This window comes from Carcharodon carcharias, chromosome 6 (genome assembly GCF_017639515.1).
Source record: "Carcharodon carcharias isolate sCarCar2 chromosome 6, sCarCar2.pri, whole genome shotgun sequence".
Classification (NCBI taxonomy): Eukaryota; Metazoa; Chordata; class Chondrichthyes; order Lamniformes; family Lamnidae; genus Carcharodon; species Carcharodon carcharias.
Window position 1 is genome coordinate 176,905,414 of NC_054472.1, and position 144,179 is coordinate 177,049,592.

General features: G+C 43.5%; 2 protein-coding genes across 3 annotated transcripts; both read left to right on the top strand.

Moving 5' to 3' along the window:
- Window positions 1-831: 831 nt before the first annotated feature.
- On the top strand, window positions 832-71,910 carry LOC121278857 (leucine-rich glioma-inactivated protein 1-like). Its single transcript, XM_041189314.1, has 11 exons — window positions 832-851; window positions 2,939-2,975; window positions 4,360-4,376; window positions 6,288-6,569; window positions 6,882-6,953; window positions 45,119-45,190; window positions 45,273-45,344; window positions 53,727-53,798; window positions 67,967-68,136; window positions 68,230-68,394; window positions 71,090-71,910. The coding sequence occupies exons 1-11, from the start codon at window positions 832-834 to the stop codon at window positions 71,908-71,910; spliced, it is 1,800 nt and encodes a 599-aa protein (XP_041045248.1).
- A 5,782-nt stretch (window positions 71,911-77,692) lies between these two features.
- rnmt (RNA (guanine-7-) methyltransferase) lies at window positions 77,693-110,512 on the top strand. 2 transcript variants are annotated; one of them, XR_005943338.1, is made up of 11 exons: window positions 77,693-77,920; window positions 81,282-81,417; window positions 81,801-81,926; window positions 83,277-83,392; window positions 85,653-85,834; window positions 88,145-88,309; window positions 90,575-90,692; window positions 98,643-98,744; window positions 100,206-100,239; window positions 103,259-103,423; window positions 110,033-110,158. XR_005943338.1 is itself a non-coding variant. In XM_041190174.1 (10 exons), exons 1-10 carry the CDS (start codon window positions 77,783-77,785, stop codon window positions 110,068-110,070), a joined length of 1,155 nt encoding a protein of 384 aa, XP_041046108.1. In that variant the 5' UTR covers window positions 77,693-77,782; the 3' UTR covers window positions 110,071-110,512. The 2 variants fall into 2 exon arrangements, 1 of the variants encoding a protein (XP_041046108.1); XM_041190174.1 differs by lacking the exon at window positions 103,259-103,423 and having other exon boundaries at window positions 110,033-110,512.
- The last annotated feature ends 33,667 nt before the right edge of the window (window positions 110,513-144,179 follow it).

The following is a 144,179-nucleotide window of genomic DNA, read 5'->3' on the forward strand; positions in this document are numbered from 1 at the left end:
CAGGTTACTATCAGATCAGCCATGATCTTACTAAATGATGGAGCAGGTTTGAAGGGCTGAATGGCCTACTCCTGCTCCTTGTTTGTATGTTCATATGGCGTGAAACCAATTTTTGGCCTTCCTGCCATATTGTCCACTCACGTCTGCCATGACGCCCGACACCAGTGGGCACAGAAAATTCCACCCTATAGACAGGATTTTGAGATGGTCAGGCAGGTGTGGTGGTTGGGCCCAGGAGCAGCCTGGAAACAGTCCACCAGCGGCGATCGGCTCCTGACCGCAATTTCATGTGTGAAACATGGCTTGTCACTGGTCTGGAAATGCTGAGTGGGGGAAGGTGCCCGTTGGCCGCCGGGTCCAAGGGAGGCCCGGAGGCTGGTTTAAAAATGGCCCAGGCAGCCCCTGGACGGCTGCCATGGAAGGACGTCTTTTCATTGTCTTCAACTTTCAAGATATGGAGTCGAGTGCGGCTGGAGACGACAGGCGGGAGGGCAGGTCGGGTGGGTAATTGGACCCCCCCTGCTTTTCAAATGAGTGCCTCGCTGCCCTGCTGGAGGAGGTGGCTGTCAGGAGGGACACCCTTGTCCCCAGAGATGGGAGGAGGAGGCCCCTGCACCTCGCCAAAAGGGCACGGGGGAGGTGACTGCGCTGGTGAGCAGCCACGATATGGTGCGGTGCAAATGGGTGCAGTGCTGGATGCGATTCAATGACCTGCTGAACTCAGGAAGGGCGTGTACCATATTGGCATGGATGAGTGTGGTGAAGTGTTAAGGTCTGGCCAACCCCCTGTGGACCTCAGGGGCGTTAGAGTCTGAGTGCCAACTGTCAATGATGCCAGAGCTGGCCAAGGGGTCAAGCCCTGGCTGCTTGGGCTGAGTGCCTTGCGGCTCGAGGAGCATGACTTGGATGTGCCCTGCGAGGTGTTCCTCAGCTGGGGTTGGGGTCAGGCTGCAATGTTGCTGTAGGTAGAGAGGGGACTAATCAATGCTCCTCTGTCCTTTCAGGAGAAGATGAGCCATAACCAGTCAGAGAGGCCGTGTACAGGCGGAGCCCCTGCCCAACCTGCTGCTGCTGACCAGGTTTGAGCAGGATGGCCTCGCGCTCAAGAGCCGGCACGTTCCCTGTAGCGTGGACAGGTGGGGGTGCCAGACGAATGTAAGAATGCCATGCACACAGAAGTGAGAGTTTTGGACTGTGCATCCTTTCTAGTGTAGTCCCTTCATTGATGGGAGCCTCAAACCTGGAGACCCCATTGATCATTGAGAGACAATGGCACCATGATGCAGATCTCCATTACCTCACCAGGGTCCCTAACATGCACAGTGACAGTGTAGTGAATTGAACTAATGACACATGTCCTCCTTCTCCCTTTTAGGTTCCTCTCTGTGGACCCCGAGAGGCCATCCCTGACTCCGGAGGAACACTGGGCTTCACTTGCACCTGTGTCACATCTTCTGTCTGAAGCAGGCACCGGCGCAGAAACCAGCACCTCGGTGGGCATTAGATCGGCTGCTAGAATGTTGGTGCACATTGGTGAGGACACTTCACACTCTTTTCTGGTGTACACAGAGGCAGAGAGTGCCCAGGGTGCCAGAAGTTGGAGGACTGCTGGGGACCAGGACAATGCTCGGTTGAAGGCAGATGATGAGCCTCTGGGGTTGTCCATTAGGTGGCAGATGCTGGATGTCCAGCAAGATGTGCGGGAGGATCTGGCGGAGATTCACGAGGGTCTGCATGCCATGGAGACCCTGTTGTGGAGGAGTCCATACGGAGCATGAGCAGTGCGCTGATCCTCATGGCCGTGCGCACTGCCTCCTACCATTGAGAGAGTGGCAACTATCATGGAGATGCAGCTCCATGGACAGAATCAGGGGTTCCTGGGGTTATGCTTGTACCTGCAAGCCCTCACACAGGGCACTGACCGCAGGTGGTCGGTGCCAGTGTGGGAGATAGATGGGCCACCAAGTATCCCAGCTAGGTGCCCATCCATCACTGGTGAGCAGAGAGACCCAGGGCAACCTCATATTGACGCACGAGCTGCTTGTCATCTCTGTGGGCTCCTCTCAGGGCACTCTGGATGATGGCAGCAGTTCCCCCGCTCCTCCACCAGTGGCCGTGACATCTGATGAGGCTGCGGCGACTGGGGAGATACCAGCCGTGGCACTGGCCACTTCCTCCCAGGCAGGGCCAGCACAGACTCCACTGACCAGAGGACAGCTGCTAAGGTCATCAAGACCAATAGGACAGCAGAGTCAGCAGCCTGTCTCCAATGCAAATGCCAGCAACTGGGGGAGCACCAAAACGTAGCATTCGTAAACATAAGTTAAAGGCACCATGAGCACAAGAGGGACAGTTCAGGGGTGATTTTTTGTTAATTTATGTTTGGTCTGGGAACAAAAACCAGAAAAGGTTATGTAAATTTTTTTGGTTTGTCAAAATGCGATAAAGATTGTCGTATTGGCCCGAGAATGCTTCACCTTTTTATATTTTTGGTGCAGGGTAGGCCAGTATGTGATGCTGGACATGAGTGGCTCTACTTTTTATTGCATAGGCACTGCGTGGACTTTAGGTTCAAATGAAAGGGTCATTTCAGACATCCAGGATGGAGGAGGCAGCCCTGGTATGCAGTCGAAGCTGATCTTTAGTGGCCTAGCTGAAGGAGCGTTGGATCAAGGCATCCCTGACTCCCTGGAGGTTACCAAAGCCGCCTCCATGCCCACAGCATTCTCCTCACCGTGCTCCTCTTCTGACTCACTACTGGACTCATCATCTGTGGCCTCTGCAGCTGGGCCAAGATACTCTTCCTCCAATGAGTTCCCCCTTACTGGTGCCAGATTGTGGAGAGCGCAGCATGCAACCACTATAAGTGACACCTGCTCTGGGGTGGGTACTGTAGTGCACCCCCTGAACGGTCCAGGCATCGGAAGTGCATCTTGAGAAGACTTATGGTCCTTTCTATCACTGCCCTTGTGGAGGTCTGACTCGTATTGTAATATTGCTCTGCCTCTGTTCTTGGGTGGCGGAGAGGTGTCATGAGCCACCTCTTTAACGGATAGCCCTTGTCTCTCAGCAACCGTCCATCCAGTTGGGCTGGAGCACTGAAGAGCCTCGGCACCTGGGAGTGTCTCAGGATATAAGCGTCATGGGAACTGCCAAGGTACCTTGCACAGACTTGCAGAATCTGCATCCTGTGATCACACACCATCTGCACGTTCATTGAGTGGAAGCCCTTCCTGTTGATGAAGGCACCGGGCTCACCTGCTGGTGCCTTGATGGCCACACGTATGAAGTCTATTGCACCCTGGACGCGAGGGAAGCCAACAATTGCTGCAAAGTCTCTGGCTTGTTCATTCTGGCAGGCCTCGTCTGTATGATAAGGAATAAATGTCATTACCCGCCTGAACAGAGCTTCTGTCACCAGCTTGACACAACTGTGGACAGCTGATTGGGAGACTCCACACAGATCCCCCACTGAGGCCTGGAAAGAGCTGGAGACATAGAAGTTGAGGGCCACTGTGACCTTCAGAGCCACTGGCATGGGGTGTCCACCCACATAGTCGGAGCTGATCTCAGGCCCAATCAGCTGACCAATGGAGGTCACTGTCTCCCTTGAGAGGTGGAGACTCCTGCGGCATTGCACCTCCGACCTATTGAGGTAGCCGCCTGTAAACCCTGGCAGCAGGATAATGCATCTTCTGAGGCCCCTTCCACCTTGGACTTCCTGCTGGCCTTGCGCCCCTTGTGCCTGCACCTCTCCTCCCGCCGATCGCTCCCATGGAATCTGCATTGGGACACCTGGCCTCCTTTCCCTTCTGCCCCTCCTCAGAGGAGGTGCCACCAGCGGAGACCACAATCCACTTACCAGGGTAACGGAAGGCTGCCAGATACCTGGAAGGATCCACACAGTCTAATCCCCCGGGGGCCTTGGAGACACCAAGCAGTCCTGAAATGAAGCCTGGAAATGCTAAGAATGAAGCCCCGAATAGAGATGAAGCTGCCAAGTACCAATAAGTCCCCAGTAGGAAATTATGTACCAAACGGACACTGGCAATGCTGCTCACCCTTTTTATCCTGCCCATGAACGAGGTCTTTGAAAATGTCGGCTGGCCACCTGCCCACTTTGCCAGTGCGACAAGCACGAAATCGCATGGGCAATGAAAAACTGGCATCAATTGGCTTTTTAATGGCCTTAAATGGCCTCTTAATTAACGGGCACGGCTCCAGCACCCACTCTCACCCACCGACCGAAATATCGCGTGACTGCGCAATGACGTCGGGACGCTCTCCTAACGTCATGGCGTGTTACTTTATGCCCGCCCTTGGGTCGTAAAATTCTGTGCTATCGCTCTACGACAACAGCGACTACCCTTCAAAGAGTACTTCATTGGCTGTAAAGTGGTTTAGGATGTCCTGAGGTTGTGAAAGTCAACATAGAAATGCAAAACAAAAATAAAAATACCTGGAAAAACTCAGCAGGTCTGACAGCATCTACAGACAGGAACACAGTTAACGTTTCGAGTCCATATGACTCTTCAACAGAACTAAGGAAAAATAGAAGAGAGGTGAAATAAAAGCTGGTTTAAGGGGAGGTGGGACAAGTAGAGCTGGATAGAGGGCCAGTGATAGGTAGAGATTGCCAAAAGATGTCATAGACAAAAAGACAAAGAGGTGTTGACGGTGGTGATATTATCTAAGAAATGTGCTAATAGGTGACATTAAGGGTAGAAAGCAGGACGAGCAAGGTAAGATAGCCCTAGTGGGGGTGGGGTGGAGGGAAGGGATCGAAATAGGCTGAAAGGTAGAGATAAAACAATGGATGGAAATGCATTTAAAAATAATGGAAATAGGTGGGAAAAGAAAAAATTATATAAATTATTGGAAAAAGGGGATCGGAAAGGGGGTGGGGATGGAAGAGAGAGTTCATGATTTAAAATTGTTGAACTCAATATTCAGTCTGGAAGGCTGTAAAGTGCCTAGTCGGAAGATGAGGTGCTGTTCCTCCAGTTTGCGTTGAGTTTCACTGGAACATTGCAGCAGGCCAAGGGCGGACATGTGGGCATGAGAGCAGGGTGGAGTGTTGAAATGGCAAGTGACAGGGAGGTCTGGGTCATGCTTGAGGACAGACCAAAGGTGTTCCGCAAAGCGGTCACACAGTCTGCATTTGCAACTCCTTCTTTGTATTGTTAAGTAGGTTTTTATGTCTTATTATATCAAAATGTCTCAAAAAACTTCACTCAATGAATTATTTTTGGAATGTATTGACTTAGTGTATAGCCTGCTGTCACATATCAGCTAATGCTGATCTTGAACTGTTCCATAAGAAATAGGTGAGACTCTTCTGCTCTCAGATACCTCTGAGCTTCGCTCGCCTCTTGCTTGTTCCTTCTGCTCAGTGACTCAAGTGGGAAATCAACAACATGAACCCTCGCTTGTTCTGCTTGTCAGCACAGCATCTTCTGTATCACACTGTTAACACTGTAGCTAAAAATAGAAATTACTTTGCATATGTGTCATGTACATGCAACTCACAATATGATGCATTACATTTAGCTTTGCAAGCAGCAACACATTAAAATAGTCTGAGCTTTCTCTATTCAAAGCAAAATATAGCTTTGCAGGTGTAAAGAGCTGAAGTACAGAATTGGATTTTTACAGGTATTGCAGCTGTAATCTTTAAGTTTAGATTTTAAATCAATTGTCATTACTTGGGAATGACAATATATATTTAGCATAATATTAAATATTGCGCATGAATTTATTTGTAGGCTTCATAATGACACAATTTCTCAGGGTGCTCTGTAAACCTCATCAGTTTTTATTGAAAAGGCTTCCGCACTAACAGTATTAATGGTGCAGGATGCTTTCTATGGTTACCGTTGTATTACAGTATGCTCTATTTAATTTTTCTCACTGCACCTCTACACATACAGTAGATGAACAGTGTATTGGGATTGAAGATCCATCCATAACATTTCCTTTAATAAATTCCCAGAGGATTTCAGAATATACCATTTTATTCCAAAGGGTCCACATGACATTTTGCAAAAATGTAAAATGCAGATAAATAACTCGGGGGTAAAAACTGATTCAATAAAGGTAATGCAGGGTTACAGAGATTTAAAAAATATATACATTAACATAAATAAAAGGGGCTAGAGGTTTTGTATTGCCATCGATAAGAAATCATTTCTTGGGTTCACCCTCATGTTGGTGGAATGGAAACAGACCACTGAATGAGGAGCTCTGCTGCACTAGTGAAATATAAATCAGTTGAAATGTTGTTGTAGGCATTTGAGAAACAGAGTTTGGCTTTTCAGACGCAGGATTAAAGCATCGGCCAGTTCTGGGGTATTCTTTGCATTGATCGCACAAGAAGTGTATGGAAGAATGGAAAATGCCATAAAAAGATTCTGCTTGCTCTTGTGGATTATGTATCTGTTGCTTTTAATCGAAGCAAAGACATCTAAGCAGATGAGATGTCCTGCAGGATGCACTTGCTCCAAGGATAACGCTTTATGTGAAAATAGGAAATCCATCCCTCACAATTTTCCTCCCGGTGTAGTTTCCTTGTAAGTACTATATCTGTGGCATATAATTTTACTGTCATTTGACATTAATGGAAGCAGAGAAGCTAGGCTGTGTTTATTATATAATGTTGCATGACTGTTGAAAGCATCTCACCTATGTTACACCCTTGTGTCACAGCATCTAAAAATAGACTACTGCGAATGCAGATTGCCGAATTGTTAATGGTGTTGTGGAATATTTCGATGTTGCTGTCAAATGATGATGGACGTGTAGACAGTCGACAAATGTACGTGATTCGATTGATTGAAAGGGTGCAGAATTCTGACATTTTAATTGGTGTGTTTTGTTTACAGGTCGTTTGTGAAGTCTGGTTTCAGTGCAATCCCACAAGGCAGCTTTTTACACATGCCCTCGCTGCAGCTCCTGTAAGATCACAGCTCCTTTTCTGTGTTTATTCAGTAGATTAATGAAGACTCTTTTCATATAATTTTGTGGCGTTGAGGCAGCGACTGTATTAGTTAGAGGGTATGTTAGGAGGGGTTTAATATTGCAGCAGTTGCTGTCCCTGGGATAATTTAACAAAGTCAAGTACAAGGAGTGGTTAATACTAAAATTTTCATTGGAAATGGTAAAATAATCAACAAGACTGTTTTAAATCGTAGTGTAATTTAAAAAAAATAAAGAGGGATATATTCAATATTACAGATATCTGCATTTGGAAACTCAAAAGCAATAGGTGTAAATTATCAGTGTTGTTACATTGTATAAGAAGAACTTATGATTTGTATTTTTTTTACATATTAATCTCCAAGTAGTGTATTAAAAACACATTAGTTTTGACTCAGATGTTGGTGATGAGATCCACAAAATGCAATGCAAATCCTTCCCAATAACTTTGTAATATTTGGAGAGAAAGAGATATTTAAGTATCTGGGGTATTGCATCCAAACTCAATAAAGGAATCATAAACCTTTAGTTTCTCAATCCCACAAGAACTGCAGGAATATTACTGCAGCAAAATTTGTAACAGTGCAGGATTACTTTTTATTTAGAAGAATTAGCTCAATACTGCTGTGAAGGAGGGTTGATTGAGTAGGACATTGTAAAAACTGAAATTTCTTCAAAAAAAAGTATTTCAGGTCCAAGGCAGTACTGTAGGAGTAACATTGAAAATAGACTTGTATGAAGATTCACTTTGATAGATAATTTGAACATTAATCTGCATAATTATGACTATAAAAAACCTCTTAGTGCATCTTGTACTGGACTAGGAGCCTTACATGTGACATACCACTTGTCGGTCATCAGAGATTGCTTATGGTGGCTAGATTGACCACCTGCAGGTAGCCCATTCTTACCACGATAGAGAGGAAACTAGCTTGTAGAGCTGGAGTAGCTCAGTGGGTAGCTGTCCGCTTCTGAGCTGGAAGATCCCAGGTTCAAATCCCAACTTGTTGGCTATGAAAGAATCCAGCCACCAGTGCAGGTGAGCCAATGTATATCAGGGCTAGTGGCCCCCAGCCTGAAACAAAAATGTGGAAGGTTAGTAGCAGGAAAGGCATTTGGCTGTGAAATCCTGCTTTTTTTAGAAAAAAATTATGATTGATATGGAGGTGATCAACCAGCATTGTGGTGACCCCAAGTAACATGGGAAAAGTAGGAAGAGGGGAAGGAGTTAGCATTCTACAGCCAATGAAATACTATTGCAATATAGTCACTGTTGTTATGTAGGATACACAGCAATCTCCCCCAAACACCAATGAAATAACAATCAAATAATCTACTATTTTAGTGACATTGGCCAAGGGATTAATATTGGCCAGAACTCCCCTCTTCTTCAAAATAGTGCCAGGGATCTTTTATGGTGTCTGCTTAGATTATGTGCATAAGTTTCGGGAGTAGGACTCAAATCTACAACTTTTTGGGTTGTGTGCTACCCACTGAGCCAAGGCTGACCTCTGTACCCAGATTTCTAACTTGCCTCAATCTTCAAGAATTGTAGGCTTGGTGGGGTCAAGAAGGTAAGGGGAAGATCAAAAAATATTACCAGCCTGTCACCTGACCTTTAAGTTTTCTGGTAATATGATGGGTCATAAAGCTTGTGGAAGAAGTTGCCGGCTGGTGTGGTGCATATTGATACTCTGTGTACCTTCAAGAAGGGGCTGGATTGGTCCTTGACTGGAATTGCACCAGTAGAAGGTAACTGAATTTATCAATAACCTTTAATTCATGTGATCTCTTGAATTAGTCTTTATCATCTGAAGGGATGGGAGGGGAATTTTCCAGAGTAATTTTTTTCTTCATAAGAACATAAGAAATAGGAGCCAGAATAGACCACTTGGTTCTTCAAGCCTGCTCCACCATTCAACAAGATTATGGCTGATCTACCTCAACTCCACCTTCACATACTATCCCCAAAACCCTTAGTTCCCTCTGAACCCAAAAATTGACTTCTGTTTTGAATATGCTTAATGGCTGAGCAACCAGAGCTCCCTGGGGTAGAGAATTGCAAAGATTCACAACCTTTTGAGTGAAGAAATTTCCCCTCATCTGAGTGCTAAATGGCCAGCTCCTTGCTTTGAGACTGTGACCTCATGTTCTAGATTCCTCAGCAAAGGAAGCATTTTCTCAGCATGTACCCTGTCAAGCCTTTTAAGAATTTTATATGTTTTAATTAGATCAACTCTCATTCTTCCTAACTCCAGGTAATATAGACCTAATCTGCTTAATCTCTTCTCATAGGACAATCCCCTCATCTCAGGAACCAGTCTAGCTAACTTTGTTGTGCTTCCTCTCATGCAAACACATCCTTCCTGAGGTAAGGAGACCAAAACTACACACACTGCTCCAGCCTCATCAAAGCCCTATATAATTGTAGTAAGACTTCTTTACTTTTATACTCCAATCCCTTTTTAACAAAAGCTAACACGCCATTTGCCTTTCTAATTGCTTGCTGTATCTTCATGCTAACTTTTTGTGAGTCGTGTACAAGGACATCCTCTGAATGCAAATGCTTCTCAATCTCTCACCATTCAAAAAGTATCTTTTTTTATTTTCCTTACCAAAGCACTAGTTTCTACTTCATCACGTAGTATACCATCTGCCACCTTCTTTTCCACTCACCCAACCTATCTGTATCCCTGTGCAGCCTCTTTGTGTCTTCTCCACTGTTTACTTGCCACCAAACTTTGCATCGTCAGCAAACTTGAATACTTTATACTCATCTAAGTCATCAACGTAGATTGTAAATAGCTGCAGTTCAAGTACTGGTCCTTGCAGATTCCCCCGCCTAACAACCTAAAAATGTTCTGTTAATTCCTGCTTTCTGTATTCTGTCCATTGTGTTGTTCATCCTTCAAGTGAAGATGACCATGTTCATCAGGTGGAGTGTTTGGTAGGGTTCGATGGGGACGTAGATGATTGCTAAGGTTGATCTTTGCCTCGAAGGTTCTGATGCAAATAAGACAGGAGATGATTGGGTTTTAGATGAGTTGTTGGCTCGAGATTTACTCCCTTTGCATTTTCTCTTTGCTTCTGATAAGCACTTGCATTCGAAGGTAGCCGCACTGCTTTTTATTTGGTTGCACCAGGTGCAACAATCCTGGGTGAGCTTCTCCCAGAATTTTGAGTTGATATCAAAACTCCTAACTGAAGCCTTTAGAGTATCCTTGTAATGCTACCTTTGACCACCATGAGAGCACACCCAAACTCAAGCTCTCCATAGAAGATTCACTTTGGTAAGCGAGTATCAGGCACTCTGGCTACATGACCAGTCGAATTGCATTGTGATTGTCTCACTATGGTGTGGATGCCAGCTTGGGAGAGCATCTTAGTATCTAGTATTTTCTCCTGCCATTTTTGATCTTCAGGAACTTCTGAAGGCAGCTCAAGTGAAAGTGGTTGAGTTTCTTGGCATGACACTGTTACACAGTCCATGTCTCGCATTCATAGAGTAGAGTAGGCTGGAATATCGATCTATAGACTTTCAGTTTGGCAGGCATACTGTCCATTAAGCAATCCTTAATCTATGCTAATGCACCACCACCAATCCCATGGGTCCTAATCTTTGATCCCTATGACATCTTCCAGCCCTACAACCATCTGAGATTTCTATACTCCTCCAATTTTGACCTCTTGTGCAACCCAGATATTTTTTGCTTCAACATTGGCGGCCATGCCTTCAGCTCCCTTGGCCCTAAGCTCTAGAATTCCCTTCCCAAATCTCTCCCCCTCTCTCTCATCCTTTAAAATGTTACTTAAAACCTAACTCTTTGACCAACCTTTTGGTCACCTATCTGAATATCTCCTATGTGGCTTGGTGTCAAACTTTGTTTGATAATGCTCCTTTGAAACACCATGGAATGGTTTACTACGTTGAAGGCTTAATCTAAATTCAAGTTGTTGTTATTATTATTGTAGCTAGTTTGTTTTTCCTTCTTTTTCTACCTTTCCCAGGAGATTATGTGGCTGCATGGGTTGGGAAGTATCCTGGCAGGAGACCCCTGCCATCATGAACTGTGGATAGGCTTAACCAGCTGGTCCTTCCCTGCCTGTCAATTTTACATGTTTACAGGTTTGCAAGCTGTTGTTAGGTTTTCTGTTACTATTAAGATGTTCTTCCGAACTCTCACTGGGTCACGATTAAATCCAGATTTCTTTCTTCAATATGACATGAATGCAACCATGCGTGGCATCAAATTAACTACTCACAAACTCAAAGAACCATTTGCCAGATGTTCTGCAGCTGCTAGCTAAAAACAATCGGAGTGCAGTGTATGTGGTGAATGTTAGAATGCTCAATGTCAGTGAAACCCTACGGGATGCAGGAAAAATAAGTATTTTTACTGAACCAGTACATGTACCCCAGGGAAAGGTACTTCCTTCACCTAATTAAGGTTTTCTCTATTTGTCAAAACTCAATTAGTTCTCTGTCTCCTCCTGTTTCCATGAAACAGCATGCTGGATGGGTGATTCTGAACTTAACCAATTAGCTATCCTAATGATCTAATTATCCAACGAGATAAAGGCAAAATACTGCAGAAGCTGGAAATCTGAAATATAAACGGGAAATCCTGGAAAAACTCAGCTGGTCTGGCAGCGTCTGTGGAGAGAGAAGCATGCGGGGCAGGATATTGAGGTTGGCGAGTGACGGGGGCAGGACTCGCTCGCCGACGCGTAAATTGGCGAAGGATGACATCGGGCGGAACTCCCACTTCACCCCGCGTCATTTCCATTTTCAGGTCGGCGGGGGTGCAGCCGAATCAGCTGTGCGCCCGCCGACCTGTCAACGGCCAATTGAGGCCATTTAAAAAGTCATTTAACTCGTTAAATGACCTGCCCGTCCGACCTTAAGGTTGGCGGGAGAGGCCGGGAGCCCTGGCGGGCTTCTGAAAAAGCATCAAACCTTATCCACGGGCAGGATGAGGTTTCATGTAGGTTTTAAAAAAATTTAATAAAAGTTTAATTAAAAGTGATGGACACGTGCCAACTCTGACATGTCAGGGAAATTTTATGTTTCCATATTTAATATTTTTGAATTTGGCGCCGATCTCCCTGAGGCAGCATTTAGCATTCCCTTGGCTTAGGGAATCCCTTCCCGTCTGCACAGGGAGCACATAGAGCTTCCTGGAGGACGTCACACTGGAGGGACCTTAACTGGCGGTGCGCCCCTGATCGGAGGCACGCCTGCATGCGCCCGCTCCTGAACTTTCCCCCTGACGTGGGGAAAATTCTGCCCATGGACTCGAAATGTTAACTCTGTTTCTCTCTCCACAGATGCTGCCAGACCTGCTGAGTTTTTCCAGCATTTCCTGTTTTCATTAACATTAATTATTCAATGACTATTGCGGACGAAAGAGACATGCTGTCAAAGCTTTTCGTCTTGTACTCATCGGGACAGATTTTCAAAGGGAACAACAATTTGTACTGCATGGAAACAGGATGCTAATACTAAAGCAAAATATGGCAGATGCTGGAAATTAGAAGTAAACATAGAAAATGCTGGAAATACTCAGCAACCTGATACAGTGGTTGTTAGAAAAACAGAAAATGCTGGAAAAAGGTTCTACCTCCTCCCCAAAACCTACAAACAGGACTGTCCTGGTAGACAGATCGTGTCAGCCTGTTCCTGCCCCACGGAACTCATTTGACTCCGTTCTCTCTCCCCTTGTCCAGTCTCTTCCCACCTACATCCACAATTCCTCTGATGCCCTACATCATATAAACAATTTCCAATTCCCTGGTCCCAACTGCCTCCTCTTCACCATGGACGTCCAATCCCTCTATACCTCCATCCCCCGCCGGGATGGTCTGAGGGCTCTCAGCTTCTTCCTTGAACAGGGACCCAAACAATCCCCATCCACCACCACTCTCTGTCTGGCTGAACTTGTTCTCTTACTGAACAATTTCTCCTTAAAATTGTCTCACTTCCTCCAAATAAAAGGTGTGGCTATAGGTACCTGCATGGGCCCCAGTTATGCCTGTCTCTTTATGGGGTATGTGGAACATTCCTTGTTTCAGTCCTACTCAGGCCTCCTCCCACAACTCTTTTTCGGTACATCGATGACTGTTTCGATGCCGCTTCATGCTCTTGTCTGGACCTGGAAAAATTTATCAATTTTGCTTCCCATCTCCACCCTTCCATTACCTTCACATGGTCCATCTCTTTTCCCTTCCTTGACCTCTGTCTCAATTTCTGGTGATAAGACTGTTCATCAATATTCATTACCAGCCCACCAACTCCCGCAGCTACCTCGACTACAGCTCCTCACACCCTCCTTCGTGTAAGGACTCCAGCCCATTCTCTCAGTTCCTTCGCCCCCGTCGCATCTGTTCTGATGATGCCACTTTCCAAAACGGCGCTTCGGACATAGAACCATAGAACCATAGAAAAGTTACAGCACAGAAGGAGGCCATTTGGCCCATCTTGTCCATGCCAGCCTGAGGACACCCAGGTGCCCTTTCTAATCCCACCTTCCTGCACCCGGCCCATAGCCCTGTGGCTTACAGCACTTAAGGTGCAGATCCAGGTACTTTTTAAAAGAGTTTAGAGTTTCTGCCTCTACCACCAACTTGGGCGGCGAATTCCAGACACCCACTACCCTCTGTGTAAAAAGGTTCTTCCTCATGTCCCCCCTACACCTTCTGCCACTTATCTTGAACCAATATCCCCTGGTTCTAGAATTCTCCATCAAGGGAAACAATTTTATCCTGCCCACTCTATCTATTCCCCTCATAATTTTGTACACCTCAATCAAGTCACCTCTCAGCCTTCTTTGTTCTAAGGAGAATAACCCCAACCTATCCAATCTCTCCTTGTAGTTACACTTTTCTAACCCTGGCAACATTCTTGTAAACCTCCTCTGTACTCTCTCCAGAGTTTTAACGTCCTTCCTGTAATGTGGTGACCAGAACGGCACACAATACTCCAGTTGTGGCCTCTCCAGTATGTTATACAATTCCAACATTATATCCTTACTTTTATATTCTATACCTCTGCCAGTGAAGGAGAGCATTCCATATGCCTTCTTTACAACCTTGTCTACTTGAACTGCTGCCTTGAGGGACCTGTGTACTTGTACGCCAAGATCTCTCACTTCATCTACCCCTCTTAGTATATTCCCATTCATTGTGTAATCCCTGTAACCGTTTGACCTCCTTAAATGTATGACCTCACACTTCTCTATGTTAGAATCCATCTGTCACTTTACCGCCCACTCCACCAACCCATCTATATCGTTTTGGAGATTATGGCTGTCCTCCACACCATCCACTACTTGGCCTATCTTCCTTCTTCCTTAACCGAGGTTTCCCACCCATGGACATGCTCAACCATGTCCGACCCATCTCCCACGCCTCTCCCTCGCAGAACCATGATAGGGTCCCCCTTGTCCTCACTTTTCACCCCACCAGCCTCTGCATTCAAAGGATCATCCTCCGCCACTTCCACAAACTCCAGCATGATGCCACCATCAACCACAGCTTCCCTTCACCCACCCCCCCCCACCCCCGTCGGCATTTCATAGGGACCATTCCCTCCGGGACACCCTGGTCCACTTCTCCATCACCCCCCAACACCTCATCCTCCTCCCATGGCACCTTCCGATGCAATAGCAGAAGGTGCAACACCTGCCCCTTTACCTCCTCCCTCCTCACCATCCAAGGTGACAATCTCTCCTTTGTCTCCATCTATCACTGGCCTTCTATCCAGCTTCACCTGGCCCACTCTCCTTAAACAGTATAAGTTTCATCACATTTATTTCTCTTTGGGCGGGATCTTTAGGTCGGCAAGCGGGGGGGGAGGGGCCTGCTCGCCGCGCATAAAATGATGCGGGATGACATTGGGCGGAGCTCCCGGCATTTCAATTTTCAGGTTGGCAGGGGTGCAGCCGAATCAGCTGTGCACCCACCGACCTGTCATCGGCCTATTGAGGCCATTGACAAAGTCATTAACCTCATTAATGGACCTGCCCGTCCAACCTTATGGTTGGCAGGCAGGCTGGGAGCCCTGGCAGGCATCAGAAAAAGTGTGAAACCTCATCCACGGACGGGATGAGATTTTATGAGAGTTTTTAAAAATTTTATAAATGTTTGATTTAAATTGATGGACACATCCCAACTCATGTGACAGTGTCACAAAAGGGGACATGTCAGGGAAATTTTGCTTACCATTTTTAAATTTGGTGCTGATCTCCCTGAGGCAGCACTTAGCCTCAGGGAGATGAGTCCGCTCTTTCATGCGCATGCACGAAAGAGCTCACGCTCGGCTGAGGGAATCCCCTCCGCCCGCACAGGGAGCGTCCACTGTGTGGGCCTTAATTGGCCTGCCCATGTAAAGTGGTGGCGCGCCCCCGATTGCGGGCGCCGATCTGAGACACAACAGCCCCCGCGCGCTCTTGCACTTCCCCCCCAATGGGGGGAAAATTCTTCTCTTTAGCTGTAAAGAAGAGTCATATTGACTCGATACGTTAACTCTGCTTTATTTCTCTCCACAGATGCTATTAGATCTGCTGAGTTTTTCCAGCATTTTCTATTTTTGTTTCAGATTCCTAGCATCTGCAGTATTTTGCTTTTATTTATAGTGGTTATTAACTGTTTTAACTGCTGTAACAACCCAGATTTAACCATAAATATGTATATTGGATTTGAATCATGTTTAAAACACTGGAGGCAGCAAACTTGGTGCATTGACTGCTGCCTGACCTTCCTGCTAGAGTAAGGTGGGCAGTCCACTATCTCCTTTATGGTGCCTATGCACTGATTCACATTCCTACTCTTCTTGGTATCAGCTGTGGTAATTGAGGAGAGCCAGGGAAAGACGGGGCTATCCCTGCAGGTTGAGAACAAGTTACATAGTGAGTAGAAAAGTTTCTGCTTGCTCAATTTTTTTTACAAAGCTTTCTTTGTCTCTCTGATCTTTTTTCCTTCATGGTCATTTAGCAACTTTCCAGGCAGGCATTCATCATGTCTGTATGAGAAACCTGCTGTGCTACTTTCAATGAGAATTCTCCCATCTGTGTGTGACCATGTCCTCATCATGCACTTATTCATGCGCATGGTCAACATGAATTACTGTAGAACAATCAGCAGCAGGAATCCTCACTAATTTTTCCATCCCTTACTCAAGGACACTCATGATAAGCGCTCCTTTTTTTTGTGAACTAAGCTAACATGGTACAGACCACCACGCAAACCTGGGGATTTCCTGATCTGACTGGGTGACTGCCAGGACACGCAGCGTAGCTGCCTATTAAGATATAGGGAAAAACATGACAAATTAACCTTAATTGATGGACAAATGCTGTGATGATGATGAAAATTAAAATCAGCACATTTAAAATCTTCAAAAAAAATCTCCAGGCTGGGCCGGGTCTAATGGATGCAGGTTTAACATCCTGACATTCTAGAGTTTTGCAATGAAAAGGGCTGGGAAGAAAGAAACACATAAATCTAACTCACCTGACTCCATATTAATAAGTCTAGCAACCCATCTGTGAGTTGTGAGTTCAAGTCCAATTTACTGATTGCCATCACACAAATGTTGACATGAAAAAATCAAATGTATTCACTAACACCATCATGGAAAAGGACCTGCCAGCCCTAATGGGTCTGGCTTACATGTGACTCCAGTTCCACACTGTGAGATTGACTCATAATGTTCTCAGGTTAACTGGAGATAAGCAATAAACATGGCTGTGCAAATGTTGTTCCACATCCCCAGAACAAATTTTTAAAAAATGAAGTACACATTGTGGAGAATTACAATGAAAGTAGTGAATATATTAGATCCAATTTTCCTGACCCTCACTCCCAGGGAACAGCCATTTCCCCACACACAATGGACAAAGAAAGGAAACAGAGACGTGGCGTATACAGCTCTAGAGCTTTTCCAGGAGTAGGAACGTGGATGAAGAAGGGGGTGGGATTGGTGGGAGGGTCGGGGCGTCCAGGGGATGGTGGTGGATTGTGTTCATGGCCTGTAGCAGGCACAGATTGGGCAGGGTTAGGTGGATGGGGAGGGAGGGGCTGAATCCCCCTTCATCTCCAAGTGCGGCCTACCTGCCGACCCCTTGCCGACTAGGTGGTACACGACAGCTCAGGGGAACAGGAAGAGAATATTCGCCCGTTTCTTTTTTGGTTGAAAGGGTCCCCCTCCCTCCCACACCCACCCTTATAGCCCTCTTTTCTGCTGCTCTCCATCAGGGCCAACTATTGACACGGGCCCAGATTTTCACCATGACGGAGAGGCTCTCTGTCATGGCGAAAATAGTGGAAATTGCCGAAAATCTTAAGTCTTCTATTTTCGCGGGGACGGGACTGGAGTTGGGGCTTGGTTTCGTGCCAGCACATTTTCACGGAGGTAGCTGGCCTTTCAGATCATTAATTGCCTTCACTGAAGTAAGATTTTGGTAGGCCAGGAGTGTGAAACCTGGTCTGTGCAGATTAGACCAGGTAAGAGCAGGTCTGAACTTGGTGGATTCATTTGGATAGCCTTTGTAAAGGTAAGGTACCCTTTTGGATGTGGTCCTGAGACACCTTTGAGAGAATTAAGGCACCCTTTGGATTGTTAGATGTGGACGTGTGTAAAAAGTGCCTAAGCTCATTGGAACTGCTGAAGCTGTCAAAGAAGTGTCATGCTGTCAAGGAACAGTCAAATCTGTCAACGAACTGTCAAGCTGTCAAAGAACTGTCAAAACTTATTGGAACTGTCAAAAGCCATTGGAACTGTCAAAAGCTGTCAATAGATTTAATTTTCCTGGGACTTAAATTTCAAAAAAGTCTAGTGTTCAAGAAAAATCAGTGTTTGATATTTTATTCTGTCAGTTGACATAATCCTATCATGATAGGATTTGTGCTGCAATGTCTGACTTTACAAACAAGCATTATCAGAGTGGGTTGCCTGTTATGAGAGCGGTTTGGTTGAGAGCTCCTAGTGGTTATAGCATAGAAATGTTTATGTTCATAAGGGATTAGTTGAAGGAATTTCTATGTATTGAATTATTTTAAAAATCAATGAGAGTGTTTTTTGTAGAAAATAGTGACTTCATCAATGGACACATAACTTTATTTTGTGTCAACATGGCTCCTGAAGTTTGCCCATGGTGGATACTAGGTGAGTTAGCATGGAGGGCTACGGGCAAAGGGTGGTGGGTGGGGAACATGGGTTGGCAGTAAGTTGCCATAGGACTATAAAGTGCCACGGGCATGTGGGGAACATAAGGGGCAAGAGTGACCATGGGGGGGGGTGGGTGGGTAGAGGAGCATGGGAGTTGGCACAGGGGATATGAGGGGATGGGGATTAGTGGGAGAGATATGTTGGCATAGGCTGGCATGGATGGAGCATGGGAAATGTGTGAGGGTGAGGGTTGTGAGGGCTGTTTTTTGTTTTAATCATTGTTTTAATTGAATTCAACAAAGTGCTGGAGTACAGAGGCAGGCCTACCAGCCAGCCCACCTCCGCACCCGGCAGTTTGTGCACTTGTTCTGGGAGGGCGGGCCCAAGTTCTAATCCAGCAGCCCCCCCAAACGAACATTGGAACTGCAGGCTGCCACTTGTCAAGGTTGAGTTCTCATACTCCCTGCCCACCTGACCTGGAGGCGAAAATCTGGGCCATAGAGTCCAAATTCCAACATATCTTTGTAGCCTAAGCTATGCCTTCATTTCTTGACCTTTCCATAATTGCTAAGTGCTGCACAATGTCATTTTGTCTATTTCTCTAGTTTTCCAATAATTTGTTGCACTCTGAGTAAAGTTATATTTCCTAATGAACGTTTTAAATTTACTGTGTATTAATCTATCCTTTGTTTCTTCCAGCCTAATTTACCTTGAGCTCATATTCTAGGCATTGAGAATTAGATGATGTATTTATAGACACAAAGGACAGAACCATAGAGTATTCGATTACATGCATCTCATGCCTTTCACTACTTTTTTAGGTGTTAATTGATGTGCTTTTTAATTGGCATAGTATTAGTTTTTTGGGGAGTTTAATCCAATTATTTACTTTTCTGTAGAAATGTCATTTTTAAATCTTAAATCTTTGTGCTTTTCTAGTTTAGTTTTCATGCCCATATTCCCTCAGTACTGGACTGAAATATCAGCCTAGACATATGTGCTCAAATTTCTGGACTGGAACTTAAGCCACCTCTCACTTGGAGGCGAGGGTGTTCCATTGAGCCAAGGTTGGCACCACTGTACTACCCTCCCTGAACAACAGCAACAACAATGACTTGTATTCATATAGTACTTTTAACATAAGGTCACAAGGTCCTTTGCAGAGGTCCTATAAAACAAAATACGACACCGAGCCATATAGGGAGATATTAGGGCAGATGGCCAAAAGCCTCATCAAAGAAGTAGCTTTTAAGGAGTGTCTTAGAGAGAGAAAGAGAGGTAGAGAGGTTTAGGGATGGAATTTCAGAGCTTATGGCCTAGGCCACCAACAGTGGAGCAATTAAAATTGTGATGCACAAGAGGCCAGAATTAGATGAATGCAGATGAATGGAGGAGATTACAGAGATAGGGAGAGACCAGGCTATGGAGGGACTTGAAAACAAGGAAGCAAATTTTAAAATTGAGGCCTTGTTTACCTGGGAACCAGTGTAGATCAGCAAGCACAGCATTAATAGGTGAACAGCAATTAATCCTACTTTTTGCCAACAGATGTCTTTTTTTTCCCTTCAAGTATTCATCCAATCTCCTTTTGAAAGTTACTTTTGAATTTGCTTCCACCACCCTTTCAGGCGGTGCATTCATGCTGCCTCTGGTTATTTTGCCACTTGCCTTGAATCTGTGTCCTCTGGATATTGGCACCTCTGCTACTGGGAATAGTTTCTCTTTATTCAGGCTATAAAAACTGTTCGTGATTTTAAACACCTCCAACAAATTTCTTAACTTCTCTGCTGCAAGGAGAATAGCCCCAGATTTTCTAGTCTCTCCACATAACTGAAGTCGCTCATCCCTGGTACCACTCTAGTAAACCACTTCTGTCCCATCTCTGAGGCCTTGACATTCTTCCTAAAGTGTGGTGCCCAGAACTGAACACAATACTCCAGCTGAGAACTAAACAATGGTTTAGTAATCAGTAAAGGGTTTAGCATAACCTCCTTGCTTTTGTACTCTATTCCTCAATGAATAAAGTGAAGGATCCTATATTGCCTTTTTTTAGCAGCATTAGTAAATAGAAAAATCAAATATCATGTAATTGAGGGCAAGTAGGGAAGTGGAGGGAATTATCCTGCACACAATTACAGACAGTTTCATCACTTGAAAGTTCATATGCAAGTTGCCATCATTTCTGAAGCAAGTTTATGCATTAGGCAGGTGAAATATATGAGCTACCTGGTGATACTCCTGCACAATTTCTCCAAGTCTTTATGTGTTCCCAGTATTGTCAAATCTCAAAAGAGTGGGCTCAATAGAGTAGCCTCTGGGAAGAAGTATAGGTTGGAAATAGAGCTTCAGCACTGTAGTGCTGATTTGCTGACCTGCATTTCCTTCAGATACTGTTCCCTGCAGGCAGCATTGAATCACTATATTTACCCTAATGATATTAAGTTGCATTACTGCCTGCAGTTTGAGGTTCAGTGCTGCTTATCACTTGACTTTGTCTGCTGTGATAGATGAGTTGGTCAGTTCTTGGCAATACCAATACTATCTGTTGGAAGAAGGAGAGAGGCGAAACTGGAACTTGGCATTATTTTTGCGCTTAATTGGCAGCTCAATCAGAAAAATCTTACTGACGCAGAAAATGGCAACATCAAATTGATGTAGTAAGAGTGCCCGGCTAATGTTACATTTAAAGTAACTTGAAGTGGGGTATCAAGAGATCTTTAGGTGAATCTATCTGTTGTGTATTGCACTGTGAAAAGATTAGCATGTAGATTCGCAGCACACAGCCATTATTGAACAACTTTATTTACACCTCCCAACAGAGAGGCAGCAGAAAGGGCAAAATAACAAAACTGTTGCCTAATACAACATTACATTTTACATTCCCTCTTCACTTAAAAAAAACAACTTTTGCATTCAAAGGTAAAATGGTACATGTACATAATTTCCTAAAATATAATATGACTAAACCAATATCAGCAACACCTGAAATTTAACAGGTTGGGTTGCAATAGTAATTATAGTTTTGATAAATGTAGGACGGTAGCTTTAAGAATAATCCTGCCTTGTAAGATCACATGATCTGTGTAAATCAATGGGCTAGCAGCACACGGAACCTCTAGAAGAGAGTTCTTCTTTAGTTATAGGGCAGAATTTTCCTCCCATCGGGGGGGAAGTTCAGGGGTGGACCCGCCTCCAATTGGCGCCCCCAATTGGGGGGGGGGGGGGCCGCTGCCATTTTACATTGGCGGGCCAATTAAGGCCCGCCCAGCGCGCCAAAGAGCACATTCATCTCCCTGAGGCTAAGTGCTGCCTCAGGGAGATCGGCTCCACATTAAAAACTGTTAAAAACAGAAAAGAAATTTCTCTGAGTTGGGACATGGCCATCACTTTTAGTTACACTTTTATTAAATTTTTAAAAACCTACATGAAACCTCATCCCGCCTGTGGATGAGGTTTCGTGCTTTTTCCAAAGCCCGCCAGGGCTCCCGGCCTGCCTGCCAACCTTAAGGTTGGACGGTCAGGTCCACTAATTACTTTAATTACATTGTCAATGGCCTGAATAGGTGGGTGATGTCAGGAGTTCTGCCCGACGTCATCCCACGTTATTTTATGCGTTGGCGAGTGGGCCCTGCCCCCCCGCTCACTGACCGGGAAATCGTGGCCATAGAGTTTGATGCACACAGGTAGTTGCTGCTGCTGTCTTGTACATAAAATTCAATGTTTCCACCAAGAAAAGTTGACTGGAAAATCAACTCTATAACAAACTGGTGATGAGGATAAATCAGATCCGGTACAATCCCTCACCCAGTGGTTGTACGTATCTAAGTTTGTTAAAAAGAAAGAAAGATATACTCATCCATGATGCCACAGTTTGGCAGAATTGATCCCTTTGAGCCAGCCACAGATGACTGATCTCATATATAGAACATCTTGAGTTCTACTTCAAGCCTACAAAAGTGTGGGGGAGGAAAAGAGGAGAGCAATTCTCCTGAGTTTTTGTGGGAGCAAGATCTACAGTCTAATTTGAAGCATGATGGCCCCCTGTGCCCCTGATTTGAAGACCTTCAGTGAATTAGTAGACCACGATAAGCAACATTTCCAACCCAAGCCCTCAGTCACAATCAGAGGTTCAGTTTCAATTCATGGAATAGAGCCCTGGGGGAGACCATTGCTACCTATGTGAAGAAATTAAAACAACTAATGGAATATTGTGATTTCGATGAAACCCTGAATGATATGCTCATGGATCATTTGGTCTCTGGTGTGCAAGAGGATACTATTCAGTGAAGATCTCTGGCTGAAGTGGATCTTGATTTAAGAAAGTGTTAGGAAAGGCACTTGCGATGGAAAGCGCTATAAGGGATTCACAAGTGATTCAAGGTGTGCAAAACGGCACCATTTTCCCAGTCGGCCGGGAATAGTCAACTGAAAGTGGCGCGAAAAGCCTGGATTCTGCCGCGAAGCAGGAAATGGCCCCAGCTAACGAAAATTTAGAGGAAACAGCTTAGCAGCAAATTCAAAAACTAATTTTTATCAATATGCAAACAATAATACTCCTAATGATTGGCAATTTAAAAAGGTGGAGTGTTATTTTTGTCACAAAAGTGGACAAAGTTGAAACATTGCAAAGTGAGATTGTTGCCAGGCAACAGACAAAGTCCAATGAAGTATATAGTGTGGAAGAACCAAAAACCACCAATTCTGACATTTGTTTCTCATTCAACATGAAAGCTGGAAAGACAGAGGCAATCACTGTCACATTGCAAGTGAATTGTAAACTCTTAAAATGGAAATAGCGACGGGTGCTTCTACCACTATAGTAGGAGAACTCATTTTAGGATATTTTAATAAAAGTGCTGAACAATTACACTTGGAACAAACTTCTGCCAAGTTGTAAACATGCACAGGTGAAGAAATCCAGGTAAAAGATATCACCAGATTAACTGTTCATTATAGACACCAAACAGCACAACTACCAGTGATGGTGGTAGAAGGTGAAGGAACAAGCCTTCTAGGTCGTCAATGGTCGAAAGAGGTTAAATTAAGCTCATCCAAAATCTTCCAGTTCTGGTGAACCACTTCTGGTTCACTAATGTCCTTTAGGGAAGGAAATCTGTCATCTTTACCTGGTCTGGCCAACATGTGACTACAGACCCACAGCAATGTGGTTGACTCTTAAACACCCTCTGAAATGGTTTAGCAAGCCACTCAGTTATAACAAACCATTATAAAGTCACAATAAAGGAATGAAACCAGACAGACCATCTGCCATCGACCTAGGCACCAGAAACGACAAGTGCAAACTCAGCCTTGTCGACTCTGCAAAGTCCTCCTTACTAACATCTGAGGGCTAGTGTCAAAATTGGGAGAGCTGTCTCACAGACTAGTCAAGCAACAGCCTGACATAGTCATCCTTACAGAATCATACTTTACAGATAATGTCCCAGACACCAGCATCACCATCCCTGGATATGTTCTGTCCCACTGACAGGACAGGCCCAGCACAGGTGGTGGGCACAGTGGTATACAGTCGGGAGGGAGTTGCCCTGGGAGTCCTCAACATTAACTCTGGACCCCATGAAGTCTCATGACATCAGGTCAAACATGGGCAAGGAAACCTCCTTCTGATTGCCATGCACTGCCCTCCCTCAGCTGATGAATCAGTGCTCCTCCATGTTTAAAACCACTTGGAGATGGAAAGGGCACAGAATGTACTCTGGGTGGGGGACTTCAATTTCCATCACCAAGAGTGGCTCGGTAGCACCACTACTGACCGAGCTGGCCGAGTCCTAAATGACATAGCTGCTGGCCTGAGTCTGCGGCAGATGGTGAGGGAACCAACAAGAGGGAAAAACATACTTGATCCTCATCCTCACCAACCTGCCTGCTGCAGATGCATCTGTCCATGACAAAATCGGTAGGAGTGACCACCACACGGTTGTTGTGGAGATGAAGTCCTGCCTTCACATTGAGGATTCCCTCTATCATGTTGTGTGGCACTACCATCATGCTAAATGGGATAGATTTCGAACAGATCTAGCAACTCAAGACTGGACATCCATGAGGCGCTGTGGGCCATCAGCAGCAGCAGAATTGTACTCATACACAATCTGTAACCTCATGGCCTGGCATATCCCCCACTCTACCATTACCATCAAGCCAGGAGATCAATCCTGGTTCAATGAAGAGTGCAGGAGAGCATGCCAGGAGCAATACCAGGTATACCTAAAAATGAGGTGTCAACCTGGTGAAGCTATATCACAGGACTGCTTGTGTTCCAAACAGCGAAAGACAGGGCTAAGTGATCCCACAACTAACGGATCAGATCTGAGCTCTGCAGTCCTGTCACATCCTGTCGTGAATGGTGGTGGACAATTAAACAACTCACTGGAGGAGGAGGCTCCACAAATATCCCCGTCTACAATGATGGAGGAGTTCAGATCATTAGTGCAAAGCATAAGGCTGAAGCTATCACAACAATCTTCAGCCAGAAGTGCCGAGTGAATGATCCATCATGGCCTCCTCCGGAGGTCCCCAGCATCACAGATGCCAGCCTTCAGCCAATTGGATTCACTCCATGTGATATCTAGAAACAGCTGAAGGCACTGGATACTGCAAAGGCTGTCGGACCTGACAATATTTCGGCGATAGTACTGAAGACTTGCGCTCCTGAATTTGCCGCACCCGTAGTCAAGCTGTTCCAGTACAGCTACAACACTGGCATCTACCCGGCTATGTGGAAAATTGCCCAGATATGTCCTGTACACAAAAAACAGGACAAATCCAGCCTGGCCAATTACCGCCCCATCAGTCTACTCTCGATCTTCAGTAAAGTGATGAAAGGGGTCATCAACAAATGAAAGGGGTCATCAACAATGCTATCAAGTGACATCAGCTTTAGCAATAGCCTGCTCACTGACATCCAAGGCCACATAGATCCTGACCTCATTACAGCCTTAGTTCGAACATGGACCAAAGAGCTGAACTCCCGAGGTGAGGTGAGAGTGACTGCCCTTGACATCAAGGCAGCATTTCACTGAGTGTGGCATCAAGGAGCTCTAGCAAAACTGGAGTCAATGGTAATCATGGGGAAAACTCTCTGCTAGTTGGAATCTTCCCTAGCACAAAGGAAAATGGTTGTCGTTGTTGGAGGTTAATCCTCTCAGTTCCAGGAGATCACTGCAGGAGTTCCTCAGGGTAGTGTCCTTGGCCCAACCACCTTCAGCTGCTTCATCAATGACCTTCCATCATAAGGTCAGAAGTGGGGATGTTCGCTAATGATTGGACAATGTTCAGCACCATTCGCAACTCCTCAGATACAGAAGAAGTCCATGTCCAAATGCAGCAAGTCCTGGACAATATCCAGACTTGGGTTGCCAATTGGCAAGTAGCATTCACACCACGCAAGCGCCAGGCAATGACAATCTCCAACAAGAGAGAATCCAACCATCGTCCCTTGATGTTTAATGGCATTATCATCACTGAATCCCCCACAATCAACATCCTGGGGGTTACCATTGACCATAAGCTGAATTGGATTAGCCATATAAATACTATGGCCACAATAGCAGGTCAGAGGCTAGGAATCGTGCGACGAGTAACTTGCCTCCTGACTCCCCGAAGCCTGTCCATCATCTACAAGGCACAAGTCGGGAGTGTGATGGAATACTCTCCACTTGCCTGGATGAGCGCAACTCCCACAATACTCAAGAAGCTGGACACCATCCAGGACAAAGCAGCACACTTGATTGGCACCACATCCACAAACATTCACTCCCTCTATCACCGATGCACAGTAGCAGCAGTGTGTACTTTCTGCAAGATGCACTGCAGAAATTCTCCAAAGGTCCTTAGATAGCACCTTCCAAACCCACAACCACTACCACCTAGGAGGACAAGGGCAGCAGATAGATGGAACACCACCACCTGGAAGGTCCCTTCCAAGTCACTCACCATCCTGACTTGGAAATATATCGCCATTCCTTCACTGTCACTGGGTCAAAATCCTGGAACTTCCTTCCGAATGGCACGGTGGGTGTACCTACACCACATGGACTGCAGTGGTTGAAGAAGGCAGCTCACCATCACCTTCTCAAGGGCAACTAGGGCAATAAATGCTGGCCCAGCCAGTGAAGTCCACGTCCCGAGAATGAATAAAAAAAAATTGCATGGGCAACATTTCACGATAGTATCTGACCACAAAGCTCTTTTAGGTCTGTTTGGCGGGAAAAAGCCTATCCCTCCATAGTTTCTGCACAAATTCAAAGATGAGCCCTAATTTTGACAGCCTTTGTGCATAGACCAGGGATTCACATAGCCAATGCTGATGCCCTAAGTCACCTCCCTTTGCAAGAGAACAATGACCATGTCCCAATTCCCCAAGAGCTTGTATGAGTGATGAATTTCCTGGATTCCTCACCAGTCTGTGCCAGATAAGAAACTGGAAGAATCATGATCCCGTCCTGTCTCGAGTGAAAGACCAAGTGTTACAGGGTTGGTCCCAGGAACCAGTCTCTGATGATTCAAAGCCATTTTTCAACTGAAGACACGAGATCAGCAGTCAAGATTGGATTCTATTATGGGGTGCATGAGTAGTGGTTTCTTCACAAGAAAGGGAACCACTCTTAGTAGAGCTACACAGTGCCCATCCAGGAATCTCACAAATGAAGATTATAGCACAAAGTTATCTTTGGTGGTGGGAATGGACAGCGATATTGAGAAGGTGGTAAAACACTGTGAGCAATGTCAACAGCTACAAAAGTTGCCGGTGGCCGCCCCATTGCACCCATGGGAGTGGCCTGGTAGACCCTAGGTGAGATTGCACATAGATTACGTCAGTCCTTTTCTTGGAACCATGTTTGTACTGTTTATAGATGCTCATTCCAAGTGGTTAGACGTTTATGAGGATAAGTCGCTAACATCAGGTGCTACTATATGAAAACTACACCAAAGCTTTGCTCTCCATGGATTGCCAGAAGTAATCATCTCAGATAATGGCACTTACTAGCTCTGAATTTCAAATGTTCGTCAGCCTGAATGGTATCAACCATGTGAAGACTACACCATACCATCCGTCATCTAATGGACTGGTGGAAAGAGCAGTTTTAAGGTGGGAATGTAAAAGTTAACAGGTGAATCATTGGAAACTAAACTTGCTTGTTTCCTATTTCACAACAGAATGACCTCCCCACACTATGACAGGTGCAACACCTGCAGAATGATTGGTGAGTATTTCTAGTCTTTAAAGTAAAAGTAAGGTCTTTAGTTTGTGTTTAGGGCTAGAGCAAAAAACAAAGAACAAAGAAAAGTACAGCACAGGAACAGGCCCTTTGGCCCTTCATGCCTGCGCCGATCATATTGCCCGTCAACTAAAAAGTTTTGCACTTCCAGGGTCCATATCCCTCTATTCCCATCCTATTCATGTATTTGTCAAGCTGCCTCTTAAACACGACTATCGTACCTGCTTCCACCACCTCCTCTGGCAGCGAATTCCAGACACTCACTACCCTCTGTGTAAAAAACTTGGCCCACACATCTCCTCTAAAGTTTTCTCCTCTCACCTTAAATCTATGTCCCCTAGTAATTGACTCTTCTACCCTGGGAAAAAGCTTCTGACTATCAACTCTGTCCATGCCACTCATAATTTTGTAAACTTCTATCAAGTCGCCCCTCAATCTCCGTCATTCTAGTGAGAACAATCCGAGTTTCTCCAACCTCTCTTCATAGTTAATAACCTCCAGACCAGGCAGCATCCTGGTAAACCTCCTCTCCAACACCTCCATATCCTTCTGGTAATGTGATGACCAGAATTGCATGCAATATTCCAAGTGTGGCCTAACCAAGGTTCTATACAGCTGCAGTATGACTTCCCAGCTTTTATACTCAATACCCCTGCCAATGAAGGCAAGCATGCCATATGCCTTCCTGACTACCTTATCTACCTGCTTTGCCACTTTCAGTGACCTGTGGACCTATACACCCAGATCCCTCTGCCCGTCAATGCACTTAAGGGTTCTGCCATTTACTGTATAATTCCTGCCTGTATTAGACCTTCCAAAATGCATTACCTCGCATTTGTCCGGATTAAACTCCATCTGCCATTTCTCCGCCGAAGTCTCCAACCGATCTATATCCCGTTGTATCCTTTGACAATCCTCTTCACTATCTGCAACTCCTCCAACCTTAGTGTCATCTGCAAACTTACTAATTAGCCCAGTTACATTTTCCTCCAAATCATTTATGTATACTACAAACAGCAAAGGTCCCAGCATTGATCCCTGCGGAACTCCACTAGTCACAGCTCTCCATTCAGAAAAGCACCCTTCCACTGCTACCCTCTGTCTTCCATGACCAAGCCAATTCTGTATTCATCTTGCCAGCTCACCTCTGATCCCGTGCGACTTTACCTTCTGTACCAGTCTGCCATGAGGGACCTTGTCAAAGGCCTTACTGAAATCCATGTATATAAATACACTGCCCTTCCATCGTCGATTATCTTTGTCACTTCCTCGAAAAACTCGATCAAGTTAGTGAGACACGACCTCCCTTTCACAAAACTATGCTGCCTCTCACTAATACGCCCGTTTGCTTCCAAATGGTAGTAAATCCTGTCACGAAGAATCTTCTACAATAATTTCCCTACCACTGATGTAAGGCTTACCGGCCTGTAATTTCCTGGATTATCCCTGCTACCCTTCTTAAACAATGGAACAACACTGGCCATTCTCCAGTCCTCTGGGACCTCACCCGTAGCCAGTGAGGATACAAAGATTTCTGTCAAGGCCCCAGCAATCTCCTCCCTTGCCTCCCTCAGTACTCTGGGGTAGATCCCATCTGGCCCAGGGGACTTATCCACCTTAATATTCCTCAAGATGCCTAACACCTCTTTTTTGATCTCAACATGATCCAGGCTATCTACACACTCTTCCCTAGACAAATCGACCGCTAAGTCCTTCTCTTTGGTGAATACTGATGAGAAGCATTCATTTAGAGTATCTCCCATTTCTTCTGGCTCCACACACAGATTCCCACCTCTGTCCCTGAGTGGGCCTACCCTTTCCCTGGCTACCCTCTTGCTTTTCACATATGTATAAAAGGCCTTGGGATTTTCCTTAATCCTGGTTGCCAATGACTTTCCATGACCCTTTTAGCCCTCCTGATTCCTTGCTTAAGTTTCTTCCTACTTTCTTTATATTCTCCAAGGGCTTTATCTGTTCCCAGCCTTCTAGCCCTTATGAATGCTTCCCTTTTCTCTTTGACTAATCTCGCAATATCCTTTGTTATCCAAGGTTCCTGAAACTTGCCATGTTTATCCTTCATCCTAGCAGGAACATGCCGGTCCTGAATTCTTATTACCTGACCTTTGAAAGCCCCCCACACGTCAGTTGTTGATTTGCCCTCAAACATCCGCCTTCAGTCTAGATTCCTCAGTTCCTGCCTAATATTGTTATAATCAGCCTTCCTCCAATTAAGCACTTTAACCCGAGGACTCCTGTTATCCTTATCCACCAGTACCTTGAAACTTACTGAATTATGGTCACTTTTCCCGAAATGCTCCCCTACTGAAACTTCGACCACCTGGCCGGGTTCATTCCCTAATACCAGGTCCAGTATTGCCGCTTGCTTAGTTGTCTCAGGAAGCCCTCCTGAATGCACCTACAAATTCTGCACCATCCAAATCCCCAGCACTAAGTGATTCCCAGTCAATTTAGGGAAAGTTAAAATCACCCAGCACAACAACCCTATTGCTTTTACATCTTTCCAAAACCTGGCTACATAACTGTTCCTCAATTTCCCGCCGGCTATTGGGAGGCCTATAGTAAACCCCCAACATTGTAACTGCACCCTTCCTATTCCGGAGTTCTACCCATATTGCCTCGCTGCATGAGCCCAACGAGGTGTCCTCCTGTCATACAGCTGTGATATTCCCCTTAACCAGCAGTGCAACTCCCCCACCTCTTCTACATCCCTCTCTATCCTGCCTGAAACATCTAAATTCTGGAATGTTTATCTGCCAATCCTGTCCATCCTTCAACCAAGTCTCTGTAATAGCAATAACATCATAGTCCCAAGTACTATCCAAGCTCTAAGCTCATCTGTCTTGCCTGTTATACTTTTTGCCTTGAAACAAATACATTTTAGACCCCCAGTACCACTGTGTTCAGTAATTTCTCCCTGCCTGCCCTTCCTCTTAGTCCTACTGGCCATATTTCCTGGTTCCCAGTCATTTATTTCACCTGCTGACCTATTGCTCTGGTTCCCACCCCCTTGCCATACTAGTTTAAACCCTCCCGAGTGACACTAGCAAACCTCACGGCCAGGATATTGGTGCCCCTCCAGTTTAGATGCAACCTGTCCTTCTTGTACAGGTCCCACTTGCCCCAGAAGAAATCCCACTGATCCAGATATCGGAAACCCTCCCTCCTACAGCATCTGTTCAGCCACGTGTTCAACTGCAAGATCTTCCTATTTCTAGCCTCACTGGCACGTGGCACAGGGAGTAATCCTGAGATTACAACCCTAGAGGTCCTGTTTTTTAACTTTCTGCCTAACTCCCTGAACTCACGCTGCAGGACCTCGTCACTCTTCCTGCCTATGTCATTAGTACCAATGTGTACCACGACCTCTGGCTGTTCTCCTTCCCCCTTCAGAATGTCCCGTACTCGATCAGAGACTTCCTGGACCCTGGCACTAGGGAGGCAACATACCATCCTGGTGTCTCTTTCACGACCACAGAAGCGCCTATCTGAGCTCTTGACTATAGAGTCCCCTATCACCTTTGCTCTTCTGTGCTTTGCCGTGCCCCCCCCCCCCCCCCGGTGAACAACAGAGACAGTCATGGTGCCACTGCTCTGACTACTGCTGTTGTTTTCCCCTGATAGGCCATCCCCCCCAACAGTATTCAAAACAGTATACCTGTTAGAGAGGGGGACAGCCACAGGGGATTTCTGCACTGACTGCCTGTCCCTTCTAGCGGTCACCCATGTCGGTAAGACTCCTGTCAATGACGTTTACCACCACCTGAATGCTCCTAAGTGCATCCAACTGCTGCTCCAACTGATCCATGAGGTATGTGAGGAGCTGCAATTGGGTACACTTCCTGCAGATGTAGTTGTCCGGGACACTTGAAGCGTCACAGATTTCCCACATCCCACAGGTAAAGCACTTCACCCCAACAACTGCCATTTCTAGAACTATTTAATAAATAGTCTTTTATCTCTCTTTTTCTTAAAAATTGCTTGTTGAGTATAAGGTTGATACTGGTGTAAAAAAATTACACTAAAGTGTAAAGAGCAGGGATACTAGAGTAATTAATAAATAAATTAAATTAAATACGATAGTGTTGGCAGGATGGGTGATGTGTTGCTGCTGCACAACACCTCTGTAGTAAGTGTTTGCAGCTCAGGGAACTTCGGATCCAAGTTGGGGAGCTGGAGTCCGAGCTGCAGACCTTGCGCTACATCAGTGAGGGGGAAAGTTACCTGGACACTTTGCTCCCCTTGGATTAGGTATTTCAAATTTGGTCTGTGATCAGGGACAGGAGGGTGTGACTGCAGGTGAAGCAGGTACGGGGACCCAGGGGGTAGCGTTCGAGGAGCCTCAGCCCCTGCAGCTTTCCAACAGCTACCCGGTTCTTGCAAGCTGTGTGGACGAGAGCAGGGACTGCAGGGAGGATGAGCGAACTGACCACGGACTGTAGTACAGGGAGCCATTCAAGTGGGGAGAGGAAAGAGGAATGTAGTAGACAGCATAATTAGGGGGATAGATACTGTTCTCTGCAGCCATGAGTCCTGAAGGCTGTGTTGCCTGCCTGGTGCCAGGGTTAAGGACATCTCCTCAGGGCTGAGAGGAAATTGGAGTTGGAGGGGAGGGATCCAGTTGTCATCGTCCACGTTGGTACCAATGACATTCTTAGGACTAGAAAGCAGGTTTGAACAATTAGGAACTAAATTAAAAAACAGAACCTCCAAGGTAATAATCACTGGATTACTACCTGAGCCACTGGCAAACTGGCATAGAGTAAATAAAGTCAAGGAGTTAAATGTGTGGCTCAAAGATTGCTGTGGGAGGAATAGGTTTCAGCTCATGGGGCACTGGCACCAGTACTGGGGTAGAAGGGAGCTGCTCTGGCGGGATGGGCTTCACTTGAACCATGCTGGGACCAATGACCTGGCAAATTGAATAACTAGGGCTTTAGAGAGGGGCTTTAAGCCAAATAGAGTGGGGTGTGGGCGGTTCTGGAGAGGGGATACGTAGGCATACAAAGCAAAAGGATATGGCAGCCTTACCGGGCAGCTATTTAGGTAATGTTACCCAGAATGTGACAGGAAGGGACAGAGTGTACAAACATAATAGAACAGCAGCAAATAGCGTGACCTGTGCGGGTGGGGAGAGGAGGGAGAGTCAGGGCCAGTGCTCTTTTGGGCATGCGCGCTAAAGCGCTTCAATCTCCCTGAGGCACGGAGCTGCCTCAGAGAGATTGAAGGGCTTCTGAAATTTTTAATTAAAAGGATTATAAATTTATTCAAACATGTCCACTGTGTCACATGAGATGGGACATGTTTTTATTTATATGACAAATTTTAAATTTTTGAATAAAAACTTTAGGAAACCTCATCCCGCTCGTGGTTTCCTAAAAAACGTGAAGGCCGATTGGCCTTTTCGCCTGCCCGCCAATCTTAAGGTTGGACAGGCAGCGATTACAATAACCTTGATGAGATCCTGAATGGCCTTAATGGGCCGTTTACATATCGGCGGGCGCACAGCCGACTCCAGTGCGTGCCTGCCGAATGAAACATCGCAACTCAGCACAATGACGTCGGGATGCACGCCTGGCGTCATCACGCGTCATTTTACGTGTCGGCTTGTCGGGCCTGCCCCTGCCCGCCAACTGAAAAATTCTGCCCATGGTTACAAGGAGATCAAAGTTGGGAACTAAATATTCAGGTGTATGTGACTTATTGAAAGGACAGGCAGGAAGGAAAGGGTGGTGGGGTAGCTTTAGCTTTGTTAGTACGAAATGGAATAAGTACGATAGCAAGAAATGATCTTGGATCGGAAGATGTAGATTCCATATGGATGGAGGTAAGAAATAAGAATGGGAAGAAGACACGTGGAAGCAGTTCATAGGCCCCCTAACAGTAGCTATGCTGTAGGACAGAGAATAAATCAGGAAATAATGAGAGCATGTAAAAAAGGTAGTACATTAATCATGGGTGACTTTAATCTTCATGTAGATTGGGAAAATCAAATTGGCAGAGATAGCCATGAGCAAGAATTCATAGAATGTATTTGGGACAGTTTCCTAGAAGAATATGTTGTGGATCCATCCAGGGACAAGGCTATTTTGGATCCGGTAATGTGTAATGAGGCAGGTTTAATAAATTATCTCAGGGCAAAAGATCCCGTAGGCAACAGTGACCATAACATGGTAGAATTTAGCATTCAGTTTGAGAGTGAGAAACTTGAATCGGAAACAGCCGTGCTAAACTTAAATAAACGTAATTACAATGGAATGAAGGCAGAGTTGGCTGGAGTGGACTGGGAAAGGAGTTCAGCAGAAAAGACGGTTGGTGAACAATGGCAGACATTTAAGAAAATAGTTCATGATTATCAACAAAGATTGAGAAAGACGGATTCTAGGCAGGAGCTAAACCAACCATGGTTAACCAATGAAGTCAAAGATAGTATCAAATTGAAAGAAAAAACACACAATGTTGCAAAGATTAGCGATAAACCTGAGGATTGGGAAAGTTTTAAAAACAAAAGATGACCAAAAAATAATAAAGAGGGAGAAAATAAACGTTGAGGGTAAACTAGCAAGTAACATAAAAATGGATAGTAAGAGCTTCTTTAAATATATAAAAAGGAAGAGAGAGGCCAAAGTGAACATAGGCCCCTTAGAGAATGAGGCTGGGGAAATCATAATGGGGAACCACGAAATGAGGAGTTGAATAAATACTTTGCATCAGTCTTCACAGTAGAAGACACTAATAGCATTCCAAAAATATTAAATAATCAAGGGGCAAAAGTGGTGGGGGGTGCAATAAATACAATAACTACCACTAGAGAAATGTACTAGGGAAACTAATGGGTCTAAAAGCCAACAAGTCTCCTTGGCCTAATGGGTTGCACCCTAGGATATTAAAGGAAGTAGCTACAGAGATAGTGGATGCACTGGTAGTAATCTTCCAAGAATCCTCAGATTCTGGAAAAGTCCCAGAGGATTGGAAAACTGCTAATATCACACCCTCATTCAAAAAGGTAGGGAGACAAAAAACAGGTAACTATAGGTCAGTTAGTTCAACATCTGTCATTGGGAAAATATTGGTTTATTATAAAGGATGTAATAGCAGAGCATTTAGAAATGCATAATATAATCAAGCAGAGTGAGCATGGCTTCATGAAGGGGAAATCATGCCTGACAAATTTATTAGATTTCTTGGAGGAGGCAGCAAGCAGGATAGATAAAGGGGAACCAGTAGATGTAATATATTTGGATTTCCAAAAGGCATTTGATAAGGTATCGCACATAAAGATACCTAATAAGATACGAGCCCATTGTGTTAGGGGTAGCATATTAGCATGGATAGAGGATTGGCTAACCAATAGAAGACAGAGAGTTGGGATGAAGGGAACGTTTTCAGGATCGGAACCTGTAACTGGTGGAGTGCCGCAGGGATCAGTGCTGGGGCTACAATTATTTCAAATATATATTAATAACTTGGATGAGGGAAGTGAATATATTATCGCCAAGTTTGCAGACACAAAAATAATCGGGAAGGCAAGTGGTGAGGATGACACAAAGAGTCTACAGAGGGATATAGACAGGTGAAGTGAGTGGGCAAAAAATTGGCAGGTGGAATCTAATGTGGGTAAATGTGAGGTTATGCACTTTGGCAGGAAGAATAGAGGAGCTGAATATTATTTAAATGGAGAAAGACTGCAGAAAGCTGCGGCACAGTGGTATTTGGGGGTCCTCGTGCATGAATCACTAAAAGCTAGCATACAGGTTCAGCAAATAATAGGGAAAGCAAATAGAATGTCGGCCTTTATTTCAAAGGGAATGGAGTATAAAAATAGGGATGTCTTGCTAAAACTCTACAAGGCACTGCTAGACAACACCTAGAATACTGTGAACAATTTTTGTCCCCTTATCTAAGGAAAGATATACTGGCATTGGAGGCAATCCAGAGAAGGTTCACTAGGTTGATTCTGGTTATGGAGGGATTTTCTTATGAGGAGAGGTTGAATAGGTTGGGCCTTTACTCATTGGAGTTTAGAAGAATGAGAGGTGACCTTATTGAAACATATAAGATTCTTAGGGGGCTTGACAGGGTAGATGCTGAGAGGTTGTTTCCCCTTGTGAGAGAGCCTAGGACCAGAGGGCATAATCTCAGGTTAAGGGGTCACCCATTTAAGAGAGATGAGGAGGAATTTCTTCTTTCAGATGGTAGTGAATCTGTGGAGTTCTTCACCACAGAGGGCTGTAGAGGCTGGGTCATTAAATGTATTCAAGGTTGGGATAGACAGATTTTTAATTGGTAAGGGAATCAAGGCTCATGGGGAAAAGGCAGGAAAGTGGAGTTGAGGATTATCAGATCAGCCATGATCTCATTGAATGGTGGAGCAGACTCGATGGGCCAAATGGCCTACTTCTGCACCTATGTTTTATGGAAACACTGTCTTCAAACAAGACTAAAGCTGATACTTCTTAATTTGGAAGGGAAGGTGGGGAAAAGTCAAGGGAACCAAAAAGCAACTCATGGATTTGCATAGTCGTGAGCGACAATTTACGATTGGAGAAGCAGTATATGTAAGGAATTTCGGCACCGGACGCAAGTGGTTACCTGGTGAAGTATGCTCTGTGACTGGACCATTGTTGTACCATGTGGAAGTGGAGGGCCGGATCACCCATCTGCATGTAGATCATTTAAGAAGAAGGGAAACACCCCCAAAAATGATGTTGGATCTGTGACCATTGCTGAACCTGTGGTTCCTGTTGAAGTTGCTCAACCAAGGATAAACATGCCCGATGTCTCTGTCAGAGCAGATGACACTGAGCTTCCTGTGTCTAATGAGGTACTTGATGCTAATGCAGCTCCAGAGAATGTGGTTCCTGTCAAAGAATTGGAAGCCGTGGAGCTCCGGTGTTCCACACGGATCAGGAAACCACCTGAAAGACTGAGCTTGTAATTTTATGACCTGTGTAAATATTGAAATGTCATGAAATAAATATCCTTGTAAATACAAAATGTACAGGAAAGTTAAAGGGGGAGGAATGTAGTAATTATAGTTTTGATAAACATAGGACTGTAGCTTTAAGAATAATCCTATGTTGTAAGATCACATGATCTGTGTAAACCAATGGGTTTGCAGCACGGGGAACCTTTAGAAGAGAGTTCTTTTTTAGTTACAGGGCAGAATTTTCCCTCGTCGGGTGGGTGCATGCCCGACCTGAACAGGAGAAAAATAGTGCGTGATGACATTGGGCAAGTGTCCCTACATCATTGCACAATCGCACAATATTTCGGTTGGTGGGCACGCATGAGAGGCGGCAGTGTGCCCGCCGACAATTAAGAGGGCTATTAAGGCTCTTAATCAATTAAATGAATTGAATTTTTTGGTGCCCGTCCAACCTTACAGTTGGTGGTAGTGAATAGGCCAAGTGGACTTTAAAATTTTGTGAAACCTCATCCACAGGTGGGATGAGGTTTCAACCATTGATTAAAAAACGACTTTTAAAACTCATTTTTAACATGTCCCTGCTCTCAGTGACAGAGCCACATGAGGGGACACGTTTTCCTTATTTATCTAGTCTTTATTGTTCATGTCAGAAATCTTCAACTTCCTAAGGCAGCACCGTGCCTTCAGGGAGCTTTCAGCAAGCGCAACCCCCACACATGCGCTGACTTTAAGGCTTGCCCTCCTCTGCACCCCACACCCTTACCCAGGCAGTGCTGAGCGTTTCTGTGCACGATTCACGCTGGCTGCCCGCTAATTGGCCAGCCAGTGTTAAATCGCAGGGGGGGCCCGATCGCGGGCGGTGGTCGGTTTTGTGGCTGCTCCCGGGCCTGCCCTGCAGGCCTGCCTGATGAGGCAAGAATCCTGTCCATAGAGTTCGATGCACACATGTAGTTGCTGCTGCTGTCTTGTAAATAAAAGTTCAGTGTTTCCACCAAGAAAACTTGCCTGGAAAATCAACTCTATAACAGTTGCGTACTTGTTTTTACAAAACATATATATGACCAAAATTACCAGAATAATTTACATGCTAAAAAATTTTCCTTAATACCAATATGTGTTCAACAAAAATATCATCATTTGAAAAGAAGTAATGAAAAGAACAATATTTTTCTTCTTCCTACATACTTACAATTAATCTCTCTGCTTCTTTCTCTTTCTGTTCTTCCATTTCCATCAGCCTGGCTCTGCTCTCTCGACATCTCTGACTGTGTCAACCCTGAACTTTGATTTTGACTACCAATTCCACTTAATGATGAAGAGTTCTGATGAAGAGTCATACGGACTCGAAAGGTTAACTCTGTCTTCCTTTCTACAGATGCTGTCAGACCTGCTGAGTTTGTCCAGCAATTTTTGTTTCTGTTTCAGATTTCCAGCATCCGCAGTATTTTGCTTTTATTTGCACTTAATGGTTGGGACTGTGACATTGATTGATTTCCATAATTAAAGAACCTGACTCATTTTGCTGTGCTTGTGGATTCTGTGATACTGGCAAATCTTTCAGTTTTGTTGTAACTTTCACTGTCTTTCTGATTTTCACTTAGGACTGTAGGAGGAATGTTAACTTTAGGAGTTTTCTCAGGCTCTCCCTTTGTCAGATTTCCTCTTTCGAGCAAATGATCTACTGATAGATCCAGTCTTCACTAGATATTTGATTTCACCTAGACTCTTTACAACAATTCCAATCACATACTTCTCTTTATCACTTTGGTGGTTTTTCACCATGACTTTCTGACCAACACTGAATTCTCTGGGCAGAATTTTCAGCCTGTCGGGTGGGTGAGCCTGACCCAATCACCGGCGGGCGGGGAGCTGATCCCCGCCGGAGAAGCGGACGGCACCGCCATTTTACGTGGGTGAGCCAATTAAGGCCCGACTAGCGTGATGTTCGGCAGGAATTGTGTGGGCCGGGTAGGATTTCCCAAAAGCGAGAGTGCGCTCTTTCGCGCATGCGCACCCAAGAGTGCACATCTCCCTGAGACTAAGTGCAGCCTCAGGGAGATCGCTGACACTTTGAAAAAGATTAAAAATTAGAAAAAAAAATTCCCTAACATGTCACCCTCATGTGGCAATGTCACATGAGATGGGACATTGTCACAATTTACAATATAACTTTATTAAACTTTTTAAAACCCTGCATGAAACCTCATCTTGTCATTGGATGAATTTTCATATTTTATCTATTGCCCGCCAGGGCTCCTGGTCTGCCCACCAACCTCAAGGTTAGACGGGCACGTCCTTTAATTGTTTAAATGTCCTCAATTGGCCATTGACAGGTCGGCGGGCCTGCAGCTGATTTTGCTGTGCCCCCGCCTTCCTGAAAATTTAAATGGAGCGGGATGACGTTGGAGTTTCCTCCTGACATTATTCTGTGTCGGCAAGCGGGCCCCACCCCCTGCTCGCTGATGTCAAAATTCTGCTGTCTAAGTTTCATACCTCGTGCATCATGACTCATTATTACTTTGTATTGTTTTTCTCTTACTTTGCTATTGGCACCAAGCTTAAGCGATTAAACCTTGTCCTAGGAGTGTGTTTACACATTAATTCGTAAGGTGAGCAACCTGTTGCAGACTGCGGGGCTATTTTGTAAGAGAACAGGAAATTATCTAGCCTGTGTTGAAGAGATACATGGAAATTACTGCCCAGCTTGTCACCTAGTAAATACTTCTGCAAAGACCTCTTCACAATCTGTACTACTTCTTTCTGCAGTGCCATTCAATGCTGGGTGTTCTGGTGATATTTGGGTGTGTTTGACTCCATTCTTACTCAGGAATATTTCAAACTGTTCTGACGTAAACAGTTGACTGTTATCTTACACCAACATTTCTGGCAACCAATAAATTGCAAGCTAATTTTCAGAATCTCAATACTTTTACCATTTGTGGTATTGGGCACAGATTCAACATTTACCCACTTCCATTCATTATCGAGCAACACAAAGTACTCGTTCTCTTCCACTTCAAAGAAATCTACATGTTCTCGTTCCCACGGTTTTCTTGTGTTTGACCATGGAATGAAAGGAACCTTGGTTGAACCATTTCCCATTCTGAGGCACTCTTCACAACTTCTCACCAACTCTTCAATATCTCTACCTATCTTTTGGGTACCAAAAATCACTTCTTGCTACTGCCTTCAAACAGAGTATCCCTGCGTGCTCTTGATGAAGTTCCTTTAACAATCTGTCTCTGAGCCTTGGAGGAATAATGAATCTTAAACCCCAAAGGAGACAGCCTTGATCTACACTCAGTTCATTTCTACGTGTGAACTACTCCTGCAATTTCTCATCACCACCCTCTTTAATCCAGCCATTCATGACATAATTGGGCAATTTACTGAGTGTGATGCTCAGTCAATGATGCTCAGTTGAGATATCCTTGAGAGTTTCTGCACTAATTTCTCTAGCAGACACTGGAATGTCATTTATGGATGTAAAGTAACTTACAGGTAATTCAGTGGCTAGAAATGAATCAGTCTTCATGGGAAATCCTGAAAGAATGTCTACATTTGCATGTTCTGATTTACTGAATTACGATTTTTAAATCATATGGCTGGGCCATCAAAATTAATGCTCATCTCTGAAGCTGTGCTGCCGCTGGAGATGGCACTTCCTTCCTTGATCCAAATGTGATCATAAGGGCCACCTCAAAAGCATCTGGCTCCATCACGTTTACTTTAACTTCATCTCCTAGTTTATTTACTTTTAGTCAGCGGAGAACCTTCATTTGTAATTACTCTTTGTTAGGGTCAAGAGCAATTAGGGATGGGTAATAAATGCTGGCCTGGCCAGCAACTCACATCCTGTAAATGAATCAAAAAAAGATTTCCCCCCATTGTCTCCAAATATGCCTTCAGGGCTATTTTTCTCCTTATGTACTGTTGTGACTCATTGAGCAATTTGAAAGATTGTTCCATGTTCAGATACACAAACTTCCTCAAACTCAACTCTAGGTGTTCCAAAAATATGTCACAATGGTCTTCAGCCCTTAATTCCTCAAATGAAATGTAAAAGAAATAAAAGCAAAGAACTGCGGAAGCTGGAAATCCAAAACAAAAACAAAAACAGAAAAACTCAGCAGGTCTTGCGGCATCGGTGGAGAAGAGTATACTTGATGTTTCGAGTCCTCATGACCCTTCAACAGAACTAAGTAAAATTAGGAAAGGGATAAAAGAAAATACCATCCCAGCCTCATCACCATCTTTCTGTTGTGTATTGCATTGAGAATGTGGCTTCACAGTAGATAGCCATTATTGAACTTAAGGTTGGCTGGAGCTGTCAACCTCTGAAACTGCATAGCTTCACCTGACTGGTGCTAGTTTCCTCCCCACCACTCTCTTGAAGTTGCTGCTGCTGTCTTGTAAATAAAGTTCAATGTTTCCACCAAGAAAATTTGCCTAGAAAATCAACTCTATAACAGTTGCGTACTTGTTTTTACAGAACATATATATGACCAAAATTACCAGAATAATTTACATACTAAAATATTTTCCCTAATATCAACAAAAATATCATCATTTGACGATGAAGTAATGAACAGAACAATATTTTTCTTCTTCCTACATACTTTCAATTAATCTCTCTGCTTTTTGCTCTTTCTGATCTTCCATTTCCATCAGCCTGGCTCTGCTCTCTCGACATCTCTGACTGTGTTAATCCTGAACTTTGACTACCAATTCCACTTAATGATGAAGAGTTCTGATGAAGAGTCATCCGTCTCGAAAGATTAACTCTGTCTTCCTTTCCACAGATGCTGTCAGACCTGCTGAGTTTGTCCAGCAATTTTTGTTTTTGTTTCAGATTTATCAGAATCCGCAGTATTTTGCTTTTATTTCTAATTAATGGTTGGGACTGTGACATTGATTGATTTCCATAATTAAAGAACCTGACTCTTTTTGCTGTGCTTGTGGATTCTGTGATGCTGGCAAATCTTCCAGTTTTGTTGTGATGTTCACTGTCTTTTTGATTTTCACTTAGGACTGTAAGAGGAATGTTAATTTTAAGAGTTTTCTCAGGCTCTCCCTTTGTCAGATTTCCTCTTTCGAGCAAAGGATGTATTGATAGATCCAGTCTTTACTAGATATTTGATTTCACGTAGACTCTTTACAACAATTCTAATCACATACTTCTCTTTATCACTTTGGTGGTTTTTCACCATGACTTTCTGACCAACACTGAACTCTCTGGGCAGAATTTTCAGCCTGTCGGGGGGCGGGGAGCCTATCCCCGCCAGAGAAGCGGGCCGTCCGCCATTTAAAGTGGGCGGGCCAATTAAGGCCCGACCAGCGTGATGTCCGGCGGGAAGTGCTATGCGCTTCCTGTGCGCGTGGGGGAGCGGGGAGATTCCCTAAAAGCAAGAGTGCACTCTTTCGTGCATGCGCACAAAAGAGCGTACCTCTCTCTGAGGCTAAGTACAGCCTCAGGGAGACTGCTTCCACTTTAAAAAAGAGTAAAAATTAGAAAACACATATTCCCTAACATGTCACATGAGATACGTCATGTTCTTAATTTACATTATAATTTAAATAAACTTTTTAAAACCCTGCATGAAACCTCACCCTGCCGTTGGATGAGGTTTCATGTTTTATCTATTGCCCGCTGGGGCTCCTGGCCTGCCGTCTTTTAATTGTTTAAATGATCCTGTCAATGGCCTCAATTGGCCATTGACAGGTTGGCGGGCCTGCAGCTGATTTTGCTGTGCCCCCACCTTCCTGAAAATTTAAATGGGGCGGGATGACGTTGGGGGTTCTGTCCACTGTCACCCCACGTCGGTGAGCGGGCCCCACCCCCTGGTCACCGATGGCAAAATTCTGCTGTCTAAGTTTCATGCCTCGCGCATCATGACTCATTAGTACTTTGTCTTGCTTTTCTCTTACTTTGCTATTGGCACCAAGCTTAAGCGATTAAACCTTGTCCTAGGAGTGTGTTTACACATTAATTTGTAAGGTGAGCAACCTGTTGCAGACTGTGGGGCTATTTTGTAAGAGAACAGGAAATTGTCAAGCCTGTGTCGAAGCGAAACATGGAAATTACTGCTTAGCATGTCACCTAGTAAATACTTCTGCAAAGACCTCTTCACAATCTGTACTACTTCTTTCTGCAGTGCCATTCAATGCTGGGTGTTCTGGTGATATTTGGGTGTGTTTGACTCCATTCTTACTCAGGAATATTTCAGACTGTTCTGATGTAAACAGTTGACTGTTATCTGACACCAACATCTCTGGCAACCCATAAATTGCAAGCTAATTCTCAGAATCTCAAAACTTTTACTATTTGTGGTATTGGGCACAGATTCAACATTTACCCACTTCCATTCGTTATCGAGCAAAACAAAGTACCAATGTACTCTTTCTCTTCCACTTCAAAGAATTCAACATGTTCTCGTTCCCATGGTTTTCTTGTGTTTGACCATGGAATGAAAGGAACCTTGGTTGAACCATTTCTCATTCTGAGGCACTCTTCACAACTTCTCACCAACTCTTCAATATCTCTACCTCTCTTTGGGTACTAAAAATCGCTTCTTGCTACTGCCTTCAAACAGACTATCCCTGTGTGCTCTTGATGAAGTTCCTTTAACAATCTGTCTCTGAGCCTTGGTGGAATAATAAGGAGACAGCCTTGATCTACACTCAGCTCATTTCTACTTGTGAACTACTCCTGCAATTTCTCATCACCACCCTCTTTAATCCAGCCATTCATGACATAATTGGGCAATTTACTGAGCGTGATGCTCAGTCAATGATGCTCAGTTGTGATATTCTTGAGAGTGTCTTCACTAATTTCTCTGGCAGACACTGGAATGTCATTTATGGATGTAAAGTAATTTACAGGTAATTCAGTGGCTAGAAATGAATCAGTCTTCAGGGGAAATCCCGAAAGAATGTCTACATTTGAATGTTCTGATTTACTGAATTACGATTTTTAAATCATACGGCTGGGCCATCAAAATCAATGCTCATCTCTGAAGCTGTGCTGCCGCTAGAGATGGCACTCCCTTCCTTGATCCAAATGTGATCATAAAGGGCCACTTCAAAAGCATCTGGCTCCATCACATTTACTTTACCTTCATCTCCTAGTTTATTTACTTTTAGTCAACGCTCACATCCCGTGAATGAATCAAAAAAAAGATTTCCCCCTATTGTCTCCAAATATGCCTTCAGGGCTATTTTTCTCCTTATGTACTGTTGTGACTCATTGTGTATCTGAACATGGAACAGTCTTCCAAATTGCTCAAACTTCCTCAAACTCAACTCTAGGTGTTCCAAAAATGTGTCACAATGTTCTTCAGCCCTTAATTTCTCAAATGAAATGTCAAAGAAAATTCCATCCCAGCCTCATTACCATCTTTCTGTTGCGTGTTGCACTGAGAATGTGGCTTTACAGTAGGTAGCCATTATTGAACAACTTTATTTACACCACATGGACTGCAGCAGTTCAAAAATGCAGCTTACCACCACCTTCCCAAGGGCAATTAGGCATGGGTAATAAATGCTGACCTAGTCAGCAACGTCCACGTCCCATGAATGAATTTTTAAAAAATCTCCTCCACAGAGAAGGTAATATAACAAAATGCTCAGCTATTACAATATGTTACACTTTGCCTTTTCTATTTCTGACCTGGAAGTCTTTGGTGTTGACACTTGTGCTGGATTTAATGGCTGCTGTGGTGGTGGTGGCCCTGTGCACTGGCCAGAAAGCTGGAGGCAAACCCATCATGGCCATTTTTGATAGCCCCAATATGATTGCATGGCAGTCAGGTATTTAAGGGCAGAGGCTCCGCCTGCAGGAGCTGCTGGCCATTCAGAGAGTTGGCAAGTCTTCAGTCCCAGCTGTATCACCAGGTGTGGTGGCAACTGCTGGTACTGCAGCTAACCTGGGCCAGCAGCAATGGATGATTTTCTGGAATGGAGGTAAGGTAGTGGGGCTTGCTGAGACTAGGTAGGCAGGTCCCGGCAACAGGCAGGGATGTTTGTTGTGGAGAGCAGGATTTTTATTTCAGTGCTACCACACCCTTGTCAGTACTTAGCCATTCTGGATCACAGGGTGCCTGGTTAGGAGGAGAAACAGCCGGGTTTGACTGGGTGGCCCACAACCACCCCCCCCCCCCACCCACGTGGCATACTGCCCTTACCAGTGTCGGTGGACGACAAGGCCCACGAGTTAATTGGCCATTTGATGGCCTCAATTGGCCTCCAGACCGGAAGGAAGGCTGTCCTTGTCCTTCCCCATCCCTAACTTAATTGAGCTCTTCGCTCTTTACCTTCCCTCACAATTCTACGGTCCTCAGCACCTCCTACCCTGCTCTTGTATGTGGAATTAAATTCCACCCTTTATTTCAGCATGTGCAAAAGTATTTTATTTCCAGCATTGACTTGACTCCCCCTGTTGGGCATACAGATAGAATCGTCGAATCCTACTGCACTGAAGGAGGCCATTCCACCCATTTTTTCTGTGCCAGCTCTTTTGAAAGTGCTATCCAGTTAGTCTGACTCTGTCTTGCTTTTTCCTCATATCCCTGCAAATGTTTTCACCTTCAAGAATATATCCAATTTTCCTTTGAAAATTGCTAATTGAATCTTGCTCCACCACCCTATGAGATAGGATCATCCAGTAAAAAACAAAACCCTGCTCAAATGGTGTGATTGAGAAATGTGTAAATTTTTTCTATATGAATCATAATGTCAGATATTTTCTGAAAAGAAAAATTATTATTGTTCTGATTATTACTTTCCTAACAGCTTGTTCACTTCAAATTCTTTTGACGCTGTTGGGGATGATGCCTTCCTCGGTCTTTCTCAACTTGAGTACCTGTAAGTAATCTAGACATGTTCATGCTGCGTAATATTGACTATGATTAATATGTGAGTACTGAAACACTAATCTTCCACCTAGGTTTGTAGAAAACAACAAAATCCAGTCCATCTCAAGGTATGCTTTTCGAGGGCTCAAGTCTCTAATTCACTTGTAAGTATATCCTCTCTTACTCGACATAACCTATACATTTAACATAGCATATGACCCCCATACCTTAACTACAAATTTTCTGAAGGAAAAGTAGTAAACAATTATGAAATCGTAATGAAAGCCAATAATGTCTTTTTGTGTTGTGCTGAATCCATGTATTTGATAGCATCCTATCTAAATAGTCCCATCGCTTCTTAGATTGTGCCTACAATTTATTGCCTATAACCCTGTATGTGAACCACCATCTACTTTCATGCGACTGCTTTGCATTTCTAATTTCCCTGTTTACATTCCTTTCAATTTTTAAAATATTTCAGTTCCAGCAACCCCTTATCTAGCACATGCTTTTTCAATGCCTATCAGTGCGGTGGATGTGGAATAGATGAATGATTTCAAAAGGAAATGGGATGGGCACTTGAGGGAAATACATTTACAGGGCTACAATGGTAGAGTGGGGGAATGGGACGGGTTTGACTGCTCTACAGAGAGCTGGCATTGACTCGATGGGCTGAATGGCTTCCTTCTGTGTTCTATGATCTGTATTATATAAGCTGTAATGTAGACAGGATACAATATAAAAACTTAATACAATACTCATGACAATATAAAATGTTATCTAAATGTTACACAAATTACATAGAACTTACAGCGCAGAAACAGGCCATTTGACCCAGCCACTCTCTGCCAGTGTTTATACTCCAAATAGAGTCATGAGATCAGTTAGTGCTGTTGGCTGGAGTATAATGCAGAATGATGCCAATGGTGCAGGTTCAATCCCTGTGCTGGTTGTGGTAGTTCATGAAGGTCCACCTCTTGTCTTGCCCATGCTTGAATTGCTCATTCAGAGAGCTGTGGAGACATGATGGGCTGAATGGCTCCTTCTATGCTGCAATAATTCTGTGATATAACCAATTGTCTCTCTGTAATAGAAAGATAAGCCTTTGGTCCTTTGTGGACTTTGGCTAGTTACTTCCTTAGATTTATAGAGTCATTTATGGCACAGAAAGAGGCCATTTGGTCCAATGAGTACATGCTGGCTCTCTGCAGAGCAACCCAGTTAGTTCTACTCCTCTGCTCAGTCCCTGTTGTAGCTTTATTTCCTTCAAAGGTCCATCCAATTTCCTTTCGAAATTATTGATTGTTTCCACCCTTGTGGGCAGTGAGTTTCAGGTCATTACTGCTCACTGTGTATAAACGTTCTTCATCACATTCACCCCAATTTCTTGTCCAAAACTTTAAATCTGTATCCCTTAGTCTTTGTACTATCAAATAACGTAAACAGGTTTCCTTGCCTCCCTGTCATAATTTGTACATCTCAATTAAATCTCCCTTCAATCTCCTTTGCTCCAAGAGGAACAATGTCAACCTCTCCAACCTAACCTTGCAACTGAAACACCCCCCATCCCTGGAACCATTCTGATAATTTTTTTTGCACCCTCTCATCCTTCCTAAAGTGTTGCGACCTGCTAATCAAAAGTTTTATAAAGGTTCAGCATACTTGCTTCTGTACTCAACACCATGAACCTTGTCCCACCTTACTTCATCCAACTCCAACAGTATAACTCTCTATTCCTTTATGTACTTAGCTTCCCCTTAAATACATCTGTAGACTTTTTCTTTTATTCTTTCCTGGGATGTGGGCATCGCTGGCAAGGCCATCTTTTGTTGCCCATCGCTAATTGCATTTGAACTGAGTGGCTTGCTAGGTCATTTCAAAAGGCAGTTAAGACTGGGTCTCCAATCACATGTTGGCCAGATCAGGTACAGATTGCCTTAGTGAAGCAGATGGGTTTTTACAATTGATGATAGTTATCATAATCACCATTACTGAGACTAACTTTATATTCCAGATTTTTTAATTGAATTTAAATTCCACCAGCTGCCACGGTGGGATTTGAATCCATGTCCCAGGGCATTAGCTTAGGCATCTGGGTTTCTAACGCAGTGACATTACCACTATGCTACCATCTTCCCATAAAGGCTATTGAAATTGTTCACCTGAAATTTCTATGGTGGTTCTCTGGGAAAGATCGCAGAACATTTGGAGAAATGGCATGGGTGGCTAAAAAAAAATGCCAGTTTATACAATTTTTCTGGAATTTCGACTATTCCACTGCCAAAGTTGTAAAGGGAGATTGGAAAACCCCACATAAATTCTTCCCTCTTGTGATTTAAACCATAATTATATGTGAGTGTTTGTTTTCCAGAGGGAGGCAGGATAATGTGTACCATTACAGGAGGACATTAATACAATTACAGAATGGGTAAATAATCGGCAAATAAAGTTCAACACAGATAAATGTGAAGTAGAATAGGGAAGTGACTGATTACTTGGAAGATGCAAGTCTAGGTGGGATGGCGGAGTACAAATACATCAATAACTAAACGTTATGATACAGATTAGCAAGACCATAAAAACTAGGCTTTATTTCCTCGAGAGACAGAATTGATAATAAGGAAGTTATGTACCTGTAACGATCCTTGGTTAGACCACACTTAGAGTGGTGTGCGCTGTTCTGATTGCCATATTATAAAAAGGATATAGAGGCACTGGAGAGGGTGCAGAGAAGATTTACAAGGAATAGTAACAGAAAGGGGGCCGGATAGCTCATTGGGCCAGAGGGCTAAATGGGGTTCAGAATAACGCCAACAGCACGGGTATGATTCCCATTCCAATTGAGGTAGACTTGGGGCTTGCCTCTTTGCACTGCTCTGTAGTAAAATCACGGCATAAGATGTGGTTCAGCTATACTCAAATAATCTAGGATGCTGCCTGGAGAAGAAGAACATCAGAAATGCATAGGTATACATATCAGGAAAGGATTTACTGGGCTGGGTCTCTATTCTCTTGAAAAAAGAAGAATGAGGGGTAACCTAGGTCTTTAAAATTATTAAAGGTTTTGATAGAGCAGACACAGAGAAAATGTTTTCTTTTGTGGGAAAGAGCATAACCAGATTATAGAGCATTAATTATAAGATAGTCATGAAAAAATCCAACAGGGAATTCAGAAGAAACTTCTTACCCAAAGAATGGTGAAATGTGGAACTTGCTATCAGAGTGGTTAGAGCAAACAGTATAGATGCATTTAAGGGGAAGTTAGACAAATATTTGAGGGAGAAGAGAATTGAGAGTTACGATGATAAACTTAGGTGAAGAAAGATGGATGGAGATGCAGGTTGAGCATAAATGCGGCATGGACTGTTTGGGCTGAATGGCCAGTTTTTGTACTGGCTAATCCTGTTTGTCTGGTTCAACTCGCCTTGGTTTGGAATACAGCCCAGGCTAATAGAATGAAACTCCGGCCCTGGGTCAGTCCGCAATTCTACAGGATTACCACTGGCATCCTGCCATAATTTGGTTGAGATATCAGTGGAAACTACGTGCAAAATGACCATGAATGCCATTTAAGCTATTTCTCTTGGATTTCTGTCAGCGTCCTATTGGAATTACTGTGATAAACATGCAGTATTTCAGGGCCACTACTTCATTTGACTGTAAAAATCCTAAAATTAGCTTTGACAGCTTCAAAAACAGCTCCAAGTGGATGTAAGTTGGCACATGATTCAAGACTACCCACAATTTGGTAGTCTTATTTAGGAGCTTATAAAGCTGACTATTGGAAATAGAAAAAAATTAAGTATCATATAATGGGATTTGGGGTAGGGAGATGAGCTGCACAGAAAATATTCTCTGCAGGAGTGTGCCATTTTAAAATATTAATTTATCTTTCTAAAAAAGACAATTTTGTGGCGTGGTTGTTTTCTTGAGAAATGTTTCCTTACCAGACATTTATCTATCATATGCTGATTCATCATTTTGGTTTCCAGTGAAATTTGTTAAATTGGAACGTAGATCTCAGTACAAAAGGCCAGTGCTTTGCCTCTGGTGCCTTCCTGTCTTATCTGTATTGGATTTATGTACAAGGTTGAAAAGGAAAATGCATAATAGCAGGAATCAGGGCCGAGGTTATTTTACGACGCCAATCTTAGAGGCTTCTCAAGGGAGATAGCAGAGCTCTGTCTCAGTCAAAGGAAATAAATCAGCAATTTGATGCAATTGAGATTTCAAGACCCCTCTCTGGGGCAGTCACAAGCCATGTAGCTTTTGCCCTCTTACCAGTATGTTGGCTGGTATTACATTATGTAATAGATATTCTTAGCAAGTCTAAAGCACTAATCCAATCAGGAGTTTTAAATAGCGCTGCAAACTACAAGGACAATGTGTGAGTAGATAATAATTATCATCTGGATTGTAATTGGATCACTGCCTTATTGAGAGGTATCTTTTTTTAATTGAGCAATCCTGATGTAAGACCAAAGTACAAAGTGCAAAGCACTGCCAAGGTTGAAAAGAATTGGACAGAAAGAGAGATAAATTTAATAGTTAAAATAGGATGATGTCAAGATTGATTTTTTTTTTGATTTATTGGAGGAAGAGAAGACTCAGGCATGTAAAGCATTGTGTATCAAAAACAGAAAATGCTGGAAAAACTCAGCAGGATCTGTGGAGGGAAAAAGGGAGTTAACGTTTCGAGTCCATATGACCCTTCTTCAGCTCTGGACGTGGGCATTGTTGTCCAGGCCAGAACCTTTATTTCCTTTCTCTAATTGTCCTTGAGAAGGTTGTAGTGAGCAGCCTCCTTAAATCACTGCAGTCCATGTGGTGTAGGTAAACCCACAATGCTGTTTGGGAGAGAGTTCCAGGACTTTGACCCAGCGACACTGAAGGAATGGCGATATATTTCCAAGTCAAGATGGTTTGTGGCTTGGAGGGGAACTTCCAGGTGTTGGTGTTCCCAAACGTCAGCTGCCCTTGTCTTTCTAGGTGGAAGAGGTCATGGGTTTGGGAGCTGCTGTCGAAGGAACCTTGGTGAGTTGTTGCAGTACATCTTGTTGATGGTACACATTGCTGCTACTGTGCACCGGTATGGAGGGAGTGGATGTTGGAGGGAGTGAATGCGGTGCCAATAAAGCGGGCTGCTTTGTCCAGGATGGTGTCAAGCTTCTTGAATGTTGATAGAGCTGCACTTATCCAGGCATGTGGAGAATATTTTATCATACTCTTGACTTGTGCCTTGTAGATGGTGGACAAGTTTTGGGGACACAGAATGTGAGTTACTCACTGCAGAATTCCCAGCCTCTGACCTGTTGTTGTAGTCACAGTATTTATGTGGTTGTTCCAGTTCAGTTTCTGGTCAACGGTAACCCCCAGGGTATTGATAGTGGGGGATTCAGTGATGGTAATGTCAGTGAATGTAAAAATGGCATGGTTGGATTCTTTCTTGTTGGTGAGGTTGGCACTTGTGTGGCACGAATGTTATTTGCCACTTGTCAGCTCAAGCTTGAATGCTGTCCAAATCTTGCTGCATATGGGCACAGAGTGCTTCAGTATCTGAGGAGTCACGAATGGTGCTGAACATTGTGCAATCATCAGTGAGCATCCCCACTTCTGACCTTATGATGAATGGAAGGCCATTGATGAAGCAGCTGAAGATGGTTGGGCCAAGTACATTACCCTGAGGGATTCCTGCAGTGATGTCCTGGGACTGAGATGATTGACCTCCAAAAACCACAACCATCTTCCTTTGTGCTAGGTATGACTCCAACCAGTGGAAGGTTTTCCCATTGACTCTGGTTTTGCTAGGGCTCCTTGATGCCACACTTGGTTCAATGTGGCCTTAACGTCAAGGGCAGTCACTCTCACCTCACCCCTTGAGTCCATATTTGGACCAAGGCTGAAATGAGGTCAAGAGCTGGATCGCCCTGGCGGATCCCAAACTGAGTGTCAGTAAGCAGGTTGTATCTGATTAAGTACTGCTTGATAGCACTGTCAATGACCTTTTCCATCACTTTGCTGATGATCGAGAGTAGACTGATGGGGTGTTAATTGGCCGGGTTGGATTTGTCCTTTTTTTGAGTACAGGACATACCTGGGCAGTTTTCCACATTGCTGGGTAGATGACAATATTGTAGATGGACTTGGAGCACAAGTGTTCAGTACTATTTCTGGAATTTTGTCAGAGCCCTTAGCCTTTGCAGATTCCAGTGCCTTCAGCCATTTCTTGATATCACATGGAGTGAATTGAATTGGCTGAAGACTGGTGTCTGTGATGCCGTGGGCCTCTGGAGGAGGCTGAGATGGATCATCCACTTGGCACTTCTGATTGAAGATTGTTGCAACTGCTTCATCCTTGTTTTTTGCACAGATGTGCTGGGCTCCCTCATCATTGAGGATGGGGATAATTGTGGAGATTACTCCTTTAGTGAGTTGTTAAATTGTCCACCACCGTTCATGACTGAATGTGGCAGGACTGTAGAACTTAGATATGATTCGTTGGTTGTGGGATTTCTCAGCTCTGTCTATCGCATGCTGCTTTCGCTATTTGGCAAGTAGTCCTGATGTTGTAGCTTCACCAGGTTGACACCTCATTTTTAGGTATGCTTGGTGCTGCTCCTGGCATGCCCTCCTGCACTCTTCATTGAACCAGGGTTGATCCCTTGGCTTGATGGTAAAGGTAGAGTGGAGGATATGCCGGGCCATGAGGTTACAGATTTGTTCGAGTACAATTCTGCTGCTGTTGATGGCTCACAGCGCCTCATGGATGGCAGTTTTGAGTTGCTAGATCTGTTCAAAATCTATCCCATTTAGCATGGTGGTAGTGGCACACAACATGATGGAGGGTATCCTCAATATGAAGGTGGTGCTTGGTCTCCATAAGGACTGTGTGGTGCTCACTCCTACCAATACTGTTACAGACAGATGCATGTGTGACTGGTAGATTGGTGAGCACAAGGTCAAACAGGTATTTCCCACTTATTGGTTCCCTCACCACCTGCCGCAGACCTAGCCTGGCAGCGATGTCCTTTAGGTCTCAGCCACTCTTGGTGATGGACATTTGAAGTCCCCCACCCAGAGTATATTCTATGCCCTTGCCACCCACAGTGCTTCCTCCAAGTGATGTTCAACATGGAGGAGTACTGATTCATCAGCTGAGGGGGTATGGTAGGTGGTAACCAGCAGGATGTTTCCTTGCCCATGTTTGACCCGATTCCATTAAACTTCGTGGGGTCCAGTGTCGATGTTGAGAATGCTCAGGGCCACTCCCTCCCAATTGTATACCTCTGTGCCACTACCTCTGGTCAGTCTGTCCTGTAGGTGGGACAGGATGGTGACGGTGGTGTCTGGGACATTATCTATAAGGTATGATTCTGTGAGGATGACTATGTCAGGCTGTTGCTTGACTAGTCTGTGAGACAGCTCTTCCAATTTTGGCACAAGTCCCCAGATGTTAGTAAGTATTCAAGTGTTAGTAAGGAGGACTTTGCAGGGTTGACAGGGCTGAGTTTGCACGTGTCATTTCCGGTGCCTAGGTTAGTGCCAGGTGGCCATTCCAGTTTTATTTCATTTTGTAGACTTTGTAGTGGTTTGATACTACCAAGTGGCTTGCTGTACCATTTTAGAGGGAATCAAGAATCAACCACATTGTTGTGAGCCTTCCCTAAAGGGCATTAGTGAACCAGATGGGCTTTTACAGCAATTGACAATGATTTCATGGTCAGTATAGCTGAGGCTAGCTATATAAGTCCGGATTTATTAACTGAATTTCAATTCCACCAGCTGCTGTGGTGTGATTTAGACCCATGTCCCCAGAGCATGAATGTCCACAGGCATTATCACTACACCACCACTTCCACTTTTTGTGTAGTTCCATGGCATCTTTCTACGCACTCCTTGGAAGGCAGACCAGGTTTGTTGTCTCATCCGAAAAATAGCATGTCCAGCAGTGCAGCACTCCCTCGGTACTGCTCTCAAATGTCAGCCAGGATTACGTGCTCAAGTTTTTGATAAATTAGAATGTTATCTGAGAAACATGTTACTTCAACTTGAAAGTAGCATTTGAAAGCTGGATTGATTGCTTATCAGATTCTGATAACACGGAGCATCCATGCCAGTTTAAACATTCCCAGTTTCCCACTTATCATCTCTCCCACCATCTTATAAATGTAATAGAAGTACCAAGCCACTGAACTACATGATATAACACTAGGCAGAAGATTCATAGGACCATGAAGAAATATTATCATAGTTAAAACATGAATTTTGTAAAAAAATTTTGAACGGACAATATATTGAAGTTAAAAGTGTGTCAGAAGTAATATTTATAAATAAGTAGAATAAATTTATTATGTTACCTGCATTTTGAAACAAGTCTCTCTGATTTGCACTCATTAAATTTATATCGATACAATGATGTATCTAACAGATAAGTAGGGCAGTAGGGTTAAAATCAAAGTGATCACGGATTAAACTTTTGTCAATACAAGTTCATTTGAAGCAGGATAAATGACAGTAACTTGATTTCTCCATTTTTGTTTTGACAGAAGCTTGGCAAATAACAACTTGAAGACACTTTCAAAGGATGTATTCAAAGGGCTGGATGCCTTGACTAATGTGTAAGAATGATCTGTAATTCTGATTGTTTACATTGCTGATCTAATGGCATTGTAAGCATTTATGCAAAATAACATACCATAATACTTTAAAAGGCTCTCTGACACATCATAAATTCCAAAACAATGAGGGGGGGTGGGATGCGGTGGGTATCACAAAATGTACTTTCTAGATTATTATTTTAGGACTTTCTGGATTGGTTGTCCATGTTACACCCTATCTGATTTTCTGTTCTACTGTGTAAAATTGGCTGCCAATTCACTGTTGCCTGTTTTGCATCACTGTCGAGGATCAATTCTCACTGTCCTCTCTCATATCATTTGTAGAATGCCTCCTGAATCCACGAGTTTGCAAGTTTTTAGCAATTAAGAGGAGCGCAGTATTTTGGGAGCGTAAACAGGGTGTCAAAAGATTACTGCACAGTCATTTATACTATTTTACTGGGACTCTGACAATTTTGCATCAAAGTTGTAGTGAAAGATCAAGTGAACACCTGTGGAATTCGACCACAACATGTTTTAGACAAGTCTGATTCTGAAAAATAAAAGGTCTGAATATAGAATGTGGTGTGCAAATAAAAACCATACAGTAAATAAAATGGCCATACGGGGAGGCGATGGTGCAGTGGTATTGTTGCAGGACTAGTAATCCAGAGACCCGGGGCAGAACATTGAGCTCAGTGAGTGGGCATGCGCCCGACCCAGCTGAGGATATGATGATGTGCGATGACGTTGGGCAAGTGTCCTGACGTCATTGCATAGTCCTGCGATATTTTGTTCGGCAGGCGCGCACCGGAGTCGGCAACGCGCCCGCTGGCAATCAAAAGGACTATTAAGGTCAATAAAAAGGTAATTAATTTCAAATTTACGCTGCCCGTCCAACCTTACAGTTGGTGGGCAGGTGAAAACGCCAAGCGGACTTTGCACTTTTTAGGAAACCTCATCCATGGGCAGGATGAGATTTCCTGGAGCAAATAAAAATAAAATAAAAATTTCACACTTGAATGAGAAACATGTCCCTGCTCATGACCGAGCCACATGAGGGGACATGTTTCATGACATTTTTATTCTCCTCATTATGTTTTTTAAACAGTGCTTCATCTCCCTGAGACAGCTCTGTGCCTCAGGGAGCTTGAAGCTCTCTTTCGCGCGCATGCGTGAAGTTCGCACTAGGCCTGCCCGCCCTCCTCTCCGCTGAGCGCTGCTGCTCACGTTCCACGCTGGGCGGGCCTTAATTGGCCCACCCGTGTAAAATCATGGTGTGGTGCTGGTCATGGGTGGCGGCTGGTTTCCCGGCTGTACCCCACCGAGCGCCCCCGCCAAGGGCAAAAGTCTGCCCCCAGAGTAATACTCTGAGAATCCAGGTTCAAATTCCTCCATGGCAGATGGTGGAATTTGCATTTAATTTTAAATAATTAATGATGACCATGAAACCATTAGCGATTGTCGTAAAAACCCATCTGGTTCACTAATGTCCTTTAGGGAAGGAAATCTACCGCCCTTACCTGGTCTGGCCTACATGTGACTCCAGACCCCAGCAAAGTGGCTGACTCTTAAATGCCCTCTGAAATGGCCCAATCAGCCATTCTGTTGTATCAAACCACTACAAAGTCTCAAAAAAGGAATGAAACCGGACGGACCACCCGGCATCGACCTAGGCACTGGAAATGACAACGACAAACTCAGCCCTATTCACCTGCAAAGTTCTCCTTACTAACGTGTGGGGACTAGTGCCAAAATTGGGAGAGTTGTCTCACAGACTAGTCAAGCAACAGCCTGACACAGTCATCCACGCAGAATTATACCTTACAGATAATGTCCCAGACACCACCATCACCATCCCTGGGTATGTCCTGTCCCACTGATAGAGGTAGTGGCACAGTGATTTACAGTCGGGAGGGCTTTACCCTGGGAGTCATTGACTCTGGGTCCCATGAAGCTTCATGGCATCAGGTCAAACATGGGCAAGGAAACCTCCTGCTGATTATAATGCACCGCTCTCCCTCAGCCAATGAATCAGTGCTCCTCCAAGCTAAACATCACTTGGAGCAAGCACTGAGGGTGGAAAGGGCGCAGAATGTACTCTGGGTGTACACAAAAAGCAGGACAAATCCAACCCGGCCAATTACCGTCCCATCAGTCTAGTCTCAATCATCAGTAAAGTAATGGAAGAGCTCATCAACAGTGCTATCAAGTGGCACTTGCTTGGGAATAACCTGCTCACTGACGCCCAGTTTGGATTCCACCAAGGCCACTCAGCTCCTGACCTCATTACAGCCTTGGTTCAAACATGGACAAAAGAGCTGAACTCCCAAGATGAGGTGAGAGTGACTGCCCTTGACATCAAGGCCACATTTGACTGAGTGGGGCACTTCACTGTCCATCACCAAGAGCAGCTTGGTAGCACCACTACTGACTGAGCTGGCCAAGTCCTAAAGGACATAGCTGCTAGACTGGGTTTGTGGTAGGTGGCGAGGGAACCAACAAGAGAGAAAAACATACTTAACCTCATCCTCACCAACCCGCCTGTTGTGGATGCATCTGGCCATGACAGTATCGTTTGGAGTGATCATCGCACAGTTGTTGTGGAGATGAAGTCCTGCCTTCACATTGAGGATACCCTCTATTGTATTATGTGACACTATCACCGTGCTAAATGGGATAGATTTCGAACAGATCTAGCAACTCAAGACTGGGAATCCATGAAGCACTGTGGGCCATCAGCAGCAGCAGAATTGTACTCGAACGCAATCTGTAACCTCATGGCCTGGCATATCCTCCACTCCACCACAACCATCAAGCCAGGAGATCAACCCTGGTTCAATGAAAAGTGCAGGAGGGCATGCCAGGAGCAGCACCAGGCATACCTAAAAATGAGGTGTCAACCTGGTGAAGCTATAACACAGGACTACTTGCGTGCCAAACAGCATAAACAGCAAGTGATAGACAAAGCTAAATGATCCCACAACCAATGGATCAGATCCAAACTCTGCAGTCCTGGCACATCCCGTTGCGAATGCTCGTGTACAATTAGACAACTCACCGGAAGAGGAGACTCCACAAATACCCCCACACTCTATGATGGGGCGGTGGGTGGGGGGGGTGCCAGCACATTAGTGCAAAAGACAAGGCTGAAGTGTTTGCTACAATCTTCAGACAGAAGTGCCAAGTGGATGATCCATCTCGGCCTCCTCCAGAGGCCCCCAGCAGCACAGATGCCAGTCTTTAGCTAATTCGATTCATTCCACGTAATATCAAGAACTTGCTCCAGAACTTGCTGCGCCCCTAACCAAGCTGTTCTAGTGCAGTTTCAACAGTGGCATCTACCCGGCAATGTGGAAAATTGCCTAGGTATGTCCTGTACACAAAATGCAGGACAAAGCCAACCCGGCCAATCACCATCCCATCAGTCTACTTTTGATCATCAGTAAAGTAATGGAAGGGGTCATCACTAGTGCTATCAAACGGCATTTGCTTAGCTATAACCTGCTCACTGACGCCCAGTTTGGGTTCTGCCAGGGCCACTCAGCTCCTGACCTCATTACAGCCTTGGTTCAAATATGGACAAAAGAGCTTAAATCCCAAGGTGAGGTGAGAGTGACTGCCCTTGACATCAAGGCCGCATTTGACCGAGTGTGGAATCAAGGAGCCCTAGCAAAACTCGAGTCAATGGGAATCGGGGGAAAACTCTCCACTGGTTGGAGTCATACCTAGCACAAAGGAAGATGGTTGTGGTTGGTGGAGGTCAGTCATCTCAGCTCCAGGACATCACTGCAGGAGTTCCTCATGGTAGTGTCCTCAGCCCAACCATCTTCAGCTGTTTCATCAATGACTTTCCTTCCATCATAAGGTCAGAAGTGGGGATGTTCGCTGATGTTTGCACAATGTTCAGCACCATTCGTGACTCCTCAGATACTGAAGCAGTCCATGTCCAAATGCAGCAAGACCTGGACAATATCCAGGCTTGGGCTGACAAGTGGCAAGTAACATTCGCACCACACAAGTGCCAGGCAATGACAATCTCCAACAAGAGAGAATCTAACCATCGCCCCTTGATGTTTAATGGCATTACAACACTGAATCCCCCACTATCAACATCCTGAGGGTTAACATTGACTAGAAACTGAACTGGACTAGCCATATAAATACTGTGGCTACAAGAGCAATTCAGAGGCTAGGAATCCTGTGATAAGTAACTCACCTCCTGACTCCCCAAAACCTATCCACCATCTACAAGGCACAAGCCAAGAGTGTGATGGAGTATTCCCCACTTGCCTGGATGAGTGCAGCTCCCACAACACTCAAGAAGCTTGACACTCTCCAGGGCAAAGTAACCCGCTTGATTGGCACCACATCCACAAACATTCACTCCCTCTACCACCGACGCAAAGCGGCAGCAGTGTGTACCATTTCCAAGATGCACTGCAAGAATTCACCAAGGCTCCTTAGACAGCACCTTCCGAACCCACTACCATCTAGAAGGACAAGGGCAGCAGATAGATGGGAACACCACCACCCAGAAGTTCCCCGCCAAGTCACTCACCATCCTGACTTGGAAATATATTGCTGTTCCTTCACTGTTGCTGGGTCAAAATCCTGGAACTCCTTTCCAAACAGCACTCGGGTCTATCTACACCACATGGACTGCAGTGGTTCAAGAAGGCAGCTCACTACAACCTTCTCAAGGGCAACTAGGGATAGGCAATAAATACTGGCCCGGCCAGCAAAGCCCACATCCTGTGAATGAATAAAAAAAGATGCACTCAAGCCCAAAGCCTCATTAGGTGGCGGAATGATCATGACATTTTCCTGATCTACCAGTGTATGTTCAGTGCAAGATCAGCAGAAACCACACAGAAGTTGAATAAATGGCTATTCATGCCATTTTGCTGTGTTCTGTGCTAATCTCCTTCTGTGGTTATGGTAGGAGATTGGAAGAAATCATGCAGGCACTGATTATACAATAGGGATTTTCCTAGCTCCAAATGCAATCTTTACATCATTTTCATCTTCATAGCAGATGCCCTACAAGATTTTTTTGTCCATGGAAGTAGTTTTAATCTACCCATCTGGCTGGACCTGACAGAATTGATCAACCGCTTGTTTTATGCCCGATCTGATTTTACTTTCCACTAAAGTCAACTAATCTTTTCTGAGCATCTGAGACAGGAAAGGGTGCGGTAGGGTTGGTCAGGTGCTGCTTGCCTCCATTCCACATGTTTTGGATGAGGTCCTTGTTTCAGGCAATCATCTCTTGTAGCTGGACTGTCCAATACTGTCAACTGCCTTCCATCTTACAGTGGTAGGTGTATCCTTGACTGCCTTCCTGACGATATGAATTGGAATATGTGCTACTTCTGATTCCACATCTGCTAGACTGCTTAAATCCAACGTGTGGCGGAAGAGTCTCATCAACAGGGGGAATAGATTTTAAGATTCTTCAGGATATCCATCTGACCTTGGGACTTTGCTAGATTGCAGGTTTTGACCAATTTTTGGATATTATTGGCCGGGATTGGAGAATCTACCTTGTGCGATCTCTTCTCAGGCATTTGCAGGCTTGAGTAGGCAGCTAGATGCCTGTAATTGCCTGTTGAGCAGCTTGAATCTCTGAGATAGTAACCTCCTTACTGATTTATATTGAATGCTGATCATCTCACTTTGCTTTGGGAAGTGATGTCTCTGTTTCTGTTCCTGATTGCAGTATATACAAGGGAAGCTCCCTAGACTTCTCTCTATTTTCATAATAGCTAATCCTTGTTTAGCACAGTATTCCTGTGCGCTATAGCTCACCTGAAATTTGTTCCTGGATAAGGATAGAGTGGAAAATTTGTCACTCTCTGTCACCTGTGTGCTCTGTGTGGAGTTTGTTCCATTTTGCTGTCAATCAGAGGATCTTCTGGATAAAGAAGAGACATTTACCTTATTTTATTCAATCACAGAATATGGGTATCTTGGGCAAAGCCAGTAATTATTGCCCATCCCAATTGTCCTCCAGACAATAGTGTAGCTTGCTTGTTAGGCCATTTCAGATGGCAAATAAGAACCAATCATGTTGCCGTGGGTCTGGACTTATATATAGGCCAGACAGGAGAAGGATGGTAGGTTTCCAGATGGGTTTTACTATCATCATTACTGATACTAGCTTTTTATTCCAGATTTCATTAGTTGAATTCAACTTCCACATCTGCTATGGGGGATTTTAACTCATATCTCCAGAGCGTCAATCCAGGCCTCTGGGTTACTAATCTAGTAACATAACCATTATAATAAAGGCAAAATACTGCGGATGCTGGAAATCTGAAACAAAAACAAAAAATGCTGAAAAAACTCAGCAAGTCTGACAGCATCTTTGGAGAGAAAGACAGAGTTAACGTTTTGAGTCCGTATGACTCTTCTTCAGAGCTGGGCGTAAGGGTATGAAACTGAGTCCTTTGCTGAGTACTGAATGTTCAGCATCAGAGAGGGGAAGCTCAGGGGGTATGGTGAATACACAGGAAGGACTGGGATTAGAAGATGGGATGAGGTCAGAGGGACATGAAGGGGTGGAGGGTCCTGGATACGTATTGGTATCAATGAGATGTTGGAGCTTGTGTTCCTTGGCACCTGAAAGAAAGAGACAAAGTTTCTTGTTAAGGCGTTGGATGAGATGAAGAATAAAATGAAACTGGGGACAAGGACAGCTTTGAGATAGGGTGAGTCGGTGCTGCTGGAAGGAGAGGTCAAGTGTATTCATATGGCAGCACATGGCACTGAGTGTGGATCTCAGGATGCGGTGAGACAGCAGTCTGAGGAGCATTGTATGTCCCGGAGATACCTGTAATCCTGGGTGGGTTTGAAACATGGGGGATGGAACTTCAGTTGGAATCCACATGGGGTAAGTCAGAGATGGAGACAGTCACTGAGGAAGGAAATATGGCTGTGAAAGCGAGTTTTAATAAACACCTTGTCAAACACCAGGAGAGGAATGGAAAGCAGTGAAGGTGAACAGGGCAAAAGAGACAAGTGGAAATCCTGTTGGAGAGAACAGCAGTACTTCTTCAAGGTAGGCATTCCTGGAAGAGAAGCGGCAGTGAATTAAACACTAAGATAAAGGCAAAATATTGCGGATGCTGGAAATCTGAAACAAAAACAAAAAATGCTGGAAAACTCAGCAGGTCTGACAGCATCTGTGGAGAGAAAGACAGAGTTAACATTTCGAATCCGTATGACTTCTTCAGTGCTCATAACCATAAACATAACCATTATACTGCCATACCATTTCAATTGCAAACAGTATTCTGGTGTCCTCAATTGTCAAAGTCATCTATCTTTGCTATTAAGTTCTGGTCTCTGGTCCGGGGTTAGGACAGTTGGGCTCTTAGTTCCAAAATATTTTTGTCATCTTCAGTGAAATAATCTTCTTGCTCTTCCTTGTCAGTGTTCCGTCTGAGTGTTGACCGTGCGGAATTTGCAGAGCTGTGTGTGTCATATGTCAGTGGCGTTCTGAGATACTGCTGAGTTTGGTAATCTAGGGTCAAGGTAGTAAGAAGTTCTGCTTAGATTCTGCCCTGAGTTTATTTGTTTTGTTGGGGGTTGTCTTGGCCTTCAAAGGGCAGGAATTCCTAGAGACTAGAAGATATTCTGGGATTGGCAGAGCTGCAGTCATGTTAGCTCACCTTGGCACCTCTTGGATTTCTTTCAAAACAAAAACAAAAACAGAATTACCTGGAAAAATCCAGCAGGTCTGGCAGCATCGGCGGAGAAGAAAAGAGTTGATGTTTCGAGTCCTCATGACCCTTCGACAGAACTTGAGTTCGAGTCCAAGAAAGAGTTGAAATATAAGCTGGTTTAAGGTGTGTGTGTGTGGGGGGCGGAGAGAGAGAGAGAGAGAGAGAGAGGTGGAGTGGGGGTGTGGTTGTAGGGACAAACAAGCAGTGATAGAAGCAGATCATCAAAAGATGTCAACAACAATAGTACAAAAGAACACATAGGTGTTAAAGTTAAAGTTGGTGATATTATCTAAACGAATGTGCTAATTAAGAATGGATGGTAGGGCACTCAAGGGATAGCTCTAGTGGGGGTGGGGAGAGCATAAAAGATGTAAAAAAGAAAGAAAGAAAGAAATAAATAAATAAATATTTTTTTTTCTTTTTCCTTTTTTTTTCTTTTTCTCTTTTTATAATGGAAATAGGTGGGAAAAGGAAAATCTATATAATTTATTGGAAAAAAAAGAAAAGGAAGGGGGAAACAGAAAGGGGGTGGGGATGGGGGAGGGAGCTCACGACCTAAAGTTGTTGAATTCAATATTCAGTCCGGATGGCTGTAAAGTGCCTAGTCGGAAGATGAGGTGTTGTTCCTCCAGTTTGCATTGGGCTTCACTGGAACAATGCAGCAAGCCAAGGACAGACATGTGGGCAAGAGAGCAGGGTGGAGTGTTAAAATGGCAAGCGACAGGGAGGTTTGGCTCATTCTTGCGGACAGACCGCAGGTGTTCTGCAAATCGGTCGCCCAGTTTACGTTTGGTCTCTCCAATGTAGAGGAGACCACATTGGGAGCAACGGATGCAGTAGACTAAGTTGGGGGAAATGCAAGTGAAATGCTGCTTCACTTGAAAGGAGTGTTTGGGTCCTTGGACGGTGATCCTTTGAATGCAGAGGCTGGTGGGGTGATAAGTGAGGACAAGGGGGACCCTATAATGTTTCTGGGAGGGAGGAGAAGGCGTGAGGGCGGATGCGCGGGAGATGGGCCGGACACGGTTGAGGGCCCTGTCAACGACCGTGGGTGGAAAACCTCGGTTAAGGAAGAAGTAGGACATGTCAGAGGAACTGTTTTTGAATGTAGCATCATCGGAACAGATGCGACGGAGGCGAAGGAACTGAGAGAATGGGATGGAGTCCTTACAGGAAGCGGGGTGTGAGGAGCTGTAGTCATTCAGCCCATCATGTCTGCACCAGCTCTCTGAATGAGCAATTCATTGAGTGACATTCTTTCACCTTCTCCCCATAACCCTGCACATTCTTCCTTTTCAGATAACAGTCTAATTCTCTTTCTAATGCCTTGATTAAACCACCATACTCTCAGGCAGTGCATTCCAGACCTTAACCACTGGCTGTGTGAAAAAGTTTTTCCTTACGTCACTTTTGCTTCTTTAGTCAATTATTTTAAATCTGTGCCCCCTTGCTCCTTTCACGAGTGGGAACAGTTTCTCCTTGTCTCCTCTGTCCAGATCCCCTCAGAATTGAGACACACTCTTGCATACTCATCAACACCTAATATCACCATTAAACATTAAACAAAATATAATATGGGGAAATGTACCCTTATGTTGAGAGTGCTTTTTCCAGGCAACTTTCACTGGCTGGAGATTGACATCTGATTCCTCAGGTACTTTGTGCCAATTTATAATGACATAACGCTTATTAATATAGTTCCACTCAAATAAAAGTATTTTCTTGTGGGAGTGGGGAGGCAGGGAGACAGGGGACTATATCATGTAGAAGCTTGGTTCACTGTCTTGTCACTTTTGGGACTTGGGTTCAAACCTAACTCAGAGTGCTGAGATAAATGCTTCTCTGTCCTCAGATCGTAGGTATACTAAGTGAGATCAGTTCAGCTAGTTTAGGGCATGGGTCAGCAACCTTAATAACAAGAGGAGCCATTTTTGAAATTTAGTCAAAACGCAATATATTAAGAACTGAGATGGTGTTACTCAAATGCCAGTAATATCAATGAAAGAGGACATTTGATTATTAACAACATTTTAAAAGTTTTTTCAAAAATGTTGCTAATTGAATGAGACTTTCTCTCAAGTACAATGTTAATAAAAGTTGAAAACAAGCCATTTAATTACTATCAAAATAGATTCAATTGATCAAGGTTGGGAACTGCATGGTGAGTCTTTAATGAGCCCCATTAGACCCCTGTAATAAGCCACATATTCACCAAGGAATTCACCAAGTCTCCTTCGACAGCGCCCCATTAGACCCCTGTAATAAGCCACATATTCACCAAAGAATTCACCAAGTCTCCTTCGACAGCATCTTCCAAACCGACAACCACTGCCGTCTAGAAGGACAAGGGCAGCAGATAGATTGGAACACCACCATATGGAAGTTCCCCTCCAAGCCACTCACCATCCTGACTTGGAAATGTATCGGCCGTTCCTTCACTGTCGCTGGGTCAAAATCCTGGAACTCCCTCCCTAACAACACTGTGGGTGTACGTACACCACATGGACTGCAGCGGTTCAAGGAGTCAGCTCACCACCACCTTCTCAAGGGCAACGAGGGATGGGCAACAAATGCTGGCCCAGCCAGCGAAGCCCACATCCTGAGAATGAATGAATAAAAAAATACGGCTCCAGAGCCGTAGGTTGTAGACCCCTACTATAGGAGTTGATCTAGTACTCTGATACTGGGTGGAAACACAGTGTGCAATGAGTAAAAAGTTTCATCAGCAAGTATTTTTAATTCAATATATATAATATTTTATAAGGCATTTATTTCCCCACTGGATAATCCCTACTCACAGCAATTGTGCAACATGCTCTGTATCCTTGAACAGAAAGAGTGAAGACACCGAGATGTGGAACCATTTCACAAACTTAGTTACTACCAATGCTCATTGCAATTCAAAAAAGAAGAAACATTTCTTAACAAAAACAAAAATACCTGGAAAAACTCAGCAGGTCTGGCAGCATCTGCGGAGAGGAACACGGTTAACGTTTTGAGTTCGAATGACCCTTCAACAGAACTAAGTAAAAATAAAAGAGAGGTGAAATATAAGCTGATTTAGTTGGGTGGGGGGTGGGGGGGCAAGTAGAGCTGGATAGAGGGCCAGTAATAGGTGAAGATAACCAAAAGATGTCACAGACAAAAGGACAAAGAGGTGTTGAAGGTGATGATATTATCTAAGGAATGTGCTAATTAAGGGTAGAAAGCAGGACAAGCAAGGTATAGATAGCCCTAGTGGGGGTGGGGTGAAAGAATCAAAAAAGGCTAACAGGTAGAGATAAAACAATGGATGGAAATATATTTAAAAATAATGGAAATAGGTGGGAAAAGAAAAATCTATATAAATTATTGGAAAAAAGGGGCGGATCGGAAAGGGGGTGGGGATGGAGGAGAGAGTTCATGATCTAAAATTGTTGAACACAATATTTAGTCCAGAAGGCTGTAAAGTGCCTAGTCGGAAGATGAGGTGCTGTTCCTCTAGTTTGCGTTGAGCTTCACTGGAACATTGCAGCAAGCCAAGGACAGATATGTGGGCATGAGAGCAGGGTGGTGTGTTGAAATGGCAAGCGACTGGGAGGTCTGGGTAATGCTTGCGGACAGACCGAAGGTATTCTGCAAAGCGGTCACCCAGTCTGCGTTTGGTCTCTCCAATGTAGAAGAAATCGCATTGGGAGCAACGAATGCAGTAGACTAAATTGAGGGAAGTGCAAGTGAAATGCTGCTTCACTTGAAAGGAGTGTTTGGGCCCTTGGAAGGTGAGGAGAGGGGAAGTAAAGGGGCAGGTGTTGCACCTTCTGCGTTTGCATGGGAAGGTGCCGTGGGAGGGGGTTGAGGTGTAGGGGGTGATGGAGGAGTGGACCAGGGTGTCCCGGAGGGAAAGATCCCTGCAGAATGCCACCGGGGGGGTGAAGGGAAAATGTGTTTGGTGGTGGCATCATGCTGGAGTTGGCGGAAATAGCGGAGGATGATCCTTTGAATGCGGAGGCTGGTGGGGTGATAAGTAAGGACAAGGGGGACCCTATCATGTTTCTGGGAGGGAGAGGAAGGTGCGAGGGCGGATGCGCGGGAGATGGGCTGGACACGGTTGAGGGCTCTGTCAACCACTGTGGATGGTAAACCTCGATTAAGGAAGAAGGAAGACATGTCAGAGGAACTGTTTTTGAAAGTAGCATCATCAGAGCAGATGCGACGGAGGCGAAGGAACTGAGAGAATGGGATGGAGTCCTTACAGGAAGCGGGGTGTGAGGAGCTGTAGTCGAGGTAGCTGTGGGAGTCGGTAGGCTTGTAATGGATATTGGTGGACAGTCTATCACCAGAAATTGAGACAGAGAGGTCAAGGAAGGGAAGGGAAGTGTCAGAGATAGGCCATATGAAAATGATGGAGGGGTGGAAAGTGGAAGCAAAATTAATAAATTTTTCCAGGTCCAGACGAGAGCATGAAGCAGCACCGACCTAATCATCGATGTACTGGAGAAAGAGTTGTGGGAGGTGGCCAGAGTAGGACTGGAACAAGGAATGTTCCACATACCCCATAAAGAGACAGGCATAACTGGGGCCCATACGGGTACCTATAGCCACACCTTTTATTTGGAGGAAGTGAGAGGAGTTTAAGGAGAAATTGTTCAGTGTGAGAACAAGTTCAGCCAGACGGAGGAGAGTAGTGGTGGATGGGGATTGTTCGGGCCTCTGTTCGAGGAAGAAGCGGAGAGCTATCAGACCATCCCGTGGGGGATGGAGGTGTAGAGGGATTGGACATCCATGGTGAAGAGGAGGCGGTTGGGGCCAGGGAACTGGAAATTGTTGATATGATGTAGGGTGTCAGAGGAATCACGGATGTAGGTGGGAAGGGACTGGACAAGGGGAGAGAGAATGGAGTCAAGATAACAAGAAATGAGTTCCGCGGGGCAGGAACAGGCTGACATAATCGGTCTGCCAGGACAGTCCTGCTGGTGGATTTTGGGTAGGAGGTAGAAGCGGACTGCCCGAGGTTGGGAGACTATTAGGTTGGAAGCTGGGGAAGGAAGATCTCCAGAGGAGATGAGGTCAGTAATAGTCCTGGAAACAATGGCTTGATGTTCAGTGGTGGGGTTATAGTCCAGGGGGAGGTAGGAGGAAGTGTCTGTGAGTTGACGCTCAGCCTCTGCAAGGTAGAGGTTAGTGCGCCAGACAACAACAGCACCACCCTTGTCAGCGGGTTTGATGACAATGTTGGGGTTGGACCTGAGAGAACGGAGTGCAGGAAGTTCAGAGAGAGACAGGTTAGAGTTACTGAGAGGAGCAGAGAAATTAAGACGACTAATGTCACGCTGACAGTTCTCAATGAAAAGATCAAGAGAAGCTAAGAATCCAGAGGGAGGGGTCCAGGTGGAGGGAGAATATTGGAGATGGGTAAAAGGATCCGTTGAACGGGGAGAGGACTCCTGCCCAAAGAAGTGAGCACGGAGACGAAAGCGGCGGAAGAAGAGTTCAGCATCGTGCCGAGCCCGAAATTCATTGAGATGAGGGCGTAAGGGTATGAAACTAAGTCCTTTGCTGAGCACTAAATGTTCAGCATCGGAGAGGGGAAGGTCAGGGGGTATGGTGAATACAGGGCCGGGGCTGGGATTGGAAGACGGGATGGGGACAGAGGGACAGGCAGGTGTGGAGGGTCCTGGATGGGTGTTGGTGTCGATGAGTTGTTGGAGCTTGCGTTCCTTTGCACCTGAAAGAAAGAGACAAAATTTCTTGTTGAGGCGCGGATGAGACGAAGAATAAAATGAAACTGGGGGCAGGCGCAGCTTTGAAAAAGGGTGCGGCGGTGCTGCTGGAGGGAGAGGTTGAGTGTGTTCATATGGCGGCGCATGGCACTGAGTGTGGATCTCAGAATACGACGAGAACAGCAGTCCGAGGAGCATTGTATGTCCCGGAGATACCTGTAATCCTGGGTGGGTTCGAAACATGAGGGATGGAACTTCAGTTGAAATCCACGTGGGGCAAGTCAGAGACGGAGACAGTCACTGAGGAAGGAAATATGGCTGTGAAAGCGGGTTTTAGTAGAAACATTTCTTCTCTGATGTTGGTTAAGACATCACCAAAGAAAATGAGTTATTCCTGAAACTGTGTTGCTGATGCACCTTTATATTTAATATTCTCACAACAGATTTGGAAAACAGAAAACAGCTCCTATTTGTTCACTAGGTTAAGCAAGACATGAAGAAGATACTTTGGAATTGTTCTTTTTTGACTTTCTAATATCCATAAAGCATGTTGCAAATTTAGTAGTCAAAAAGCTTGGAAAATTAGCTTAAGTTTGTTTAAAATATTGGAATGCAGAGATACTGCAGCTCTGACTTGTTAAGTCTGGCATTTTCAAACTGTGTGAAGTACCTGTTTTCAAGAACAGGAAAAATGACGTTCTTCCATCAGCTGTGAATCACCAATGAACCATTTCTCAATTGGAATTATGTTTCTTTGCAGAGATCTTAGAGGGAATTCTTTTCATTGTGATTGCAAACTGAAATGGCTGGTGGAATGGTTAAGCAGCACAAATGCGACGGTTGATCAGATTGACTGTGCCAGTCCAGTGGAGTATCAGAATGATAAAATTAACAATCTCTCACTGAAGGAATTCGACTGCATAACTACAGGTGATTGCAGCAAATCTCTTTATCAGGATTAAAATGGAAAGACCTAAATCACACCTTAATTAATCCCATTTCCTTTCCTTTTTAATCTTTCAGAATTTGTCCTTGATCAGTCTTTACAGTTTCAGTCCCTTTCAATTGAAGCCTTCAATTTCATGAATGATGCCAATGTTGTTATCGCTCAGCCTCTCGTGGGGAAGTGCAGCTTTTTTGAATGGGATCATGTGGAGATGGTTTTCAGAAACTATGACAACATTATTGGTATGCTTGGTCAGTTCTCTGAAACAGTGATCAGTGTTGAAATTGAAATGATCTGTCCAAGCTCCCTCGACCCTTTTCCCAATAAGCTGCTGACCACTTGCTGGTTTCCATGTTAACTGATATTGGTAACCGTTTTCTGTCTTCAAGTTTTGTTCATCTCTCCTTCAAATCTGCCATGACTACCTTTTCCTCAAAAAACCAACCCTTTACCCCTCTGTCCATGCAAACTACATCCCCGTCTTCAACTTCCCTTTTCTCTCAAGTCCTTGAATGTGTTGTTGTCTCTCAAATCTGTGTCCATCTTTCTAGGAACTCCATGTTTGAATCCATCCGATCAGGTTTCTGCCCCTGCTGTAGTACTGAAATGGCTCTTATCACAATCACAAATGATATCCTATGTAACTGTGACGAAGATAAACTATTCCTCCTCATCTTTCTTGACCTGCCTGCAGCCTTTGACATGGCTGACCACACCATCCTCCTCCAACTCCTCTCCACTGTCATCCTTATCAAGTCACAGCTGAAGCATCACTTGCAATGGCTTCTTTTCCTGCTCCTGCACTATTGCTCCTGGTGTCTCCCACAGCTCAATTCTTAGCTCCCTCTTATTTCTCATCTACCTGCTATATCTCAGCAAGATCATCTAAAAACACAGCATAAATTTTCACATATACGCTGACAATAGTCAGCCAATCCTCACCAACCCTTCTCATTTGACTCCTCCATTGTTGCTAAATTGTCAGACTGTTTATCTGAAATTCGGTACTGGATGAGCAGGAATTTTCTCCAATTAAATATTGGGAAGACTGAAACGATTGGCTTTGATCCATGTGACAAACTCCATTCCCGAGCAACTGACTCTATCCCTCTTCCTGACAATAGTTGCAACTTTGGTGTCATGTAATCCAGAGATGAGCTTCCGGCTGCATATTCATGCCATCACTATGACTGCCTATTTTTATCTCCATACCATTGTCTGACTCCGCCCCTGCCAGCTCAACTACTGCTGAAACCCTCATCCATAATTTTATTACTTCTAGACTTGTCTATTCTAATACACTCCTGGCTGGCCTCCCACTTTCTACTCTCTGTAAACTTGTGGTCATCCAAAACATAAGGAATAGGAGCTGGAGTAGGTCATTTTGCCCTTCAAGAGTACTCTGCCATTCAATAAGATCATGACTGATCATCCACCTGAACTCCACCTTCCTGCACTATCTCCATATCCCTTAATTCCCCTAGTAACCAAAAATCTATTGCCCTCTGTCTTGAATGTAGTCATAGCTCTCCAGGGTAGAGAATTCCAAAGTTTCACAATCTTTTGAGTAAAGAAATTTCTCCTCAGCTTAGTCCTAAATGGCCGACCTCTTATGTAAGAACTGTAATTCCTATTCTAGATTCCACTGTCAATGTAAACATTTTTCAGCATCTACCTTGTCAAGCACCTTAAAAATGTATAAGTTTCAATTAGATCACCTCTCATTCTTCTAAATTCCAGGGAATATAGGTCTAATCTACCAATCTCCATTCAGGACAATCCCCTCATGCTAGCAACAAGTCTAGTGAATTTCTGTTGCAGTCCCTCCAGTATGTCCTTCCATAAATAAGGAGACCAAAAACTGTACTCCAGGTGTGGCCTTGTCAATGTCCCAATGTCCTGTATAATTGTAGTAAAATTCCTTTGCTTTTATACTCTGATCCATTTGTAACAAAAGTCAAAATACCATTAGTCTTCTTAATTGCTTGCTGTACTTGTAAGCTACCTTTACTTGATTCACGTACAAGCTCCCTACTCACCAAATCCTTTTCACCCATTACCCCTGTGGTCTTTGACATACATTGGCTCCTGGTTAAGCAACACTTCTAATTCTCATCCTTGTTTTCAAATCCTGCCATGACCTCACCCCTCCCTATTTGTGTAATTTCCTCTATCCATATGTGCCTTCTAAGATACCTGTGTTCCTCTAATTCCGGGCTCTTTGTCATCCCCAATTTTAATCGTTCCACCACTGGTGGCTGTGGTGTCAGCTGCCTGGGGCTTATTTCCTGGAATTGCCTTCCTAAACATCTCTGCCTCTCTATCCCTCTTTCATCCTTTCAGACACTCTTTGAAACCTACATTTTTGACCAAACTGTTGGTCACCTGACTTAATATCTGCTTATGTGGCTCAAATTTTGCATTACAACGCTCCTGTGAAGCGCCTTGGGACATTTTATTATGCTAGAGATGGTATATCAATACAGATTGCTGTTGCAACCTGTCCAGTTTTAGGCCTGGCAATCTGAGATCTCCAGCTTTGGCCTCTTGCCCAACTCTGATTATCATTGCTTCACTATTAGAGGCCATGCCCTATTTTTAAAAAGTTCCTCCCTGAACCTCTGCTTCTCCATTTCTCTTAAGATGCTGTTAAACCTACCTCTTTGATTAAGCTTTTGGTCACCTGTCCTAATATCTCTTAATGTGGCTTGGCACAAAATTTTGTTTTAACACCCTCGGGAAATTTTACTGCTTTAAAGTTGTTGTTAATATAATTATAAAAATGTTTACCCTCAAGCCCCCCTCTCCTGAGACCCTACTCCAGTACCCTTATTCCAACTTTGGACTTGACAAAAAGTAACAGCCCTAACTATGACAACAGTGTTAGGTTCTGTTTTCTCTGCACATTATTAACTAACATTCCTTCTCCTGCTGTAGGCAGCTCTACTGTGTTCTGCAAACCACTGACAATTAATGCTCAGCTGTTTGTCATTGTGGCTCAGCTGTTTGGCGGCTCCCATATCTACAAAAGGGATGGTTTTTCCAACAAGTTCATCAAGATGCAAGATGTGGACAACTTTAAAATCAGAAAACCCAATGACATTGAGACATTTGAAATAGAAGGAGAGTGGTACTTTGTAATTGCAGACACATCCAAGGCTGGGTCGACTACTGTATACAAATGGAATGGGAATGGATTCTACTCCCATCAGAGTCTGCATTCTTGGTTCAGAGACACAGATGTGGAATACCTTGAAATAGCTAACAAACCTCATTTAATCCTATCAAGTAGCTCCCAACGTCCTGTCATCTTCCAGTGGAGTAAAAGCCAGAAGGAGTTTGTGTGGCGCACAGATATCCCTGACATGGAGGATGTCTACGCAGTGAAACATTTTGTCGTCAATGATGACCTCTACATTTGCCTGACCAGATTCATAGGTGATTCCAAAATGCTGAAATGGGAGAACTCCAGGTTTGTGGTGAAACAGTCCTTTCCGTCTCGTGGTGCCATGGTGTTTCAACCTCTCAGAGTAAACAACTGGCAGTACGCCATTCTGGGGAGCGACTACTCCTTTACCCAGATCTACCGCTGGGAAAGCAACAAAGAGAAATTTGTAAAATTCCAAGAACTAAACATTCAGGCTCCACGGTCATTTACATTTGTGGTGACAGACAATCGTGAGTTCATGTTCAGCTCCAGTTTCAAAGGGAATACACAAATATACAAACATATCACCATTGATTTGAGCACAATATGAGAAATCATTCAAGTGTATTTAAGGATCAGTAAAATGACATCTTAAAAGTAGCTTTGGGTAATAATAATTACATGGACGTGATAATGAAACGTATGCATGATTTATCATTGTTCTGCGATGAATACTATCAGGTTCCGGTTTGCTGGGAAAAATATTTCTATTCCTAGTGTTCATTTTCCCTATTTTCGATCACATTACACATAGTGGTTTCTGAACTCACCATCACACGGTGAGCAATTAACTGTTGTACTTTGCCGACGCAAGCTGTAAATATTTGTGTATTCACATCTGTTACTACAGCAAATATTGAGGTGTACATTTCCATTTATTTATTCTACTGAATGAACAATCTTCCAAATAAAATCTTTACATTTTTTTGTGGTTTTTAACAAAAATTATTTCACAATAAACTCCTAAAGGAAAATTTCCTCTTTGCTAATGTAAGAACTATTTGGTGCAAGATTTTGATTGTTCTTGTTTATATTCAAATAAATATGCCTGTTTCCCAAGAAATACGTTTATGACATTGCTGTAATCAGCAAACAAAAGTCTATAATGAGCGTAATTGCGATTTCTCTACACACACCTCCCTTCTTACTTTATAGTAAACATGAGAATCATTTGTTTAAACTTTTGTCCCAATCTATTAATCATTTTTGGTTGTACTATGTAGAATTAAGTAAGTAAAATTAAGGCCTAAAATAATTTGCTCTTACCTATCCAGTTGTAGCCAGCGAATCTCCTGTAATGGCTTATCTTTCTGTCCTTTACTTTGAAGTCATCCAAGGAAGATCAAAGCCATCAGTTTCAGCCTCCGCCACAGATTCATGTGTTCTCACTACTCATTCCATTCCTCTCTCTGGCCACTGTCTCCTGATGACCCAGTCTGTTTGCAACCAATGTAGCCTTAAGCAGAGCTTCTGACCGAATATCCTCTGCATCAGAAAACTGCCTACTCCACCTCCATAAATTGCTGTTCTCTGCCTCAGCCCATCCACTGCTGGAACATATGAATTAGGAGCAGGAGTAGGCCACTCAGCCCCTCGAGCCTGCTCCCATTCAATAAGATCATGGCTGATCTGAATGTAACCTCAATCCAACATTCCTGCCTATCCCGATAACCTTTCACCTCCTTAATCAAGAATCTATCTAGCTGTGCCTTAAAAATATTCAAAGACTCTGCTTCCACTATCTTTTGAGGAAGATTCCAAAGACTCACAATCCTTTGAGAGAAAAAAATTCTCTTCATCTCTGTCTTAAATGAGCGACCCCTTATTTTTAAACTGTGACCCCCTAGGTATAGATCCTCCCACAAGAGGAAGCATCCTCTCCAAATCCATCCTGTCAAGACCCCTCAGAATCTTAAAGGTTTCAATTAAGTTGCCTCTTACTCTTCTAAATTCCAGTGGATACAAGCCTAAGCTGTCCAGCCTTTCCTCATAAGACAACCCACCCATTCCTGGTATTAGTCTAGTAAACCTTCTTTGAACTGCTTCTAACGCATTTACATCTTTCTTTAAATAAGGAGACCAGTACTGTACATAATACTCTAGCTGTGGTTTCAACAATGTCCTGTACAACTGAAGCATAACCTCCCTATTTTTGTAAGCAATTTCCCTCACTATAAATGATAACATCCAATTAGCTTTCCTAATTACCTGCTGTACCTGCATTCTAACCTTTTGTGAGTCATGCACTAGGACACTCAGATCCCTCTGAATCTCAGAGCTCCTCAATCTCTCACCATTTAGATAATAAGCTTATTTTTTATTCTTCCTGCCAAAATGGAACAACTTCACATTTGCCCACATTATACTCCATTTGCCAGATCTTTGCCCAATCACTTAACCTGTCTATGTCACTTTGTAGCCTCCTTATGTCCTTTTCACAATATACTTTCCTACCTATCTTAGTGTCGTCAGCAAATTTAGCAACCATTCCTTTGGTCCCTTCATCCAAGTCATTTATATAAATTGTAAAAAGTTGAGGCCTCAGCACTGATCCCTGTGGTAAACCACTCATTCGTTTTTATTCCTAGATTATTCCAAGGCCCAAGCTGATCAGCTACCCACCTTTCACTTTCCATAATCCAGAACCCCTCCAAAACTCTATTACCCATACTCTAACCATCTTCAAGCAGTGCTCACCCATCACCCCTGTGCTCAATGATCTACATTGGCTCCTGGTCCAACAATATCTCAAAGCTAAAATTCTCATCCTTGTATTGAAATCCCTCCATGACCTTGAACACTGTAACCCAGCTCTGTAACCTTCTCTGATCGCTACAACCCTCCAACAACTCTGCATTGCACTAATCCTGACCTAGTGACTCCCTATGTCCCCTTTTTGTGTTGTGGCCTCACAAGATGATATAGTGAGAATCAGAGATGAAGAGAAAGCTGATCCATCACAAACACCCATCAAAGACTCTTCACCTTCCAGCATAGAAACTTTCACTTTGGGGAATCAGATAGTGAGACCATGGGAGCAGAAGATGACACACCCAGCAGTAATAAGGACTAAGAGATGGTAGCAGAGCAGTAATCACAAATTGAAAGGCAAAGAGACAAACATTTCTTCCTTGTAGATTTCTACCTTTTGGAGCTGCGCATGGAACATGTTAGTAGGGAAGAATACTTAATTTAGTCCTTTGGGAATCTTGCAAGCTTTCTATATGGCATGGTGGAAACACTGTAGAAGTGTAGCTCTGATATCTATATGGACATTGAGAGAGACTTGAAAATCTGCAGTCTACCTTAGAGCAAATGGGAGCTTCATGGACATTTCCAGGTAAGTCAAGACTTGGGGTCCAATTTAAAAAAGGTTTTCTCTTCTGCTCTTGAGAGGCCAAAGGATGGACTTGAGAGAACATGGATGGCAGGCTTCACATTCCAAAGGGCTGAAGTCCAATTCTCAGACAAATTCCTGTTACCCTGAAGCTGGGGCATGGTGGAGATGCATATGAAGCAGTTGCCTCTCAGTGTGCTGCAACATGTAAATAATCCAGTCATCCCTTTCTGAATATTGCAGAAATCATTGTGTTCATGGGATGTGTGTGTTGCTAGCAAGGGCAGCATTTGTTGCCCATCCCTAATTGAACTTAAGAAGGTGGTAGTGAGCTGCCTTTGTGAATCACTGCAGTCCATGTGGTGTAGGTACGCCCACAGTGTTGCTAAGGTGGGAGTTCCAGGATTTTGACCCAGCGATGATGCAGGAATGACAATTTCCAAGTCAGGGCGGTGTGGAACTTGCAGGTAGTGATGTTCCCATGTGTCTGCTGCCCTTGTTCCTCTAGGTAGTAGAGACCATGGGTTTGGAAGGTGCTGTTGAAGAAGCTTTGGCAAGTTGCTGCAGTGCATCTTGTAGATGGTACACATGGCTGCAATGGTAGATGCAATGAATTTCAAACTGCTGGATGGGGTGCCAATGAAGTGGGCTGTTTTGTCCCGAATGGTGTCAAGCTTCTTGAGTGTTATTGGAACTGTACTCATCCAGTATTCCATCAGACACCTGACTTGTGCCTTGTGGAGAGGTTTTGGGGAGTCAGGAAGTAAGTTACTCACCACAGAATTCTCAACTTCTGGCCTGCTCTTGTGGAAACAGTATTTACACATTTGGTCCTGTGAAGTTTCTGGTAAATGGTGACCCCCCAGGATGTTCTTAGTGGGGGATTCAGCAATGGTAATGTTGAAAATCAAGAAAAATGAATAGAGTTTTTTGATGGAGATGGTCATTGCCTGGCACCCTGTGTGGCATGCATGTTACTTGCCACTTATCAGTCCATGACTGACTGTTGTCCAGGTCTTGCTGTATGTGGACATGGACTGCTTCAGTATCTGAAGTCGATAGTGGTGCTGAGCATTGTGCAATCATCAGTGAACACCTGCACCCCCCTTCTGACCTTATGATGGAGGGAAGGTCATTGATGAAGCAGCTGAAGATGGTTGGGTTTAGGACACTACCCTGAAGATCTCCTGTAGCAATGTCCTGGGGCTGAAATGATTGGCTTCCAAAACCACAACTATCTTCCTTTTGTGCTAAGTATGACTACAACCAGTGGATAGTTTTTTTCCCCCGATTCCCATTGACTTCAATTTTACTGGGACTCCTTGATGCTGCAGTTGGTCAAATGTTGTCCTGATGTCAAGGTGAGTCACTCTCACCTCACCTCTGGAACTCAGTTCATTTGTCCATGTTTGGTGCAAGGCTTTAATGAGGTCAGGAGCCCAAGTGTTATAAGTAATAATGCACACCATTTTCATGCTAGAAGTTAAGGCATCAAAGATGCTATGCTTGAAGGACAGCGTTCCTGTCTGGTTCACAATCGCAAACTATTTTCCAATGTGATCCCATTTTAATGCAGCACCACCTTCTCAAGCGCAATTGGAGATGGGCAACAAATGCTGGCCTATCTAGCAATGCCCATATCCCATGAAAGAATACATAAAAAACCTTCTTGAAAATTAACATGACCCCAGACGCCAGCAAAATCAAAACAGCAATAAAGCAGCATTGTGACGTTCAGTATACGATCATTAAAGTTCGCATATTATAGATCAAAATATAATACATCATGAAAATATGAAAATCCGTGTTTTAAAGTAGGTTTAATTTCAGTCACGTTCTCCCTATTTTATCCACCAAAGATACAAGGGCAGCAACAAGAGGAGACTCCCCAGCAGTCACTCAGTTGCTGCCTGAGAAATACGGCCCAAATGGTGTCCCAGGAACCAAAGTTCCCTTAAAATACAGGTCACCCTGAAATGTCACTTTTTACTGATCTATTCATCTCTCGACTTTTACAATTTTGAAAGAACTAACTTATAACTGTGCGTATTGCCTCGAGCTTAGCTAGTGGACTAATGCCACCTTGTGATGATAGAGGGATAAGGGGCAGTTGTCCTTATTGAGGGAGAAGCAACTATCCAGTCTTGGAGCCTTTCATAGGTAAAAGTAGTGGCAGGAGATCATATGCAGGTTATACTTTGACGACATCATAACATGGCTGCAGGGGGGGTGATGGTGGTGGTGGGGGTGGCGAGGAGAGGGGTGAAGTGACCATGCCAGCTCACGCTTTCCTGAGTGTATGTGGTCCAAGAGACAAATGCTCCTCCTACGGCAGATTTGTCCTGCAAATTATATAAGTCAATTAGACAATGATACGTCGAGGGGAGGCCATTTGGTCCATTGTGCTTGTGCTCTTTAAAAGTGCAATCCAATCAGTCCTTGCACTTACACTGTAACCCAGTATTTCTTTTTCTTTTAAGTTTCTTAAGTTATTATGCAATTCCCTTTTAAAAGTTCCTCTTGAATCTGCTAACTTTCAGTCTGCATGTGCCAGATCACAACAACAACAAAAACGTTTGCCCACCCTGGTTGTCTTAAAACAATGTGAGCCCATCATCTTCCCCTTCCTCCCTGTGCGAGAGCATTTTGAGCTGGATCTTCCTTTATCGAACATTTTGCTGCACGTGGGATCTTGCTGTGCACAGTGGGGCTGCCGCATTTTCCATATGGCAACAATGATCACGCTTTTTAAAAAAGGATTTTCATTGGCTGTGAGGTGATCTGAGACGTCCTGTGGTAGTGAAAGATGCTATATAAATGCAGGTCTTTCCCCATTGTTAGAGGCTCTTCCAAGCTGTATTGGTGGTCCCAATGGACTGAGCCTTGAGTGGGATGGGGGAAACGGTCTCCATGGCAACCGCAGACATGCTCATGAACCGGAAGGAGAAATGATGGGGCTGGGTCAGAGGTTATCTGCTAACCGGAAGTAGTGGTAGGACGCCGCTGAGTGCGTTTGAAGCTTTCTCCTCCCCCCCCCCAATCCCCTATTTGGATTAAAAAAAACGGGAAGGCTCTCGGAGAAAAGATGAGCAGCTCGGCCGAGCATGAGAGCCAGACCCCGGGAAAGAGCGTTTCTGTCAACAACCCCGGCAGCGGAGTCAAACAGCCCGAGAAACGGAAGCGGCAGGAGGAGCAGGAGCAGGAGACGGGGCGGAAAGTCCGGGTACGGGATGGCCGAGGCCTGGGACCGGGGGACTGGTTATCACCCTGCAACACTCCTGTGACTGCAGTCTGAGCAGAGAGACTTCATACAGTCAAAACACAGCCGCTTCCCTGCTTCATAAAAGGGAGGGGGAGGCGATGGACCCTCAAGTTTATTGTGGGGGGGGGGGGGGGGGGCGGCTGCAGCATCGGTTGAAAGGCTTGGGGGGGGGGGGGTGTGCAGCCTCGGTTGAAAGGATGGGGGGGCAGCCTTGGTTGAAAGTATGGTGGGGGAGGGGGAGTGCAGCTTCGTTTGAAAGGATGGGGGGGTGCAGCCTCAGTTGAAAGGATGGGGGTGGGGGGGGTGCAGCCTCGGTTGAAAGTATGGGGGGGGAGGGTGGGTGCAGCCTCGGTTGAAAGGATGAGGGGGGGTGCAGCCTCGGTTGAAAGGATGAGGGGGTGTGCAGCCTCGGTTGAAAGGATGGGGGGGGGGGGTGCAGCCTCGGTTGAAAGGATGGGGGGGGGGTGCAGCCTCGGTTGAAAGGATGAGGGGGGGTGCAGCCTCGGTTGAAAGGATGGGGGGGGTGGTGCAGCCTCGGTTGAAAGGATGAGGGGGGTGTGCAGCCTCGGTTGAAAGGATGAGGGGGGTGTGCAGCCTCGGTTGAAAGGATGAGGGGGGGTGCAGCCTCGGTTGAAAGGATTGGTGGGGGGGGGGGGGGGGGGGTGCAGACTCCGTAAAGGATTTGGGGAATCCAAAGCTGACCTAGCAGAAATTTTGGGATCATGGTCAAGACTTCTAGCTAGAGTGATAGATAGATGTTTGTTCGCGTTGTGGTTATGTTACTGAACTTATGATCCAGAGATATGAAATCCCAACATATCGGGAATTCAACTACATAAAATCTGGGACCATAAAACTCCCGGATTGTTGTAAAAATGCAGCTGGCTCATGAATATTCTTTAGGCCAGGAAATCCGCCATCCATACTTGGTTTGTGCCATCTGTGTCTTGCTCCAGACTCTCAGCAATGTAGTTGACCCTTAACTGCTGTCTGAAATGGTCTAGCAAGCCACTTGATTGTATTCAAGAGGAGAGCATGACTCACCAGTTTCTTGAGGGAAATTCAGGATGGACAATAAAAGCTGGTCTTGCCAGTGATGCCCACATGTCGTGAATTATGATGTGGGAGATGATGTGTGCCAGGCAGACCAAATCCACAAGGGAAACTTGGTCACACTATCACAATGGTTTTGCAATTTGCATTTATCATGAGAAGATGTGTGCACTAAATTCAGAAGTAATGAGTCCACCAAGACCTTTAGAGAGTTTTTTAAAAACTAAATTAAAATATTTATTAAGAAAATAAAAAATTTCAAGCACATACATATGACTACAATTACTACTATAACAGCTCCTAAAATTCCTAATTAACCTGACTCCCAGTTATATCCCCTTTAAAGCAACAGTCGAAAATAGATTTTAGATTTAAAACAAAATCAGCAAGTTAACACAGTACCCACTTGACAGTGGAATTCCAAATGAGTGTCTCCCAAACTTTAGTTACTTTACATAGACTTATGCACAAATGGCTGGAGGCTTCTTGAAGGCTATTTCACATGCTCCCGTTAGATCTTACATGGCCTTCTCCTACGTAGCCTTTCATTCTCCTTTTACATATGTTTCTCTCTTTTTCATATGTAAAGCCTATTGTTCTTTGTTCTAGAAACTGTATCTTCCTCATAATATAAAATCTTTCATGTTGCCAATATTGCCAGTAACCTCTGGGAAAAATAACCACACCCCTTAGCCTTGCTTATCTGGCTAGTTGTAAATAAACTAAGATCCCGTTGAAATCCAACAATCCCTTCATTTATTTAAAAATGCAAATTCCCTTCATACCTTGCATGCTAAGACAGCATCTGTGTTTACTCAGCATGTCAAGCACATTTTTATACCTAGCTTCTTTTGATTTCAAGCTTGCAGTCTACTCGACTCCAAACGTAATGAAATCACACATACAAAATCACACATACAAAATCACACATACAAAATCACATATACTTCGATAAACCTACTTCACAATAAATCAGAAAAATATTATGAACATTATGCTTTCATCACAGAATAAATAAAAAACAAACCTTGGCTTATGCTTTGCTATCTTAACCTGGAAATGCTGAGGCTAAACAAGACATCGCTGTACTGATGTCCTTGTGATGATGGTGCAGCGAGAATCGTGTTTGACACAGTTCATGTTTGCCACCTGGTGTTTTGATGCTGGCAATCTGTTAAGTGCTGTGTTTTTTCTCGGTGTCTTAATCACAGAAAAGCCACTCCTTTATGCATGCAAACTTCTCCCCTTTCAGTTGTAGCTATTCATGTGGTTTCTTGACAAAGGCTACTGATTTGTTTCCAGATTATAATTGGAGAACTTCCCATTTTCTGTTGGAAACCATGTTTAAAAAGTTAAGCTTTGTTTACTGAGGTGTAACTTAAGTTTTTAAAGGCAATCTGAATAATAACTACAGCTGAAGAACCATTATGAAAACATAATTTTTATGTGTGAACTGTTGTTGAATGACCCTAAAAAAGACCTGATGAACTGCAGAATTGGCAATGTTCATGGGCTGTGTTAAATGGACGGGATGATGATGTGAAGACTGGTGGCCAAAATGGATTTGGTATTGCAGCACGAATGCCATCTAATGCATCTGCTGACATATAATTGTTTTCAATGGAAAATAGAAATCTTTGTGCATAATAATTAAAGATTTCAATCTATACAGGCATCTTAAAGCAGAAAACTTTGGATTTATTTTTTTTAAATGTATTTCCACGACTGCCTGATAATGGATTCCTTTTCTGAAAAAAAAATCAGGGATTTTGCTCATATTTACTCTTTGTCTCCTTTTAATACATTATTGGCTAAAATCATCACTGACTAGAGTTCCATAGAGTAACATCACTTTAGAAAAGCAGCATAGAATGATAGTGGCTGGGAATGTATGTGGGATGGCTAGCTTCTGCCAATAGTACATTAATTTTGAGATGTGACACTGAACAACAGTGTCTGCTTCCTGTATTGTGAGAACACCAGACATGAGCAATCTACTTGCATTTTTGGTAGCAAGTACTACTTGAAATTTAACCCTTTTGCTAAGCCCTGAATGTCACTGGTAGAAATCTTGCACTGTTGGCCAAATGGTTGGTTTTGCAAAAAAACATTGTAAATCTATCAATAAAAAAATCTACTTGTGGCAAAAACTTTTTCAATCTCCATTTGCTGTTTAATACCCATATCATCAACATTTTTTTCAAATTAAAATCTGCAGTTATGCAAAGTATTTTTTGTATTAACTTTTTAAACATTTTTTTTGAATCAGAAAATAGATGAAGGACACTGCAGTAAAGTAGCTGCACACTACAATGAGCTTCAGGAATGCGGTTTGGAAGTTCGTAGTCAGAGTCGTATCGTTTACTTGCGCAACTTCAACAATTGGATCAAGAGTGTCCTTATTGGTATGTATGTAATTTTTGATTTATACTGCATTTCAACCTCCTGTTGGGGGCAGGAAGAAAATGAAGACTTTCATTTAGGCAACATTTTTCGCATTCTCAGGATGTCCAAAAACCCATTATGACTAATGTAGCGTAGTAATGTGGGAAATGTGGCAGCCATTTTTTTTTATTCATTCGTGTGATGTGGGTGTTACTGGCTAGGCTAGCATTTATAGATAAAATGTAACCTTGACCTCTAGCTGTGCATGTCTTAACATTTTCTGCTACCATTTCATGGTCCACTACAAACAAACCAGCCTCCAGGTAAAAACATGACTAATAGTTCATAAAAGGCAGACTCTGAAGTTCAAGGAATTTTGAGGTAAACTTGCTTTTTATTGCAGGAGAGTATCTTGAAAAGGTGAAGCAGAAGAATAGGCACAACATCTCTGTCTTGGACCTAGGTTGTGGAAAAGGTGGTGATTTACTGAAGTGGAAAAAAGGACAGATTAACAAGCTGGTTTGTGTTGGTAAGTAATTTGCGGGAGAGACGAGGGAAGAAACTTAATCCTTTTTGGAAATTGGTCCAGAACCAAGCAGTTTATAAAATATTTGAATTATGTGCTTTGCTTTCGTCTTTGCATTGATGCATGTTAATTTGTTAACTTGATTAAAATATACCTTTATTTTACGACTCGAATGACGTGCAAATTCTAACAATAGTGTTTTAAATTGACAATTTTTAATCCTGTTTAAAAAGAAATAAAATAGTTGGAAAAAACACCCTAAATATGTTTTTGCTGTCTGTTTTAAGCTAAGTCATTAGCACTTAAGCTTTAACTGACATAGGAGCAGGAATAGGCCATTCAACCCATCGATGAGAACTGTTTAGCAGTTATTAAGTCCAATAGAATTAGCATGTAGTCCAATTTATTTGGTCACTGAAGAATAATTTTCTAATTTTATTCTGTTGAATAATTTTTGCTTTTAGGCCCTTTTAAGCCAGTTTCTTCCAACGAGGTTAATTTTGACCACTTAATTTAATACATTTCTCTCACTATTTCTTAACCCCTTTGTGAAATGAAGCTTCTGATCTTTTTGGATCACAAAGCAATCTATTTTAGCAGTTAAATTGTTAAATAAGATTTTCATAGGATTTTTCTTAGTTGTTCATCCCAGGGATGTGGGTATTGTTGCCAAGACCAGCAGTTATTGCCCATCACTAATTGTCCTTGAGAAGGTGGTGGCGAACTGCCCTGGTCCCTGTGGCGAAGATGCTGTTACAGATAGAGTTCTTTGATCTTGACACACCTATAATGATATTTTCAAGTCAGAATGGTGTGTGACATGCAGGAGAACTTACAGGTGGTGGTGTTCCAATCTGCCTGCTGCCCATGTTGTTCTAGTTGGTAAAAGTTGCATGTTTGGGAGGAGCTGTCGAAGAAACATTGGCAGTGCATCTTGTAGTTGGTACATAGTGCTGCGGTGGAGCGCTACTGATGGAGGGAGTCAATGCTTAAGATGGTGGATGGAGTGCCAATCAAGCAGGCTGCTTTGTCTTGGATGGTATTGACGTTCTCGAGTGCCTTGGAAAGAAAACATGCTTTTTGTGTTAAATATTGCCTTATTGTCTTTCCTGTCTTAAATTAGGCTCAGGATTTGCCCATTGCCATTTCAGGCTGGACTGGGCATTGGTGTATTGTCTCAGTTCCAGAGACAGCATCTCTCAGAATTTACTTAGGAATTGGAGGAGAGAGAGAGAGAGAAAGACACACACACACAGATGATGATGAATACAAAGTTGGTTAAAAAAATTAAGTTTATGTTCAATTCATGAAAATAATTGCTAAAATTCTTTTTCTCCCTTTCTCCTCTAACAGATATAGCTGATATTTCTGTGGAACAGTGCATTCAGCGATATGATGACATGAAAAACAGATGTTACGCTAACGAACAGCTTTTTGCTGCAGAGTTTGTAAGAGCAGACTGCACCAAGGTAAAATGCTTCAAGTTTAGCACATGCTTCAGTTCTATAATCTACCATAATACATGAAAATCTCAATAAATGTAGGTGTTTTGCAATATTTGAAAGTATAATTTAGCAGTATGACTCTAATGTTCATAAATTCATGGCAAAGATTTGTTTAGATAATCATTTTGTTCATGATCAGATTAATGGTGACTAAACTTTTTTTTGCGTTTATAAATGCCTGTACCTTTCCAATGCTCTTCCAATTTAAATGGTCTGCTTCACATTTATTTTCAGTGCTTTATCCAATAAGTTCAATTAGGCTAACTTGGAATTTAGTGTTTGAAAATTGGATTAGCAGATAATTTGTGTTTAGCAACTTTAAATTGAATGCAGTAAACTGTACATGGACCTCAGTTAATAAAGCATATGGTATCCTGGGCTTTATTAATAGGGGCACGGAGTACAAGAGCAGGGAGGTTATGCTGCGTTTATATAAGACACTTGTTAGACCTCAGCTGGAGTATTGTGTGCAGTTCTGGTTGCCACACTATAGGAAGGATGTGAGCAGATTGGGGAGAATGAGAAGAAGTTTACAAGAATGGTTCCAGGGATGAGAAACTTCAGCAGTGAGGATAGATTGGAGAGGTTGGGACTGTTGTTCTTAGAGAGAAGGAGGCTGAGAGGAGATTTGATAGAGATGTTCAAAATCATGCGGGCGCTGAACAGAGTAGACAGGGAGAAGCTGTTCCTGCTCTTGAAAAGATCAAGAACAAGAGGGCACAGATTTAAAGTGATTTGCAAGAGAAGCAAATGTGACATGAAAAAAATTTTTCCACAAAACGAGTGGTTTGGGTCTGGAATGCACTGTCTGGATGTGTGGTGGAGGCAGGTTCAATTAAGGCATTCAAGAGGATATTAGATGATTATTTAATAGAAGCAATGTGCAGGGGTATGGGGAAAAGGCAGGGCAATGGCACGAGGTCATAATGCTCATTTGGAGAGTCGGTGCAGACACGATGGGCCGAATGGCCTCCTTCTGTGCTGTTAAGATTTTATGATTCACTAATTTGGAATTTTTGCTGATTTTATAATAACTGTGGGAAGATGTAGGGTAGGACAAAGGGATTAAATTTAGTCTGTTCTTGGAAAGAACTGGTATAAAGGTGATGAGCTGAATGGCCTGCTTGTGTGGTGTAGGATGGTTCCAAAAAATCTCTGCAGTACAGAAGTTGGTTGCAATCTCAATTTTACTTTATACCCATTTACTCAGCTGTTAATCATTCACTTAAATGTGTATAATCTGTGACATCGGACTCATTTAGCTTTCATCCAAGGAAATAGATTAGTTCACCAGCATTGCATTCTTTCTTATCTGGAGACTGAGGGAGACTACATGTAGGAGGTGAGTGTGTGCTAATTAACTAAGCTGAATTAAGTACCAAACACTATTGTGATTGTAACAAAATCAATTTTTAACTAAAAATTGTATTTTTTTCTTTCATGGGACAAAGGCGTCACTGGCTGGGCCAGCAATTATTGCCCATCCATAATTGCCCATAAGGTGGCAGTATTTTTAATTGTTAGAATCATATAACAAAATAGCACAGAAGGAGGCTGTTTGACCCATAATGCCTGTACCAGCTCTTTCCCATAGCCCTGCAACTTTTTCCCCTTCCAATATTCATGTAGCTCCCTTTTGAATGTTATTGAATCTGCTTCCATCACCTTTTCTTGCATCCAGATTATCATAACTAGGTTAGGATTTTTTCCTCCTCGTGTTGCCTCTGGCCCTTTTGCCAATTTCCTTAAATCTGTGCCCTCTAGTTACTGATTCTTCTGTCATGGGAATTGGTCTCTCCTTACTCTATCAAAACCCTTCATGATTTTCAAAGCTTCTATCAAATCTCCCCATAACCTTCACTACTGCAAGGAGAGCAATCCAGTTTCTCCGACCTATCCATTCATGCCTGAAACAATGTCTAGTAAATTTTCTCTGCACCTTCTGACAACCATCTATATCCTTTGTAAATATTGTCCATTTAAAGAAATTTAGAAACTTAGCTAAGATTGTCATGACAAGGAGTAAGGTGGAAAATGTACAATTAACTTTTAGTTTAAACAAAAGTGACTGATCACAGTGTGTGACGCAATTAGGCTCTCAGAGGGAGTTGGGAGAAAAGTGTTTAAGAACCATATATTTTTTATTAACCTACATTCTTAGCATGTTTGGTTATGGTTTTGGTTTCAGTTGTGTACGTTTAATGTAAATGCCTTTTTTTTTCAGGAGTTGCTGACTGAGAAATATCAGAATTCTGACATAATGTTTGATATCTGTAGCTGTCAGTTTGTCTACCATTATTCCTTCGAGACATTGCAACAGGCAGACACCATGCTGAAGAATGCCTGTGATCGCTTGCGCCCTGGAGGTTACTTCATTGGCACTACACCAAATGCCTTTGAACTTGTGTGAGTCTGAATTTATCTTGGAGTAAACTATTTCGTCCTTGCCAAAATTGAAACATGGGTGTGGGAGGAAATAAATGGCAGGAAGATCGATTGACAAAACCCTAAATTGGACCCAAGCTTCCAGAACTGCATTCAGTTGTGTCTAACTTAGTTAAATGTTCTGTTTCAAAGGCCTTCCCTGGCAACTATTTCACAGCTGTATCTTTTGCGTGAAGAAGTTACACTTTGTTTCCCTTGCTAATGTTCAACTAAGAATTTGAATATTTATCTGTGGGGGCCAATGTTTTTTGAAAGTTTACCTCATAGTCATAACTTTAATTATATCGCCTTGAAATGACTCCTTCCCAAAGAAAACACGCTTAGCTACCCCACCACTCCTCCTTGAAATTGCCTTTTGTTATTCACCTCTGTACCTACCTCCTGTCATATTATCTTTTCTCATATTAGGTGATCTGAAGACTCCAGTTGAGGTCTGAAGAGTGCTTTGTTCAACAACAATATGTTTGGGCTTGAACTTGATTCCTCTTTTTATGCAGTTCAGTACCTTGTCTTTTAGGCTGCACCCAAATACTGTTCTGATGGGTTTGTAGATTTATCAACTCGAACCCTCATAACTTTCCTGACTTTATGGACTGAATTTGCCCTCCTGATTACTTATTCCCAAATTAGAAACAGAATGACCTGTGGTGAGTGGTTCACCCCTTGACACCCCCAGTGTTGTTGGAGCTGCACTCATCCAGTCAAGTGGAGAGTATTCCTTCACACTCCTGACTTGTGCCTTGTAGATGGCGGACAGGCTTTGGGGAGTTAGGTGAGTTACTCACTGCAGGATTCCTAGCCTCTGACTTGCTCTAGTAGCCACAGTATTTATATGGCTTGCCCAGTTCTGTTTCTGGTCAATGGTAACCCCCCAGGATGCTGATAGTGGGGCATTCAGTGATGGTAATGCATTGAATGTCAAGCAGCGATGGTTAGATTCTCTCTTGTTGGAGATGGTCATTGCCTGGCACTTGTGTGGCACGAATGTTATATTGCTCCACTCTAAATACCATTTGCCACGTCCTTGCCTACTAAACTATCTACCATATATCCCATTGTAGCCTTTTTGCATCCTCATAGCTAACTTCCCCACCTAACTTTGTATCCTCAGCAAACTTGAACACATTGCACTCGGCCCACCTTGCTGTCATTGATAGGGGTTGTAAATAGCTGAGCCTCGAGCACTTGGCAAATAACTGGAAAGGATATTTGCGAAATCTTCATTTGACTGAATTTGGCTGACTTCCTAACTTTGTAACCACCAATTTTGAGGTCTTATTCTTATTTCTTATTTTGAAATGCCATCCAAGTTGATGCTGTATTTTAAAGATAGCTTGGGCCCCAATGGAACCTATTTCGTAATCTTTGCCAACGTTGAATTTTATGCTTATCCCAATTTTCCTGTAATTCAGTCTTTTTTCCGTGAAGTACTAAATTTTGTCTATTGTTCCTGGGTCCTTTTTTTTGCCTATGAATTGCTAACATGGAAGTTTGTTTATTATGTTGGTGATATCTTCCAAAAAAAAAGAGCCTTATCCCAATCCACTTTGACCCTTCTTTCACAAATTATACTTTCCCAAGTGTTTACCCACTTGACCTCAAAATTTAGCTTTGTTTCCCCCAACAACAAATATTTCTAGTTTCCAGCTCCGCCTCTTGATCCTTTACAGTTCTGTGAGCTACTTTCCAATCCTGAATTTAGTAAGTTTTTCTTTAATTCATTCAAGGGATGTGGGTGTTGCTGGCTAGGCCAGCATTTATTACCCATCCCTAATTGCCATTGAGAAGGTGGTGGTGAGCTGCCGCCTTGAACCACTGAAGTCCATGTGGTGTAGGTACACCCACAGTGCTGTTAGGGAGGGAGTTCCAGGATTTTGACCCAGTGACAGTGAAGGATTTATTTCTAAGTCAGGATGGTGAGTGGCTTGGAGGGGAACTTCCATGTGGTGGTGTTCCCATTTATCTGCTGCCTATGCCCTTCTAAAAGGTAGTGTTCATCGGTTTGGAAGGCGCTATCCAAGGAGCCTTGGTGTGTTTCTGCAGTGCTTTTTGGTGTACACGCTGCTGCCACTGTACTTCAGTGGTGGAAGAAGTGAATGTTTGTGGATGTAGTGCCAATCAAGCCTTATCTGGCCTTATGTCTGATTACAATGCAAATTTGTCATCTAGGTATCTTATCTAGTTTGAGGATTTTACATTTTTATAACTATTATTCACATGCTGTTTTTAAATGACATTGGTGTTACTTCTATTTTTTTCTTTCCTCTTCAGAAAACGCCTGGAAGCATCAGAAACCAACTCGTTTGGAAATGAATTTTACAGTGTAACATTTCAGAAGAAGGGCGAATACCCACTGTTTGGCTGCCAGTACGACTTTAACTTGGAAGGAGTAGTTAATGTCCCTGAGTTCCTTGTTTATTTTCCACTGTTTGAAGAGTAAGTTATCTGACTGGATTGCACTGGTGAGCAAGCAGTTCTGATTCAAAATTAGTTAAGCTACATTACCAATGCTGCCTCACTTGACTTATTGCTTTGGAAATTTAAATACGATTGCTGCAAGGAGGAAGAGGTACCACAATGTTCAAAATTAACATCTCCAAAAAATTAAATACAATTTTCAAACAATTGTATTGTTTTAATTGTTGGAATATGACCTTTAGTTAAAATGCCACTCACAGAATCGTAGAATTGTTACAGCACAGAAGGAGGCCGTTCCCCATAGTGTTTCAGTTAGAATTTCTCTGTGCAGTCCAAGTAAACTATTTAATATAAAAGTGGACGGTCTCAAATAATCCTTGCATTGAGTTCATGAGAAACTTAACTTTTACACTGAATGGTAAAACATATCTGCCTTTGCAGTAACCAAATGCTTTTCACCCTCAGAACATCCCACAGCCAATGAATGACTGACTTTTGAAGTGAAGCCATTGTTGAGGGAAACATGGCAGCCATTTTGCTCACAGCAAGCTCCCACAAACAGCATCATGATTATGACCAGATAATCTTTTTTAGTGATGTTGATTAAGGAATAAATATTAACTAAGATAATGAGGGAGAATTCCCCTACTGTTTGAAATAGTGCTTTGGGATCTTTCATATCCATGAGACCATAAGACGTAGGAGCAGAAGTAGTCTATTCGGCCTATCGAGTCTGCTCTGCCATTCAATGAGATCATGGTTGATCTGATAGTCCTGAACTCCACTTTCCTGCCTTTTCCCCATAACCCTTGATTCCCTTACTAATTAAAAATCTGTCTAACTCAGCCTTGAATACGCTTAATGACCCAGCCTCCACAGCCCTCTGCGGTAAAGAATTCCACAGATTAACAATCCTTTGGGAGAAGAAATTCTTCCTCATCTCTGGTTTAAATGGGTGACCCCTCACTCTGAGATTATGCCCTCTGGTCCTTGACTCACCCACAAGGGAAAACAACCTCTTGGATCTGCCCTGTCAAGCTCCCTAAGAATCTTATGTTTCAATAATGTCGCCTCTCATTCTTATAAACTCCAATGAGTACAGGCCCAACCTGCTCAACCTCTCCTCATAAGAAAATCCCTCCATACCTGGGATCAACCTAATGAACCTTCTCTGGACTGCCTTCAATGCCAGTTTATTTTTCCTTGGATAAGGGGACTAAAACTGCTCACAGTATTCTAGTTATGGTGTAATTAGTGCCTTGTATAGTTTTAGCAAGACTTCCCTATTTTTATACTCCATTCCCTTTGAAATAAAGGCCAACATTCCATTTGCCGTCCCTATTACCTGCTGAACTTGTATGCTATCCTTTTGGGATTCATGCATAAGGTAAACAGGGCTCCAGTTTAAGGTCCAAAATGGCGCCTCTTTCAGTACAGCACTCTCTCAGTACTGCACTGGAGTGTCAACCTAAAAATCATCTTGTGATACTGTGCAGTAGAAAGTGAATTATTGAGGTTGTTCACCCTGTTAAGCTGAGAGCCATACTTTTGGGGGTAGGTCAGAGCTTTTGCTGGTGGCTTCCTCCACGCTGAATTGGGGATATTTCATAGGCTTTGGGGATCTTGCAGGGTTCTAGGCAATTTTTAATTGAACTATAGTACAGCTCACTGAAGAGATGTAAATGTGGTTTTGTGGCTCTTTTCTGAAAAGAATGTTCTGCATTTTTTCCTCTCGCTTTCTTTGTAATTTGTTCCATTATTTAGTCTCCCAGTCGATATTTTTGAGAAAACATACCTTTATTGAATCTTCCACTTTTTGTCCTCTAACCATTTTACCCCCCAGCTAAAAATTTTAAAGGAATCAAAGCACAAGTGGAATGAATTGGCTATGTAGTCTCTCAATATTGTGTATATTTTTTTCATTTTGGGCAAGAGACTTACCACTCTTGAAGTAATAGCTCGTACATCAGGAAATACAAAAGGAGTTTTAAAGTTCCAATTTATTTTGTGCTGGATTGTAGACTTGCTAAAGAGAATTTCATTAGCTCATGGTCACCCACTTCTTACAACAAACATTAAAGTGAGCATTTTAGTGTGTTTAGTAAATGTGTTTGTGTGGTAATTAAATTATAACAATTGAGGTTGTTGTGGGAATAAAAGCCTTTACCATGCATTATTGCCCCCTCTCACACCCAATTGGTCAGCTACTTTTTGGTATAATTTCTTAGTATGAAGCTCAGTGTAATTTTATAGAAACCATATAATTGCTCTTTGTCCTTCTAGGATGGCTAAAAAGCACAAGATGAAACTCGTTTTAAAAAAGAGCTTTTCAGAATTTTTCAAAGACAAAGTCCAGAATTCAGAACATAAAATGCTGCTGAAGAAAATGAAGTCATTAGAGGTAATGTGAAATAGTAGCTGGTGAAGATTAAGGCCACATCTCACTGGGCAAGCATCATTGGTTTTCTGGCGTTGACTTTCTTTTGTTAATGGTAAAATATGTGAAGTATTAAGCTTTGGTGCAATATTCAGCATGTTTAGAATGGCTGAAATCAGGAGTCATAATTGGGATGTTTTTCAGGCATAGTTGGTGAATGAAAGGCTCAGTTTTCTTTCCCAGTGGGAGGGCATGAGTTAATACAGAAAGCTTTACAGTCTCAATTTGGCAGAAGTCAGAACCTTATGGAATCTACGGACTCCTGTGTTGAATCTGAAGATTGAGTTACATTTATGATATTTTAGTCACACTTTGTATTTTTGGGGAGGTGGTGACATAGTGGTATTGTCACTGGGCTAGTAATCCAGAGACCCAGGATAATGCTCTGGGGACCCGGGTTTGAATCCCACCATGGCAGATAGTGAAATTCGAATTCAATAAAAATCTGGACTTAAAGTTCTCTTGATGACCATGAAACCATTGTTGATTGTCGCAAAAAACCCATTAGTCCTTTAGGGAAGGAAATCTGCTGTCCTTACCTGGTCTGGACTGCATGTGACTCCAGACCCACTACATTGTGCTTGACTCTTAACTTCCCTCTGAACAAGGGCAATTAGGGATGGCAATAAATACTGGCATAGCCAGTGATGCCCACATCCCATGAGCAAATAAAAAAAAATTGGCTGTTCAGTTGTGAAAGCCAATAGGTGCTTTTGGTTGCTGTTAACCTATCCATGCCCCGAGCTCTGAAAGTGCTACCCTAAACCTCAAATAAAATCAGAAAATGCTAGAAAAGCTGTGGAGAGAGAACAAATTGCAGATGGCCCTGTGGAGAGAGGATTATGGGGGGGCAAAGAATTAGAAAAAGATCAAAATGGCCTGAAGTTGTTGAACTCGATGTTAAGTCCAGAAGGCTATAAAACACTGAATCGGAAGATGAGGTGTTGTTCCTCCAGGTTGCGTTGGGCTCCGCTGGAACATTGCAGTCGACAAGGACGGAAATGTGAGAATGAGAGCAAGATGATGAATTGAAATGGCTAGCAACTGGAATGTTGGGGTCATGTTTGTGGGCTGAGCGAAGGTGTACTGCAAAGTAGTCACCCAGTCTGAGTTTAGCCTCCACAATGTAGAAGAGACTGCATTGTGAGCAGCGAATATAGTAGACCAAATTGAAAGAGGTGTAAGTGAGTTGCTGCTTCACCAGAAAGGAATGTCTGGGGCCTTACATACGTAAAAACAAATTAGGAGCAGGAGTAGGCCACTTGGCTCCTCGAGCCTGCTCTGCCATTCAATGAGATCATGGCTGATCTGATTGTAACCTGAGCCCCACATTCCGGATTACTCCTGATAACCTTTCACCCCCTTGTTAACTGAAGATCTATCTAGCTCTGCCTTAAAAATATTAAACGACTCTGCTTCAACTGCCTTTTGACAGAGTTCCAAAAACACTCAACCCTCAGAGAAAAAAATTCTCCTCATCTCTGCTTTAAATGAGCGACCCCTTATTTTTAAACAGTGACCCCTAGTTCTGGATTCTCCCACAAGAGGAAACATCCTCTCCACATCCACCCTGTCAAGACCCCTCAGGATCTTAAAAGTTTTAATCAAGTCACCTCTTATTCTGCTAAACTCCAGTGGATACAAACCTAACCTGTCCAACCTTTCCTCATAAGACAACCTGTCCATTCCTGGTATTAGGCTAGTAAACCTTCTCTGCACTGCTTCTAATGCATTTACACCTTTACTTACATAAAGAGTCCAGTAATGTACAGACAACTCGAGATGTCGCCTCACCTGTGCCCGGTACAACTGAAGCATAACCTCTCTACTTTTGTAATCAATTCCCCTCCTAATAAACGGTAACATTCTATTAGCTTCCCTAATTACTTGCTGTACCTGCATGCTAGCTTTTTGTGATTCATGCAGTTGGACACCCAGATCCCTCTGAATCTCAGAGTTCTGCAATCTCTCACCACTTAGATTACAAGCCTTTTTATTCTTCCTGCCAAAATGGACAGTTTCACGTTTGCTCACATTATACTCCATTTGCCAGATCTTTGCCCACTCACTTAACCTATCTCTTTGTAGGCTCTTTATATCCTCTTTATAATTTACTTACCCCCCTACCTCTGTGTTGTCAGCAAATTTAGCAGCCATTCCTTTGGTCCCTTCATCCAAATCATTTATATTAATTGCAATATGTTGAGGTTCCAGCACTGATCACCATGGCATACAACCAGCTTTCAATGGTGAGAAGGGAGTAGCTAAAGAGGCAGGTGTTGCACTTTCTGCGATTGCATGGGATGGTGATGAGTCCTTGGGGGTGACGGAGGAGTGGACCAGGGTGTCGCGGAGGGAACGGTCCCTACGGAATGCTAACAGGGGAGGTGAGGGGAAGATGTGTCTGGTGGAGGATGATCCTTTGAATGTGGAGGCTGGTGGGGTGAAAAGTGAGGACAAGGACAACCCTATTCTGGGGGGAGGGAAGGAGATGAGGGCAGAGGTGCAGGAGGTGAGTCAGATGTGGCTCAGGGCGCTGTCAACCACAGTGGTGGGGAAATCTCTGCTCAGGAAAAAGGAAGCTATGTCAGAAGCACCATTTTGGAAGATAGCATCATCAGAGCCGATGCGGCGCAGGAACTGGGAGAATGTGATGGAGTCCTTCCAGGAAGCAGTGTGTGAAGAGTTGTAGTCGAGTTGGTGAGTTTGTAATGAATATTGGTAGGCAGCCTACCACCAGAAATGGAAACAGAAGTTGAGGAAGGGAAAGGAAGTGTCGAGATGGACCATGTGAATGTGAGACAGGTGCAAATTGGAACCAAATAGACATTTTTCCAGGTCCTGACGAGAGCATGAAGTGGCACCGATAGTCATCGATATGCCGGAAAAAGAATTTTGCATAGGACTGGACCAAGGAATGTTCCACATACGTAATTAGGGCCCATGGGTGTATCCAAAGCCACACCTTTTATTTGAAGGAAGTGAGACAAGTTAAAGGAGAAATTGTTCAGTGAGGGATCAAGTTCAGCCAGGCAGAGGAGAGTAGTGGTGGATGGGGGCTGTACAGGCCTCTTCAAGGAAGAAGTGGAGAGCCCTCAGACCATTCTGGTGGGGAATGGAAGTGTTGATGGACTGGACGTCCATAATGAAGAGGAGGCGGTTTTGGCCAGTAAACTGGAAATTGTTGATATAACATAGGGCCCTAAACCTTTCAACCTAAACTTCTACCTCTCTTTCCTCTTTTAAGATGCCCTTTAAAGCCTACCTCTGACCGCCCTTTTGGTCAACTGTTCTAATATCTCCTTACGTGGACCTGTATCAAATTCTGTTTGATGACACTCCTGTGAAATACTTTGGGACATTTAACTATGTTAATGCTGTATAAGAGCAAGTTGTTGAATTTATTTCAGTTGATTAAGTTCTTATGGGGTTTTTCTTGACACCATGCAATTAAACCATCTAGGGGGCCCTTTAGATTTTCATTGAAAACAGTTTCTGTATCTACTGCAATTTAAATTCAGTTAATTAAGTATATCTGGAATGTAAAATTAGTATTGATAGCTGTCAGGTTCTCATAAAAACCCACCTGGTCTACGAATGTCCTTTAGGGAAGGAAATCTGCCATCCTTACCCAGAGTGGCTGATGTGTGATTCCAGACCTGCAGCAATGTGGTCGCCTCTTAACCGTCCTTCACTCGGTTGTACTAAACTGCTACGCAAGTATAAGAAAACTGGATGCACCTGGCATTGACCTAGGCTTCTATTAGAACCACAACAAAGGTACACCCGGACCAGTTGAACCTGTAAAGACTACTTCGCCTACCATCTAGGAACGTGTGCCAACATTTTGGAGAGCCGTCTTGCAGATTAGTTGAGCAACAGCCTGACGTACTCATGCAGAATGATACTTTCAGCAAGTCATAGCTAGATAATTAATGGTGGTACAGCGAACTTCTAAAGGTTGAGCTGAACAGCAAACAAATGAAACTGAACGTTTGTTTCATATGAAGTGGGCACTTTGAAACTGAAATATGTTTTGCAAACATGTCTGCTTGATGTGCAACTGTTACAAAGAACGTGCTGCAGAAACAGAGATTTGCAATACATTTAGAGGATTTAATTGTTGAATAGCAATGTTGATTGTACGGTGTTAGCACATGCTACAGGTTAACCATAGAATACAGGAAGGACCGGAAGCGTTTTAGCAACAATCGAGGCCAAAGACGAGGGTAAAGTCACCGTAAAATTTTTAAAAGGGGAGGGAAAGAGAAAATTTTCAGTGGAAGTACTTGCAGATGAGTAGAGGTGTTTGAATTGAAGGTGCCGTGATCAAGAATTTTATTCAAATAGACCAGTTCCAAATGGGAGAATTCTAGGTTTCTCATGAGAACCAGTACAGAAGGCAATTCACTGAGTAGGGAGCTATGTCAACTTGTCACTCGTGAACACGTGGAATAACACTGGAACAACATAGGAATAGGCCCATTTGTATGTGTTCTCTAATGGGTAAGTGCGTGTCATTAGAAACATTAGACAGGGACTTTAGTAGAGAGGGCCAGGATAGAGGAAAAGTTTTAAATAAAATTAAACAAAAAGCCCTGAATTCGCCCGGACACAGATTATGTTTTGAAATTGTGTTGCAATTCAGCGTCATTATGCTTTACAAACGAGACAGAATTTATAAAGTGCATTACCGACATCTTGTGACAGAAATTACAAATTGCAACTTCTGCATCAATAAAGTGGATTGCTTCTCCAGCTCCCTATTAGGATATTCCTGTTTGCTGCAGCTTGACTCTGTATTTTGCTTGGTTTCCCAAAAAAAAGGATATCCTAAAATCTTTTGAAGTTAAGGATATCTTGCTATCACCTTCCAAGCTGCCCTGTCTGTACGACAACATGAGAAAAGTCATGATAAAAGGCCATTTGGTCCATCGTTTCTCTTGTACATTAGCTTGGCTATCATGGAATCCAATTGTATTTCGCATAACACCAGCTTTTTCATGTCTCACTTTCTTTGGGAAATGTTTTCCAAAATGTAATTATGCTTTTAAGCCTATTTTGTCCTTTTTTAAAAAAAAACTGAATTATCCAATAATTTGAATTAGCAACATTTAATTAAGCCTTGGCTGTTCATTTTTCCAGTAATTCTGATTTACAACCCTCCGGCTACATCGCTTTATCCCCAGCGCTGGTTATGATGGCAGGTGGGGCTGTTTGCGTCACATTTCTGACACGTTCCTACCCTCTTCCATCTTAACTTGCCTGGGCCTCCAAAGATAAACAGTGCATATGGAAGTAGGAAATTGCAAAGTGAGTATAGACTGATGAAGCTAGTGGGCCAAACTGTAGCAGATGGAGTTCAATGTGGAAAATTATGAGGCCATCCACACTGGATCCATCCAACAGACCAGATCAAAACTCTGTAATCCTGCCACATCCAGCCATGAATAGTGAAGGACAAATAAACAGCTAACCGGAGAAAGGGGAGGCTTCATGAACAATCCCATCCTCAATGATGGAGGAGCCCAGAGCACCAGTGCAGAAGACAAGGCTGAAGCATTTGCAGCCATCTTCAGCCGGGACTGTCAATTGGGTGATTCATCTTGGTTTCCTTGTGAGATTCCTAGCATAACAGATTCACCGCATGAGATATCAGGAAATGGCCTAGCGTATTGGATACAGCAGAGGCTATGGCTCCCAGTAACATCCCAGTTGAAATGCTGAAGACTGGTGCTGCGGAACTAAAACAAAAACAAAAATAGCTGGATAGAGGGCCAGTGATAGGTGGAGGCAAAGAAGAGATGGTCAAAGATGTCGTAGACAAAAGGGCAAAGGGGCGTTGACGGGGATGATATTATCTAAGGAATGTGCTAATGGGGACATTAAGGGTAGAAAGCAGGACAAACAAGTGGCAGGTGGCCCTAGTGGGAGTGGAGTGGGGTTGGGGGCAGGGATCGAAATGGGTTAAAAGTTGGAGGTAAAATGATAGATTTAAAAATAGGTGGGAAGAGAAAAATATATTTAAAAAATATAAATTATTGGAAAAAGGGGGATCGGAAAGGGGTTGGGGCTGGAGGGAGTGTTGTGGAACTAACCTTGCTTTTAGCCAAGTTGTTCCAGTACAGCTACAATGCTGGTGGTATCCACCTGACAAAGTGGAAAATTTTCCAGCTATGTCCTGTCCACAAAAAACAGGACGAATCCAAACTAGCCAGTTATCACCACCAACCAATTCTCAATCATCAGTAAAGTGACGAAAGAGGTTATTGACAGTGCTATCAAGTGGCACTTACTGATCAATAATCTGTTCACCGATGCTCGGTTTGAATTTTGCAAGGGCCTCTCGGCCCTTGACCTCATTGCAGCCTTGGTCCAACCATGGACAAAAGAGCTGAACTTGAGGTGACATGAGTTACTGTCCTTATTATCAAGGCAGCACTTGACTGTTTATGGCATCAAGAAGCCTCAGCAAAACTGGAATTGGTGGAAATTGGGGGATTTTGGGGGAACTCTCCACTAGTTGGCGTCATACATAGCACAAAGGAAGATAGTTATTGGAGACAAATCATCTCAGCCCCTGGAGATTGCTGCAAACATTCCTCAGAATAGTGTCCTAGGCCTAACCATCTTCAGCTGTTTCAGCAATGATCTTCCCTCCATTGTAAGGTCAGAGGAGAGGTTATTTGCTGATTCCACATTGTTCATTATTCGCAACTCCTCAGATACTGGAGCACTTTGTACCAACATGCAGTAAGACCTGGACAGCATTCAGGCTTGGGCTGCTAAAAGGCAAGCAGCATTCATGCCACACAAATGCCAGGCAATATTTCTAACAAGACCGAGTCTAACCACCTCCCCAGGATGGCACTGCCGTTACTGAATTTCCCCCATCAAAATGCTGAGGTTATCATTGACCAGAAACTTAATTGGACCAGCCATTTAAATATTGTCCCCTCCCTAACAGAATTGAGTGTGTGCCTACGTGACATGGACTGCAGCGTTTCAAGAAGGCAGCTTAGCACCATCTTCTCGAGTGCCATTAGGAATGGGCAATAAATGCTGGCCTAGCCAGTGACGCCCACATCCCATGAATGAATTTCAAACAAAACAGGTCAGGGGTTCTGTAGTGTGTAACTCCCCTCCTGTATCCCCAAAGCCTGTGAACCATCTACAAGGCACGAGTCAGGATTGTGATGGAATACTCTCCACTTGCTTGGTTGAGTGCGGCTCCAACAACACTGAAGATTCTTGACACTATCCAGGACAAATCAGCCTGCTTGATTAGCACCCCATCTACTACCTTAAATATTCACTCCCTCCACCACTGGTGCACAGCGGCAGCAGTGTGTACAAGATGCACTGCAGGAACTTAAGGCTTCTTCCAATCCTGTGATCTCTACTTTCTAGAAGGATAAGAACAGCAGATGCATGGGAACACCACCACTTGTGATTCCCCTTCAAGCCACACCATTCTGACTTGGAACTATATGGCCATTCCTTCACTGTTATTGGGTCAAAATCCTGCAACTCCTTGCCTAACAGTATTGTGGGTGTACCTACACCACATGAACTGCAGCAGTTCAAGAAGGTACCTTCACAAGGGTGTTTAGGGATAGGCAGTAAATGCTGGCCTTGCTATCGACAGCAAATCCTGTGAATGAATTGGAAAAAGCTTTGTGTATGAAATCTGTTGTGATAGAAAGTTTTCCCATCGCCTCAACTTTGAGCAGTTTTCACTCGCTTCACTAATGAATTTGTTTACTGAACCCGGTTTTCTAAATTTCTTGAAAAGCGTTTGAGTGTAAAGTGGAAGCCAGAAGACTGTGATGAATAGAATAAGTTTTCAACTTAGATTATGTGTTTTAAAACTCTTTAATTATAATATTTATACTATTTTTGTGTATGTTACAGCAATATCCTAGTGCAGAGAATAGTGGTAGTCATTTGTTTAATAAGGAGGATTATGTGCATGCAGAACATTACCTGAAGAACCCACAAGCAAGAGCGCCACTCGTAAGTTTCAATAGTTCCTTTTTATCTTGAGCAATTAAATGAACATGGTGCCACTTTAATAACTTTGAATTAATTACCCTAGGCCTTCCTTTGTGCTGAAAAGTCAGTTGCAATTTTTCCGGATCCCCATTTTAATTCCTTCCATTCGAAAGACCAAATAATGGAGATTGCCAGAGCTATCCCTTATGTGACTCTTGTCAGCTTTATAATGCATATAAGAGATTAATGGGAAATTAATTTTTGGCAACTCCCAAGAAGAAGAATACTAATTGAGCTAGAGGTCTTATTCCACTCCACACACTCCTACTACAGTCCAAAGTCCTCACCTTATTTTGTTGAAGCTAATGGACTGCAGCAGTTTAATTAGAAAAAGTAGAAGAGCTCACCTGACCCTGTTTACCAATCAAATATAGACTGGGATGGTAATAGTGGAAAGGGCAGAGGGACCAGAGTTCCTAGAGTGTGTTCAGGAAAATTTTCTACAGTGTGTTTCCAGTCCAATAAAACTGCTGGACCTGGTTCTTGGGAATGAGGTGGGCCCAAGTGGATCAAATATCAGTAGGAGAACATTTCGGGGACAGTGGGCCACCTTGAAAGAAAAGAGTTTGGGCACAGGCCAAGAACAAGAGGGCGCACATTTAAAGTAATTGGCAAAAGAAGCAATAGCAAAATGAGGAAAAACTTTTTCACACAGTGGTTAAGGTCTGGAATGCACTACCTGAGACTGTGGAGGAGCAATTGAGGCATTCAAAAGAGAATTAGACTGTTATCTGAAGGGGAAGAATATGCAGGGTTACGGGGAAGAATATGCAGGGTTACAGGGAAAAGACGGGGGAATGGCACTAAGTTAATTGCTCATTTGGAGAGCTGGTGCAGACAAGGTGGTTGAATGGCCTCCTTCACTGTAAGGATTCTGATTTCAAATCCATTGTATGAATGCCTAACCATTAATGTAAATTGCCGTGGCAAATTGCCACAAGTGTGCATGTGTTGTTTAGTATACTGATAGTTTGGGACAAGGTGCTTGTGCTGTTCAGACTTCTTGAGGTAATTCCACATGCTGAATGTTTTTTAAATGCTTAGGTAATTCTAGTTTACCTTCTCCCTCTGCCCCCCCGCCCCCAACCGTAATTTGACTCTGGAACAGAGTGACAGCAATACTTTGAAACTTGGTTACCTTGTGCAGTTCATAACAGTCAAAATAAGCCCTGTGAAAGTGTTGCACTGCTGTAGAATTAATAACCATTTTATATTAGAAAAAGTTGTTGAAATTACCTGCAGGGAAAGCCATTTTAGGATCTCACCTGTGGGAAGCAGAAAATGAAAGTTTTTTTTGAAGATGGGCCAATGAGTATTTAAAATGTTGAGCAAGGGTATTCAAGAATTCTTGGGCGAAGCATTTATGTATTTTTCAATTGAGCCACTGCAAACAATTATTTTCTTGTGATATTTGTTTTCCAGGGAACATTAAGCAAATCAGAGTGGGAGGCTACAAGTAAGTATAACTCTCAGACGCCACTCATATCAACAACTAAAGCAACAACTTGTATTTGTATAGTGCCTTTAACCTAATAAAATGTTCCGAGGTGCTTCAGAGAAGCATAGTAAAACAAAATATGGTACCAAGTTGCAAAAGGAAATATTAGGTCAGGTGACCAAAAGCTTTGTGAAAGAGGTAGATTTTAAGGAGTATCTTAAAGAAGGAAAGTGAGGTAGAGAGGGTGTTGCAGAGCTTTGGGCCTTGGCAACTGAAGGCGTGGCCACCAGTGTTGGATCAGGGTTACACAAAAGGCCAGATTAGAGGAGTGCAGATATCTTGGAGGGTTGTGAAGCTGGAAGAATTGCAGAGATAGGGATGGAGTTATGTAAAAACAAGGATGAGAATTTTAAAATCAAGATCTTGCTTTACCGGGATCCGATGTAGCACAGTGAGCACAGGGAATGGGGCTTGCTGTGAGTTAAAACACTGGCAACAGAGCTTTGGATGGCCTCAGGTTTACGGAGGGTAGAATGTGGGAGACCAGCGTTAGAGTAGTTAAGTGTGTGGTAACAAAGGCATAAATGAGAGTTTCAGCAGCAGATGAGCTGAGACAGGTGAAGTCAGGCAATAGGTGGAAATAGGTTGTGTTTGCGGTGGTGTGAATATAGAATCAGCACAGAGTCGTTAGAGCACAGAAGGCTATTCGGCCCATCATGTCTCTGCTGGCTGTCCTAAGGAGCAGTTCTCTTACTGCAGAAGCTCACTTTAGAGTCAATTGTGACACCAGGGTTGTGAACAGTTTGGTTTAGTCTCAGACAGTTGCCAGGGAGAGGGATGGAGTTGGTAGCTAGGGAGCAGAGTTTGGAGCGGGGACTGAAAACAATGGCTTCAGTCTTAATATTTAGTCGAAGGAAATTTCTGCTCACTAGTACTGGATTATCAAATTGTAAATAAGTGTTTCTTCACCATATGGAGTTAAATGAGCCCTGAATAACATTTGATATCAATTCCTCCTTCAAAAATACTCAGTAGTATAGAGAGATCCAGTAACACTGTCGACTTTCTCTATTTTACATAGGACTTGTTACATGGGGGTGTTCCTGCAACACGTGGACTGCAGTGCTTCTCAGGGGCAGCTAGTGGTGGGCCATAAAAGCTGACCTGGCCTGTGGCGCCCATATCCTGTGAATGAATTTTAAAAAGTTAGGAGCAGGAGTAGGCTCTTTGAGCCTGCTCCGCTATTCGATAACATCATGGCTAATCTGATTGTGGTCTCAACTTTACTTTCCTGTCTGCCTCCTATAATCCTTGACTTCCTTGTTGATTAAAAATCCTTATAACTCAGCCTTGATTAAATTCAGTGACCCAGCCTCTCTTGCCTTCTGGGGAATGACCCTCGAAGACGAGGATGATTTTTTTTCTCTCAATCTTAAGTGGGAGACTTCTTATTTTTAAACTGTATTCCTTAGTTCTAGTCTCTCCCACAAGAGGAAAGATCCTCCTGGTATCCGGCCTATCAAGTCCCCTCAGGATCTTAAATGTTTCAATAAGATCACCTCTCATTCTTCTAAATTCTGATGGATATAGGCCCAATCTGTTTAACCTTTCTTTGTAAGACAAGCACTTCATCCCAAGAATGAGTTGAGTGAGTCTTCTCTGAACTGTTAATGCAATTTTATCTCTTTTCAAATAAGGAGACCAAAACTGTACACAGTACTCCAGTTGTGGTTTCACCAAGGTCCTGTATAGCTGCAGTAAAATTTCCCTATTTTTATATTCTATTCCCCTTGCAACAAATGGCAACATTCAGCTTACCTTCCTAATCACTTGCTGTACCTGCATACTATTTGTGATTCATGAACCAGGAAACCCAGATCCCTCTGTACCACTGAGCTTTGCAGTCTCTTGCCATAGAGTATACTGATTTTTCTATTCTTCCTGCCAAAGTGGACAAGTTCACATTTTCGCACATTATATTTCATCTGCCAAATTTTTGCCCACTCTTAACCTATCTCTATCTCTTTGTAGACTCTACTTCCTCATGACAACTTACTTTCCTACCTGTCTTGGTGTCATTTAGTAAATTTGGCTACCATAAAATCTGTCCCTTCATCCAAATCATTTGATATAAATTATAAACAATTGAGGCCCCAGTGCTGATCATTTTGCCACTCCAATGATTATAGATTGTCAACAAAAAAATTACCCGTTTATCTCCACTCTCAGCTTCCTGTTCGCTAACCAATCCTCTATCCATGCTAATGTGTTACCCCCTGCATGATGTTCTCTTATTGTGTGTGGTAATCTTTGATGTGGCACCTTATCAAATGTTTTTTGAAATCCAAGTACACCACATCTAGATATTCCCCTTTATCCACCTTGCTTCTTTACTTACTTAAAGACCTCTGATAAACTAGTGAAACACCATTTCCCTTTAACAAAACCATGTTGACTCTGCCTGATCAAATTATGATTGCTATAACCCCCTTAATAATGAACTCTAGCAATTTCCCAATGACATGTTAGGCCAACTGGCCTATAGTTTTCTGCTTTCTGTCTTCCTCCTCTTTTGAATAAAGGTGTTAAATTTGCTATTTTCCAATCTGCTGGAGCCTTCCAGAATCTAATGAATTCTGAAAGATTATAACCCATGTCTCTGCTCTCACTGCAGCCACTTCTTTTAATACCCTAGGATGCAGGCCATCAAGTCCTGGGGGTTTGTCATACTTTAGGTTTTAATAGTTTTTCCAGTACCTTTTCCCTGGGTGATGGTGGTTTTTAAGTTCTTCCCTTCCATTCACCACTTGATTTTCAATTATCTTTGGGAATTTTTCGAAGTCTCCTACAGTGAAGACAGAAACAAAGTATGTGTTCAACGCTTCCATCATTTCCTTGTTTTCGATTATTAATTTCCCAGACTGTTTCAAGGACCTACACTCACTTTAGTTTTTAAATTCTTGTAGAAACTCTTACTGTCTGTTTTTATGTTTCTAGCTAGCTTTCTCTCATACTCTAATTTCTCCCTCCTTTTTAGTCATTGTCACATTGCTGTTCGTGGGAGCTTGTTCATAGATTCAAACGTTTACAGCACAGAAAGGCTATTCGGCCCATCGTATCTGCACCGGTCAACAAAGATCTGACGACACTAATCCCATAATCCAGCGTTTGGCCCATAGCCCTGGAAGCTATGGCAATGCAAGTGAATATCTAAATACTTCTTAAATGTTATGAGAGTCTCTGACTTAACCGCCCTTTCAGGCAGTGAGTTCCAGACTCCCACCAGCCTCTGGATGAAAAAATTTCTCCTCAACTCCCCTCTTAACTTTCCACCTCTTAGCTTGAACCTCTGCCCCCTGGTTATTGACCCCTCTACTAATGGAAAAAGTGCTTTCCTATCCACCCTATCTATGCCCTTCATAATCTTATATACTCTATCAGGCCCCCTCTCAACCTTTGCTGCTTCAAGGAAAACAACCCCAACCTACCCAATCTTCCCTCATAGCTCAGACCCTCCAGCCCAGGCAGCATCCTGGTAAATCTCGTCTGCACCCTCTCCAGTGCAATCACATCCTTCCTATAATGTGGTGACTAGAACTGCACGCAGTACTCCAGTTGTGGCCTAACCAGCGTTTTATACAGTTCCAGCATAACCTCCTTGCTCTTGCCTTTATTAGCGGAGGCATAGAATACAAGTATCCCATATGCCTTCTTAACCACCTCATTTACCTGCCCTGCTACCCTCTGGGATCTGTGGATATGCACACCATGGTCCCTCTGACCTTCAGTACTTTCCAGGGTCCTACATTCATAGTGTAATCCCTTGCCTTATTAGCCCTCCCCAAGTGCATTACCTCATACTTTTCCGGGTTGTATTCCATTTGTTGCTTCTCTGCCTACCTGACCAGTCCATTGATATCCTCTTGCAGTTTACAGCTACCCTCCTCACTATTTACCACCCTACCAATTTCTGTGTCATCTGCGAACTTCTTGATATTATTCCCTACATTTAAGACCAAATCATTTGTGTACACCACAGAAAGCAAGGGCCCCAGCACCGAGCCCTGTGGAAACAGACTTCCAGCCACAGAAACATCCTTCTACTATCATCCTCTGCTTCCTGCCTCTCAGCCAATTTTGGATCCAACTTTGCCTTGGACCCCATGGGCATTTACTTTCCTGACCAGTTTGCCATGAGGGACCATATCAAAAGCCTTGCTAAAGTCCATGTAGATCACATCAATTGCATTTCTCTCATCAGCACTCCTGGTTACCTCCTCAAAGTTCAATCAAATTTGTCAAACACGACCTCCCCTTAACAAATTCATGCTGACTATCCCTGATTAATCTGTGGCTCTCCAAGTGCAGTTATATTCTGTCCCTCAGAATTCTTTCTAGTAACTTCCCCACTACCGAGGGTAGACTGTAATTTCCTGGTCTATCCTTTCCTCCCTTTTTAATAATGGGACAACGATAAGTAGTCCTCAAGTCCCCTGGCATCTCACCTGTGGCTAGGGGGGATTTGAAAATCACTGCCAGGGCCCCTGATATCTCTTCCCTTGCCTCCCTCAACAGCTTGGGACACTTCTCATCCAGGCCTGCGGATTTATCCACTTTTAAGGCTGCCAAACCCACTGGTACCTCCTCTCTATGTTCATTTCCTCTAATATTTCACAGTCTTCCACCCTGATGTTTATACCTCTGCCATCCTTTTCCATTATGAAGACCGACACAAAGTATTAATCGAGGACTGTACCCACGTCTTCTGGGTCCCCACACACATATTAACTCTATGGTCCCTAATTGGCCCTACTCTTTCCCTCATTATTCTCTTGCTCTTTATATATTTAAAAAAATCCCTTTGGGTATTTCTTTATTCTACCCACCATCCATTCTCTGAGCTTTCCTAATTTCTTTTTTAAGTTCCCCTGCACTTTTTATACTCCTCTAAGGACTCTGCTGTATTGAGCCCTCGGTATCTGCCATAAGCTTCTCTTTCCTTAATCCTAACCTTTATATCCCTTGACATCCAGGGTTCTCTGGACTTGGTCTCCCCTAGACTTGACCCCTCCACTTGTCTTTACAGGAACATATTTGCTCTGTACTCTTGCTATTTCCTCCTTGAATGCCTCCCACAGCTCTGACACAGTTTTATCTGCGAGTTGCTGCTCCCGGTCCACTTGGGCCAAATCGTATCTCATCTTAGCAAAATTAGCCTTTCCACAATTTAGAACTTTTATTCCTGGCCCAACCATATCCTTTTCCATAACTGTCTTAAATCTAACTGAGTTATGATCACTACCTCCAAAATGCTCCCCTACTGATACGCCTTCCATCTGCCCAGGCTCATTTCTGAATACTAGGTCCAGAATTGCCCCCTCCCTTGTTGGGCTTTCTACGTACTGGCTAAAAAATTCTCCTGGATGCAGCTTAATTTTGCTCCTTCCCTACCTTGCACACTAAAACTATCCCAGTTAATATTTGGGTAGTTAAAATCCCCTATTACTCTTACTATTCTTACACTTCTCTGAAATTTGATTACATATTTGATCTTCTATCTCTCTGAGTGTTTGGGGGCCTATAGTACACACCCAACAGCGTGTTTGCCCCTTTTGTGTTTTTTACTTCTACCCATATGGCTTCATTTGATGATCCTTCCAAGATATCATCCCTCCTCACTGCTATAATTGATTCCTTGATCAATGTTGCGACCCCCCCCCACCCGCCTTCTACCCCGCCTCTGTATCTCATCCGAATACTCTATAACCAGGAATGTTGAGCTGCCAAACTTGCCCTTTTTTTGGCCAAATCCCAGTCATGGCTTTAATATCTCACGTGCCTGTCTGTTCCCTCAGCTCGCCTGTCTTATTCCTCACCCTCCTTGCATTAAAATATATTCCATTTAGCTTTGCTAAACTCACTTTCTTTTTTTTAGCCTATGTTTCCCCTGCCTTTCCGACTCGCCCATTAGCGTTTTTAACTTCTAATTCCATCTCAGCTTCTCTCCCCTCTGAACTACTTTTCAGGATCCCATCCCCCTGCCAACAGTTTAAATCCGAGCAGAATGGCTGCCATGTTTCCTATAGCCTCACTTCAATAGTCATTCATTGGCTTTGGGATGTTCTGAGTGTGAAAAGCACTGGATTAGTGCAGGTTCCATCTTTTTTCATATTGCAAAGGCAGATATGTTTTACCATTCAGTGTAAAAGTTAAGTTTCTCATGAACTCAATTCAAGGATTAAAGCTTACTGCTATTTGTGACTGCCCACTTTTATATTAAATAGTTTTACTGGTACTGCACAAAAAAATTCTAATTAAAACACTATGGGGAACAGCCTCCTTCTGTGCTGTAACAATTCTATGATTCTGTAGGTGACATTTTAACTAAAGGTCATATTCCAACAATTAAAACAATACAATTGTCTAGAAGTTGTATTTAATTTTTTGGAGATGTTAATTTTGAATATTGTGGTGCCTCTTCCTCCTTGCAGCAATTCTATCTAAATTTCCAAAGCAATAAGTCAAGTGAGGCAGCATTGGTAATCTAGCTTAACTAATTTTGAATCAGAACTGCTTATTCACCATTGCAGTCCAGTCAGATAACTTGTGGAAAATAAACAAGGAACTCAGAGACATTAACTACTCCTTCCAAGTTTCAGCCATACTGGCAGCCAAAAAGTAGATATATTCCCCCTTCTTCTGAAATGTTATACTGTACAATTCATTTCCAAACGAGTTGGTTTCTGCTGCTTCCAGGCACTTTACAAGTTCAAAAGCATTTTTCTTTGTTAGTTCTTAATATCTGTCCAATCTTCTGCCCTACCACTAATCTTTGCAGATCTGTACAGCATTTCTTTCAATTTGATACTATCCTTAATGTCCTTATTTAGCCATGGATGTTGCATCCATCTCAGTCTTTCTTTCTTGTGGGGGCAAATCTTTGCTGAGAGTTATTATATATCTTTAAAGTCTGCCACTGCATCTCTACTGTCCTACCATGTAACCTAGTTTTCCGGTTTACTTTAGCCGATTCTACCTTCATACCCTTATAATTACCTTTAAAACACCGCCTTAGACCCGCACTTTTCACCTTCAAACTGAATGAACAAGAAATTCTATCATGTTATGATTGCCTCAATGCCCCCTTCTTTTGAGGTTGTTTATTATTAATCATTGCATGTAAGGAATAGCCCACTTTCTGGTTGACGCTAGAACATACTGCTCCAAGAAATTATGTTACTTACATCAGGGCACCCTTGCCAATCTGATTTGTACAGTCCACGTTCATTTTGCTATATTGCATATTCTGAAATAAAGGAAATTGATTTGTCATCTTTTACCGGGTTCATGTTTATCCAAAATAGTTGAATGTGGATGGAACATTTTGGTAATCCTTGAACTTTGGAAATCATTATACTGTCATTGTTCCCTGATTTTGATCTGCAAGTGTGAATGAAAATGCAATAAAACTTGCAGTATACTATTGCTGCCAATAGATGGTGTAGATATAGTATGTACTGTAAGAATAGAAAGCTGCTGTGTCTCACGCAAGAAACACATTTTTCCAGTTCTTTTATATTATGTGACGTCCTTTCTGGGCTTTTCAATATTCTTATGGCTTTGTATATAAAATGGAGTAGTCCTGTCTTTCCTCCTTTTCCTCTTTCTCCACGTCCCAGCTGAATACTGTGTTAAGGGTGGAAGGACAGACATTTGGCAGAGAAGTGTTGGAAGAAGTTTTGCTAGGAAGGATGAGGAGAGTCAGCGGTAGGATCTGTGGGTATAGGTGCACGAATGTTGAAGGTGGTGGGGCACTTTGAGAAAGTGGTTAATAAGGCATAGAGAATCCTGGGCTTTATAATTGAAGGCATAGAGTTAAAAAGCAAAGATTTTATGGCAAACCTGTGTTAAACACTGGTTCGGCCTCAACTGGAGTATTGTGTCCAGTTGCGAGCGCAACCTTGGGGAGAATGTGAAGGCATTAGAGAGGGTGCAGAAAAGATTTATGAGAATAGCTGCAGGCACGAGGGACCTCAGTTATGTGGAAAGATTGGAGATGCTGGTCTGTTTCCTTAGAGAAGAGAAAGTGAAGATTTGATAGAGGTATTCAAAATCATGAGGGGTCTAGACACAGTGTATAGGGCGAAACTGTGCCCATTAACGGTAGTATCAGGAACAGAGGTCACAGATTTAAAGGTAACTGGCAAAAGAAGCAATGGCAACCTAAGGAAAAACTTCAAGCAGCAAATGGTTAGGATGTGGAACGTACTGCCTGGGAGTGTGGTAGAGGGAGACTCAATCAAGGCATTCAAAAAGGAATTGGATAATTATCTGGAGAGAGAAAATTTGTGGAATTGATAGGGCTATTCAGAAATGGTGGAGAAGTGGGATTAGCTGAGTTGCCCTTGCAGAGAACTAGCATGAACATGAAGGCCAGAATGGCCTCCTTCTGTGCTGTCATCTTGCTTTGATTCTATGAAAGAAGTTAGACAGAAATGCACATTTGGCTAATTGTAGTGTTCCGCTGTGAAACTATCAGCACCTCGGTCTCGTTGTATTTTCTTGCACTTTCCTTGTCCTTCCACAATTTTTACCCTGCTCTGTCTTAAAGGTCTTGTCTCACTGTACCTCAGTGACCACTAGGTGTCACATGTGGCTCAGTGCGGCATACTGTCTCCTCTGAGTCAGGAGGTTGTCTTTTGAAGTCCCACTTGAGAGACCTTAACATAAATATCTATGTTGACGCTCGGGAGCAGTTCAGTGCTGAGGGAGTTCTGGGTTATAAACCTTTTAGGTGAGACTTTGAACAAGCTGGATGTGAAAGATCTTGTGACACTACTTCAAGCAGAGAAGGGGAGATCTCCCTGGTATCCTGGCCAATATTTACCCCTCAGTCAACAATCAGAACCAGATCATCTGGTTATTACCACACTGCATTTTGTGCAACCTTGCTTTGTGTACTGCATTTCCTACAACAGTGACTACTCTTCAAAAGCACTTAATTGGCTATAAAAATATTGGGAGGTTCAGAGGCTGTGAAAGGCACTATGTAAATGCTAGCCTTTCTTGCAGAAGATCAATAAATGGGGAAGATGATGGTGTAGTGGTAATGTCACGAGACTGATAATGGAGAACACTGGTTCAGATCCCACCAAGGCAGCTGGTGGAATTTAAATTCAATTAATAAACCTGGACTTTAAAGCTTGTCTCACTAATGATGGCCGTGAAACCAGCACCAATTGTGGTAAAAGCCCATCTGATTAACAAGTTCCCTTTAGGGAAGGAAATATGCCATCCTTACCTTATCTGTCCTACATGTGACTCCAGACCCACAGCAGTGTGATGGACTCTTAACTGTCCTCTGAAATGGCCTAGCAAGTCACTCGGTTCAAGGGAACTTAGGGATGGGCAACAGATACTAGCCTCGCCACATCCCACGAAAGAAAAAATGTTTCCGGCAGCGATGACCATCTATGTATACCAAGCTCTCAATTCTTGATCTCTCATCCTGCGTTACAATACTTCAAAAATACTTAATTTAGCTGCAAAGCGCTTTGCGAAGTCGTGGTTGTGAAAATCACTGTATAGACGCAAGCCTTTATTTCTTTTTCACACTCTTTATATCCGAACTCTCCCTCTCATTTCCTGATTAATATCATGTCAAGGTGTGAGTAGCAATAATAAAGTAAGCTATTTGTGAAACTCTTGGCGTCCATTGCACATAATGATGTCTTACAGTTCATTTGTATCTGAAAATAAACATTGTCATTAGAGCCACAATAACCACTCTTTTTGTATACTTTCTTCTCAGGCATATATTTAGTTTTTGCATTTGAAAAGCTGCCATAAGCAAGCGAGCAAACCTCTATTTTTCGCTGGGAACTTCTTTGGTACCCGACGACATGAAGCTGCGGTACTAGAGAGGACTTAACTGCAGCAGTTAACCCCTTGAAGACTGCTTTGACGTACAGTGTTTTAAGACTGACATGCCAGTTAAGTCTGCAAGATATTTTGGATGGTTGTGGATTCAAGCTGAAGCCCTCAGTGGACCAGTTTTCTGAGTTGTTAGATGTACAAGAAGCGATGTCTTGCTGGAATGTGTTTTTTTTTTTCGTTTATTTTCTCTGTTTGTTACTTGATTTTGTTTTACCTGCCAGTATATACTTTTGTTTAAAACATTTTTGGATACTGAACTTTTTATTTTTTAGGATGACCAAGTTCAAGAAATGATGATGTTAGAAAGTTGAATTGGTTGTTAAATATATTATTAAAAAAAATACTCACAAAAAGGTTTTATTGGTCTCACTGCCTGTGATTTGAGTTTATGAACACACTGGGGGTCAAACGGCGTAACCAAAGCTTCGTGTGCGTGCGTTTTCTAAAGAAACATAATCTGGCCATCTTTTGAACCCATCCTACACTATTTACTTCAGTCATCTTCAGCAGTAATATGATATGTTTTCTTTGTGAAGTAGCTCAGTTATTTTCCTAGTGGTTGAACCGCGCCACCCCCCCACCCCCACACACTTTGTGAACAAGTTATCTGGATCAGCTTTATCAGTCTCTTTGCTTTCATAAGTTTGAAAACTTCATTTGAACCACCATCCTTTTCACCTCTCCCAGTAAATCCAACCTTTAAAACTTTCCTCAAAAATGACACTCTGCCTTCAGCAGGATCAGAATATTCTTGTGGTCCAGTAACCTTGAATGCGCAGAGTAGTGAAACCAATTGCTATGTATCAATAATGTCCGAATTTCATAAAGGGGACAATTTCTTCTGAATTTGGTTAACATCTCGTTAGCTGCTCGGCTTATTTTCTGTATTCTTTCATGTGGGTGTGGCTGGCAAGGTTGGCCAGTATTTGTTGCGCATCCCTAATTGCCCTTAAACTGAGTGGCTTCCCAGGTTATTTCAGAGCTGTGAGTCTTTTTTATTTGTTCATGGGATGGCCAGCATTTATTGCCCATTCCTAATTGCCCTGTTCAGAGGGCAGTTAAGAGTTTCCTTCCCTCTATAGGACTCACTTATAGGGTCTTTATGACAGTTGTCAATGGTTTCATTATCATCAGACTTTTAATTCTAGATTTTTATTGAATTCAAATTTCACCATCTGCCTTGGTGGGGTTCGAACCCAGGCCCCCAGAGAATTACCCTGGGTGTTCTGGAATACCAGTGACAATACCACTTTGGCACCATCTGCCCCTGGAGTCACATGTAGACCAGACCAGGTAAGAATGGCAGATTTCCTTTCTTAATTGGCATGAGTGATGGGTTTTTACAACAATCAGTGATAATTTTATGGTTGCCATCAAGTGAGATTAGCTTTGTATTCTATTTTATTAACTAAATTTAAATTCCACCATCTGCCAAGGTGGGATTTGAATCCATGTTCCCAGAGCATTAAGGCTGAGTCTGAGTCCAGTGACATTACCACTATGCCAGCATCTAATTTTAATATCTACTGACTAGGAGATTTGTTTTTGATACATTCATTCAAAAAGTGTTCCTAGGACAATCCATTGCTGTATCCAACGCATCAGTCTTGGGTAGCATAGTGATTATGTTTACTGGGCTAAATCCAGAGCCTGTACTACCAGTCTGGAGACGTCAGTTCAAATTCCAGCATGGTAATTTGCAAATTGACTTCAGTTAATTGAAATCTGGAGTAAAAGACTAGTAGCAGTGACAGTGAGTTAACATTGTTGTAAAAATTCACTCGTTTACCAAGACCCTTTTGGGGATGGAAACATGATGTACTTACGCGGTTGAGCCTGTATGTGACTCCAGACTCTCAGCAATGTGCTTGACTCTTAACTACCCTTTGAAATAGCTTAGCAAGCCACTAAGGCTGCTCACCACCTGCTCCCTGAGTACAATTGGGAATGGGCAATATATGCTGGTCTTGCCAGTTTCGCGTCCTGTAAATGGATAAATAAAATAAAGTGAAACTTGTCTATGTCTTCCCTCTTTCCTGTACATTTTGCACTCTGGTTTGCCCGTGCCATTTTTTTTTTTGCGCCTTAGAATCTCAAGTCAAATCTTGTTGCATACCTTCTGAAAATCTAATTAAAAGTATCCTCTGCATTTTCTTTGTGCAGCTCAAAGCTGGTAAAATACCTGCAAAACTAATCCAATAAGTTAACTAACGATGACTTCTGCTTTCTGAACAAATAATCCATTAAATACCACAAAAGCATTTTGGATTTTTTAAATGCATTTACAAATTAAGCTGATGGGTCCATACTTTTTAGAAAAATGTTGACTTTTTAAAAACTTGTCAATTTTCTTATGCCTCCCCCTAAAATTTTATTTTCCTTGTGGGAGATGCATTTGCCTACTGGGGTACCCCATCCAAATGGCCACTGTTAATGCTCTGCGCCTTGATGCTGAATGTTAGCTGTCTGTTTAAATGCAGAAAGCCTGATCCTGTAATCACTTTAGTCTATGCCAGTGGGATTCTTTTGATAATGATCAGGAGCGGTGACCCTGCTCTTTGTTTCATGTAAGATCAAGCAGCTCGGTTAAACTCTAGGGCATACGTGCTGCTTCTGTGACCGGTCAGATTACCGAGCACTGAGATTGAATCCAGATTGGATTGCTAGTTAGGGTTGAATAAAGAGGGGTGGGTGGAGGCTTGTGTGGAGCATAAGCACTGGCATGGACTTGTTGAGATGTGTTATCTGTTTCTGGGTTGTACGTTCCATGTAACATTAGCATCAGGGAATAAAAGTGACCTTCATTTAATCACTTCACAGAAGAGTCCCTTAAAGAATCTTTTCTTCTAACTATAGAATATTATAGAACACTTGCAAATTCTAAATTATAAGGGCAAATAAATTCACACCATAATGTCAAGCTTGGACTCCAGTGATCCAACTGAATTTGTACTTCAGCTGGGAGTACTAATTTCATGGTTCTTTTTTTCCTGGAATGTATGGAACAATCAGCTTAATTTGTAAATGTTTGAAAAAATACGAAATGCTTTTGTAATACTTAATGAGAGAATATATCAGTTGAAATTTGGCTTTGATGATTTTATCTTACAGCAATGTATCCAGAGGCCTCGTTTTATATATAATTCTAACATTCTACAGTTCAATGCTGTAGCCATAGCAAAGAAAGTACATCATTTAAATTGTCAAAATTTCTAACATAAATCCAAAAATACAATCATCGTGGAAATTTGGTTGAAGGAGGTTGCTCTTCACTGTTTCTGCTTGCAGTTTTGTACATGGTTAGGTTGAATGGACTGCTGGTGGGACATTCCTGCTGCTGTGAAACCTGACAGTTCCTGGGTATGATAATCTTTACTTTAGGGGTTCTCACCCATTTTGTTTGTGAGGCCTTCACTCCCATGACCCAACTCCTTGGTAATGCAGCATAAGTTTTCTTTTCATATGAATATTCCACCATTCCCGCACACCAATGCTATCTCAGCACTGCAAAAAGAAAAAATGCTGGCGTGTGATGGAATACTCTCCAACTACACTCAAAAAAACTCGACACCATCCAGGACAAAGCAGTCTGCTTGATAGGTGCCCCATTCAACACCTTAAACATTCACTCCCTCCACCACCAATGCACAGTAGCAGCAGTGTGTACCGTCTACAAGATGTAATGCAGCAACTCACCAAGCCTCCTTTGACAGCACTTTCTAAACCCATGGCCTCTATAATCTTGAAGTACAAGGGCAGCAGATGCATGTTCCCCTCCAAGCCACACACCATTCTGACTTGGAACTATATTGCCATTCCTTCACTATTTGCTGGGTCAAAATCCTGAATCTCCCTCCCTAAGCACTGGAGGTGTACCTACACTATGCGGACTACAGTAGTTCAAGAAGGTGGCTCACCATCATCTTCTCAAAGACAAGTATGGATGGGTAACAAATGCTAACCTTACTGGTGATGTCCAAGAACAAATAAGGAAAAAAAATGAGGGGCAAGATTAGAGAACAAACAATACTTAAATAAATTTGCGAACTATTTCAGTTTATCTGCTAGTAAGTGTCAATCCTAATAGTTTCCTAATGTCGACACACTCTGCTTTTTCTCCATGAAGACAGCAGCTCCATATCTTCTTGTTGCTGCTGCCTATTGTCTTACTGCTTCTTCATTTGATTGACGATCACACCAGTGGGAATAATAAAAATGGGTTGCGCACAGAGCTGCCATTGGCTGATTTCAGTGGTTGTGGGATACTTGAACTCAGTGGGTTACTGGTGCCTCTGGTGATACATCTGTTATTGTGGGTTTATTTCAGAATTCATTGGCTTCTTACTCGAGTAGATATCTTGGTGGAGGTAATGGACTTTTTTTCAAAAAACATTTCTGTACCTGCTAACTATTTAAAAAGGTTAAATAAAACCAACACATACCTGGACTACTCCCTAAGATGCTTCACACTCATCTCTCAGTGAGTGTCATAGCTCCTCAATACACAGGTTCTCAGTAGCTATCATTAGTTAACTGTATATATCTCCCCCTCCCCTCAAGTCTTTACCCCATACCTTTCTACACACATTCTACTACATGTCCCCCTCACAAGTCTTTTTCGTTGGTGCTGTCAATCTCCGATTTTCTTTGAGGATGCATAGAATATATGCTGTCCTAGAATCTTCACTTTGGAAGGCATCAACCTCCTCAGACAGAGATTTCTGTTTCTGATTGGCAGTATAAAGGTGATGAACAGAGACTTTCCCTTTTGTTTTTTCTTTCCCTTCTTCCCTTTGTTATGATCCCAGCTGAGGTTACCCCTGGACTAGTCTGATTCCAGAGTGGAACCCAACTTGTTAGATCCTAACTTTTAATTTGTTCGTTTAGATATGTGGAGAGTGGCCACTGAACAGAGTCACCGGAGTCAGCTGATGAACTTTTAACAAAAGAATAAAGCATTTATTGGACAAGAAAAGATGAACCATATTACAATACTCCTTCACCCACAATGATACCTTTACGAATATATACAGATTTGTAAGGATAACATAGGTTACAAGAACTATCATACTCTAATGTTCACGGTAAGTTCAGTCCATGTAAACCAATTGGCAACCTGTGGTCATTCACACCACACTCTGAAACCAAGTGACAGATGCTACCTCAGCCAGATGCTATGGATCTCTTATAAACTCCCTCCAGATGCTTATCCCTCCGTGAGCCAACCAGTCTTGCTGAACTCTGTTTTTCACATGAGGGTTTCCAATCTCCACTCTCCAAGAACTCGCTTTGGAATCTTCTCCCAAACTGATACTTCCTCTCAGATGCCTTCCACAAAGGTTCACCAGGGTTTCAAACTCTCCTTCCGATGTTCCTTTCCCCTGGGTCACCACATGCATTCAAGCTGTCTTGCACACACTCTCTCTCACTGACTCAGCCATCAACAATACACCACTGCTTCACATGCCCATAGTAAAGAGTTTCTGCAGACCTTCAGCCATCTCTTTGGACCTTCTGGTCTCTTGCAAGCTGTTATTGCTTTAAATCTGCTTTCTGCAGCTTTTGTCTCTTTAAATCTGAAGCTTGGAGCCTTTGTCTCTGCTCTTCACTCTTAATTTCACTTAACAAGACCTTTTCCAGGTTCCTGTCCTTCCTTCGACTAGAAGGTTTTCTTGGGACTTTATCCTGTTCCACTCCCCTGGATTTTGAGGTATTTAGCTTGGGACTTACTGTCTGTCCCTTTTTCAAGTCTCTCCTGGCAGCTGTCTTCAAAACCAACTGAACTCAAACAGCTTCTAAATGAAACTGCTATTTCTAGTTTCTTTTGTGTGTGCCTGTGGGAGGGACCTGTCTCTCTTGACCCCTGTTGCTAGGCAACAGCCCAGTTTCTCTACTCTTGTTTGTTTAACTTTGCTGCAACAGTCGTAAAACTCTCATTAGAAATGCAGGCATCTTTTAAAGTGAAACTAAAATTCAATTTGACCTTTTCTTAACACAGGTATGGAAATACAAATCCATCTTAAACATGAAAGCTAAAACTCATTCCTAACACCTACAAATACAAATATAACTTACTTAAATGATCTCCATGTCCTAACACCTTCTATCAATGAAGTATTATGCAGTGCCTCATCCGTGAATGAACCAGATGGATGAAAAGAAGGGCAAAGAATATTCTGAAGAAAAAATGTTAATAATGTAGGAATTTTTAAAACTAGGTTAATTGAGTGAGCAAAGATTTGACGATGGAGTATAATGTGGGAAAAAGTGAACTTGTCCACTTTAGCAGAAAGAATAGAAAAGGAACATATTATTTAAATAGAGAGAAGCTCTAGAACTCTGAGGTACAGCGGGATCTGGGTGTCCTGGTATATGAATCACAAAAAGTTAGTATGCAGGTGCAGCAAGTGATTAGGAAGGCAAATGGAATTTTGCTGGTTATTACAAGGGGAATAGAATCTAAAGGTAGGATGTTTCACTACAGTTGGATGGGGCTTTGGTGAGACCACATCCGGATTACAGTGCAGTTTTGGTCTCATTTAAGAAAGAGTATAAATGTGTTAGAAGAAGTTCAGAGAAGGTTCACAGGATTGATACTTGGGATGGTGGAGTTAACTTACAAGGAAAGATTGGACAGATTGGGCCCGTATCCATTCGAGTTTAGAAGATTGAAACATATAAGATCCTGAGGGGACTTGACAGCGTGGATGCTGAAAGGATGTTTCCCCTTGTGGGAGGGACTAGAAGTAGGGGTCGCGGTTTAGAAATAAGGGGATTCCCATTTAAGACGGAGATGAGGAGAAATTGCTCTCTCAAGACGGTCATGAGTCTTTGGAACCCTCTTCCCTAGAGAGAGGTGGAAGCAGGGTCATTGAATATTTTAAAGGCAGTGGTAGATAGATTCTTGATTAACAAGGGAGTCCAAGTGTGGAGCTGAGGCCATGATCCTATTGAAAGGTGGAGCAAGCTCAAAGGGCCTAATAGCCTACTCCTGCTCCAAATTTTTATGTCCGTATCTCCTCCTGTGACAAATCATTGATCAGTGGCAACTTGGTTATCATCCTCTTCCACTCTTTCCTGAAAGAGCAAATTAAGGCCTAGAATGTCATCTTGTGGCTGGTCACCTTCTCCCTTGGTGCAGCTGTCTCCTGCTACATTTAGCCTCACCTGGAAGAGCAAGTGACCATCTATGCTCTCCTGCTGTAAGGATGGAGTTTTGTCTGTGAATACTGATTCACAGAATTCTAAGTAAACTTGAATTTCTTGAATGGAGATCCCTTTAGCAGAGTTCTCCTTCAGTCTTGTAAACGCAGATTTCCTGGAATGGCAGATCATTTTGAAATGGCCTATCTTGCCATAGCCATGGCACTGTGCAATTTGGGTAGGGCATTCTTCCCTCCTGTGACCCTTCTTCCTGCCAGAACAGGGACATTGGAAAATGATGGTCGGCGCCTTTTCAGGTTGTCTCCCTTGCTATACTTCAGTTTTACAACCTACAACTTGGGGAATTTCCCTCACACCTCTCACAAAGGCCTTATTCTGTCTCTGCTCTGCGATCTGTCTGGCCAGTTGTACAGCTTTGCTTAAATTCGAATTTCTCCGAGGTTGTGAGGAGTCAGGGAGATTCTCATCTAAAATGCCAAAGATTATTCTATCGCTGATCAGGTCGTCTTTTGGTGTCTCATATTCACAACTTGTGGCTAGGTGGCACAATTCATTGATGAATTAGCTAATCCCTTCACCTTGTTTTTGACTGCACTGATTAAATTTCACCCTCTTTATGACAATATTTTTACAAAGGCTGAAGTATGAGTCAAAGGTTCTGATGACATCTCCGTGGGAGGCTGTTTCTTCGTCCGTTCCCCGCTTGGCCAGCACATCATCTGCTGTGCTCCCAACAACATATAACAAAGTGCTAATTTGATCTTTGTTCTCTTTTACTCACCAAGACCTGAAGTGTTAGGGTACAGGGTAAAACATCTCCGCCAATATTGCCATTGCTCAGCCTGCCTGAGGCCCTCTATATTTTAAAAGAATTCTGGTGGGGGGGGGGCAAAGTAGTCACCATTTCTCATCCTGATTCAAGATCTTCCCCCGCTGCTTGCCTTGCTGGTCTCTGGGTTGCCCCTGTTATTTTGTCGTCTCCAGTGTGGTTGCTGGGTTGGCCCCAAAGTCCTTCACCTGCTGCTCTGCACTGTTGCTGGATTTAACTCGAGGCTTTTCCCGCTGTTTTCTACTTTTCCCCTGTGGATATAGTTACTGCTGCCACCATCTGTTTTTGTGGGTTTATCCCGAGATTCATTGGTTTCTTGCTCTAGAAGAGATCTTACTGGAGGCAAAACATTGATTTACATGCTAACCATTTACAAGGATTAAATAAAACCAAGATATAGCCGGAGCTACTCTCTGAGATGCTTCACACTCACCTCCTCTCGGTGAGTGACATCACTGTGATATAGTTCCTTCCATGCATTCTCGGTCGCTATCATTAGAGTTAACTCTTTACAACGCACAGCATTGAGAGGATCTAGGGGTGAGGAGTGAAAATAGAAGAGCATTTGCTCCATTTAGCCTGCAGGGGAGAAAAAAACAACACAAAAAGGCAGAAATGTTACAATGCAGAAGGAGGCCATTAAGCGCATCATGGCTGCATCAGCTCTCCGAATGAACAATTCACTTGCTGTCATTCTCCTGCCTCCTTGCTGTAATCCTGCACATTTTTCATTTTCAGATAACTGTCTAATTCCCTTTTGAATGCTTCAGTTGAAACTGCCCCCACCACACTCTCGTGCAGTGTATTCCAGACCTTAAGCACTCGCTGCATGAAAACATTTTTCTTCAAGTCTATGCACACCACATCAACTGCATTTCCCTCATCAACCCTCCCTCTCTGCTCCCTCGTGAAAAAACTCCAGCAAGTTAGTTAAACACCATGTTCCTTTAAGAAATTCATACTAGCTTTTTTTACTGTATGAGCAGTTGTCCATGTGATTATTAATTTTGTCCTGAATTATTGTTTGTTTAGGTTTCTCTGCCATTGAAGTTAAACTGACAGATAAAGACAGGTGCAAAGAATTCATTTACTATCTTAGCTATGCCGCCTGCCTCCATGTACAAATCCCCTTTTTGGTCCCTAATAGCCCCTTTTATTGCCCTTATATTATTCATGTGCCGATAGAAGACTTTGGGATTCCCTTTTATGTTAGCTTCCAGTCTCTTTTCATAATCCCTCCTTGCTTCTTTTATTTGCTTTTTCACCTCCCCTCTGAACCTTCTACATTCATTCTGGTTCTTAATTGTACTTTCTACCTGACATCCGTCATACGCACACTCTTTCCCCTCTACCTTAATCTCTATCTCTTTTGTCAACCAGGGAGCTCTGGGTTTCTTTGCCTTACCTTTCCCTTTCGAGGGAATATATCTTGAATATGAATATATTTTGAATATATCTTGACTGTGTCCGAAATACCTCTTCTTTGAAGATAGCCCATTGTTCAGCTACCAGCGTCCCTGTCAATAGCAACCCTCGTCGCTTGGCTTTAGATCAAGTGCAGGAGTGGGCAAATAATCTGAGGTACCAAGGAGAGTGGAGGATGAAGAGCTGGAGTTGGGAGACCTGTACTCAGTGACTAATGATCTCCTGCCTCTTTCCCTTCTCAATGAGCAGGGGCATCTGCCATCACCACACAGACATGGGGAGCGACCAGTTTGCTAAGCTCCACCCCACCTTTATGCAATGGTGCATTTTGTCTTTTTTGATATTTCTTCAAATCTGATCTTTGTTACATCCCAGAGATTATTTATGGTGAGCCCCTTGAAACCTCCTTGTGAACCCCGAGGAGGTTGCGTAAGCCCTGTTTGAGAACCCCTGCAATAGCCTCATCTGTCAGCTCACATCGGATGGTGGAAACTAGCATTAATGAGGCCTCCTTTCCACCACCAAACTCGTCTAGTTCCACCGGCAGATTATTGCTCCTCCCCATCCTAACTTTCAGCTCATCTGCTTCTGAAACCGTCATTCGTGCCTTTGTTCCCTCAAGACTTGATCCACTCTGGCAGGTTTTCCACTTTCCATCCTAAATTAAGCCCACCTCATCCAAAACCCTGCTGCCCGTGTCATAACCATCAGCAAGCCCAGTTCACCTATCACTCCCCACTATGCTCGCTGACCTTTATTGGCTTCCAGTACAGCAACACTTTTAAAATGGTCATTCTGTTCAAATCCCTCCAGTCCTGCAACACTCACTCTCACAGAGATCTTTGCGCATTTCTAATTTTGGCTTCTTAAGCTCCCCGGACTTTAATCGCTCCACATCGCTGGTCGTATGTTCAGCTGCCTCAGTTCTTAGCTCTGGAATCTCCTCTCTAAACCACTTCGCCTCTCTACCACTTGCACCTCCTTAACATGCCCCTTAAAACCCATCTATCTGACTTAGCTTTTGGTCACCGGTTATAATAACTCTTTATGTGCTGTTATATTATGAGACAGTCTTTTGGTAAAGCTGAGTTATTTAAAAATCCCAAATGGAAATTCTAAACAACTGTCGTGACCTATATTTTTAAGTGGTATGTTTGAGATGCAAATCTAAATTCAGGAATCAGACCACCAGTTCTCAAGAGGTTTTATATTAAACTAAATGAAACATGTCATTAAGTTACAGTATATTAAACACAGTTACATGGCTACAAATTATTACTGTCATAACTTTTAACAAATTCCCAAACTAATCTCCATAAGGCAATAACAACCCATAGACTTAACCAGACACCAGGAAAAGCATTTTCACCTTACAAATTCAAAGTAAGGTCCTTTTCACTTTGGTTCCTGTGGGAACAGTTGTAGGCTTACAGCTGCTTTGATCTTACATTGCCTCTGTCCTGCACACACAAAACTGCTATCTTTATACCCAGCACAGATCATTGAATGTAAATTCTCTAGCTAGCCTCTTTGAACTCTACCTCTTCTAACAATAAAACCCCTTTCATTGTACCAATTTTATTAGTAATATAAACATATTGCCTGGTCTCTGCTAGCTAGGTGCCAGATTTCACCCTACTTCTTGAATGCTCTATCCAAAAAATGCAAATGCATTCTACCTCCCTTACATCTCAAAACTAGTACACGTCAAAGCATCCAGATGAGCTGGCTTTAATCGAATTAAGACACACCCATGCTAAACCTCTATCTAAAGGAAGAGTTTTTTCCAATAATATTATAAACAGGAATAGCTTCATGACAGTGCTGTCTGTGAAGGGCCTTGGGAGTCTTTTACTACATTGAAGACAATAAATAAATAGAAGTTATTGTTGATTGGAAGATTGCCCATAGGGATCAGTTATCCTTAGCTTTCAATTACATTTCTTGTTGAAGAAAGGATTTGCTTCAGGTTTTATGGGATAATACATAGGAGTGAAAGGTGTGGACGTTATCTTAGGAACATACTTCTAACAGTCATGTAAGGCTTTACTGTTTTATGCATTAATCTGAACCCCTGTGATTAAATTGTGTAGCCTTACTTTTATTACAAATTCTCTCCCAAAGATAAGGTTGTAATCTGGTGAGCAGAGCCACAGGGAAGGCATCCTTGGAGCTGGATTAAAGTGTACTGAAGTATTAATGGAAGAGTTTGAAACTGGCTTCAAGTGAAGACAAATTGCCTGGAGGAATTTGGAGAAGTGCCTGAATTGTAATTTTAAAAAGATGTATTTTATTGGTAGGTCATGATTAATGGTGCAGGATGAAGGGTGTTTTCACTTAATGTTTGACCCGAACTCATTGGGGAATACAATGGATGTGTTCCAATTATAAACTCATGCCTAAAGGTGTAATTCACACCAATAAACTATCAAACGAACTTCTTGTGGAACACAAGGCACTTGCAATAAATCTTGTACTCCAGTTTCCTTCTGTGACTATTGGGATACGTTGTGAGCAATTTGGATTAGTTGTGTCATGGGGTTATTTATTACACACTGGAGCACACGCCTACTTCATGTCTACAAGACCAGGACTGCTCCAAGCAACAGATGGCCCCAAAAGCAAAGAAGATGGCAGCCCCCAAAATTTAGTGGTGCTTCAGTGGAATGTCTGCTGGACACAGTGGAAGCTGCCGCAATGTCCTTTACTCCCACTCTGGCCGCAGGGAGCCTGCCAGAGTCACCAATCCAGCCTGGGAGACGGTGGCAGCAGCGGTCAGTGTCACCGGAGCACAGAGGAAGTCAGCCATCCAGTGCAGGAAGAGGATGAATGCTCTCATCCGTTCCACCAGGGTCAGTCAACCACCTCATCACTCTCAGCTCACACACTCACAAGCCCGTCACACATCCACAGGGATCTCACACCTCGAGGGACAGCATCACTAACTCTCACACACACCATCACATCTCCATCAGACTCATATCCTCTGGAACTCTCGCCCTCATCCTGAAGCCTCGCCCATGGCCCCGCTCACCCCACAAACATTCCATGCAGTGCCATGTGTCCTGCTCACACTCTCCCCATCTGTTTTCATGCAGGAGAAGCTGGCTCACAACAGCAGGAAGAGGCCCCAGACCGGGGGTAGAGTGGCCCACATTAGACTCCTCACTCACTTTGAGGAGTTTGCCATCGCGGTGACTGGTGAGGGTGGGGACCGTGCCTGCGGTGATGGTGTGGTCAGTGGTGAACACCCAAGTGAGGATCCTGCACCACATCATCCCTCTCTCAACACAAATGTGAGGGCTGTCTCTTCTGTTTTTGACTCTGCTGCCACGCACTAATTATCTCCACAATGGTTCACGGGGAACTCTACCAAGCAACCGACACCCTCAGCCAGCCAGTCCCTCAGCTCCATCCAGGTCCTCACCTCCAGCCTAGAGGACATCTCCTGCATTGAAGAGCTGGAAATGAGCAGCATGGAAGGCCTGTTACAGCCCTCACCCACACCCTGCGCCAGCACAGATACACACACCTTGGTGGGACCTAGATCTAGAGCAGGCTCAGGTTCACAACTTGGTGGTCACCGCACGGACACATGTCTACAGCAGGAGAAGGCAGGTTCAGCCGAGCTCCCCAGCACCCCGAGGACTGCTGGAGAAGCGGCATCTGTGAGGTCTGAGTCAGATGATGAGCCTCTAAATTTGGCCTTCCAACTGGAGAGTCAGCAGAAGGCGGGGGAACATCACGCAGAGCTGTTGGAAGCCCTCAACAGAGTGGCACATGAGTCAGAGGAGTGTGTCCACCTGCTCTCTGATGAAGTGGTGCCCACACATCCGCGTACGGAGGTCTCCATGGGAAGGATGGCAGACGCCATGGTCGTCCAGCAGAATGTGGGGATGAGGGCAGACCTGCATTCCATCGCGGGAGTCATGGGCGAGTTCTTGCAGTGGCAACGCGAGTGGAAACGGGCACCTCAACGTCCCTCCAAGCACTCCTTCCCCACAAGGAGTCAGGCCGGGGTGCTTGGACACCCGAAGGGAGGAGGAGCAGCAGCTGGAGACCCCTGGGTCATCCATTTAGGAATCCCAGAGGCTGTCTGCTCCCTTTGAGTCTCCTTTGCCTGTGGCCCCCTGAACCTTGTCCTTTGTCACTACAGAGGGAGCAGCTGGCCCACAGGAGGACAGCCAAAGCAAGCTGGGGCCTCTAATGCTCTCCAGAGGACCCACGCTAAAGTCATCAGAGGCAACAGGGCCAACCATTGCACAGTCTGTCTCCACCCCTGCTGCGGATGTCAGGGCAGCACCTAGCAGAAGTGGTCAATCTAGAAAAGTCAAGAAACTCTGATCACAAGTGGTTGCACAGGTGAACACATTTTGTCACTTTATAATTTGAAAATATATTCATTTTTACTGAAGAATGCGTAATGTTGTCTTTTAGCTTCATTGACAGGCTTCGCGAATCCTCCCCCTGCAATCGCCCCCCCCATTAGCAATTCAGCGATACACAGCCGGATCACGAGTGATTCTGGAGGGAGAAGTGTGTGTGTGTGGCAGGGCCTTTCGAAGCCTCATGTAAACTCTCTCCCACACACGTGGAGCCTTCATCCATCACACTCATCTCACTGCCCTGAGCATTTTCAATGCTGCCTGCTGGGGTTCTCTTTCAGTTGTCCATCTGAGCTGACCTGCATCTCCGCCCACTCACTGACTGCACAACATGAGGCTCTGCTCACTTTCGATTTTGACAGTGATGGTTGTAGTCAGGTTTTTGATCAGCTCCCTTATCCTTTCCCCTCTTCCAGTCACCCTAGCCGTTTCCCCCATCACTGTCGACCCCCCGGCATCATCTTCCACCTCCCCACTGTCACCTACCAACCTGAACCCTTGTCTTCCCAGGATGTCCGGATGAACGTGCACATTCCCTACCTTCCTGAGAATCCCACCACATTCACATTGACCTCCCTGACTTCCTCCTTTGCACTTCAGGGTCTGTGTCTGCCTCCAAGTCCTCACCAACCACTCTCACCGTCCCTTCCACCACTACCGGTGCACCCTCACCCTCCAACCCTTCTGGTTCCCACTGCCTGCTCCCATACTTACCATTCCCTCCTACCATGCCCACCCTCAACTCACCAACCATGAGGCAGTCATTGACTCCACAGCTCCCTCCCTGCGCATTCACCCGGACATCCTCACCCCTTACTCCATCCACCACCCTTATTCCCTCCTCCACCCTTAATCTCTCCTCTACTCTTACTGCCTCCTCCTTCTGAACACCTTTCTCCTCCCCAGACCCCTTCCCCCTTCCCCTTTCCAATCTCCTTCCCCCTCCAAACTCCTACCCGCCCCCCCTCCGGACTCCTTCTCTTACACCTTCCTTCCCCCTTACATCTATCTCCCCACTTGCTGCATTCTCCCCCATTACACCCTCTTCCCTGTACTCTTTCCCTCCCAACATCACCCCGTCCCTGACATCTTCATCCCCCACCCCCAACTTCATCCACCCCCAGTACAGCTTCCCCTCTCACTCACAGCTGGACCTTCCTCTCCCCTCCCCCGCTCTCGCCGATCATCTGTAGCAGCCTATGGCCAAGACCGTGATGTTCTGAAGCAGACCCGAGACATTGATGGAGACCCCCCACCTTCCGCGAACTGCTTCGCCACGAAGCCATGTCCATGAGAGTCCACCCAGCATGCGCTGTACACGTCCCTCCAGGGTCCAGTAGCCGTAGGGCTCCAGCATCTTCTGCTCCTGGGATGTCGTGATCTGAGCAAGGCCCTAATATAAGACCCGACTTCCATACGTCACATTTGTCCAGACGTGTCCTGGGCCAGCGCGTTTTCCTGCTGTAACAGTAAATCTGGAATCGGGGGACAATTCCGGTTGAGCTTTACTTTGCACTCCATTGGCGGGATGCAGAGCGGGTTCAAAGCGGCCTCCAGAGGGATTGGTGTTCTGCCACGATGGACAGCATTGAATGATTCCGCTGTGCTTTCACACCGGCGTGAAGCCGAGTTTTGGCCTCCTCGCCATATTGTTGCCCCGCCACCCACCTCCCCTCCCCCTCCGCCCACCATGATGCCTGACACCAATGGGGCCAGAAAATTCCGGCCTAGGGATATAAATATAACCATGGCCAGATTTAGGCTTGTGCTAATAAACCTACAGCTTAGGGCCTCCAAAAATGTGGGGCCCCTAAATAAGAAAAAACGGACTCAATATCAAGTTTTATCATAATCGGTTGTTAAAGAAAGATGACATGGGAAAATGACTCTCTAAGTAATAGAGAAATGTGACTAATATGAGAAAAATAATATATGGCTACACAGTTACGAGTCATATTGAGTTCATAAATTTGTGCGGATATAATAATTCACCTCAAACTTTCATGAACATCCATTGAAAAATATTGTAGCTAGACCAAATGAAACATTTCATTCAGTTTCCCTTGCTGCTACCCATAGACTTATTGTCTCTATCTTAAACGTGTTCCACACTGAAATTTTAACTTGTATACTTTGTGTATAACACCCAGCCTGCTGGTTCCAGCTGCATGGCCACATCGGTTGTGCCTCTACCTGAGTCACACAAGGATCCCTTCTCTCTTTGACACAAGGTAAATACTTACTTTATTGAATACGTATGTGTGTAAATACAGCAGCTCAATGTGTTTAGAAGCTTTAAAAGGAATATATCTCTGCCAGAGTGACATAAGTTTGTAAAATTTTACTTGAGGAATTCTGCTCAGTTTTACAGGACTGAGTTCAAAGAGTTTGTCAAAATAAAGTTTACTTGTGTCATATGATAATGCAGCTAACATGGCAAGAAAGTATAATGGCATGCAGCAAAAACCTCTAGAGAAAATAAGTATGTCATGTGCTGGACATTCACTGAATCTTAAACAAAAACAGAAACAGAAATACCTGGAAAAACTCAGCAGGTCTGGCAGCATCGGCGGAGAAGAGTATAGTTGACATTTCAAGTCCTCATGACCCTTCAACAGAACTAAGTAAAATTAGGAAAGGGGTGAAATATGAGCTGGTTTAAGGTTGTGGGGTGGGGGGGTGGTGGTTTTGTTGGGACAAGCAGCCAATGATAGGAGGAGATAACCAAAAGCTGTCACAGACAAAAGAACAAAGAGGTATTGAAGGTGGTGATATTATCTAAAGGAATGTGCTAATTAAGGGTATAAGACAGGACAGATAAGGTACAGATAGTCCTAGTGGGGCTGGGGGAATACTAAAAGGTAGAAATAAACAATGGTGGAAATACATTTAAAAATAATGGAAAAAGGTGGGAAAAGAAAAAATCTATATCAGTTATTGGAAAAAACAAAAAGGAGGGCGAAGAAACGGGGAGGGGGTGGGGATGGAAGAGGGAGTTCAAGATCTAAAATTGTTGAACTCAATATTCAGTCTGGAAGGCTGTAAAGTGCCTAGTCGGAAGATGAGGTGTTGTTTCTCCAGTTTGCGCTGAGCTTCACTGGAACAATGCAGCAAGCCAAGGACAGACATGTGGGCAAGAGAGCAGGGTGGAGTGTTGAAATGGCAAGCGACAAGGAGGTCTGGGTCATGCTTGCGGACAGACCGAAGATGTTCTGCAAAGCGGTCACCCAGTCTGCGTTTGGTTTCTCTAATGTAGAGGAAACTGCATTGGGAGCAACGAATGCAGTAGACTAAGTTGAGGGAAGTGCAAGTGAAATGCTGCTTCACTTGAAAGGAGTGTTTGGGCCCTTGGATGGTGAGGAGAGAGGAAGTGAAGGTGCAGGTGTTGCATCTTCTGTGTTTGCATGGGGAGGTGCCATGGGAGGAGGAGTAGGGGGTGATGGAGGAGTGGACCAGGGTGTCACGGAGGGAACGATTCCTATGGAATGCCACCGGGAAGTGAAGGAAAGATATGTTTGGTGGTGGCTTCATGCAGAAGTTGGCGGAAATGGCGGAGGATGATCCTTTGAATGCGGAGGCTGGTGGGGTGATAAGTGAGGACAAGGGGGACCCTATCATGTTTCTGGGAGGGAGGAGAAGGCGTGAGGGCGGATGCGCGGGAGATGGGCCGGACACGGTTGAGGGCCCTGTCAACGACCGTGGGTGGAAAACCTCGGTTAAGGAAGAAGGAGGACATGTCAGAGGAACTGTTTTTGAAAGTAGCTTCATCAGAACAGATGCAATGGAGGCGAAGGAACTGAGAGAATGGGATGGAGTTCACTGAATCTTGTTGGCCATGCTACAGTTGATTGCTCTTAGATGCAGTAAATTCTGTCGCTGTTGTGCACCAAACATCCACACTCTTCTCTGCCTCTACAAAACGCTGGGCAGTCCTCAAATCACTTTTGGGTCCTGATTCCGCTGTACCAAAGCATCTCTCTGACACTAGGGTGGGAAGCCCATGCAAAGGCTACTCCAGCTGTAGCTGATAGTTATGGCTCAATCATTGATGCTCTTTATCATCCTCACACTGATGAAAGTGAGAGAGGTGATGCAAGGAGAGAAGCTGGCATCCTGTGGGAGAAAATGGAAGAATTAGAGTTTGTATTTATGTTAGAACTTTGGAATCGTTGGATCAGTTCCAGTCAGGCCCCACAGGATGTTGCCCTGCATGTTGTATTTACTGCTTCTATTTAGTAAGCTGTTGTTTTGTGTAACAGCTTTTCTGCTGGTGTTGATAAAAAGTTTCCCTATATAATGATTAAGAAATCATGAATGTATTTTAATTTTGAAGTATTATATAATGCAAACACACATTTTGTAAGATTTGTTTTAATCAGCTTATAATTGTTTCTTTGTGCCTTCACCTTTCTATATATGTAAATGTAAAGCTTTCATATTTATATTTTCGGGACCCTTCCTGTGAGAATAATAAAGGATTATTTTTTATTGTATGGGGCTTCTTGAGTTTGACTTAGTGTAGGAACCTGGGAGAAAACCTGGGAGGCTTCTTAGTCAAACAAAATTAACGTTATTTACACGAGAGCTTCTGTGGCTACTTGTACTTGGCCAGCTCCTCACACAACCATTTTCTAGGAAACTCCTCCTCTACAATTTATTCCCCTGCACTAGCTACACATTGGGTGAATAACTCACATGACCCCTATTTCAGTCGAACTGACCTTAAAGTGACAATCAATACATCCCTCCCCCCTTAACTCTTTTGTACATCATTTTAGTTAACAATTGCTTTATACAATTGAACCAAGAATTTTCTGAATTCTAGAAATAATTACATATGTTGTTAGCCTGGACTTCAATTACACAATACGTACAATAGACCCCATAGTTATAAATTAAGTCTTTGGGGTGGTTTTCAAATTCGTGTCGAAAGGCATAGTTCAACAGGTCTGTGAGGCTTCTGCTGGATTAACATTTTCCGGAATCATACTAACGGGTACCTCCTTCGGTACAGACAATTCATTATCATCAACTTCCACAGGGATGTCCTTGACTTTGTTACAGATCGACCAGAATCTTCAGTGCACACAGGATCACCAACACTTGGTGGTAACCCTGACTTTGGGAGTGCCTCTCTATCCCTCAAGTGGTCAACGTGCTTCCCAACGATCTGTCCCTCTATCTTTACTTGATATGAAAGAGGTCCGGTCTCAGAGACTACCCTTCCAGGAATCTATCTAGGACCGCTACTGAAGTTTTTCATGTACACGTTTTCATTAGTCGAGAACTTCCTAGCCCCACTGTGAGAATTATAACTTGTCTTCTGGTTGCACTGGCTTGACTCTACCCCACTCTGCAAATTTGGAAACACAAGGCTCAAACTCATCCTGAGATGACGCTTCAATAACAGTTCAGCAGGAGGGATACCTGTCATTACGTGTGGGATAGTACGGTAATTCACCAGAAAACATGACACTCTTTTTGCTAAAGATCCACCTGATAGTTTTCTCATGCCAGATTTAAAAATTTGGACTGCTCTCTCCGCTAAGCCGTTTGGTGCTGGGTGGTAGGGCGCTGCCTTTGTGTGTTTTATATCGTTGAGAGTGGTGAAGTTTTGAAACTCCGCACTCGTGAACACTGCCCCAGATTTGGATACAATTACTTCACACAAACCAAGAGTTGGAAAACATGGCCACAGCTTTTCGATGGTCGCCATCGACGTCGGTGTCTTCACCTTGAAAGTTTCTGTCTACTTAGAGTGCGCATCATTTACGAAGGAGAAACATCGTACCCGTAAATGGTCCTACATAATCGACATGGATACGAACCCATGGCCGGCCAGGTCGTTCCCAAGGGTTTAGTGGATCTGTGGCTGGCAGATTTCGCTGCAACTGGCACTGTCGGCAGGGCCTTCCCAGGTTTTCAATATCAGTGTCGACTCCAGGGTACCATACATAATTCCTGGCTGGCGTTTTCATATTCTAGATACCAGGGTGGCGACTGTGCAGTTCCATCAGGAGTCGCTCCCTGCCCGACACAGGAACGACCACTCGCGCTCCCCATAGCAAATTACCATCTTGACAACTAAGTTCATGTTTACGGATCAAGTAGGATTTCATATCCTCTAAAACATCCTCATTTCCCCATCCAGTAAGGATTTTATCTCACACTCTGTATAGCAGTGGATCCCGACTGATCCAGGTTTTGATTTGTTTCGAATGGACTGGTAACGTATTCAAGAAGATTAAGGCTGAGACAATTTCTTGAGGAATAGGTGTACATGTAATACTTACTCTCCAGCGACTCAGGATGTCCACATTCACAATATGTATCTGTCGGTGTTTGAAGGTGTACTCACATGTGGCCAGGATCAATGCCCACCTCTGAATCCTAGCAGAAGCTATCGTTGGAATAGCCTTGTCCTCCTTAAAAAGGCCCAACAGCGGCTTGTGGTCTGAAACAATAGTGAAATGTCTCCCATGTAGATATTGATGGAACTTTTTGACGCTGGAAACTATTGATAGGTCCCCCTTTTCAATTCGTGAACAGCCTCTTTCAGCTACTGATAGTGTTCTTGACACATATCCTATCGGCCTTTCTGAGCTATCATCTATTTCATGGGACAACACTGCTCCAGCGCTATATAGAAAGGCATCACACGTTACATGTCAGTATTAGTTCCTTCGCTGGGTCAAAGTGTACAAGTAGGCGTGAAGACTGCAGCAATTGCTTCACTTTGTTGAAAGCCATTTCCTGAGGAGTTCCCCAAGACCAGCGGTGGTGCTTCTTCAATCGGGGTGTAAGGGGGCCAGCACAATGGATTAATTTGGCAAAAAACGCCCAGGATAATTGACTATTCCTAGAAACGATTTAAATTCAGAAACGTTTGTGGGGGAAGATGTTTCATTTATGGCCCTGACTTTCTCCTTGACAGGGTGTAGACCTTGAGCATTGACTTGTGTTTCAGGTAAGTCACCTCCTTGGCTTGAAAAGTGCACTTTTCCTTTTTGAGGCGAACTCTAGCCTCCTGAATTCTTTTTAGCACCTCTTCTAAATTTGCCAGATGTTTGGCCTCCTTGGCCTCAGTGATGAGAATGTCATCAAGGTATACCACAACCTGTGGCAACCCCTGTAGTAAGCTCTGCATTGTGCATTGGAATATTGCACATGCTGACGAGATAGCAAAAGACAGGCCCATGTACTGAAAAAGCCATTTGTGGATGTTTATCATGACATATCCTCAGGAATCCTCATCCAACTCAAGCTGTTGATAGGCATGACTTATGTCCAGTTTGGTATGTGACTGGGTCCCAGCCAATTTTGCATAAAGATCTTCCATTCATGGAAGAGGATACTTGTCCAGCTTTGCAGCCTGATTGACGGTTTGTTTGTAATCACCGCAAATGTAGATTGGCCTTGTCAGGCTTCAAGATGGGTGCAGCCCATTCTGAAAACTGAACCAGCTGGATAATAACCTAGTTTCTCCAACCTCTTTAGTTCAGCATCCACTTTCTCACGCAGGGCATGTGGTACCGATCCAGGTCTGAAAAATCGGGGAGTGTCTTCCGGATCCACCTAGATTTTGGCTTGTATGCCCCTAATTTTGCCTAACTTGTCCTGGAAGACACTGTCACATTTTCACAACAATTCTGACAATCCCCCTGTCCTCAACTAGAAGATGTCAACCCAATTTAGCTTTATTTTCTTGAGCCAGTCACGGCCCAGAAAGCTTGATTCTTCACCCATTACTACTTCCTTGGGTAGCAGGGCAGACTTGTACACTTTGACCCATTGAAGGAACTAATATGGAAATGTGATGCCTCTCCACATGGCACTGGGCAGTGTTGTCCCATGAAATAGCTGATGGCTCAGAAAGGCCGATAGGATATGTGTCAAGAACACTATCAGTGGCTGAAAGAGGCTGTTCATAAATTGAAAAAGAGGGCCTGTCAATAGTTTTCAGCATCAAAAAGTTCCATCAACATCTACATATAAACATAGAAAATAGAAGCAGGAGTAGGCCATTCAGCCCTTCAAGCCTGCTCCGCCATTCTTTATGCTCATGTCTGATCATCCAACTCAATAGCCTGTTCCTGCTTTCTCCCCATATCCTTTGAACCCTTTTGCCCCAAGAGCTATATCTAACTCCTTCTTGAAAATGTACAATGTTTTGTACTCAACTACTTTCTGTGGTAGTGAATTCCACAGGCTCACCACTCTCCAGGTGAAGAAATTTCTCCTCATTTCAGTCCTAGATGGCCTACCTCACATCTTCAGACTGTGACCCCTGGTTCTGGACTCCCTCACCATTGGGAACATCCTTCCTGCATCTACCCTGTCTAGTCCTGTTAGAATTTTAAAGGTTTCTATGAGATTCCCCCTCATTCTTCTGAACTCCAGTGAATATAATCCTAACCAACTCAATCTCTCCTCATATGTCAGTCCCGCCATCCCAGGAATCAGTCTGGTAAACCTTCACTGCACTCCCTCTATAGCAAGAACATCCTTCCTCAGATAAGGAGACCAAAACTGCACACAATATTCCAGGTGTGGTCTCACCAAGGCCCTGTACAATTGCAGCAAGACATTCCTGCTCCTGTATTCGAACTCTCTCTCTATGATGGCCAACATTCAATTTGCCTTCTTTACCGCCTGCTGCACCTGCATGCTTATCTTCAGCGACTGGTATATGAGGACACCCAGGTGTCGTTGCACATACCCCTCTCTCAATTTATAGCCATTCAGATAATAATCTGCCTTCCTGTTTTTGCTACCAAAGTGGATAACCTCACAATTATCCACATTATACTGCATCTGCCATGCATTTGCCCACTCACTCAGCTTGTCCAAATCACACTGAAGCATCTCTGCATCCTCCTCATAGCTCACCCTCCCACCCAGCTTTGTGTGATCTGCAAATTTAGAGATGTTACATTTAGTTCCCTCATCTAAATCATTAATATATATTGTGAATAGCTTGGGTCCCAGCACTGATCCCTGTGGTACCCCACTAGTCACTGCCTGTCATTCAGAAAAAGACCCGTTTATTCCTACTCTTTGTTTCCTGTCTGCCAACCAGTTTTCTATCCATCTCAATACACTACCCCAATCCCAAGCACATTAATTTTACACGTTAATCTCTTATGTGAGACTTTGTTGAAAGTCTTCTGAAAGTCCAAATAAACCACATCCACTGGCTCCCCCTCATCAACTCTACTAGTTACATCTTCGAAAAATTCCAGTAGATTTGTCGAGCATGATTTCCCTTTCATAAATCCATGCTGACTCTGTCCAATTCTGCCACTGCTTTCCAAGTGCTCAGCTATTAAATCTTTTATAATGGACTCTAGAATTTTCCCCACTACCAATGTTCAGACTGACTGGTCTATAATTCCCTGTTTTCTCCCTTCATCCCTTTTTAAATAGTGGGGTTACATTAGCTACCCTCTGTTCTATAGGAACTATCTATAGAATCTATAGAGTCTATAGAATCTCGGAAGATGACCACCAATGCATCCACTATTTCTAGGGCCACTTCCTTAAGTACTATGGGATGTAGATTATCAGGCCCTGGGGATCTGTCGGCCTTCAATCCCATCAATTTCCCCAACACCATATCCCTACTAATACTGATTTCTTTCAGTTCCTCGCTCTCACTAAACCCTGTGTTCCCCAACATTTCTGGTATGTTATTTGTGTCCTCCTTTGTGAAGACAGAACCTAAGTATGTATTTAGCTGGTCAGCCATTTCTTTGTTCCCCATTAAAAACTTCCCTGTTTCTGATTGTAAGGGACATGGGAGACATTTCACGATTGTTTCAGACCACAAGCTGCTGTTGGGCCTTTTTAAGGAGGACAAGGCTATTCCACCAAAAGCCTCTGCATTGATCCTGGCTGCATATGAGTACACCTTCAAACCCCGACCAGGGGTACATATTGTGAATGTGGACGCCCTGTCACCTGCTTACAGGTACAATGATGATATCACTCACCTTTACTTCTTCCCTGGTGTATGTTTTTAGCTTGGCTGAAGTGCTCTCTAAATTTAAAGCCTGAGCACCCCATCTCAAATACTGGAATGCGTGCTCGCCCATCACAGTGACTTCCATATTTAGAGGCTTCCCATTTACATGGAGTGTTATGGTGATTGGCTCTGGGTCACCATCCTTGAGGTTGAAAAGAGAGTAAATATCAGACTTACTGGTACCAGGATCTTCCACACTGTGTCCTTGTAACGCCTTGTTGGATTGGTTATTCCACTGCCTGGGCCTAGCCCTGCATTGCCTCCTCAGGTGTCGTTTTTTTTCTACAATTACGGCACTCTGCCTCCTTAACTCGACAAGATAACATTGGACCTTAGGAATCACTGCCCGGCTGCCTCTGCTGCATCTTTTAGTTCTGTGGCTTACTGGAACTGTTTACCTTTTTCCAGAGGCTTCAGCTAATATGGTGCCACGACTGGCTGCTGGTTCCCACCCTAACTGGTGCACAGCGCCGCTTTGCGCACCCTGCAGTTCCGATGCATCTGCCTCAGCGCTTTCCATAGCGAGCGCAATATCCATCACGTGTTTGAAATCCATATCAACTTCCGCTAACAACCGACATTGTATGGCATCGTTACACACACCACAGGCTAATCGATCCCGCAGCATATCGTTTAGGGGCATGCTAAAGTTGCAATGATCTGATAATTGGTTGAGTTTCGCAGTGTATGTCGCGATCGATTCCCCCAGGGCTCTCACTCACGAATTTAACTTAAAATGTTGCATTAGGACTGAAGGTTTCAGTTGGAAATGACCCTTAAGCAGATCCACTAATTCACCGAAAGGTTTGGAGTCAGGTGCGCTTGGAGGCTGCGGATCAGACTGTAAGTCTGACTTCCACAAATGCTCAGGAGGATCGCCTTACGCTTCCCCTCGGCCCTTATTTCATTCACCTGAAAGTGGAATCCAAGGCGTCCGATGTATTGACCCCATCCCCCTGCAAAGGAGTCGAATGGATCTGTCCAACCGAAAATAGGCGTCTCAGTGAATAATATAATTTCTTATTCACAGGTGTCGATTACACACAATACTCACGGGTGCAGACGGGACACAGTGCCAGGATAGCTTTTCCTCATTACCAAATGTAGAAACATGGCCTGGGAGGCTTCTTAGTCAAACAAAATGAACTTTATTTACACGAGAGCTTCTGTGGCTGTTTGTATCTAACCAGCCCCTCATACAACCATTTTCTAGAAAGCTCCTCCCTTAAAATTTATTCCCCGGCGCTAGCTACACATTGGTTAAACAAATCACATGATCCCTACTCAGTCGAACTGAGCTTGAAGTGACAATCATCGCACATTAGCTTAAGGGCCTCAGTCGTTGTACCGAGTTCCACACATTCCCTGAATTTAAAGAAATCTATCCTTATTTCCCTAGTTCTTTTTTCACCCGGGGAGTGTGTGGAACTCGCTAAAACAGAATGGACAGAATTTTCACCTCGGTGGGCGCGCGCCTGACCTGCTCGAGCGTGAAATGATGCACATTGATGTCGGGCGAGCGTCCCGATGTCAATGCGCAGTCTCACGATAGTTCGGTCAGCGGGTGCGTGCGGCATTCGGTAGCGTGCCCACCGACAATTAACAGGCCTGTTAAGGCCATTAAGGAATCAATGAAGTTAAATTTTTCGTTGCCCGTCCAACCTTACGGTTGGGGGGCAGAGGAAAAGGCCCAAGCGGCCTTTGCGTTTTTTTTGGAAGCCTCAACCACGGTTGGGATGAGGTTTCCAACATCAAATAAAAATAAAATAAAACTTCTTAAATTTCACTTATTTGATGTCCCTCAGGGAAGTTCTTAAGCACGCACTTGTGCACGTGTGTGAAGTTCGTGCTCACCCCGGTCGCCCTCCTCCCCACCCCCTCCCACACAGGCAGTGTTGAACGCTGCCACTCACGTCTCAATCTGAGTGGGCCCTAATTGGCCCACCAGCGTGAAATCACCTTCCGGCCTTGATCACGGGCAGCGGTCAGCTTCCTGACCTGCCTGCCTGACAAGGACTAGATTCTTCCCAATGTGGTTGAGGCTAGTAACTTAGAAGCTTTCAAAAGGAAACTAGATCAGTAGATGACAGAAAAGGGAATAGAGAGATACGCTGAAAGATTTAGATGAGGCAGATGGAATTGGAAGAGACTTGTGCGGAGTTGGGCTGAATGGCCTGTGTAATCTGTGTCATTTGGAGTCCTGAGTACATCGTCGCAAAACTAAAACTATGAAGAAAAGTATTTTGCCAGGCTTTGCCTGTTGACAGGCTTAGGGTTATGACTGAGGAAGCCAAATAGAAAAATGTGGGGAAGAGCGGAGGGAAAGTACCTTCAGTGCACTGTGTAGTTTAGAAAGAAGAGGTTTACAGTTTTATTGAATAGTGTGAAGAGAAAATATTCCCTTGTGCCTGGGGGAAAAAAAATAAAACTGTTCCAATCAAAAAGTGTTACCATTGAAGCTGATAGAAATTTAAGCTGAGTAACATGACTGACAGGGGAAGTCAGGGACAGCATAAAAACTAAAGAGAAAGCATACAATGTGGCGAAGAGCTGTGGGAAACCAAGGGATTGGGAAGCCTACAAAGACCAACAGAGGACAACTAAAAAAGAAATAAGGAGGGAGAAGATTAGATATGAGGGTAAACTAGCCAATAATATAAAAGAAGATTGCAAGAGTTTTTTTTAGATTTATAAAGGGTAAGAGAGAGGCAAAAGTGGACATTGGGCTGCTGGAAAATGACGCTGGAGAAGTAGTAGTGGGGAACAAAGAAATGGCGGAGGAACTGAATAGGTACTTTGCGTCAGTCTTCACAGTGGAAGACACGAGTGACATCCTCAAAGTTCACGAGAGTCGGGGGGTGGGGGCAGAGGTGAGTATGGTGGCCATTACCAAGGAGGAGGTGCTAGGAAAACTGAAAGGTCTGAAGGTGGATAAATCACCTGGACCAGATGGATTACACCCCAGAGTTCTGAAGGAGATAGCTGAAGAGATAGTGGAGGCGTTAGTGGTGATCTTTCAGGAATCACACGAGTCAGGGAGGGTCCCAGAGGACTGGAAAATCGCAAATGTAACCCCCCTGTTTAAGAAGGGAGTGAGGGAAAAGACGGGAAATTACAGGCCGCTTAGCCTGACCTCGGTCATTGGTAAGATTTTAGAATACTTGGAAGTGCATGGTAAAATAGGGCAAAGTCAGCATGGTTTCATCAAGGGGAGGTCATGCCTGACAAATCTGTTAGAAGTCTTTGAGAAGGTAACGAGTAGGTTAGGCAAAGGAGAGCCAATGGATGTTATCTACTTGGACTTCCAGAAGGCCTTTGACAACGTGCCACACAGGAGGCTGCTCAGTAAGATAAGAGCCCATGGTGTTAGAGGCAAGGTACTAGCATGGATGGAAGATTGGCTGTCTGGCAGAGGCAGAGAGCGGGGATAAGGGGGTCCTTCTCAGGATGGCGGCCGGTGACTAGTGGAGTTCCGCAGGGGTCAGTGTTGGGACCACAACTTTTCACTTTATACATTCGTGATCTAGATGAAGGAACTGAGGGCATCCTGGCTAAGTTTGCAGATGATACAAAGATAGGTGGAGGGACAGGTAGTATTGAGGAGGTGGGGATGCTGCAGAAGGATTTGGATAGATTAGGAGAATGGGCAAAGAAGTGGCAGACGGAATACAACGTGGGGAAGTGTGAGGTCATGCACTTTGGTAGGAAGAATAGAGGCATGGATTATTTTCTAAATGGGGAGAGAATTCAGAAATCTGGAGTGCAAAGGGACTTGGGAGTCCTAGTCCAGGATTCTCTTAAGGTTAACATGCAGCTTGACACAGTAGTTAGGAAGTTAAATGCAATGTTGGCATTTATTTCAAGAGGACTAGAATATAAAAGCAGGGATGTGCTGCTGAGGCTTTATAAGGCTCTGGTCAGATCACATTTAGAATATTGTGAGCAATTTTGGGCTCCGTTTCTAAGGAAGGATGTGCTGGCCCTGGAGAGGGTCCAGAGGAGCTTCACGAGAATGATCCCAGGAACAAAAGGCTTAACATATGAGGAACGTTTGGGGACTCTGGGTCTGTATTCGATGGAGTTTAGAAGGATGAGGGGGGATCTGATTGAAACTTACAGAATACTGAAAGGCCTGGATAGAGTGGACGTGGGGAAGATGTTTCCATTAGTAGGAGAGACTAGGACCCGAGGGCACAGCCTCAGAGTAAAGGGAAGACCTTTTAGAACAGAGATGAGGAGACACTTCTTTAGCCAGGGAGTGGTGAATCTATGGAATTCATTGCCACAGAAGGCTGTGGAGGCCAAGTCATTGAGTGTATTTAAAGAGAGATAGGCTCTTGATTGGTAAGGGGATCAAAGGTTACAGGGAGAAGGCGGGAGAATGGGGTTGAGAAACTTATCAGCCATGATTGAATGGCGGAGCAGACTCGATGGGCCGATTGGCCTAATTTCTGCTCCTATGTCTTATGGTCTTATGACTCCCTGAGTAATTCAGATTGCTTTTAATTTTTCTGTATAGACTAAAGTTATCTGAATTTTCTTATGGGGCAGTGGGAGATAAGCATTATGTCTTTTTTTAGGAATTAACAAAGGCACACAGCATGGCTCTCAAATAACATGCAGACATGTATTGATTGGCAGTCACATAACATCATCTTGCTACTGAGCAACCTGCAATAAGTCATTGGTTTTAAGTAAGACGCATTCATTTTTAATGATTTAAAAAACACAATTACCATATTTTTCCATGTTGATGTGTAAATTAAAATGAAATCATAAGTATTTCCAGAGTTAGCAACTTGCAGAGTCAAAAGGGAAGTTACAGAAAACTTTTTTTAATGTTATTTCTGTAAAAATGTGAGATAAAACTCAGTTTGTTTGAAACATTGAATATAAGTGTAATGACTAAAATAACATTTAGAAATTATTCCTTAGAATCATTAGGTATCCTGATTCTGTTTTGTTTCTTATGGTGGTGTAGAATTGTTTCCACACTCTGCATTCAGTTAGGCAATTTAACTGATTACGTGTCTGAGAATAATCATCCTCTGCAGAAATATTAAATGCTTTACTGCATCCTCCCCTTGGAATAATGCACTCACAACAAGAATTAACAGAAGTCCCAATGCTCCTATTTTACATTCAGCATATTTGTCGGATGACACTAACTTTTCCTTTGACTATTCCAATTAGCGCCTCTTAATTAACATCCTGTGTATTTTAATGTAGATTAATGAGTGAAAACCTGTCAAGTAAGTTAAAGAAACAATTAATTTATTGTGATGATTTACTAAACAGTACAAGGATATAACTTGTTAAATGGGTTTCGCTACCATTGGACAGTGCCAATCGAGCGGGCTGCTTTGTTCTGGACAGTGTTGAGCTTCTTGAGTGTTTTGTGAGCTGCACTCATCCAGGCAAGTGGAGAGTATTCCATCCCACTCCTGACTTGTGCCTTGTAGATGGTGGACAGGCTTTGGGGAGTCAGGAGGTGAGTTACTCGCTGCAGAATTCCCAGCCTCTGACCTGCTCTTGTAGCCACAGTATTTATATGGCTGGTGACAGTTAAATTTTTAGTCAATGGTAAGCCCCCAGGATTACTGTTGGTGGCTCATTCTGGGTACACTGCTGTAAGTTATAAAGAATATCATTCTAATGTCTATATGTCTGCAGTGCATAATTCTGGCTTAAAATCGATATACCACACAACTGCATAATAGCACTCTTAGCAGTGATATAGAAATCAGGTCAATGCAGTACAATTATGTAATACATATATACTATCTATATTTAACAGCTCAGTCTTTCAATCCTATAAACTGCTGTGAACCATTGCCTTAAAGTTAAAAACTTTCCATTTAGCTCTCATTACAATGATACCTCATCCATTCCTTTGTTATCTCTAGACTCAACTATTCCAATGTTGGCTGGGCTCCCACATTACACCCTCTGTAAATTTGAGGTCATCCAAAAATCTGCTTTTTGGATCCTAACATGCACTAAGTCCCATTCACTCCATCACCCCATTTCTTTGCTGACCTACATTGGCTCCTGGCCAAGCAATGGCTCAATGTTAAAATTCTCACCCTTATTTTCAGATTTCTCCATGGTCTTTCCCCCTTGCTAACTTGGTAACCACCTCCAGCCCCACAACCTGCTAAGATCTCTGCGCTCCTCCAATTCTGGCATCTTGCACAACACTGCATTTCATTGCAGGCTGTGCCTTCAGCTGCCTTGGGGCCAAGCTCTGGAATTCACTCCACGCCACACACCATCCTGACTTGGAAATGTTCCTTCACTGTCGCTGGGTCAAAACCCTGGAACTCTCTCCCTAACAGCACTGTGGGTATACCTACGCCACATGGAATGCAGTGGTTCAAGAAGGCAGCTCACCCCCACCTTCTCAAGGGCAATTAGAGTATTAAATGCTGGCCCAGCCAGCGATGGCCACATCTTATGAACGAATAAAAAAAACCTCCACCACCTAGAAGCAAAAGGGCAGCAGATGCCTAGGAACATCACCACCTGCAAGTTTCCCTTTATGTCACACACCACCCTGACTTTATATCACTTATATCATTGTTCCTTCATCATCACTGGATCAAGATTCTGGAACTTGCCTCCTAACAGGACTGTGGGTGTGCCTACACCAGTTGTCCAAGAATGTAACCTCAAGGGCTCTTCCCATGAGTAAGTAGGAATGGGCGATAAACACTGGCTTTGCCAATGATGCCTACATCCCATGAATGGTGCAGAGGGGAACTTGCAGGTGGTGGTGTTCCCTTGTGCCTGCTGCCCTTGTCCTTCTAGGTGGTAGAAGTCGTGGATTTGGAAGGTGCTGTTAAAGGAGCCTTGGTGAGTTACAGCTTTGAGAGGTGGATTTAGATTTAGCAGAAGCATGAGAAGGAAGAGGGATCTATATTTACACTAAAGACAAAATGTTTCTGCGCGTTGATAGTAGAATTCCATCTTGAGCTTCCTGTATCCATTCCATGTGTCCTTCTAACTTCTCTCATTGAACATGTTATTATTAGAATCTGCTTACTAGCCCCGTGACAGCTAACATTACTACAATATAAGGCGGATTATTATTTAAAAGGAGAGAGACTCCAGAAAAGTGCAGGACAGAGGGATCTGGGTGTTCTTGTGCATGAAACACAAAAAGTTAACATGCAGCAGCAAGTAATTAAGAAGGCAAATGGAATTTTGGCCTGTATTGCTTGGGGGTTGGAGTTTAAAAATAGGGAAGTCTTGTTGCAACTGTACAGGGTGTTGGTGAGGCTGCACCTGGAGTACTGTGTACAGTTTTGGTCCCCGTATTTAAGAAAGGATATACTGGCATTGGAGGCAGTTCAAAAGAGATTTACTAGGCTGATTCTTGGGATGAAGGGGTTGACTTATCAAGAATGGCTAAACAGGTTAGGCCTTTATTCATTAGAGTTTAGAAGAATGAGGGGTGATCTGATTGAAACATACAAGATTCTGAGTGGGCTTGATAGGACAGGTGTTGAGAAGATGTTTCCACTAGTGGCAGAATCGCGAACTAGGGGACATAGCTACAGAATAAGGGGGCACTCATTTAAAACTGAGATGCGAAGATAATTCTTCTCTCAGAGGGTAGTGAATGTCTGGAGTTCTCTACTTCAGAGAGTTGTGGAGGCTAGATCACTGAAAGTATTTAAAGAGGAGGTAGATAGATTTTTGAAATATCGGGGAGTTGCAGGCTATGAAGAGCTGACACAAAAGGGGAGTTGAGGCCTGGGGCAGATCAGCCATGATCTTATTGAATGGCTGGGCAGGCTTGAAGGGCCAAATGTCCTACTCCTGCTCCTATTTCTTATGCTCCTATGTTCTTATAAAGAGTGATCAATATTGATAATGTATTAGTACATGTCTATCAGGCTGATTAACTTTTGCTTTACAATCCCCCAACATAACTGACTCCTCGATCAGAGGAAATAATCTTTCCCTATTGACCTTTTTCATAGTTTTTGAAAGCCTTGATTAAATTTTCTCTGCTCCAGTGGAAATAGTTTCAGTTCTCAGGCATGAGAAAGTAAAATTGGGCAGGGGATCAGGTTCTGTCAGCTCTCTATTGTATTTGGGATACACAAACAGAGCGCATCATGTATAAAGGGAGACAGGTGCATTGTGAGAGAGAAGTACAGATGCACAGGAAGATGCAAAGTGATAACAAGGTATAAAGAGGATCCTAACAGGGGAAATATAGGCAGTTTACTAAATGTATCTTGTATTAGTAACACTTATCAATCTTGCAGGCTGTATCAGTGTTCCAGAAGCCAATTTCTCAACTTCACTATCTCTTTCCTGTGCTAACACAGATTTTTGGATTCTGATCATTCTCCTGCAAGGAGGTCTTGTGGTGCAGCAGATAGCACCCTGCCTCTGAGTTAGAAGCTCTGGGTTTGAGTCCTACTCCAGGACTTGATGGCCATGGAAGGTGGCCAAGCATGTTGGTTAGCAAATCCTTCCAATACACCAATGGGAGGTGATAAGAGCAAGAGAGTCTTCTGGTCAGCCATGCTTGATGGGGAATGGTGCCCCTCTGTTTTCAGAGCAGTGACCTGTTCCAGGAAAAGCCAGCTATGTAAAGTAGACGTAAGCATGTGCTTTGTCTCCCTCATGTGTCTCTAGACATTGGAAGTCCACGTCTTCCTCCTCCATGGGTTAGGCCCCTTTCCTCCAGTGTTGGTCACAGAGATTTTAGGTAGGGGGACCGGCCCTGCTATATTCTTCTTGATTGTTCCCAATATCTGAATCTACACTTGAATACTGAAACTGGGTGCCAGTACTATGCTCAATAAAGATCTTAATAAATGTGTGTGCTTCATTGTGTGTTTGGTCTTTGGTATCTGCATGACTATAGGCCTTGTGCCGGGATTTTCTGGCCCCGCCAGCAGTGGGCATCATCATGGCAAGTCAATTGGCTGCCCTCCAAATTATACCGTCCCGCCCGTGTCGATGCCTACCGCCTGGCGGGACTGGTGAATTCTCACGAAACCATTCCTTCACTCCATTTCTCCCTTCGAAAACAGTTGATGCTAACGATTGGTGCAATAAAGAATGAAACAAAAACTAAGGGGAACGGAGCAGAACAATAAGGGGAAAGGCAGGGGAGTGAGATTAGCCAAATTGCCAATGTTGTCCAGAGCTTTTCTTGTAGGATTAGGAGCACTGCTCGCCAATCTCAGTAGCTAGGTTAAGTGAGTGGGCAAAAATGTGGCAGATGGAGTTTAATGTGGGAAATGAAAAGTTTTCCCCTTGCAGGAAGAATAGAAAAGCGGTATATTATTTAAATGGAGAGAGATTGCAGAACTCTGTGGTACAGAGGGATCTGGGTGTCCTGTTACATGAAAATACAGCAAGTGATTAGGAAGGCAAATGGAATGTTGGTGTATATTGCAAGGGGAATGGAATATAAAAGTCAGGAAGTTTTGCTACATTTCTACAGGGCGTTGGTGAGACCACACCTGGAGTACTGTGTACAGTTTTGAATTCTTTACTTAAGGAAGAATATAATTGCTTTAGAAACAGTTCAGAAAAGGTTCACTCAACTGATTTCTGGGATGAAGTGGGTATCTTATGAGGAAAGGTTGGACAGGTTGGGCCTGTATCCATTCCTGATTCCTGGGATGAAGGGGTTGACTTATCAAGAATGGCTAAACAGGTTGGGCCTCTATCCATTGGAGTTTAGAAGAATGAGAAGTAATCTTATTGAGACACATAATGTGGCATTGTATCTTAATGTGTGGAGCATTCTCAATAAGGTAGATGAATTAACAGCACAAATAGATATAAAATGTTATGATATAGTTGCAATTAAGGAGTCATGGCTGCGGGGTGACCAAGGATGGGAACTGAACATCCAGGGGCATTCAATATTTATGAAAGACAGACAAATTGGGAAAGAAGGTGGGGTAACATTGTTAGTAAAGAAGGAAATCAATGCGATAGGGAGGAAGGATATTGGCTTGGAAAATCATGATGTGGAATCTGTTTGGGTGGAAATAAGAAACACCAAGAGGCAGAAAATGTTGGTGGGGGTTGTCTATAGGCCCCCAAACAGTAATGGAGATGTAAGGGAAGGCATTCAACAGGAAATTAGAGACGCATGCAGTAAGGGTACAACTGTAAGCATTGGGTGAGTTTAATCTACATACAGGTTGGACAAACC

What these genes read in the sequence shown, in the direction of transcription:
- LOC121278857 (XM_041189314.1), top strand. Translation starts at nt 832, where the DNA reads ATGCCAGAGCTGGCCAAGGG. An exon ending in CCTCCCGGTGTAGTTTCCTT is followed by an intron (nt 6,570 to 6,881) that starts GTAAGTACTATA and finishes TTTTGTTTACAG; the next exon opens with GTCGTTTGTGAAGTCTGGTT. An exon ending in CTGGATGCCTTGACTAATGT is followed by an intron (nt 53,799 to 67,966) that starts GTAAGAATGATC and finishes GTTTCTTTGCAG; the next exon opens with AGATCTTAGAGGGAATTCTT.
- rnmt (XM_041190174.1), top strand. Translation starts at nt 77,783, where the DNA reads ATGAGCAGCTCGGCCGAGCATGAGAGCCAGACCCCGGGAAAGAGCGTT. An exon ending in CCAAATGCCTTTGAACTTGT is followed by an intron (nt 85,835 to 88,144) that starts GTGAGTCTGAAT and finishes TTTCCTCTTCAG; the next exon opens with AAAACGCCTGGAAGCATCAG. An exon ending in TATTTTCCACTGTTTGAAGA is followed by an intron (nt 88,310 to 90,574) that starts GTAAGTTATCTG and finishes TTGTCCTTCTAG; the next exon opens with GATGGCTAAAAAGCACAAGA.